The sequence below is a fragment of the Eutrema salsugineum genome, unplaced genomic scaffold (genome assembly GCF_000478725.1).
Source record: "Eutrema salsugineum unplaced genomic scaffold, Eutsalg1_0 scaffold_13, whole genome shotgun sequence".
In the NCBI taxonomy this organism is placed as follows: Eukaryota; Viridiplantae; Streptophyta; class Magnoliopsida; order Brassicales; family Brassicaceae; genus Eutrema; species Eutrema salsugineum.
The window spans coordinates 1,977,168-2,101,356 of NW_006256885.1; the positions used below are offsets into that span (position 1 = coordinate 1,977,168).

The following is a 124,189-nucleotide window of genomic DNA, read 5'->3' on the forward strand; positions in this document are numbered from 1 at the left end:
GTCAAGTGGCTGAGCCTGTCCCCATTTCTTGGCACTCTTCTCGTGTCCTTGATAGAATCTTGGCACGGTGTACTTAGCCACAACGAAAAGAGAGGAGTTGGAGAAGGATAAGTGGACATCGTCGTAGTAGATTCTTTGTCTAGGGTTGATGTTTTTGAGACGGAGCATGAAATTGAGAGTGGTATTGTGTGGTGAATTCAGGGATTTGTTGAGGGCAGAAATGTAAAAGTAATGGACTGAGCATCTTGGAAAGTGGTGGACGAAAGTACAAAACCAGAGTAACAAAGCAATGAAAGACACAATGAAGAGGAACATAACCATGAAACGCAATGCCAATTCGAGCTTGCCTGGGATCAAATCATACCATTCCAAATCATCCTCTCCATCAGAAGACATTGGAAGATGAAGATGAAGAAGAAAGATATGCAGTATTTGGCAAAAAGAAGGATATGCAATGACTTCTTTGCTCTGATTATTGGAATTGGCTGATATTTTGAGTTAGCTAGAGAACATGACTATGTCATACGAGTTGGAAAAAAAGAATACAAATTCAAATTTAAATTAAGGGGAAAAATAGCCAAATCAATTAAAATACTATCTAACATAATAATTATCTTTTTGGCAACTTTTCTAGTAATCTATGACAACTTTCACAATACCGAAACAGAAAAAGCAATTAAAAAATAGATTTAACGGACTATTCGTAAGGCAAAGTCATACTAAAATATTGAGCGCAACTACAATACAATATTTGATTATATAAAACTAAAAGTTAAGAGATTGTCGTACTGATAAGAAAAAGTTAGAGAACAACCCCAAATTATTGTTGTGTTGTAACCACTCCCTTCTTATATGGAATCTGCCAGTTTTGCATAAAACTTCTTAAACTCAAGTTCTCTCCATATTTTAGATTCACTATATATTTTTTTATTTATTTTGGTTTTGTTCTTTTTTCCTTCATTTCAAGCCCAAGATATAATTGTCTTGTATGTACATACGTGCACTTTAAAAAGGATCATTGATTTCCCAAATAGAATTTTGTTGATAGAGAAACTAATACATAGTTGAAAGTGAAACAAAACAATAATGGAATTAATTATTGAATGAGTACTTGGTCGAATTTAGAAACCATGAAAAAAAGAAGAAATGAAAAAAACACACACACACAACTAAAACTCATGAAAAGTGTCAATAAAATCTACATAAACAAAAGCAAAAAAATAAAAAAGCAAAATAAAATATCGAAATCGTCAAATCAGTTTTAACGAATAGCGAAGAATACGAGCAGATTCATCAAAACACAAACCGGAAAGTAGGTTCTTAAACTCGTAGAAGAATCAGATTTCTTCATCTTAATCCCTTTCTTATGAGCTTTAGTTCCATTTCCGTTGACTTCAACATCAGCACCAACCTCGATTCCATACCTCTTGGTTTTCCAGAACATAATCTTGAACCTCACCTGCGTCTTCAGATCCATCCGGAAAACCGCCGACCCATTAGGCAAAACCGCTCGTAAAACCGTCTGGTTGTTAAAAGGCAGAGCCTGACCCCATTTCTTGGCCTTCTTCTTGTGTCCTTGGTAGAATTTACGCACTGTGGAATTAGCAAGAAGAGAAGAGGAATTGGTCGTTGTGTTGGTGTTGAATAAAGAAACTTGGACGTCGTCGTAGTAGATTCCTTGGTCTCTGTTTGGATTTGCGAGACGAACCATGAAATTGAGAGTGGTATTGGTTCGTGAATTGAGGGATTTGTCGAGGGCAGGAACGTAAAAGTATTCGATCGAGCATTTGGGTTTGTCGGGACGGAGACTGAGCCATAGGAACAGAGAGGTGAGACCAGCTGTGAAGATGAAGCTGAGACAGCAGCTACAACAACTTCTACCACCACCGTCTCTGTCTTGTTCTGGATCCATTTGAGTTTGAGTTTGAGTTTCAGATTTTGATCTTTCTGTCTGAAAAATTGAAGATGTTTTTTTTTATAGATTCTTGGTCTTTGTCTAAAAGATTGAAGATATTTCGAGTTGACTCCAAGAGACGACTAATTAGCAGACACAGACACGCGCTTAGGAAAACAAGTTAGTGCCTAGTGGACGTAAGGAATTAGATTTTTTTAAAAAAATCCAAGTATCTTTGTAATTTATTACCATAATGGACCAAAACTAGAAACAACTAGGGATGTTTAATAACAAAAAACCATATCTTATTTTATTTTGTAAGAGAACAAAATAAAACTACTACTGAAATCAACCTTAACACCAAAAATGTAATTGTTGATACCGAGTATCACACAAAAAGTTTTTATTGATGTTATAGTTGAACTCAAGATGAGCTGCTTACGTACCCTTGAGAAGGTATCAAGCCATTCGTAGTTCTATTATTAAAATTGTGTATGATCTTTGAAAGAAGAGGAGTCTCTTCTATTTATAGGGTTTTGAAATCGGTCTCTCTAAACGATTTCCTTTTTCTATTTGGATTTGGATTCAGAAATATTTCTTTTTCTTGGATAAGATTAAGGAAATATTCCGTAAAGTTTAAATGTTAATGCCGATATTGTATAACGGACTTTAGAAAACCATAAGCTATTAATAGGCCGAATATCTTTTGGATATGAACCATCGTAAATCGGAATCAATTGGGCCGATCTTGGTTCATATCGGATTAAATCGGGGGTGCGGAGTACACCACCAACAGTAATAAGTAAGAAACTCTGTTTCTTTCTGAATTAAAAGATCTATCAAATTCCTGAGATTGTATAACGATAATAATTGCTATTTTTGTTTTTATATATACTGTAGCTAGGGTACAAACATCAATTCATCACAACACGTTTTCTTGTACTGTTGGACAAATAATTAGAGGTTTTCATTAGGTATTTTTGGATCCTAAATGGCATATGTCCCAAAACGTTTAGCAGATCTAGAAAAAAAATTAGTTAAGGCATAATTTATAAATAGAAGAAAAAAATTAGTTGCAAAACAATTTTTTATTTTTTATTGCTAAAAAAAATATTTTGATTAAATTTATCTAAATATTTTAAAAAATAAAAAAATAAGGGACATGTGACCCCGTTCCTCCGCCTCTCTGTACAATCTAGACTCGGGTCGAATCGGATGGACACTCGTTCGTACACACTAATTATTAGTTAAACAAGATCAGTCAATATTCATATCGAAAATATAATATGACCACTATATGTAAATTCATCTTCACATTTTTCCTTTCTCGTAAAGGCTACCTTTCTCTAAGGAAATTCTGATTTTCTACACCCACACACATTAATCCTTGATCTGATGATCTCTACAGTCTACACCCACTACTGACCAATCCACTATGTGTAATTCTTTTTTTTTTTGTTGAGAAAACCACTATGTGTAAATTCATCTTCACAAATTCAGTATAGAAACTTTTAGATAAAAAGAAACTAATTTACTAGTAATACTTTATCTTATAAAAATTGATCTCGGATATACCACAACATGTAGTTTAGTAGTTTGAGCTAGTCAATGTATTCTCACCTGGATTCAAATTCGCATATTGCATGTTATTGAATTAAACAAAAACAAATTGATATCGAATATAAAGTATACAGTGATTATTAAATAAACTAGCTTAAATAATTGGAAAAGTTGAATATAAATTTGATGTAAAAAAAAACTGAAAATGTACAAAACCCCTATTCACCTTAGTTAAAAAACTAATCTGAAAACTTAATTAGAATTCAAATTATTATGGAATCCAAGTAAATATAAGACCCAAGTTTGTTTCATTTCGAAAACAATCGAAGCGGTTTTTAGTTAATAAACAACTACGAAACTCTATTCCAAAATTAGTAATTGCCATAACACACATTCTTAAATGTCTCTCCCCGTGACCACCAAATAAAACCAGAGGCTCATATCAAAACTACCTTTTGAGACCTCTTCTTCTCCAACCACCTTCCTTTCTTTGAATCAAAACTTTTAGATTTTGATCTTTTTTACAGGTTTTTTCACACTAAAACCTTTATCGTTTTGATTGAATCTCTCTTTTAGCTAAAGGCTTGGTCGATCCCTTAGGTTTTTTTTCTTTTCTCTCGCTGCCTTGCGGTTCAAGTAATCACAAGGCGGTGAGGAAGAAAGGGTAAAAATTCAAACGATGAAGGCTGTTGAAATTAAAACAGGGATGAAGATACCTTGGGACGCACGCTATTCATTAAGTCTATTGATTTTGTTATCATCGATTATATTTCTGTGCAACGGCCAAGATTATGGAACACCGAGCGAAGACGGAGCAGGAGGAGTCGAGCCGCCGCCTGAGATGGCACATTGCAACGGTATCTTCATGAGCTATAGCTTCGGAAGCCGGGAAAGAGAGTACCCGCATGTCAAGAACGTGACCGCACAATCGTGGGCGTTTAAAGCGTCTGCGATGATTGTAAACGCGGGTAAGGAAGAGCTCAAGGGATGGCAAATGTTTATAGGGTTTCGTCACAAGGAGCTAATCGTTTCAGCGACTGGTGCGGCTCCAATGGACGGAGATTATCCTCTGGATGCTAGCAATGGAACCACGTTCGTTGGATCGCCAAACACGGATTTGAAAACCTCTATTGAAACCGCAGGTGATTTCACTCAGATATCGACGAATATCGAAATCACCGGAACTTTTTTTGGGGTTGAAAAGTCGGTCACACCTATGCCGAGAACTATTAAGCTCACCAACGACGGTTGGGAATGCCCCGCCGCGGTGAGAAAAGGTTAGATCAAATTAGACTCGATTGCTTCAAACGCAAGTAATTTATGTTTACATTTATTAGGTTATAAATTTTGTATTTACATTTTAAAAAAACGCAGCTTTTTAAACCTTGTATCTTTGAAAATGGTTGACGCAATGCAAAACGTAATCTCGCATTAACATTTGCCATTTATTAAGCAAATTTTGACCAAAAGTCGGTGGGTTAAATTTCTTGTGCAGGAGGCAACATGCACGTTTGTTGCAAAAGAAACCCTAAGATCAAGGTACAAACCGGACCAAAGACAAAGTTTGCACCGAGAAGGTACGGTGACCTGAACATGGTATACGATGTTCTACAAGCATTCGACAGCAACTACTTAGCTCAAGTGACCATTGACAACGATAATCCGCTCGGGCGCTTAGACCGTTGGAACCTGACTTGGGAATGGACGCGAGGAGAGTTTATAAACACAATGCGAGGAGCTTACACTTACAAGAGAGATCCATCCGAATGCATTTACAGCAAAGCTGGACGGTATTACAAAGACTTAGATTTCTCTCAGGTCATGAATTGTCAGAAGAAGCCAGCCATTTCCGATTTGCCTCCTGAAAGGAAAGACGATAACGTGACCGGAAAGTTACCTTTCTGTTGCAAAAACGGAACTCTCTTGTCACCTATTATGGATCCTTCGAAAGCTCGATCTATGTTTCAATTGCAGGTAACAAATATTTTTCGTCAAATTTTGTCAAGAACCACAGAAACTTTAAGGGTTTAAAACTTTTGTTTGTTTCTCTCAATTTGTTAGGTTTTCAAGTTGCCTCCTGATCTAAACAGAACAGCTCTATACCCGCCTCAGAATTGGAAAATCGATGGTGTTCTCAACCCGCAGTACAAATGCGGGCCACCGGTTCGGGTCGACCCGACTCCATTCCCGGATTCTAGCGGTCTACCGGCTGTAACCTACGCAATCGCCAGCTGGCAAGTGGTCTGCAACATAACCAAACCAAAAGCTCAGGCCACAAGATGTTGTGTCTCCTTCTCTGCCTTTTACAACAACTCTGCGGTTCCTTGCAACACTTGCGCTTGCGGATGCAATAACATAGATACAGACACTTGCAATGCTGACCGTAACCCGCTCCTCCTCCCTCCTAACGCCCTCCTCGTCCCGTTCGATAACCGGACCTTAGTAGCTAAAGCTTGGGCTAAACATAACCACATGCCAATACCCAAGAAACTTCCATGTCCGGATAACTGTGGAGTCAGTATTAACTGGCACGTTAACACGGACTACAGAAACGGTTGGACCGCGAGGTTAACCGTTTTCAACTGGAGAGAGTTTGCGTTCGAGGATTGGTTTGTAGCGGTTGAGATGGGAAAAGCAGGTCCAGGGTTTGAAAACGTTTACTCCTTTAACGGAACACGTGTTCCACCAAACAATCGAACTGTTATGTTCCAAGGCTTGCCTGGTTTGAACTACCTTGTGGGTCAAGTTAACGGAACCAATCCACTAAGAGACCCTCCCGTGCCAGGAAAGCAACAATCTGTTATCTCCTTCACCAAGAAAAACATCAATGGACTGAATATACCCGAAGGCGACGGTTTCCCAACCAAACTTTTCTTCAATGGAGAAGAATGTGCTCTTCCCAAACATTTCCCAAAGAAGAGCTCAGGACATAGGCATGGAATCAGCGTCTTGATGTCCATTGTTTTCGCAGCAGTTGCGGCTTTTGTACTAATGATGGGTTAGCACATAACTGGTCAGTGTTTGATCTTTGATTTTTTAAAAGATTGGTGTTTTTGATGATGTTGCTGAACAGAGGAATGATCAGAAGGAGCAGATGTGAAGAGATCTTTTGTAATATGATTGATCTAATATTGAAAAACTTTGACATGTTGTATTATACAATTTGTTTGCTCTATAAAAATGTATTCAAGTGTATGTTGTTCTCTCTGGTAAATCCCAAAAGCTCAGAACAATGCTGGCTCCCTTTTTTTTGACATGAAGAAGATTTAGTCTTTTGATTAATTTGAATATTTTTGTGCGAAATCTCTCGTTTCTTTTAACATCTTTATCGAAAAAAGTAATAGTAAATAAAACATCAAATATTCGGAAGCAAGGAACAAAAGACATCGTCGACAGAAGCAAGTCACATGAGATTCCAAAACTGAAACACTTCTTGAAAAGAGGCATTTATGCTTTGCTTAATATCTGAGAAAGAAAGATTAAAAAGCTTCTCTGCAATATTTCACCTTTATATAAACCCAAACCGTCTTTCATCAAGTCTCATCAACATATATCTCTTTAACACCTTTTGATTTTCACATCGCCTTTTCTTGTCTTTACTCGGTTCAAGAAATGGTTCGAAACCTAAAGAACATGATGCTTCGTGGGTTTGGCCTCGTGTGTCTGTTCATGGTCGTTAACAAAGCCTACGCCAGAGAGTTTGCGGTCGGTGGTGCAAAAGGTTGGACCGTCCCTTCCGGTTCTCAAGTTTACAGTCAATGGGCAGAACAGAGCAGATTCCAAATCGGCGATTCTCTCCGTAAGTTTCCAACACTCTAGTAATAACCATAATCATAGTTTTCTTTCACACATGACACACAAAGATGTAAACAATTTTGCAGTGTTCGTCTACCAACCAAACCAAGATTCAGTGCTCCAAGTCACAAGAGACGCTTACGACAGCTGCAACACGGACGCACCAACCGCTAAGTTCGCCGATGGCAAAACTTCCTTCGCACTAACCAGCTCTGGGCCATACTATTTCATCAGTGGAAACAAAGACAACTGCAAAAAGAATGAGAAGCTCGTGGTCATCGTCATGGCTGATAGAAACAAGGCCACATCACCGCCGTCTCCAGCTCCGGCTCCCTCTGGAGAATCCGCTCCTTCTCCGCCTGTCACAGGAACCGTTGAGATGACCCCAGCACCTATGCCTACTCCATCTCAAGAAACTCCAAACAACAACGCAGCTTCTCCATCTGCTTCCTTTGTCGCTGCTCTTCTCGGGGCTGCTCTTGCTTCCACTCTATTCCTACACTAAGAAGTATTCTCTTTTGTCTTCTGTTTTCACTCTGTAAACAGTCTTTTCCCTTTCTCTTTTCACCCGAGTTTGTGTCAATTGGTGTTTGTTGTTTGATTTTAACCGATTTGTTTCTCATGTAAATGAATAAAAAAACTTCTACTTGTGTGCATGTTACTGATACATCGTCTATATTATCTATGGAGAAATTGAAGGATAAAGAAAGAAGGCGGAAATTGAAAGACTCAAGAATTATGAAGAAACTAAAAAATAGTGTCAAACAAAATCTCTTTCTCTTTTCTGAGGTTTTTCTCTGTAGAACAGCTACTTCAAATAAACAGTCTGAGGTTCTTCTATGGTTTTATAGATTAATGGAAAATTCTAACCTCAAGTCGCCGATCAAATATTTTTTCCGAGTTCGACCTTTTTGACCAGCCTTATTGTATTGTGGAAAATTGAATCTAGTATTCCCGCAACCTGAAAAAATATAACAGCCGGAATCTGTAATCACCATGGAGTCCATGAGAGTATGAAGAAGCAAGATTGACTGAGAATGTACTAACCGTGAAAACACCACCAATAATGGCGCAAAGATTTGTAATGAAGTGTGAGAAGGACTTTGGGTTTTCGGTTATTAAAATCTGCAAAAACAGAGCAAACAATGAGTAATTATAAAGAGGAGTGTGTGATATTCAGACATTTGCGAGAGATATTATCTTCTCGTTTGTGTGAACAAAGACTGAACCTGCATGGGAGAGAGCTCAAAGTGAAACTTTGCAACGGGCAAGTAGTAAGTCTGAGCCACGCTGCTGTGAGCGGTGTATTCATATTCCTCGATCAATGAATGTTCTTGACCGGATTTTCTTGTAATGACTTCTGTTTTGACTATTTGAAGGTAGTGTTCGATCTGTGTACAACGGTTATAGTGTAGGAAATAATTAGGTAATGATGTGTGGAAGAAAATGTGACCGGAAGTTCAAGAATCTAAATTCAAATGAAGGTTTTTGGGACTTACAGTAACATTGGCACCAAACTCATGTTGATTTATGAATGCTTTTTCATCCAGCCTGCCATGGCTTTGGCCAAGATATGGCAACAATCGCCTCATATCGGTCAGCAACCTAGGTGATATCATCCTCCCAAATGAAAGATGAGTCACAACATGTGACATGTTCATTTGAGTAGAATCGAACGAATGAGCTCCTGAATGAGCTGAGATAACGAGGTTTCCTGGAACCTGAAACATAGAAAAGACAAAATTCTAGTACAGTAAAGCTGGGAAAAATATCAAAACAGGCCACAAATCAATTATAGGGACATTGATTCTGTCTTCAGTTTTTCAGTCTGAGGTTTACCTTCTTTACACGCACATACCCTTCAACTCTACAACCTCCTGTAACTGGTGCCTTTTTAAGATTTTTTGCTGTATCATTGGATATACCATCCAAAGCTAGCTTGTGAGTCTCAGGGTGGATAGGTGCAACCAATCCGTCCACCATCTGGGAGAAAAAAAAAAATCATTGTATATGAACTTTTAGAAGGACATGCTTAGTGTTGACTCAAAACGCAGCAAAAAGATATAAAGTGAATGTATAAGTAAATTAATTGACAGACACAACTACCCGCTTTTTATAAACGAACACACACAGAAACATTAATGTGAATGTTGACTAATTTCTTCCTGATACTGGAACACAATTTGGATTTGTCTACCTTAACTATACTATCTGTGTCCCGATCTCCATAGTAAGATTCATGTTCGTGGTGTCCATGGTCCTCTCTGAAAACAAAATAACAGGGAACAATTTTATAAGAATGTTGGCACCAACAGATATGTCTTTCACACAGGAGACACAGAGTTTCTCGCCGCATTGACAAATAAGGTTAAGTAGAAGACATGAAGAATTATAGCTTCACTAGTTGCAAGTAAAACGTCTTAACAGATGGTTTCTCACCTAAGGTCACTGCCTTTTCGGAAAATCCGAATAGATGGATAGCCTTGTATATGATTCCTGGAAAATATATTTCACAGTTTATGTCAGGTCAAAACGAGAAATTAATCTGAGTGACAGTCAAACAGCAACCATTAGATAGGTGAGCGAACAAGCAAGAAACGAACTAGCTTCTCTCAGCAATTTTCAGACCAAATCACTAAGTTTCATACAACCCAAAACAACAATAATATTGAGTATAACATCAACTTCGTAGTACCTCCTGCATAGCGCAGCTTCTTCCGTGCAATCAACGTTTCCTAGAAGAACACGCCCATCAGTTTCAGGATCATATCTGCATCAGAATATTAGCATGACCATGTTTCAGAAAGGAAAAATACCAGATAGCGAGGGTGACTACAGAATTTCACAACTTAATAAACACGCAGAAGAGTCTAATGCAAACCTCTGTTTTATAATATTAGCTGCTTTCTCCCAAGACGGTTTCTGTAGCGAGTAGTAGAATACAAAAGAAACTCATTATAACCATACATGAACAGGCAGGTACTGAGTTACATAATACCCGTAAAATCTACAAAATATTAATTTTTCAAGAGAAATGAGATTGTCATCTACAATTCGTAACACAGAACAATAAACACCATATCCCTATAGAACAAAACGTAATACACGAGATAGAAAGAAAGTAAATTTCCCTAATGACATGTCTACGGATTTCAGGTATCCTGATTGAATCTATTTACAATTAACAGTCAAGAGCGTAAAAAGGCAGATTCTTTCTCCCTCGGTCAAGCGGAAAGAACAAGTTATGATGAGTACATTCAGAACGGAACCATTAGTGCTTGCATACCAGATGAAAAAGAACACGAAATCGGAAAGTTTGAAAAAAAGCATAAGAGATGAATAAGAGAATTACCAGACGATTACTCCAGTAGCACCATGGTGCATAAAAGTTAACAATCAATATTGGAAAGCTGCATAAGAAAGTCAACTTACGTCAATCCATTATTCAACCCCTCAGACAGGATTCCTGTACATGCGCAATGATAAAATAAAATAAGCTGCCTACTCACTGATGTGAATATGATTCAAAACTACCACTGGTTAATGGTATGGCACCGTCAGGAAACTCTTCCTTACTCTCTTCTCCATGGTTGATGTCATGTAATGCAAGGCCAGAGTGGAATTCTGCACCAGTGGTCCTTAAATGCGGATCAATTGGAAACTTGCGAACTGTTTTTGTTATATTCAACCTATTCTGAAAATTTAAACATCAAATTAGATCTAGGCCACAGCTAATCATACAAATGATATGCAGGGTATACACATATATAACATAGCTTGGTGGAGGCAGTACGTCCTGCTTTTTACATAATACATTAGAAGTTCGGCACAACTGAAACAGAGACTTCAGGGATAAGGTGATAAGTACGATAAAAACATTTCTCTGCATTAGGAAGGTATTATTAAGTTTCACCAAACTATATAAAATCGGATTAAATCCATATCATCATTGCACAACCAATTCAAAATGCTTATATAGACAGACTATCATATATCATTTAACCAAAGATACATTCTCTGATGCTGAAGAAAATGTCAAGATTTAAGCTTTTCCTTCTGCGTTTTGCTTTTTGTTTGATAACCATACAACAGTGATTGCAGAATGCATCCTAACAGTGAGAATGGGATCATCAAAATAGAAAGACAGAGAGTTGTGAGCAGAGACTTACTGTTCCCAAAACGTCACTCACATCAACGGACGCAAATTCACATGAAAGAGCAGGAAAACTACAAAGAAAAGGAGAAGATACAAAAAACAAAATGTCACCTTATAGATAAAACCATTCAATCTCCCCCTCACATGACAAAGATTTGAAACTACATCATAGCAATTACTCGGCAAGAAACCAATCTCTTTAAGATTCTAGTGACTGTTATACATGTTCAATGGACGTGTAGAGCAGAATTCAATAGTAATCAATATCAAACCTGATGTTGAAAGTAATGCGTAAGAAGTCTCCATCGGCGCTATTGTCAACAACGACAGCTGTGGTAGTGCTTACTTCCAAATAACTACTCAGCTCCTGCAAGATAAATAAAGATCACATCTTAATCAAGACGCTAGCTTACAAGACTTACTTCATCAAACAGAGAAATGTCAAGGAGATCGATCATGTCGGAAAAACGATCCAAACAAAACTAAAATCTTCATTTAAAAAAAAAAAAGGGGTAAAAGAGGATTTACCATTCCAAACAAAAGCATCATAACGAGAGCAGCTACAATGGATAACCCAGCACCTGATAAAGATGCCTCTGTCAAATCTCTCGGGATTTTCCTAATCAACAATAACAAAAACAAAAGGTGCACTTCAAAAATGAGATCAGTTGGTGAAATATAAGAGAAAGATTCGTCATTTTCGAATCATAAAGCCAAAAATGTATGTTCATGGGCACATGCATCGGAGGCAATCAGAATCGAGGAAATGCCAGAGAGATCAGAGGATCGAACCTGTAGAAATCAACGGATTTGATTTTTGTAGAGGAAACCATAGCTGCTGGCGAGAAGCAAACGACGGAGAAGGTAGGCAATCGCCAAAACCCTGGAGACTGAGACAGAGAGTGAAAGAAGGTGGATACAGCAGATCTAGTGTGGGGAAGAAGAAGATGACTTGTCTCTATCTTTCTTCTCTAATGGCGGATCCGTGATTTCCCGTCAAGGAAACCTTTTGCGTTTCAAATCTCCACCCTTTTTTGTCAGAATGAATTTGGTTTTCGGTTACCCTCATAAAATTACCAATCAATGTCTGTTTTTTTTTTTTCCGGTCGGAAAATTATATTAATTGTCAAAATGATGATTTTAATAATAATTCCAAGATATCACACAATTTACCGATTTTTTTTTTTGTCGGCACACAATTTACAGAATCTAAAAGAACTCTTTAAGATGTCACATTTTTCAACTTTTTTTTTAACGTATTCTGTTGTTGTTCAATCTTTTTATAAGCTTTCTTAAATCAAAAATTTCGGAAGAATTTCTTAAAACAAATTGTGATATGTTTAGAAAATATATATCCTTTGAGGAATTTTGAGATACTTCTCAAAAATAAAAGAAATAAAATCAAAAGCCTGTTTTGGTAGTATAATTGTTTTTTGCTTTGTAATATGACAAGTACGTCATTGGATATTTGAATCAGAGAAAAGAAATTAAAATGGGGATGATTCAATAATTGGATTACATGGCGTTCTACAAATAGACATATGTACGTAACTGTACCAATATTGTGACACACAAGGAAACATGTTAACTTTTTATTACACATGTTCGGAAATCTTTCACACAAATCTGTTTTGTTTGTAACAACTAACAAGGGTTATGTTTTGCAAATTTTGCACTCTTGCTTGAGCATTTTATACATATACGATACATAATTAATCCACCATTGATTCGACTTTCACTACATATACTAGTCCATTCTATGGATTTTACACAAAAGAATATAATTCACAATAAAAAATAATTAAAAAAATATTCGAAGTATCAACCAATATAGTTGGACAACATCGACAAAGGAACTAAGCAAAGTCCTCTCTTCTTCAGTTCTGCGCAATACTCTTCATTCATTATTCCTTTCTTATTCAATCCTTTCTCCTACAAAAACCGGTAAGAAATAATTTCGTTAGTCGTCAGAACAATTTATATATTAAGGAGAAAGATATATAAAACATATATTACTGGTTGAAAGTTTCTTACCTCGGCTTTAGTATTGCTCATGGTTTTTTCTTCTGTCGTATTGTCCTCCATTTCACTGAAACCCTGAAGAAACAATTGCATTGCTAAGATTAGTCTACAACACATGAAACATCACATGAAACATCGCACGTATATGCGTATTGCCATTTAGACCTATATATGTATATATGTGTACAACATCGGATCTGAGATTTTAGGGGCTTGAAACAAAAATAAAAATGGGGGCTTATAATTGCTTTTATAAAAAAAAAAATTGTTTTTAAAAAAAATTTATGGGTAAATTAGACAAAAAAAATTGAGGGCTGAAACAAATGTTTATGGACATATATGATATTACGGTTGTCTTCTCCTTTGAACTAACCTTGGTTCTATTAGAAGGAGATGAAGCCGTGTCTTCTTCAACAGAAACTATAGGAGACGCAGCGTCTGAGATCATCGAAGACTCATCGTAATGATCTAATCCATCTTCAGTTTCAAAGTACATTGTCCAACTACTCTCTTCTATACCCTCTTGTATTGTTTTCTGTTGATGATTAGAGAAAACTGTTCGCCTCACGCAGTTGCTTAGTGCTGATTTTTCCATTGAGGATCTAGTAGTTTGATCTTGTAGATAAATGAAAGATATGTGAGAAGCTATAAATGGTATTTAGACTTTTGTTTGCCCTTATTCTCTGATTCTCCCAAATGTGACATCTATATAGCAAGGAGGTAGAGGTCATGTAAAGTGTTGGTGCAAATTTGGCCCTTTAGTCTTATTACTGTTTATTTTATGTGACTTATAATATATAATCTCTTGCTTTTATATTATATATGGCAGTTGAACAGTTTGATTTCTTTATGTGCAAGAACAAATAAAGATATACAAGGGAAGTGGATCACCTTCTTGTTGGGTTAGTGGACAATAATATAATACATGTACACGGCAACGTTGAGACCTGCTACATTAAATCTTATTAGTCAAAAGATATAAAACACAATTAATATATTTTTGTAATTTTTCTAACAAAGAGTGTTGATTCAGATAAAAACCTTTGCCTACTGAAGTAATGATAATCACAAATTCACAACACTAGTAGGGAATGATTACATTATTCAGTGTCCGTTAACGAAAAATAAATTCGATCGAAGCTTAAACATATATTAATTTCATTTTCACTTATGTTTTCCGTTTAAAATAGTTTTAGTCGCTCTATGGAATTCAGATATATCTTGTGTAATTTCGTATAGCATTAGAAGTATGTAAAATGTACAACAGTGTGTCCTTGAATAGTTGAATAACGGCGTAAATATAACTTAGTCAATGATGAAGACATGTAATTCGTGGGGAAGTGCTACTAAGTGTTAAACGATAATATGATATATAACGTGGCAAGCAGATGATCGTCATTCATCTATTTGAAAAAAAAAAAATAAACTGAAAAAAACGTGATGAAGGCAACATTAGACAGTAGGCTAAAAACCCAAATAGCTAAAAACAAAATGATAAATGTAAATATATGTTGGTATATATGTGGTCGGTCCACGTTCTCGAACTTTATAGTCCGGCAGGATAATTATTTTATTATTGTTATTATTATCTAGGTCACAAAGCATGTAAACAACATATTACACACTTTTAGTTTGTGAGATAACAATTGTGTGAATTTGTAAAAGTTAATTAATACCGAATCTTTGATTGATGTTACAATAATTTCCCCTTCCCACTTCTCCATCAGCAATGTATGACGCAAGAGGCGACGTAAGCTTGAAATTTTGACCTAATTTGGACTTTATCACGGAGACATTGTTTGACAATTAAGAAAGCTGATGATGAATTGATCATAATTAATGGTGAAGTGCGTGATGCAAATAACCAATGTTGTAAATCATATTCTAGTCGGATGGGTATGACATTTGTTTGTTTTGTCTATGATGTGAAAGATTAATTATTTTCAACTTTTATGGCAACGAACAAATGACAAAGTGTATATCATTTAATTTTGTTCCTTTGTTTATAGGTAAATAAAAATGTAGTTTTTAATTGCCTACACTATTTGTAGCAGTTTAAATATAGTTTGTGTAATTACACCTCTACAATGAAAATGGTATTTAAAAAGTTCGGACAAGTTATTCTATTTTCCTAAAAAGGTAAAGAAACGCAAAACGCATCGAATATTAAGTTATAAATCAATTTTACACAAACAATAGTATAAGAAATCATGTTTATAAATGTGCAAAAGAAAAAATCATGTTTTTACCAAAATAATTATTAAATTTGATGGAAAAACATACTGAAGTATTACTTACGATAATCATTCCAAGATAAGTAGATAACCGAAGGATTTTTAAGAAATCCAAACTTGTTTTCTCAAGTCTTTTAGTATATAAATTAAATATCTCTGTTATTAAAGAAATTTACTTGTTATCCGTACATCGTTTTTTTTTTCCAATTACTTATACAACGGCGAAAATGATTAGGATACGTAAGACTAGGAATCATGACGAACATGATGTCGTAATGGATGATTTCTTAACTTTTAAAATCTTTGTTGTCAACAGATTCAAGTTTTTAAATGGGGGTCAAACAGATCACTTAAAAGAACAATTTCGATTTTGTAGATGTTCCTTTATTGTGTGGTCACCCAATATCTTGTCATTCGTCAAACTAAACTTTATACTATTAGATGAAAATGCAAAGTTACATGCAAACTATCTGGGAAACAATGAATTGAAATTAGATGACTTCTCATCTCGCCCAATGAACAATATCATTCACTTACTATTAGCGTTTGGCGTTGGCTAGATTAACATATGTGATACGCTAACTTGAGTTGGCTGGTCTCTTCATACAAATCGAGACAGCTTTAATTGATAGGCAAAAAGTTATATAATAATTACGAATATTCACAAAAATGAAATTGGATTGTAGCATAATGTTTTTGACTTGTGGACTGCTATTCTAATTTCTAAGGACAATATTAATTACAATTTGGATGAGGTAGAGACCAGCCAACTCCAGCTTGATCTTTTGGCAAAGTCCAGAAAGCATCTAATTCAGTTATATAGATTTCAACTTTTTTTTTTATAACCTAAAAAATGTCTTATTATCTAGAATCAGTTCGTGTTTCTGTTTTATACAACGTGTATTTGGGGAGTTTTACTCCACACAAAAAAAACCATAAATTTTCACTCCTGATCAAGATATATTTTATAAACCATTAAACGAAGAGAATATATTATATGTAGATGATTTTGGTTGACTTTATCGTTTGATTTAGTGAGGAGATGGAATTATTACCATAACCCTGCTTGCTCGATCTCAGAATTTGTTGGCGAATGTGGGGACTTAGGTTCCACCACACCAAATCTCATTATCAACGGTAAATGATCAGCAAATCATTTTCATCGTATTTTTTTCATCTATGTTTTCTATTTTGTTTAAATATTTTTAAAAATGATAAAAACTACTTCAAAAATATTTCAATGAACCATGCATCGATTGATCTCTAAGACTTATAAAAAATGTCGGGTGAATACATATAAAATACTGAACTGGCAAGATATATAACATGGATTTATCCCAACCGATTGTGATTACTTTAGTTTTTATGAAGTCTATCTTGAAGACGTGAATGGATATTTATTGTTCAAACTTCTGGTTTATCATTAATCAATATTTAAATTAAGTTTTTAAAATATTGTTTTTACTTATAAATTTATCTAATTTCTTTATCTTTTTATTTTCTGAACGAGTTTTGTACAATCATAAACAGATTTTTAATTGTTTTTTGATGAAATATTAATCGTTTAAGTTAAAATTTCTAACTTGATAGCATCGGCAAGGAGAAAGACGAGGAGGGCAAATGAGTAATGGACATATAGTTGATAAGGAATGCACTTAATCCTCTATGTTTTTATGGAGTGGGCCTATTTTTTAACTCAAATAATTTGTGGTTATGCCTTTTAATATCATCGTATATGTCTATTCTAATTTTGGTTGACTTTTGAAGTCACAGGCTAATAGAAAAGTGTAAACATGTACATACAAATACGTAAAGATCAAACAAATCCAAAAATAATTTAGTAAAATATTTTGAATCCGAGATGCTAGTATCCGGATTTGAATTAGAAATTAAATATCCATATTAATATCTATGGTTTTTCATATATGCATTTCTAGATGTCCACTCAAATATCAAAATATATTTAGATTTGAATCTATAAATTAAGTTATCACTTTGACTACATTTTTATCGAAAAGTCTTAACATATTTCAATTAATTTTGGGTGCTTGTAGCTTGATTTTCTCATCAATCTTATTGGCATGTATGTCAATAACATCTAACAATAATATAAAAAACACGATTTACTAAATCTTGTATATAGTCAACATATGATTAACATCAAATTATATTTCATTTTTCATCTATGCTACGAAAAAAGAGAGAGAACAAAATCAAATTGATATTTAATTAGCAGAATTCATATTATGCTTTGAAAATGAGTGCGTTTTTTAAAATTTAATATTAGAAAGAGGTAGTACATAATAAACATCTGATCACCTGAAAGATTCTTACTGTAAAAGAAAAAATGAAAAGTTTGTTTACCAAAAAAAAAAAAAAAATGAAAAATCTCATACCGATCGACACTAACGTATGATTTCTGATTTCTGCTGAATTTTTGATATTGAACAGTTAACGGAAATCTTAACGGAAACTCACAGAGATGCTAAGAAAAAAAATTAAAAACTCTTAACTCCGTTAAGTGTTAACACCACGATCTACGATTTTGATATTGAGCCCTCACTTTCCTTTTAATTGCAATAGATTCCCATTATTATCATTCTCGTGTTTCTGATTCTTCTTCTTTTATCTCTCTGCGTTTAATCACTCTCCTCTCTCTGCTCTCCGCCGACGTATCGCAGTGCCGGCCACCAGGTAAATTGAGCTTCACACTCTTTCTCTTAAGCCAATGTATTGCTCTTCGTGATTCTCGCAACCCTAAATTATAGCAGAAACTTTCTGATAGCGGTATCCGAAATCTGTTGGCTCACGTTTTAGATTCAGGGCTTTGCTCTTTTGGGAATTAGGGTTTAGGGTGCCGGAGAGCGACGATCCTCTTTTTCGTTTTTGTGAACTTATATAAGTCTAAGTTTTTGCTTGCGTCTCTGACACTTTCTCAATATTTGTGCTCCTTCCAGGGCAAAGAAGAGGAAAACAACTCTCTCTTTAAGAATGGCTCGCAATGTATCGGGGGCTTCAGAATCTCCGGTGAGGCAAAGGCACTCTCCTCGCCGGAGAAGTCCATCTAGAAGAGAAGAAGAATCTTCGGGTTTGCGAGATCGTAGCTCTAGGTCTCCTTCACCACGGACAAAGAGATTGAGAAGAGCTCAAGGTGAAAGGGAGGCTGGAAGAAGTAGGGAGAGAGAAGACGAGAAGCATAACAGCAGAGGAAGGGAGAAGAGCAGCAGTAGGGAAGTAGAAAAGGAAAGGGATAGAGGAAAACGAAGAGAGCAGGATATAAGAGATAGAGACAGGGAGAGAAGAAGAGACGGAGAGAAGGAGAAGACGAGGGACATAAAAGATAGGGAAGTTGGGGATATGAGAAGACGCTCAGGGAGAGAGGAGAACGAGGAAAGGAAAAGGGCAGGAACAGACGATGAGAGACAACCTAGAGGAAGACGTGAGAGGTCTATTTCACCGTTAGATAGGAGCCACAAGAGCAGGCGTTCACCAGAGAGTGCTACTGCGTCAAGAGGGAGCGGCCAGGAACCGTGAGTTTTCTTTTTTTATTAGATCAATCTTTGCAAAATTTCTGTCTTTTTTTTTTCTATAACTATGTTAGGGGTTTTCTTTTACAGCAATGATGAAGAAGATTCGATTGCGAGAATGAGAGCAGCTGAAGAAGCTCTGGCAGCGAAGACGAAAAAGGTATCATAACAAGCATCTATTGATTCTTATAAATTTTTCGATGTCATTTTGTGCTCTCTTGGCTCATCCGTTTATATCTTGCAGGAAGAACCATCTTTTGAGCTATCAGGGAAACTTGCGGAAGAAACCAACAGATACAGAGGTGATGTTTCAATCTGGGCATTTCACTTGTTAGCATTGCTTTGTCATGTAAGCTTTTGCCACAGTGATCTTCATGCATGTGTGAAACATGTCCCTTTGCTGTTAGGGTTTTCTTTTCTTTAGTTGTATATGCATTTTTGTGCCTGTATTATGGTAGGTCAATAGCTAATGGCTATTGAGACTAAAAGCCTTAATTCATAGCATCTTATCAGCAAATATTCTATTGGCTGCAAATCCCGCTCCTTTCTCCGAGGAATGTAGATAGATAGATGTTTATCGCATTAAATTTTGTTATAGGCATGCGTCCCTGATTTGTTGAACCCTTTGCAGGTATCACACTCCTCTTCAGTGAGCCACCAGAGGCTAGAAAACCAACCCAAAGATGGAGACTTTATGTTTTCAAGGATGGTGAACCACTGAATGGTGAGTCTTTCAACCCTCTAGTTTTCCATTCCTAAGACTTATTGTGTTTGCACATGCTCCATCTGTCAAAGTAATGCTCCATTTGTCTTTTATGTTTTTTCACTTTAACTATCCTTTCTCTGGAAAATGTCGATTTTTTTTTTGGGTGCATGAAACATGCAGTAAAGCATGTAGTGGTGGTTTGATGAAAGAGACTGTATGATGCACTTTAGCCATGAACTCGTGAATGTGGTAGTTGATGATTGAGTATCCAGATGATAGCATTATTACCAATAGTAGCCAATTATTGCCTTGTATTGATTTGAACTTGTCAATCTAACTACGATGAATATAATTATGCGATGTAATGATCTGATACTTTTGTGACTGGTTTCTGGTATCTATTTTAGTATTAATACTTGAACATTGTAGCACAGTTTTATCATTTTGTTTCTCTTTTCTATTTGCTTACAACTCTTAATGCCCTGAAAACAGTTTTCTTAATGCGTGAAATTTTGTGCATGTAAATTGTGTTGGATTAACAGAGCCACTCCAGCTCCATCGCCAAAGTTGCTATCTATTTGGACGTGAGAGAAGAATCGCTGACATTCCTACTGATCACCCATCTTGCAGCAAGCAGCATGCTGTTATTCAGTACAGGTAAATATTATGACCATGGATCTAACGAGAAGAGGGGTTTTAGGTTAATATTAATGTCACGGTGATTGTCTTTGTCTCAGGGAAGTGGAAAAGGAGAAACCAGATGGTATGATGGGGAAGGAAGTGAGGTAAAAATCTGTTTGCTTTTTCATTTTGCTTTAAATTTTGCAAGTTTTTTTGGGTTTAAGATAAAACCTAATTTCCTTGAATGTCACCTTGCAGGCCTTACATTATGGATCTTGGCAGTACCAATAAGACTTACATTAATGTGAGTGCTGAATTGCATTCTTTCTTGATTGTTTCTATATAGTGGTTTAGATCAAACGTTTGTCATGAACTTTTGTTTTTTTGCTTTTTTCAGGAAAGTCCTATTGAACCAGAACGCTACTATGAGCTTTTCGAGAAAGATACCATCAAGTTTGGTAACAGCAGGTATGCTGGTTAAAGAACATTACGGTTTTTTGCTTTTCCATTATGAATTACTATCGTGCCTATTCTCACTTTGATCAATCTTTGCTTGTTTGTGTCCATTGTTTTGGTTAACACAGAGTTGCTTGGCATCTGCTTTCACGTTTTATGGCAGTGTCTTGACATATTTTGTTCTTTTGGTTGCAGCCGTGAGTACGTACTATTGCACGAGAATTCTGCTTAGTGAATGAAATCAGAGACACGCAGCAAGGAGAGCGCTTTATCTTAGGGATTTAAAAGATAGTTTTAGCAGCTTCGTTTCTGCTTTCCTCAAAGACTGTGTGCTGGTGACAATCTCGATATTATTGTTAATAACATTTAGAAAGCATTTGCTAACTTAGACATGTCTCCCGATCTAATGTTGAATTTTCGAGAGATGGTAATTTCTCTTTTTGGTTTTGTAAGGTGACCCTTTGCTAAGAGAAAAAGGTTGGCTTTTGGGTAATGAGATCAATCTGTACTTAAAAGTTGAAGCTACTTGAGGCGTTGGACCAAATTTAAAAGAAAAACATTGAGACAATTGAGATTTTAACTATAGAGGTACCAATCAGACACGAATCCTCTGTAAGAAAAAGCTATTGAAGATTTGTCAAGCTTTTTGAGTGAGAGATCCAAGGATCAAATCACGGATCTCCTCGCTGCTGGCTCGGTCAAGTGCGGTTCTTCCATCAGCGTCCTTAACCGTGTAGTCAGCACCGGCTCTGAGAAGCTCCTCGATCTTAGGCTTGTCTCCTTCTGAGGCTGCCAACATCAAAAGGATATCGACAGGGTGAATGTTTTGGTTGAGAAGAGCCTCCATTTTGTCATAGGTACCTTCCACCGCAAGCATTCCCATGTAGTTGAAATACTGAAAACCACCAAGAATCCACAAACTATACATTTCAGTTTCTCCATAAGGTTCTCTGATAACTACTCATTGGGTCTTTCCCTTCTGTCTTGTTCACAAATTCCGACATAACATATACAATGCTATAAGCATTTTCTACAAACGAGTTCTCTGATATTTTCGTTTGCGTTTTAGAACGCTATCTTCAACAATTTTCTGCGATTCAAGAACCTATAAGTGAAAACGAACCTGCTCGACGTCGTCCCTGTCGAAATCATCCCGTGATTGGCTGCCATAGATTCCGGCATTCTCAGCATCGACGCCGTTCTTTCCAAACTTAAACCAGCAAGTAGCTCTCGACCCGTAGGAGGGACCGAGTCGGATCCGGAGCTTCACAACCCGAGTTCCAAGAAACCTAGAGGAGAGACTTAGTTGGGAAGAAGAAGAACTGTTGATGGGTTTGGTGGTAGAGCAGAATAAGCTCGTAGAAGGAGTTGTGCATGAAATGGAAGCCATGGCTGCCTTGAAGCTTGCTCTGAGATTTCAATTAATATTATCCACTCATTTTCCTCTTTATGATAAGATCATTTCTTATTGGTTAATTTTCCACTGTTGGATTGTTAGACATCTTGGAGAATCATCTTTCCGTTTCTTAGTTAAAAATCAGCCCTTCAAGCAATGTCAGGTGATACAAAAACAAATAAACAAAATTGATACAGTTAGCTTTCATTAGGATAAACAAGTGGTCACTTCTTTTTTTTTCATATATGAACAGATATTTACAGAGTTCATAAGCCAAACAAAAAGCTTCACGCACTGTCTCATAGTTAGCATTCAGTAGTCAAGACAAAATAAGATTGTTTCCTCCATTCCTCTTATTTGGCAGCATACCAGTTCTGAGCACACTTGGCATCGACAGATAAATCAACTGAGAGAATGTTCTTGCCGTTGAAGGGTTTACACATGCAGTCCACAACTATGTCCTTGGCGATCTCAGCTGACTCACTTGGTCCTTCCAAGATTACTTCATCGTGAATCTGTTAACACAAGAGTAGCCCAAAACAATCATTTATAGATATGGTAATCATCTGATTTGAGCCTAGAAATGGTTATGTGAAGAATCTGTGTGTAGTGTTTACTTGTAGAAGCAGCTTCCAGCCAAGCTCCTTTAAACGTTTATTTCTTGATATTTCCAGCATAGCGCACATGGCGACATCAGCCGCACTTCCCTGTAGTAATAGTAGTAACCGGGTAAACAGTCGAGAAACTACAGGACAGTTAAAGATCTGATGATAGGGCAAACAAACCTGAACAGGAGAGTTGATTGCTGCTCGTTTGATATGGTTCTTTTGGCCACATGAACGGTATGCAGAGAACTTACGAGCCCTTCCCAACAAAGTGAGTACATACCCATTTTCTATAGCTTCTTTCTTGCGTAGTTCTTGCCATTTCCGGACTTCTTGTCTGTCATTATACCATAGATTAACTGTTTCTTGAGCTTCTTCTACAGAAACCTGGAAAGTGGAAATGGGCTTTTGTGAGCTTATTATCAGAAATCAAGCATATTCATATCAATTTTCAAGAGCTTAGCTATTAGTACCTTCCAGTCTTTAGCAAGCCCAATAGCAGTCTTCCCATACGCAATTGAAAAGTTGAGCATCTTAGCTTTTCTTCTCTCAGAAGCAAAGGCGTCCTGAGTAAGAAAGAAAACATTTTGCTACCGGTTCAAAAAAGATACAGGCACAAAGTTTCGTTTCCTAGCTTAAGTGTGTAAGTAAGTCAGCTGTTGTGATCTTAGTGTGCTACAGAGGTAAGTCTGCGGTTTAGCTAGCACCATAGATATTAATCTTAAACCTTAAGCGTTTTAAGGCTTTGGGAAATCATTTGTTTCACATTAAGTAAAAGTCACCTTTAACAAAGGCACTGGCGGCTTTTCTTGTCCAGGTTGTGGATGCCATTCAAGGAGCACTTCACCATTTTCGACAGCTTCACGAATATGTGGATACATATTCATGGCTGTTCTAGAGTGGAAGTCACCGCCAGCTACGAAAGCTTCCATCATACTTTTGCAACGAGCAAGATGTGCCAGAATCCTAAGTTCAAGCTGTAGATCGAAAAAACCGCCTCAGTCAATAAGTGAATTAGCTTACTAGTCATCATACAAGTATCTATAACTATCAGAGCTTATGTTTTCACCTGCCCATAATCAGCAACAACAAGTGAATTTCCAGGTGACGCTATGAAAGCCTGACGGATCTTGTACCGATCTTTCTCCATCGCAGGTTGGTTCTATACAGAGAGAAGGAAAACTCTAAGTTCAAGCTGATGTAGCTTTTCACAGAAAAACGTTTCAAAAAAATTTACCCAAGGTTCACCAGTTCAGTAGATAGAGAAGCTTAGTTACTTAATTGCATCACCAGTGTTACATTATGGTATGCCACATACCTGCAAATTTGGCCTTCTAGCTGACAAGCGCCCAGTTTCAGTGTTAATATTCAAGGAGCAGTGGACACGACCATCTTTGCCTGACACATTACTTCCCTGTAAACAAGAAAACCAATTATATAAAAATTAACCTATAAGGATAAGTCAATGGAAAGAATTAAGTAGCTCAAAACCCCGGGAACATTATTTTGAGAAGAAAAAGAATACCTGCAAAGGAAGAATAAAATTTGATATTAAGGAATCAATGGAGCAAACTTCACATAATGAAGCAATGGCTTGGCATGCCTCCTTTCCACTTTCACCTCCTCCAAACGCATTGAATGCGGTTCCAAAAGCAGATGTGTCTGATTCAACAGATGTCTTTGAGTTTTGTGTTTCTAAAATTTCATCTGGTAGCAACATAAATTCCTCATTTGAGTTTTGTGTTTCTAAAATTTCATCTGGTAGCAACATAAATTCCTCATCTCCAATATTTTCTTCTAGCGAGTTATTTGAAACGCCCTCTGTAAAGTCATACGCTGCAGAGACATTCCCAGCTAAAGCTTTCAAAGTACCTACACTAACAGAGGGCCAGCCTGAGGCAGTGAACTTTTCAGTAGGCAAAGGATTGTCGCTAATCCTATTCAGTTTGATCTTCCGGAACTTTGTGGCTGTTTTTTTTCCTTCTTCATTGACCTTAGGAACTTTGAAAAGTTTTTCATATGGAAGAGCCTCATCATTGGAACTGTAACAGATATTAACAGAACTCAGTATCAGAATTAAGCACTAAGAAACAAATTTATGTAGTTGGCATCACAATGGGAAGAAATTCGATTCACAAACTTAATCTGAGAGCTGCATGTGTATTATTGAATACGAATACAATATTCACCAAATTTTGAGACAAGAGTATCATACACTTGTTTTTTTTTTCTGAAATAAGTCATATGGTAGAAGTCAAATACCAAGATATCACGTTTCTTCTAAAGATAACTTCAGTTTGACACTATACATTGTTATAAGACAGCTCAGATGAAGACTTAGAAGAAGCAAACCTGTTAGAAATGCCACCAAAAAAGAGCTGTCGCAATTGCGCGTCACTGCCAACATTCATATGCTTTGCATCAGGACAATGCTTCGAGGCCCAACCTCGAAACCTAGAAACAGCAATTTCTTGTTCTTCTTTGGCTACAATCTCAATCTGCGCCAGATATTCTCTATCTACAAGCACCCCCTCCGCTTCCATTTTAGCAAGAAGTTCACCAAAAGGTTGCCAATATTCTTGGTAGAAGTCAAACATGTTCTTTCTTGAAATTAGTTTTCCATCAAGAAACCATTTCTTTCCTTGCAGTTCTTTCTTCATGCTCTCGTAAAGCTTCAGCGTGCTTATGGAATCTAACGCAGAGTACGAAATCCAAGCTTCTCGATCATCTTTTTGTAGCTCTTCAACAGTGGGAATGATCACCAATTTCCCCTCTGATCCATCTTTTTTCAGTTTTCCCTTGCCGAAAATCGTCTTCATTGATGCTTTACCAAATAATTCTGCTTCCTCCTTTGTCTCAGTTCCCCCAAGAACTCGTGGGTCACTTGTAAGTGCTTCGAGCGAATAACCACCTGATGTACCTCTAGACGAATCCCACAATCGTGCCATATGCATTGTATCACCATGGAATCCAGAAAGCTTGATTCCATAATTACTTATAATGTGGCTGTCAAAGCTGTAGTTATGCCATACCTATAAGTAAAAGAAAAAGGTCACCATAATTTCTTATAAAGGATGGCTGTCAAGATTAAAACAAAACATGATTCAGAAGTCGTGAGTGCCTCCAAAAAAACATAGGAGATGCAAGGTGAAGAAATAGCCAATCCTCTTTTCAAGGAAAACAGACAAGAAGAGGGAAAGGAAACAAGATTTCACTGAATATAAAGAAACGCGACAAGCTCACTTTTTTTATGGATGAGTCTTCGAAAAACGGCTTAAACTCAGCCAAGACACCCTTGCCATTTTCGCCAAGAACATCTACCCAGATACATGATTTTCCATCTCCAAAATCTGCTTCTGATCCACAATATATACTGAAACATATCAGCTCGCCATGGTCCACAGGTGTTTCACTCTTCACATCAATTCTGGACACCTAAAGAATCGATAATCAGAGAACAAAAGAAGCATTACGAGAAGCGTCTATAAGTCAAGTGCATTAGCATTTCATTGCTTTGTGAATAACAATGTAACATCAAACACATGACCACATACCTCTGTATCGCAAGCATGGACAAGATTTCCATATTGATTTATGAGCTTAGCCACAACTTCCCTTGCAGTAGACACATTATCAACAACACGAACCCTCTTATATATTTTCCTGAGGTTTGCTCGGACTTCCGACAGGTCAGGGCGTTTTTCCGCTTTGGAAATGGTTACTGTATTCTCATAGCTTGCAGAGGCAAAAGAAGTAACAATAGCTCTTTGTTTTCCACGCGCATCCTTGTCATCTATTTTTTCCCCAGCATCAACATTCTTGCTTGCTAATGCTATGAGAGGTCCTCTTAGACTCTTCTGTTGCATACAGCCATTCAATTCTCTATCAGATGTGGTGGCATCACTTTTCGGTTTCAGCTTGTAATCTAAGTTCTGGTAGTTTCCATAAGATTGAACATCATCTATTTTGGGGACAAAACCTCTGAAATAATTACTGCAATCACCAGAAGCATCATCCTGGTTTTTAGCATGATCTCCATTTCTTTCTCTAATGAGATTGACTTCCTGCTTCCTCCAAGCACTTACAGATCCAGCTTGTTTCACAGTTGGTGGAACCATTCTCGCCATGTTGGATCCTATATTAAGTTTCCACTCTCCACTAAAATCAACAGTAGAAGACCGTTGATGACCCGAATGGTGAAACCCGTTGGAATCACCAGGACCTGTAGCAGTAGAATATCCGGCACTTCCCTTTGTGATAGCTATTTTTCTGCAAATCATAAGTACCCAAAAAAATGGTATCAACACAAAGAGAACACCTTCAAGCTCGGAATAATAACTAACAAGCTCTAACTTTTGAACACATTGCTCTAGTAAACCAAAAGATTAATCAAGCAGACTCCTAACTAGCTTTAACATTCGTGTGTGAAACCTTTATAGGAACAAACAAAATTGCAGCTAACACAACTTCACAAGCTTCTTCAATTATTCCAAAACGTAATCATCACTGTAAACCTAACAAAACAGAGCAATTGGCAAATAAATAAGCTAACTTTCGATGAACCCTTCAACTAAACTTCAACAAGGGACAAAAATGAGAGAAAACAGACGGAAAAAAAGAAAAACTGTGAACCTGCAAAGGATTCTACGGCGAGGCACCAAAAACGAAAGGATGGAAGAAGAAACACGAGGACGGCGCGAAACCCAGAAAGAAGAAGGAGACAAGTGGCGGAGTGAAACCCCCATGGCTACTCTTCCTAGCTTGAAGGGAGGGATTATTGCGTCTTCTAGAGAAAAAAGAAGAAAGGGTTTAATGGTGGCGATCTTGTCGTTACAGAGAAGCTGAGCTGGTCGTCATTACTCCATGAGGACAATGACAAACCCTTTAAACCCTTTTCCCTTTCCTTAATTAATTATTATTCACTTAAAATACAAAAAAGAACAAAAGAAGACATTTTTCCGAAAAGTTCGGATTTTTAATCTTAATATCTGATTCTACGATGATGTTCTAAAGATTTCTGCGATGTATGAAGAGGAGACTCTGGAAATCGATACCCAGAATTTACCATTTGGGTCTAAAACAATTGTTAAGCGAACACTAATCCAAAATTCTCAGCAAATCCGTTAAATCCCGAGGGAGAGAGCTCGAAAACTCCCAATTTAATCTTCATTTTTCTTTATTCGTTTTTTTTTTTCCTCATCATCTTCGCGAATTCAAAAAGTCTGTCAAATCTCCTAAAACCGATCATTCCCTTAAAATTACAAACAAACAAAAACAAAAAAAAATTGCTCAAAGCTTAGATCTTTCGTCTTCTTCTTCTTCGTCTTCTCCGTTGTCGTTATCTGTTTTGTTAACTCGTTTATTATTCCCCTCGTCTTCTACAGTTTCTCCATCTTCTTCTTCTTTTGTCATAGCCAAGTACTCGAGCGCGGTGACTACATCGCTCATCATTGGTCTCGTTGCTGCTTCTTCTTGAAGACACATCGCTGCTACTGCAAGCGCTTGATACAATCCCTTTATCGGATACTTCCCTTCAAGCAACGGATCCGCCATTAACGTGAACTTTCTCCTATCTTTGAACAATGGACTCGCCTGCGCAATTAAGTTATTCTCTGTCAAATCTTGAAATGAGAAGAATTGAAGTGTTTTGCATATTATTATTATTACCCAAGTGACCAGATTCTGTTCTTGAGTTGGTTTCGTCGTGTCAATGACTCTTCTTCCTGTGATCATCTCCAAGAAGACGACTCCAAAGCTGTACACATCGGATTTCACAGTGAGCTGTCCCGTAAGAGCATACTCTGGCGCACAGTAGCCGTATGTTCCCATCACCCTCGTCGACACATGAGTCTCTCCACCGGTCGGACCAACTTTGGCTAAACCGAAATCCGAAAGCTTTGGGTTAAATTCTTCGTCAAGCAATATGTTCGAGGCCTTGAAATCTCTGTAGATCACTGGAGGATCAGCTGTTTCGTGTAGATACTCGAGCCCTCTCGCTGCTCCTGCTGCAATTTTCATCCTTGTGTCCCAATCCAACGGCTTCTTCTTGTTCCGCGCCAACTCTGAAGAAGAAAGTAATAATCTTTAGAATGTGTTGATATGAAAAGTGTGGTGTTTTGTAATGTTTAGATATATTATATACCAAGAAGATGATCTTCTAAAGAGCCATTTTGCATATATTCATAGACAAGAATCCGTTGATCGCCGTCTGCGCAATATCCGACCAAATTGACAAGGTTTTGATGATGTAAGAGACTCAGCATCATGACTTCCACAAGGAACTCTCTGTTCCCTTGGTAGCCATTCCTATCTAGCTGCTTAACCGCAACAACCTAAATAACACACGCAAGATTGTCAAGAATCAATTTTTGGTGAACAAATGAGAGATTTGTTGTTTGAGAGAATGTTAGTACCTTTTCGGGGGTTTCTATGTGCCCTTTATAAACCCTTCCAAAACCGCCTTCACCGAGCTGATTCTCGGGGTTAAAGTTCTTGGTGGCGACGCAGAGCTCTCTGAATGTAAAGATTTGAGCACTAATGTTCCCTTTACCGAGTTTTGCAATCTCCTCGGATATGTATCTTCGCCTACTGCTATCTGCAGTTATGTCAGCTTTCTTTTAGATAGAAAAGCTTTTAAGGAATTTTGAGAATGTATATGATGAATAAAGGTAAATAAACCGGGACCTGTTTTAAAAGAGATGTTGTCAAATCTAGAAAGATTGTTCTTTGCATCAATGCAGTCTTTGATGCTTTGTCTCGATGATGATCGTCTGGTAAATCGTCTCTCGGACATACAACAGAACAAGCAATTCAGTTTCATTCTGTATGTATGTGTTTATATGTATCTTCCTGGATTGTTACTACAAGAAGATGATAGAATTACTCGAAGTTCATGGATGTTCTTGAACCTCGAATCCTTAAGGGATCGAGATAATTCTCAGACGAACAGAATTAATTGTTTTTTTTTTCTTCTTTGTAAGATGGCAAAAGGGATTGCTGAGAAAATAAGAAAAAGGTTTGGCCTTTGAAGAAACCAAAAATGAATCTGGTCTCTTTCGGCCTCAAAAGAAGAAGGAACAACAAAAATGAGAAATAAAATTTTGCTACTAAGAACCCTTTCCTTATGTTTGATTGTTTATTTTATGATTCCTTTTTCTTCTTCCTTGAAAAACAAATGGATGGTGAATTTTGGTGAAGAAATTCATTGGAAGAGAATTAAGATCAAATAAGCTAATTTTGGCTTTATGGGATTTATAGATAGGTTTATCCATTTCCATATTCCTATTAATAACCCCTTCTAAATTTGAAACTTTAGATATCTTATAGAAATCTTGAAAACAAGAATGGATAGTTCTTCATAGATATAATGGCAGATACTGCAGTTGAAGTCAGTTACAAGCACTTACACTAAACTGAGATAAAGAAGCTCACAAGAACCGCCATGGTTATAACCGCAAAGGAAACTTCTATTGATTCTCCCTCTGCCTTTGATGGTGCAATAGCAGGAGGCTGACTTCTTACTTCAGGCAATGGTGGTTCCGTGACATCTGACTCAACTAGTGATGGATATGGAGCTCCAGCCGGTGGAACAAGCAATGGATTCCCGAAAGTTATGAGCTCACCGGTTCGAAACAGATTCATCTTGCTGTAACATTGGTTCTCTGCAATCAAATATTATCTCAGATTGGCTCAACAAAAATTCAAAGAAGCAAGAGAGAAGATGAGACTCTTTTTTTTTTTACTTCTGTATCTTGCAGTGGTCGCTGGGAAGTCAGTGATGATGCCATGAATCTTAATATCCCGGACAAAGGTGTCTATCTGCATTGTTGGATCCGAGTAAAAGTCAAACGGATAACTTACAAACTCGTTGCTTAAAGTCTCTACGTAAACACGAAGCCCGCTTGAATTCAGCCTAGGAAAAACATCTGTTTTAAGCGTGATAAACCCTGCGTTGCCGGAAAAGACTGAATCCCTGTTGATGACAATCGAGCCTGCGAAACTCTTGATGTCTTTGATTGCGGAATCTGTGACATCATGGATCTTTTCATCGACACTATAGACCAGCTCTTCATGATTCATTTTCTTCTTCTCCTTGAACTCCATCAAGACAGACTTATCAGTAGACTGGATCAGTATTCTTCTTGCACTTGCCTGGCTTTCTTGAGTAGTATCTTTCTTCAGTTCATCTAATACAGCATCGACCACACTAATTCCTTGATGTTCTGCTAAATACGCTGCATTCTAAGAAAAACGGAGAATGCTATATATCAAGAAATGAATAATGTGTTAGTTATCCGTTACACAAATTTTTTTCAACAGAGCTCTCTTACCTCCACTTTTATCAGGATGCCTGAGAGAGAGCTGTAACGTTTTGGAAGAAACAAGAACTCGGATAATGTAAGATATTTTCCAAGATTTTTGTTTCTTGGGTTTCTGAATAAAGCAGATAGCCTAAATGGATTCGAAATAACAGCTGCAATGAAGGGAAAGATGTGGCTCATTTCAGATATAATCTTCATTCAAAAAAAATGTTTATACTGAATGTTGATTATAGTTTTGTGGATATGTCCTTACGCTTCAAGGTTTGTATCTGAGACATGGTCAGGCTGAAAGTGAAAATCCCACTATTCGGCTGAATCTCTGAAGCTACTGATGACAGATTCCTGAAGCTTGTATCGAAGATGTTAGTGCTGTTCATAAGATCTATAGAGCTCAAACAAAAGGGAATCTTGTCCTTCGACATCTGGACATTGCAATCAAGAATGTCAACCCCATCACTCACAGCTTTCTCATATGCCAAGTCAGTACAGCCTGCGAAATCTCCACTCGCTCCATCCTTGGAAATGATAGTTACGTTAGCTGCAAGAATCAAATTGGATCAGACTACAATTTAAAGATGTAGAAAATATCATCTTTATTTATATGGTTTACTCTGTGTATTACCTTGCTCCTTGGCCTTTTTGGTGTCCAAATGAGAGAAGCAACCTGTGTAAAGAAAACAAGAATCTTGCTTTTTTTAACCTCTATAAAGTATGCAATGGGAAAATGCAGAAAAATTGAGTTTATTTACTTACTGATGGCCCGATATGGAGTCAACGGAAAGTCTGATAAGAAACCATCAACAGAGAAGTTTCCGTTGTCAATGAAAGATAAATACTCAGCTGTTGGATCGTAGCTGTAGTTATATGCAAACACGAAATCATTGGCAAAATCCGAAGCGAAAACTTGTAAACCTTCTTTATGAGCATCTGTGACAAAGGACGTGTGGGGTTGCAGGTAAAGATCTGAACCTAGGGGCCATATGTAAGATTTTGGAACAAGAATTCCAGACGAAAACGTTTTTATATAACTTAGGTTCTTGGCAAGAGAGCCGTAAGATTGGTTGGTAAAGGGATCTATCCGGTCTTGATTCAGAAACCTAAAGATGAGCTTTGTCACAGTCGTATTGACATCCTTTTTCATGTTCCTAAGGAAACTGATCTCTGGAGAAGATATGAACTTGATTTTCATGCGTCTTGATAGAGACACAACAGAGTTTCTCATACTCAAATTGTGTTGCGCGTAGAAATCACTGTGCTGTTAAGTGTAGGAAGAGTAACAAGAAGAAGAAGTATTTGTTATGAGCCTATGTAAAAAGGCGTTTGGGCGATAAAAGAGTATATACATTACCTGAATGTTTAACCAAAGGCCTGAAGTTCCTATTTTTGCTACTTCTTCAGTAGGCAATATCGAAGAAACATGATCGAAAATTGCTTGTCTTGAGACAATATTTTGGACCACTGTTGAGGGGGAAAACTTTGTTACAAATTCAGAAAACATTTGTGGAGTTTTCATTCCAACAGATTGAAACCTTTACTGACAAGAAGAGGATTTAAAGAAACAAAATACTTAAATCCACTTACATGTCACGTTGGAGAGTTCCTTCCATGTGAAATCAACAGAGAAAATTTCTTTGTGATTTGGGTAAACGTCCACTACATCAGAACCGTTGTCAAGATTCAGATTTGGGAAGCAGATTCCGACACCATCTTTTGTTAGTTGAAGATCGCACCAGAGAGTTACGTCTTCTGAAGTTGTCAAATTCACCAACTCATATGCATATTCACTGGAATCTGGAAACAAACCAGAGAACCCGCCTCTAGCTATGACAACCGGAGGATTCCCTGCGAAAAACACATCGAGAAAGTGTAAAAACATCATAAACATTCATGTTTAGAAAAGTGAAAGAACTCTCTGTCTCTAACCACTCAATGTCTGCCAAGAACTTGCTGAAGCAGTCTGAAATATGAAGAACTGGATCAGAATCAGAAAAACCAAACTAGGGAACGCCATGGTCATGGAGATTTTCTCACTGTTTAGTTTTTTTTTTTAGTTTTGTCTGAAGATGGAGTGAATAAGAAGGGAATAATTGTGCCCATGAGCTGTTTAATAATTAATACAAACTAGTACGTCCTCTTTAGAATGGAAACTTTGGCTAGGAAACGTAATTAGATTCTGTAGTGGTATTAACTGCACTTGTTTCTAAATTTGTGAGAATAATGTCGTTTTTTGGGAAACTGGGACCAAAAGAACTAACCTAACTAGTTACCAAAATATCAACCTTGTTAAATAATCCTACTCCTAGTATGCAGAATTATGATGACAACAGCTCATCATCGGGTTTCCATCTGAGAACATTTCTAGCATGAGAACAATTCCAATTTTTTTAAACCATACCCATATTTCAACACTATCTGTTACCTCTGTAGCATAATTTTCCCTTGCATAGCTTGGCTCCTGATTTGATTTTCATGCAAGAGTCTTTGCCTTAATTACCACTGCACTTCCATATGTATATTTTTAGGATAAAATCAAAAACAGTTTAAGATTTATTGTTGTATGCACAAGTGTGATGATCAACTTCCATATGGGTACCCAGTTTATTTTACAATGTGACCCGAGTGTGTATCAAAACGTCAAATTTTTCATATATAATATGGCTCCAAAAAAGTCTGTGGTTAACAGAAACATGATGACAACAAACAAATCTCAGAGACTCAGAAACAAACAAGACAATATGCAGTTCTTCAACTAATACAAGCTAATCTCAGAAACACACAAGACATTTCCTATCGACAAATTCAATAACAGAGAGTCTCATCTGCATCCACGAAAACCCAGAGTTGCATAACTATCATTCAGCTTTTGATGGGATCTTATTGCCACCAGTTGCGATCTTGTAAACGTAAAAACAGGTCATGAGAGCACTGCAATACAGATATGGTCCTAAGGTTAACTCAATAGAGAAGAGACTCAAAATATCAAATCTTGGATGCAAACAAAGATGAATCGTCACCAGAAATTCACAGAAGGAAATGAGAAAGGAGGAATTTTTACCTGATCCCAGCAACCAAACCAGCCGGCATAACCTTTTGAGTTAGCAAGTAACGCTGTCCCATGACTAGTGTGAGAGCAGCTGAGATGACTGAATCGAAAAAAGAAAACATTGAGATGAGTTTCAGTCACTAATAAAAAATAGATTCTGTGAGCATGTTTGTAATGTTGTTTGAGGTTGGTGCTAAGCCAATCAATGGCAGGAACACTAATTAAAAATCAGAAATCTACTCAACTACAACATCTTACGACTCAATTAAGACATCCCCTTCCATTAGTAAGCCTGTTGTTGTAACCAAGTTCTTAACATGAGAAACTTTGTATCTGATTATCCCATTTGCAGTAAACACGGCATCTTTGCTCAAGAGAGACACTAATCATAATTTAGTGGGAAAAACTAGCAAAACAATTGTAAAAATGCTACTTTGAAGATCCAAACACAAGAAAATATCGGTTTTCTTCTTTGATCATCAAGTCTAGCATCATGACACGAATCATGTAGCCGGATTAATTTTTTCAGATTCAGATCGTTAGTGGTCCAATAAGATCCGGATTACTTTTCATATTCTAGTTTACTCTCAAGCTAGAGTCTACAACGAGACACAAGTTCTTGATCCAAACAGTGAACCATCCAAAAAATGAAAACAGAATCAAACCATTCCTTCCTCTGTTGACAAGTAAGTAAAAAAGCTATTCATGTCTTTAAATTGAAGATCTTCACTATGACAACCTAACGAAATCAAACGCAAATCGAAATCTTCCTATATATACTTTCATCTAAAATCCAGATCGCTATGAAAGACCAAAAAAAAAAAACCTGTCTGAAGAACGACAGCGATAGAAGAATTCTTCTTCTTCTCGAAAGCCTTGAGACTGAGAAATCCAGCGAGGATGAGTAATAAGCCAGTGCCTGCACCTCCGGCGAAAGATGTAATACTCCCTTTCTTCATGTACCCGATAAATCCACCGCCGATTAGAAGCATCCCGTACGGGATGGTGAAGCAGAAATCATGCATTTTCTCTCGAGCTTGAATTATAATTACGAGAGGAACGATCGCATCGAATTGATATGAAACAGAGACGATCGAATTATTAGAATTTTTATGATTAGAGTGAGAGCCTTCGTCAAGACGACAACTAATCCCACTTACTCGCTTAATGTAATTAAAAAATAATTTAGATTTCAACTTTAGATGATTTATAAGAGTTTTAATGCAAGAAAAAGGTTCAAAGAATGTTTAAGCAAAGATTTTGGAATTGCATTTAAGAAAATGACAGTCGTTGCACCAAATCTCAAACGTTGAAAAGTCAAAATGAATTTTCATATTAGAAGCAGAAAACAAAATTTTGCCCCACTGTTGGGTATTGTCGGGTGTTCTCAACACCTTAAAGGCATATACATTAGAGGGTTTCATTAAAAGTTCCTTAAGAATATTATAATATTTTTTTATAAGCAATCTTCTAAGGGTCAGCCCTAAAAACCCTTCTGCAAGGATCAGCCCTTATATTTTGGACTTCCTTTTCAGTATTTTAACTCAAAATATTCATTAGCAACCCAATTAAAAAATATGAAGGGTTCTCAATGAACATGGTCTTATAGCAAACTAATCAACTGAATCAGCTGGACTAATATATCTTTTGAAAAATTTAACTTCTAAATTTGTTTTAGTTTAGGCTCTGAAGCACATGGGCTCAAACCCGTTCTGGTTGAAATTATTTGACAAATCTAAAGTTTTTCTAGAATTCTTTTTTTTTGGTTGTCAGACATAACCTCTAGAACTTTTTGAGAAGAAAAAAATCCGATATAACCATATTAAGATTAAAAATATAATTAATGTGAAAACAGCACAACAATTTAAAGCTTGGACTGTGGTTTCTATAGTTTTTAATTTCTTCAAAAAACACTTTTACTGTTTGCTCAAACTTGCTCAAACGATTTTTAGTGCTCAAACTTGTATTGATTTTTTTCCTTCTCCAATATATATAGTTTTTTTTTACCTTTTTCTTTGATTTCTCAACTCATGAAACACTAAAAATCAGTATCTTACTCTCTTGAGTGACCCATGTTAATTTATTTTTTTCTAATTTTTTCTATAGTTTTTACGCTAAGTAAAAAACAATCTTTTTTTTTTTCTTGTCTTCTCTGATTAAAACTAGGTTAGAACAAGTCTCAGAAACCAAATAATGATTTGTGGAGCTATGGAAGAAGATGAGTCTGATAAACTAATTTGGGAAAAAGAAGGGAAAGCAACAATTTTTGAGAAACCAGCGAGATCGACCAATATTGTGATGTCGTTGCCTATTCAACTATTGACATTTACGAAACAAGTATTGTTAGTGTGTTTTCTTGAATTTGTGTGATTTGGTGTAAACTATTGTTTTTTGGCTGTGTGTTTAGTTCTGGGTGCTCTTGATGGGTTTGAAGCAGCTGATGGAACTTTCAATGCTAGAAAAACATTTGTAATCTCTCATACAGTCATTTCTGGTATGGGAAAAAACCATTTGGATTCATATGTAAAAAGACTGTGTGAAGAATTCAACATACAAGTCCATTTCAAAGAAACTCTGAGTCAGAGAGCCAATTTTGACTATGTAATTGAGAAGAAAGGAGAAAGCTTTGAATACGCTAAGGTTATCGGATATCCTTTTTTAAGTTTTTTATTTTACGCGATGTGAATACTGAGTAAAAATTGAGTCGTCTGTGAATCATCATAGAAATATCTACTTAAATTGTTAGGTACGTGGAATCGCTACCGCTCAACATTTGTACTAAATACACATAGAAGTAGCAGATTAATCGATTAATAGGTTTTTGTGTGCACGATTTGTTCGCTATAATGTTTCTACCAAAAAAAATATATGTATGAAATGTAATTGGTTATATAGGTAGCAGACCAATGAAGTGAACTCTATTGGTAAAGTATTAACTTAAATTTACAGTGCAAACCTAGCATTTGAAAAGAATCGTGGCTAGATTTCTGTCGAATCCAATAAACGATCAGTATTCACAAGAACCACATAATCCTCCCAGCATCGTATACATCATAAACCTTGTCATGGATTTTGCATTTGAGACTCGTGAGTGTGAGATTGGTCTCTAAGAAAATGTTAGGAGTAAATTTCCTTATATAGCTCATAAATTCTTTTTTCCTCTTTATCATCTTTTCACCAAATCTTTCCACTTCCCCTTCTCTAGACCCCAATTACTTAACAACTCAATTTAATGTCTTTTAAACTCACAATTATTTTTATTAATTTAAAAGAGAGAAAAAATAAGCGATGGAGGATAGTCTTTCGGTTTTTATTTGTACATACGCATCTTTTTATGTTTCCAAAATATGACTGCATTATAATAAATTTGAACATACGCATCGTATTTTTTAAGTTTTAGAAAGTTTATCTAAACGGACAAAAAAGAAAAGCAAAGTGTCAAGAGCTACTATCGAACTCAGGTTACGGGGATCAAAAGGCAGTGCTGTAAACAATATTGCTTAAATTCACTAACATCTTAAGCTGGCAAAAACCATTTATTATATTTAAGGGATGTCTACATGGGTCCGAGTGACTTACTCGCATTTTAGTCTTACTTTTAGTGTTAAACATCTGCCAAACATACATATTAAATGATTATGGCATTAATTCATCATAAGTAAAACCCATTAAAACCTAGATTTCTAGACATTGTCGTTAATTATGTATAAGAAGAAGTGTTACACTATTGGAGGTTTATTACTTAATTGCAATTTTATTGCCAAGTGTTTAAGTGTACTTAAAGCTTTTGATCCAAAACATTTAAAACCCAAATCCAAACCGGATCATAATATCCGAATACCAACCCTAAAGAAAACCTTCGTCACAATTTTTCATCAACGATTGTTATTCTTTTTTATATATATATATATTGATATATATATATATATACAATATGTATCAGAGAATTTTTTTTTGTCGACATGTATAAGAGAAATCACACACTCATTTCTTATAGAAAGACAAAAATCAGAGCTTATTTTCATCCCTTTCTTCATCATCAGAGTCAAGAAAATAGAAAAAATATTGTTAACATAACAAATGATTTTTGAAATTTCATTATTTTTGTTTAAAAAATATTTTTAATTAAATTCAGTTGAAGATATTTTTTCAATATAAGTTGATTGAAAAAAAATAATTTATTTTAAAATAAAATTAAAAAGAAGTTATATATCATAGTCGACCAATAAAAAAAAGTTATGTAACATAAAAAAATTTACTATTTTTTTGTTAAAGAAATTTTTTTACTCCCTCCGTTTCATAATAAATGTCGTTTTAGTTTTCAATTTTTGTTTCAAAAAAAATGTCATTTTGCATTTACATTTTCAATGTAATTTTTTACTTTTATTTCCTGTTTTATCCCTCATTTAAAGATGATAATATTTGTAATTAATTGTTATAAAAGTATATTAATTAATTGTTATAAAAGTATCTATTATCATTTAATTGGGTGCAGTTGAAAGAAGCTTATATTATATTACAAGAGGTTAAAACATGAATATTAAAAATACAAAGGGTGTCACACTCACTTGACCCCGTATCATTAGGCATGGGTCTGCATCTAACTATGGAAGTTATCATCAAGGTCCCATGAGGACTTTCCTGAGTTCTTCACGCCATTTCTTCTCGGTCCAACATGCGGAGTTCACAAGAGAGGTTAGCCAAACCTCATCAGATCTCGTTGGCTCGTCGTCATCGTTCCTATGCCAGGTCCAAAGCGCATGGGTTGAGTTCACCATCTGAAGCTCGCCGTGCCCAAAGCTTGCTTCCCTGAAGACTGACCACTCTGGCGATGGATCTTCGTACCTGAAAATGAAAAACCATGATCCTCTTTAGATAAGTATCAACTACTTGCATCATATGACAAGGACACTCAAAGGTATGATTAGTTCCCGGTGGATAGATAATATGTTGAACAAACCCAAACAACTAAGATGAAAAAGGCTTGGCACATATCAGAGTAATCTACTCTCTACACACGATTGATAATTTACTTATAGCATTAAAAAAAAATGGAATTTGAAAAAGCAGAAGTAATCAGTTTTGGGGAATTACTTGCTAGCTAACCCTTCTCTGTTTCCTCCATCGCCAATGGTTATGTGAACAGGACCACATGGATCTGATTTACCATTGTTGACACGTTTCTGTCAAGCAGCACAACAAAACCAATTAATATCAAGCTAACGTATTTTTTGTGTGTGTTAGACTCATAAGAGAAGCTAACAAAGGATTGCACATACCGTGCGTTCATAAGCATGGACATGACCAGTGAATACGATATCAACACCGCTCGCATAAAGCAAAGGCTCCATTTCAGCCATCATCTCATCACCTTCATGTTGATGGGCCTCGTTACTGTTATACCATGGTACATGGAAGAGGGCTATTAGCCACGGAGTCCTTTCTCGGTCCACCTTTGAGAGATCAGCCTACACAACAAAGCACTTCTTAACGCAACAAACCAGTAACACAAGAATCAAAGAAACTACAATGAAAGAGATTAACTCGTTAGACCTATTGTGGCAATAGAAGGAGATTAACATAACAAATGGAAGAATGAGTAGGAATCCTCACCTTTAACCAACGGTATTGATCAGAGTACCGATCGTAATCTGTGTATGAGCCAAGCATGATCACATGGACACCGGAAACCTCAAAAGAATAGTAAAGATTTGAACTTGATCCACTCTCCTCATACGGCATCTTCCACCTAGAGTTGAAAGACACAAACTCATCCACAACAAAAGGAATCCTCTCTTTTTCATGGTTTCCTTGGGTCACCATCCAAGGCCTTACACTAGCCAGAGGCTGAACCAGCTCCCCAAAAGTGTCCCACTTGTGTTGCATATAGTCAGCATAAGAAAGATCCCCGGGAAGTAGATGCACAGCGTATTTGCATTGGTCGATATGATCTAGCGTCGACTTGGTCCAACCGGTTTGACCAAGATCACCAGCCACCGCAAAAGTAATCGGGAACTGAGCCGGTGGTGTTTTCAGATGGAACTCAGGTCCTCCTCCACCACAGCGGTAATAATAAACTGTGTCTGGTTCCAATGGCCCAATAACAGCATGATGTATCTTTCCTGATCTGTAGAAGACATAGCTGTAAGAGGTGCTCTCTCCTTGACCAAGATACGAGTATTTCCCTGGCGATTTTCCATATTCAACAAACGAAGGAGACGATTTGTCTCTAGTAACCCAACTCACTCGCATGTGTTTATCTCCAGCCAATGAGATATGAACCTGCAAGTATGAATCTTTTCTCAGTATAAGAATTATGACCAAAACTGATTTAAAAACAGAACCAATGATGTTCAATATCAATTGTATCATGCGCTCCATATCTGTAATTTTCTCTCAAATATCAATTTTTTTCTTCAGATTGAAACAGCCGATATAAAAATCCATCTCAAGTGTAGTAAGAAATCAATTAGGAAAAGGCATTTTCGTCGAAGTATAAGTCACAGAGTAGTAAAGATTAAAAAAGGATTTCATGAATAAGCAGGACACGAGCAAATGGGATTATCTCTGGAGTAAGTATTAACCCAAAATCGGATTTTGCGGAGAAAACAAACTGAGACCCACATGCAGTAAAGAGAATAGACGAAGATCAGAACAAAATAAGCATGGGTTTACGGAAATGGATCGAATCAGAAGAACCCGAGACACAGAACAAGATAAGAAAACAGAGGAACCATATTGAGCCTAATGTTACCTGTTCGGGTTGAGAAAGGGACTTTTGTTTCCATGGAAACTGCAAGGCTTGACGAGGTTTTGGTCGGACGTAGTCATCTGCCGCCACAGAAGCAAAGATTATCACAGACAATATCGCAAGAACGGATCTTTCCATCACTGCGAGAGCTTTTTTAAGATTCAGTGGGAAAAGGGAAATGGAAATCTTATAGCTAATTAGCCACGCGGGGGAGGCCAGACGTCTTGATGACCAAATTACCTTGCTATATCTCGTGTGAAATGTGATGACTTTTATTTTAGTAGGGGTAAAAGTGTAGTTCACAATGTTGTCTTGCTCAATGTTTTTTTCTATATATTTTGATTTCAGTGTGTAAATTAATTTATTATATGAATTTGCGGATACTATTACTTTTGTTTTTTTGGTTGCAGAGTGTATTTGAATGGTAGGATCCATAGAGGAATACAATAATTCAAAATCGTGGAAGCATAACAAACAAAGAAGAAAAGTTAAATTATATAAAAATGGAAAGTTGGAGAAAGTGTAAAAACGGTAAATTGGGTGTTGAGACCAAAGATGTGGTCAAGATGGCAAATGACAAAAGAGAGGAAAATCCTTAGCTTATACGCAAAGAAGATATAACAAAAAGAAATAACAAAGGCGAACGTCGACCGACAATAAAATTAAAACAAAACTAAAAAATGAAAAAAGTTATAATGGATACGTTCAAAATATCTTTATTTCACTATTTGTCTTTTGTAGAATAACTTTGTTTCCCACTTTTGGTAAGGACGATAGTGTATTAATTTGTTAATTCGAGCTCTTTAAAATGCACACAACTTTTGATAAATGATAAATATAAAGAAACATATATAGGATCAGTGGTATATGTTTAATCATTAATATTGTGTCCGTGTCACCAATTCAATTTTGTTTTGGTAGAATTTGTATGTACATCGTCGAAAAATATATAATCCCATTTGTTCAAAAATAACTATTACTACAATACTATAAACGGATATGATCATGAATGTGTATACCATAATATACATGAAAATTTTTTTTTAACATGCATTGAAAACTTAGCATTAAAATGGGTCTCTCAATCCAACTTTATGTTGATTTAGCGAAAATGGTTCTGAAAGTGGTCAACGTGACCTTTTAAACCGTTAAAAGTCGGTTTAGATTATACCGACTGGCTAGCCTCGACTCGTGTTGCAGTAAATTCCATGGAGAAGCTGCGGAAGGTGGTGAACGAAATCGCCTACACGCGAGACCGCACTAATTCCCCTGCGCTTCACCGTTCTCTCGTTCCCTTCCTGACATTCGCTTCTTCTCTCTACGGAGTCGCTCTCCAAATCCGCCGCTCTCTCTACCGCTCCTCCTTCTTACAGCAACACCGGTAAGTTTTCCCCGACCAAACGAACCGGTTTTTTTTTTTGGTCGGAGATTCTGTGATTAATAATTATGTTGCCGGAGAAGTTTGCCGGTCCCGGTGATCAGCGTTGGGAATCTGAGCTGGGGAGGAAATGGGAAGACGCCAATGGTTGAATTCATTACGCAATTACTCGTCGATTCTGGAATCTCACCGCTTATTCTCACTCGTGTAATTACTCTTTTCTACTTTTGAGTTTTGATTGAATATAAAGACGATGTAACCATTGAAATTTGAGTCTTTGCTTGTGAACTCAGACTCTGCGTATTGCCCCATTTGCATATTCTGAAATCAAGACTTATAAATGATCTTTTCAATGAAGGGTTATGCTGGTGGAGATGAAGCCAAAATGCTTGAAAGACATCTCCAAGGTGGACCGACAAAGATCGGTGTTGGAGCAAACCGTGCAGCTACTGCTGCCTTGTTTTTCGAAAAATATGGATGTGCAAATCCTTCTAGTATAAGAACATTCTTTGATCAATCTTTTGAAACAACACAAGCCAAGACCATTTCACATAAAATTGGGTCTGTCATTCTAGATGATGGGATGCAGGTATATCCTAAAAAGGAGAGATCTTTACCTTCTTTTGTCTATTGCACTTTTCATCAAGACTTAGCTCTCTTGTTTTGGTAAAAAGCAGCATTGGAGTTTGTGTCGTGACCTCGAGATTGTGATGCTTAACGGGCTGGATCCTTGGGGAAACGGTAATTTAGTTCCCCTTGGTCCCTTACGAGAGCCTCTTGCAGCACTTGAGCGGGCAGATATAGTTGTAGTGCATCACGTGGACTTGGTACGTCTCAACCGTTCTGTTTCCTTTGTTTTTGATAATGACTGTTTGAGGTTAGTTTGGCTTTGTGATCATGCAGATAACTGAACAAAGCCTCAGAGATATTGAGAGCACGATAAAAGGGTTCAAAAACTCGATCCCGGTTTTCTTCTCCAAGATGGTTCCCAAATACTTATTTGATGTTAAAAAAGCTAAGTCGTATGTAGCTTTAGAAGCATTGTGCGATGCAACTGTGCTATGTGTTTCCGCAATTGGATCCGCTGAAGCATTTGTCAGAACCATTGGGATGGTAAGTTGTTTTCTTGTACTAATATGTAGCCTCTATGCTCATTGGATTTTGTTCAGTTTTTGCTAACTACTGTTTACATTATGTTTGACAAGACTGGAGCACGTTATGTTGATAGACTTGATTTTAGTGATCATTATTTATTTCAAGCACAGGTAAAATGCTGCATTTACATATATTAATGTTATTCCAAATTTGTTTAAGTGCCAAGAAGTGGAATCAAATTAACTTATCATATTGATAAGTGCAGGATGTCGAAACTATGAGTAGGCGAGCAAATGGACTAGAAAACAAATCTAATTCCAAGCCTATCATTGTGGTAACCGAAAAGGTGAATACATTACTTGCTAGATGTTATTAAGTTTCAAGTCCAGAGACGTGAATCTAATTATGTTCCTCCTTTTTTTTTGTTGTTGGAAAATTAGGATTATAACAGGGATTCAGAGATTTTCAAATGTCTGGACTCATACACAGTTTTGGTATTATGCTCTGAGTTGCAAATAAGTTCTTGTAGAGGAACTGATGTGGATAGATTTAAATCTACACTGCGTAGAGTTGTAGCTGCTAAGTTTTGTGTTTCCATTTAGACTTAAGGTTATCTTACTCCAATCCTTTGTTGTGTCATTACTCTTTCCATACTAGAAGTTTTGAGGGAGTTTAGTTTATTCTAAAGCATACTTGTTAGTCTTCATATTTCGAAGGAATACAAAAAATGAATCCAAAGCCTAATGAAAGAGTTCAAATTTTATTTAGTCTAACCTAATCCTATGAGACTGAAAATTAAACGTGGCCTCATTATAACTAAAAACCGAATGAAATAGATTCAAGATATATGAGAACGATGCACGAAAAAACTGTTAGAAATCAAATCAAGAAACAAACAACAACAAAAAAAAGCATTAACCAAAAAAACTACTGAAATAGTATCTGGCTAGATAGATCAGATACTCTTTTTTCCATATGTAATTAAGAGTGTTAAGTCTCCTCTCCTATACACAATTCCACCTAAAACAAGAGAACTTATGAGAGAGTGTCTACAAAGAAACAAAAAAGAAAAAGAAAGAGAGTGGTATGAGTAGTTATACCTTATTTTTTAGTTAACAATTGTTATACTGTGACAATTTTTTTGGATTTAATCCCAAAAAATAGTAAAAAAGGCAGTGACAGATAAAAATGTTGTGATCAACTGCACAAAATTTAGCTGACCATGACATTTATATTTATCTTTCCTTTTCTTTTCAGTCTCATGCTTTTTATTTTCTTTCTCCGTCGAGTAAAGCATTATTCCTCGAATATAGTTCTACAGAAAAGATTAAAAAAAGGGAAAAAACTTAAAACATGAGAACGATGCAAAATTCGGAAACAAACCGGTTGGTTATACACAGACCGCAAGATTAAACCAATCTAGAACCAAAACACCATCATTTTAAAAATTTCTTTTGAGGATTTAAGAAATAACAGAGATTAGATAACTTACACGATTTGAGAAAATTTTCCTTGGAGCAGCTCCACATTTCAAAACCTAAAAAAAAAACAGATTGGAAGTTTTGTGACTTTTACTAAAAAATTGAAAGCTTTTTGGTTAAAAAAAAAAAAAAAAGATTGGAAAAGTTTAGGATTTCTAACCTTGAATAGAATGAGAAAGAATCTCATGAGGAAACTTTTCGGTCGAATGAAAGATATGAAAGAATATAAATGAGTATTTTCTTGAGAAAATGTTAGAAGAAAGTTTAATGGAGAGTAAAAAATGTCGAAGAAATGCCAAGTAACCTCATTGAAGAAGAAGACAAAAACGAAAAAAAAAATGTTTTGGTGTACTTTTCATATGAGACAGAGATGAGCCTGTCTTCTTGCAGAACTGGAGGTGGTGCATTTGTCATCTTCAAGCTCTGGGAGATACTGTTGGCTCCAACAACACCCACTTCCTTCCACTCCACTTTTCTCTCTGCTTTAACACACACTTCCATTTCCGTCAGGACACTTCCAAGGAATGTTTTGAAAACTCTCTTGATAGACATTTGAAAGAATTGTGATTTGAAGACTTAGCAATGTATTTAAAGAGAGTCGTTCTCAAAAGCAAATATATATCCTCAATCGATTTAGATTGTTTCTCTCTCTTTTAAATAAATAAAAATAATTGTTTCTCTCTCTTACTTTAAAGTGTTCCCCAGTCTCCATCTAAAGTTTGGTTTTGGTTAATGTGAGAAGAAAACAAATTTTCTTGTGTATCACTATCCTATCAAATTATAAAAACATGTCCGAATATATTATTATTGTTCCTTTTGTCTTGGCCTCCCACGCACAGTAACCATGTTTAGTTTGATTATGGAAGTTTAATAAGAATTTAGGATTGGCATTTAAAAACTTAAGTACACGCTAATTAATTTAAATTTTAGGACTTTGATCACTATTATGATTGATTTAACCACTGTTTTTTTCCAGTTTGAAGATTCGGGATATGCATCTTAATTAATTTCCAAGTTTTGGAATCTCCTTTGTATATATACAACTGTATATGTACAACTGTATATGTATTATATTACTGAAACTAACTGAGTACACTAGTCAAATAATTAAAAACAAAACTATATACATTATGAAGTAATATCAAAAATGCTTTAGAATTGAATCTATAATTGGTAAAATTGGATATAACAATCCAGAAAATAAAATAACTTGAAACGTGAGTGATCACAAACTTATTGGTTTGGTGCAAATGTTGTTGATGTTGTATCCACTCATTTTTCCCTTTTTTTTTTTTTTCAACATCTAATGCATTAATTGAGAAGACTAAGCGTTTAATACAGGTAGTTCAGCCAGGTAATACAGGTAGTTCAGCAATTGAATCTGCGACAGAATTAAGCGATCTAGAGATGAAATTGAAGGTAACAAAGGAGAAAGAAGCAGAGATCAATTTGATGTCTTGGAGGATGCCATAAATTTCGGCTGTGAAGTCTCCCGACCTGATTGCTGCGATGAGCATTTGAGAATCTGAGTTGATGTGGAAGATCTGTCTCTGTGCAGATCGGGCATGCAAGAGAGCTTCTCGAACCGTCAGTGCCTCAGCAACTAAAGGGGAGCTCACAAACTTTTCAGTGTGTGAATGCTCGCTGATGGATTGTCGGTTGGGTTCTACGAAAATCCATCCAAGGCCCGCCGATTTGTCTTCGGGTCTCCAAGCTGCGTCGGTGAAACAGGTAAAGCTATTCGGATCTGAGACTCTTGTGATCTGAATTTGTCGGTTGCTTGATGGATCTTGAGGTAAAAATATTCCACCTTTTGGGAGATTTGATCCAATTATCAGAAAATGACTCATAATTACATACAAAATCAGATGATGTTAAGCTAGTATTATTCAGACGACATAAAAAGTGTCCAATTATGTTTACTGTACCAAAGCATATAAAATTTTAAATCAGTGTTTTGATACTCTATACCTGGAAATCAAATCAAATTCATTGGAAAAGATGGACTTTAAGCAAAATCGCATAGAGGGTGTATCCATGTATATAGTTTCATATTGATGTAAATAGTTTCACTTTCATGTAACTATTGAGTCCGTATAGTTTTAGTAAACTCTTGATTTAAAATACCCAAAACCCAAAATATCCAATCCAAATCCAAATGCTTACCCTTAAAAACACATTCGTCATAATACGCAATTTCTCATCTCACACACACACGATACACAAATAATTAATATCACTGCACTTTTTCACAAATTATTGAAGTATTAAATAGGTTACAAATAGTTAATGAGATTATAATTAACACATATTCGCTGGAGATTGAGGGAGCATATTCTTATATACCGCTAACATAATCATTTTCCCTTTGTCGTCTTCTTATTATTAGTTATATAACACAGAAATTTCACAAAATCGTTAAATCATTAGAATGACGACGATAATCTCGACATGTTTATTCCAAATGTTAGTATTTCATACATAACAAAAACAAAAATAAATATACAGAAAAAATATTATGTTGTTCTTATCTCTAAATATGTAGCAAGTGTATATGAGTATTCAGGAAAAAAATTATATTAATATTTAATATATACAGAAGTGACACTTATTTTAAAAGTTCGATCCTGTTTTCAGTTTTTGTTCTGTTGAACACAAACCGCAGTTGCCTCCATGTGTTTTTTCAAATTTTCTGCACAAAAACCGCACCACACTTATTTGTGAAGTTGAAGTACTTCATGATCGAACAGCTGATAATCCATGAGGATTGATGTTAAAAAGATATTGATTTCTCGTAGAACCATCAACCAAGAACAAAAAATATTAAATATTTATTTAAATAATACATATCAACAATCCCGAAAGTATCACCAAAGATATTATACCATATATATCTTCTACATATACTCTTGATTTACCTAGATTTGTGGTTTCAGATTCTTCAATAAATCAAAAATGAATTTTTTTTTGTCAAAGAATGAATTTCTCAAAGGACAAACTTTAACCATCAAATTGAGAAGAAAAGAGAAAGATTTTAATCTGGTAGGGTTATTGGGTGAGATCCTTTTCTTAAGTTTTTTAACCTTACATAATATGATATTAAGTAGAAATTGAGTCAACGCGGCGGAGAAATCTCGTCTTCGGGATCTCTGGGTTTCTCCGGTTCACTCTTTCAAACTTCTTTCTCTCTTTCTTCTCCTTGGTCGCGCCTTTGAACCTCTCAAATTTTGATATAGCCAGGTGATTGTTGAAGATTTCATCTTCATACGCTTTCTTCTCCTTAGCTGTCATTCTCTCCAATCTATTCTTTTTCCTCTTCTCATATGATGTCCAAAATTCCTTGTTCAAAGTAGAGTACCGTTTGAAAAGAATCATGGGCTCACCGTTTGTTCTAAAATAATTGCTTAGCCGTGATGGTAAGAAGTTATAAAAATTAGAACGAATAGACTGGATTTTTATTTTCATTATTATGCATATTTTACAATGAGATACTTGAAAAATAATTTAAATTTATATATCATGAATTGCAAATATTACTTCATATTACATGAATATACCACTTTCTTTTTTTTTTTTTGGGGTCATAAGCCAAAAGCAGCTTTTCATGTTTACCATATACAACTGCATTTTTTAAATTAGCCAAAAAAACACGAAAATACTAATGATTGCAATAAATTTCAGAATGAAAGCGAGAGAAGAAAATGGTTTGGATTTTTAATCGTCTCACAATGACCTGATTTTACATAGAATTAAGAGAATTAATTACGGTAAAAAACAATAGGAAGATGAGAAACAAAACAAAACAAAACAAAAAGTGAGAATATAATACATAAAGACAAACGAAATTCTTTACACCACTACAGTTAGTGGTATATCAATCTAAAACTGAGTTAGAAACAAACAAAATGTTATATCTATACAAATGTCTAACAAGTAGTTTGCAAGTAGTGAACCGAGTTTGTATACGGTTCAAGAAATGAATATGCCTTGGAAGAAGGCACGGATGTCACCTTTACTGATGTCCAACTCCAGAAACTTGTCAACTGCATCCTGCGAGTTTCATTCAGTACTGTAAGAGTTTGGTAACGCCATGAGGGCAGAGGAGAGAAAGGGCAAGTTTCTGTAGATAGTGTGTTAGTGAGAGAGAGAGAGAGAGATAGAGAGAGAGAGAGCAAAAAGACCTTGAATGCTTGATCTTGAGACGATATGTTGTCAAGGTTTAGTTTATCGATGTTGTGGTTACTCTCAAAGGCATCCAACACGATGGCTGCTCTCTTCACGACTTCCTCCGGAACACCTTGCATCAAAGAGATAGTGATAAATTCCCTTTAGTGAAGTATAGATTAGAAAATAGATCCATCAACATTTCTCATCAACTGGTTAGAGCTAGAGATTTATATATTTTCGTATGGGATTTCGAAACGTACCAGCGAGTAGTGCACAATGCAGACCTGCGATAGATTGAATAGATCTGATGACATTTGGTGTATTCACATTAAGCTCATCTAGAGTACAATAATAGCGCAAAGGATGTGAAATGCTGCTTACCATAGCTCAGCAACGTTTGTCCCGGGATTAACCTGCAAGCAAAACCCATTTGCTGAATCATCAAATTAACTCCTAAGAATGCTGACAGTTTAGGTAGGAAGCTAGTCACTCGCTGAGACTTCATACCGATAAAGAAAAACGATTTCTTCCATGTTTGCAGATTCTGTCTCTGGCCTTAGAACGCTCATTGTATAGAATTTAATCTTCTCAGACTGAAGTAAATGAGGGGAAAAAGGGAGAATCACCCAATATGAAGCGAGGAATAGTCAAACATCGAAATATTTTTAAGCAATTTTCTCAGAGTACATACGACCGGCAAGCAGCTCTCGTTAAGAAGTTCAGTCAAGTGTGTGCATACTAGAACCTGAAAGCATGCAACAATAGTCCAAGTCATGAAACATGTTACTCGAGGTTTGTAAGAGAACGAACTTATAAGCTTTTATGGAAAGACAGTCAAGACAACGATATACCCTTGGTGGCTCATTACATGTAGCAAAGTGACTAATTGTCCCACCAAGCAAGCCAATACCATCTGTGCTTAAGTAGATTGTTTTAGTCAAGGCAATAATTTTTTCACTAACACGTGCCTTTAATGCAAAGCAGAGAACTGAGAAATTCGTTTAAAAACAAACCTTCTGTAAGAGTGCCTTTACCGAACTCATCTAAGAGACACAGAGATCTTGAAGTTGCCTGCCTGAAGAATGTAAGCCAATCAAAATTATTATGAACATGATCATAAGTCATTAACAATGCACATATTGGTTTCTTCCACAAGTGAATCTGGTTGATATCTGCAATCTTAGGTCCCATGAACTGTAGAATAATAGAGCTCGTGGACAGGAAGTCACTAACTGACAAAAGCGATTGAGACCGGCTCACAAGTGCCTATTAGTAGCTTGAAATAAAGCTAAAATAGAAACAGTTCAGAAATACCTTAGCATCATTCCTACTTGATGTAGATCTATCATAAATGTAGATTGCTCCGCGGTCATGAACTTGCTTCCCATTGCACAGAAGATCCTGTTATTGTACTACTGATCTTAGTAATGAAAAATATTCTTAAAAAGGCGATTCTAGAAGGATCAAAGAGTGCAGGACGTTTGACCTGTCAGTTAAACCAACAGTTGCTGCATCTGCTGGTACAAAGCTTCCAATATGGGATAAGAAAACAATTAAAGCCACCTAAGAAATAACAAGCCAGAAAGAATGCTCGACTTGAGTTGTCAATTCATGATGGTGAAACACACTTCTATTGGAAGAGGAGAAACATGACTTGAATAGTAAAGCCTACCTGCTTTACATATATGCTCTTTCCTGAGTAATTAGGACCGGTAATGATATGAATTCGACCTGCGGCAAGACAAGTTTGCAATCAGGTGATGAACATAGACAAGTTCACAGGTTAAGCACGCCCGTATAGTCAAAAAATGTAATCAACAATCAGCTCACTGTTATCATTGATTTCAGTGTCGTTAGGGATAAATGTATCCACCGCCATTTCCTGCAGAACATGCCTGCCCACCAGTATAAATACTTACGGATACAAGCTTTTGTAAGGAGTTTATGTATAAATGCAACAATAAGACATAACTGCAGCTAAAAAAGTCAAATTCACCTTCCATTTCGAATATCAAGCAATGATTCCATTGTCAGAACAGGCCTTACGTAGTTATTCTGATGGGCGACACAAGCCAACGATAAAATGCTAGAAAACCAGGAAGAATTAATAGTTATAAGTCATTATTCATTAGCAGCCAACTAGTAAACGTGTGAAAGTGTTATTTTTCTTTAAGAGGAGAGGCTAAAAATAAAATGGGATATTATTAGCTCTTGGAATATTGATTACCAATCAAGTTCTGCAACAAAGTTAACTGCCTTCAATAGGTGAGCCGAGAATATAAGTGTGTGTGATAGCAAGTCCCTAATAATTGCTCTCTCCATATCTGTTAGTAAAATTTTAAAAAATAACATACTACATCATCGTACTCAGCAAGGATGTGCCATGGACACTATTGACCAGCGTGAAGAACATACCTAAAATTTTATGATAGATATCTCCAAGAAGGTTGTCTAACTCTCTTGTCTTTGGAGTATGATAATAGAATCGCTGACTGTCTCCATCCAGATCAGAGAACTAATTACAAGAGAGATTTTTAGATTAAACATATGTTTCATACTGACATATATGCAAGCGTCCAAACTATGGGCTTCAATATTCTTAACACAAACACAATGTACCGCAAATTCAAATTCGGTAAGCCTGTTAAGTGCTGTTTCATCGAGTTTTTCTCCAAAAATGCACATGAGGTACCCTGCAGAACAGATAAATCAAAGGAAAAGTTATAATGCATTTGCAGAAAGGAACTAACTATTATCAAAGTGTGAATAAAGACGCATGGTCATGATTTGTTAAAGACACATCATAAATTGAAAGGGTATGCAGCAATCGAGAAGCATTAGACACCATAGTTGAACTGATAATTCCAGGACATAGTGGTTCCAAAAAAAAAATTGAATTTGTAAAAGTGTATCTCACTTTTGTTCTAATTCCTAAAAGGCAATTATGTTTAGAAAATCTTTCTAGCTAAAAGTATATAACAAGGCACTGCGTAGAGCTTATGTAAGAACAAAGATCGTGAAACTGCAGACCCACCAATTTGTTGAATATAGACGATACAAGGAGGGAGCTTTTCCTGATGTAGGTGAGAAAACTGTTCTAACTCCATTGATGAAACCTGTGAGAAATTAAAATCATTCAAAGAGACGTCCGATTATCCTCATTTATCAATTAAGAGAACTTATCACGTATAAAATAAACCTCCTGCAGAAACTCCGGCAACTCCTCGTATATTTGCCTCAGTTCATCCAACTGGCAAAATAAGAAATGATTTACTTGCAAGAAAAATTACATCAATTTGTATAACAACCTGAATGAAACGAACTTCAATATCAACCTCAGCACAGAATCCCTCTTTCACCAATGTTTGATAACCCTTCTCTTTGCTTCTAGTTACATCAATGACTCCAATTACCTGTGGAATTAAGTTCACTGTTACTGAGATTGTAGCCATGATTGTTTTACATATCCTACGGATCTCTCACTCAAAGGCCTGCTAAATTTGTTCAAACAGGTCTCCAACTTCTAAATATCTTTGAATTGAGACTTTTTAAAGAATAAACCTTCTTTTAGCCACTCAACGATGTTACATATGGATGGCCCCATCCTCCATTACTAAACAATAAAATCATTCCAGAAAGTTTCTTATTTTCCAAGGAAAGGAGAAGAGAGATGTTAAGACTTCCATTTGAAAGCATCAAGAGAGGACAGTATGGATTATAATGGAATGCAAGAGACGAAATGAAAAATCGACTGACCAGTTCATATACATAATCTAACTCTGTGCTGATACATAAGCCCGCCTGCAACATGGCAAGAGAACTTAGCAAACAACCACGCAATGGAATAAACAAGTGACAGAACAGCATTTGAAGCTTAATAATCTGTTTGACGATAACAAATATTAGTAACCTTCTCAATAATGTCTAAGTTGAAGCGTCTCATATGCTCTCGGAGACTTTCTGAGACTCCAACTTCAAATATCTTGTTCACGTGCAAGAGCGCACTTATACTCTAAACACACAATAAGATAGAAGGAAACAAATGAAGAGAGTGCTGAGAGCGTAGAGAAGGAAAGAATTTAAGAGAGGGAAAAAAGACCATATGAATGATGGTCGTTTCGTGAAACAAGAGAATTTACCTTCATAAAAGCCGTCCAATCATTACTGGTACAAAGGGACGTCGGGGAGTTGAATTTCTTGTTTTGACAAAAGAATGTGATATTCAGCAAAAACAAATGTGTACCAAAAAAATAGAATCTACAGAATTGGCATTCAAGAACATATATGGCATGCAATATATCCACATTCCCTGCCCGGGCAGAAAATACTCTGATAACACTGTTTCTGCCAAAAGATTAACAATTAACATATACAAATATTCTATGTACCATTGGTTTCTAATTCAGAATCTGCTTCACAGGCTCTTATGACTAAAGGAAATAGGCATGCTACCACGACAATATATGATATATAGAATACTGGTACGTCATACCTTAAGCAAATGAGAAATGTCCTTCACAGATTTCAGTGTCTCCCTCAAAGATGTCATCAGCTCTACCGAAGAAATGAAAAAGGAAATCTTATACAGTCAAAAGAAACTTAATAAGTGCCCAAACTAGTTTTTTCTATGAAGTTAGTTTTTTTTTTTTTAATTCTGATAAGGCTTCAGAAAGCAGACTTGAAGTTTAGTGTATTGGTTTCTCTTCTTGCTTGTTGATTGCTAACTCCTATTCTACTTGACATAAGGCAAAGCTCTTTACAAGATATCAGGAAGGAAAAAGGATACAGCATTGAGACGGCGGTCTAAAACTTCAAGATCTAGGATCGGCCTCATAAACCAGCTTCTGAAATAAAGAGAATAAAACCAATGCCTTAAGACGACATCAGTTGCTGCAGGACAGTTTGTATTATATACCTATCATTCAAATGTATTACCTTAAAAGGCGTCTACCCATTGGCGTGGCACACTGAAATAGGCCAGGCAATTTTAATCATATATCCAAGCAGCATCAACCAGAATGAGTCAATGCAAGAAAAGCAAACCTTATTCATCATCCCAAACACCGAAAACCTTTATTTTATAAAATCAGTAAAAAATCATAAGTCAAAGCAGAAAAAAATAAAGCTATAAAGTACCACAGTTGAACAACGCCATTTAGCCATTTACCCTTCTTTAGCCCGGCCAATGCCCATATGGCTTGGATGTTTATCTGATTGAAATATCTGCAGTGCCTCGTGAGCAGCCGCATCAAGTTTAAGAAATTTGTTCCTATTGAAAATTTTGTAAAGGATTTGCAGGCAGCGTATTTATCATCACAAAAATCCAGGAAACTTTTTTGAATCAAGACAAAAGAAATAGAACAGAAATATTGGAGGATACAATGGTACTTCCATGACTGAATCAATTGCAATCGACGCAGTCCCAGATTCATTTTGTTCCAGGGTTTCTACAATTCGTTCACTTTCTAATATAGCAAGAAGACCCCCACTAACACGAACTTGGACTTCACTGCCTACATCCATCATCGAACTCAGCTGCAATTTACAAGAAAATGAAGAAATTAGTTGGAAGACCAACATCCACTTTTGTCTTGCTTTATACAGAGATGTATTAATCACCACAGCTAGTTAACTAAGATGTCAAATTCAATCATAGTGACATTACGTTTAAGATTCCAACTGCAGACTATAGTAACCAAATGAGGACGTTATAAAGTGGGAAATTGAAGAGAATCCATAGTTAAAAGATTAACAAGTCCGCTGCTGAAACTTACATAACAAATCCTTTCTTTGATGTTCAACCCTTCATCCATTCCTGTTACTCGAAGATATACCAGCCTACACACAATATTGGGGTAATATCAGAGTAAAACCACACAAATAAGGAGAAAAACTGAGTTGATTAATACTTTCTGCACCTGTGCCACGCTTGCTCGTAGCTGAATGTTGAGCTCTTTACCGGGCGCACCATGGTTTTCTCGTCAGTTCCATCTGCAGAGAAGATTATGAAAGACGATAAGCTTAAGAGATCAAAAATCACAGAAAAAACCATAAACGTAAGGGACCAAAATGACAGCAAAAACCATAAACTTAAGGGATCATAATCACAGCAAAATAGATAGCGCCATACCACTCTGCTGCAGAGCAGATACAAAGGACTCTTCACTTTTGGTGCTTGTGAAGATGACCAATGGCTTTGCTTGATATTTGACTGAAAACATATAACCAACACAAAACAAATAACTCATGAGGTAGGGCCAGTGTAGCAAAACAGAAATGCAGCAAAGCAGCCGTAAATCAAGAACCTGCTTTACCAAACTTCATTACAAGTGTGGTAGGCAACAATATGTAAAGACTCTATTTCATTTCATAATGATGAAAACTTATACCCATATTGATCAAGGCAAAATCTGAGCAGTCTTCCTCCCAAACTTCAAGCACATGAAGCTGGCGTACACTGCAGTCGTAGTAAGCAACTCCAACTCTGGAAAAAAAAAGATTTCGTAAGCTAGAAACTGATCCTAACTAAAATTGCATAAAAGAGAAGGATATGAGTTTGTCCATCTAAAATACATAAGCGTTCGCTCATATCCGCTTTTTTCCACATGTAATTAAGAAATTTCTTAAGTCTCTTCTATGCACAAATTTCATCTAAAACAAAACGAGGTTGAAGTCAATTACTAACCGGCGACCGTGCTGAATGCAAGCCATGTAAACCTGCATTGAATCGAAACAAATCGGTATCAACACATTGAAATATGCAAGAGCCCATGAAATTAGTGTTACTGCGATCATCTCGACGCAACAATTAGATCTCTGATTAGATCTGATCTAGGTGAAAACAGGAAAAACTAGGGTTTATCAATCGATGTAGATCGATATAAATCGATTACCAAAACAGATCAGAAGCTATGAACTGTCGAAAAGGTAAATTAGGGAAGCTGAGATATCAAACTTTTCGTACTTGGATTACAAATTTCTCAGGAGACGAACAGCAAAATCAGAAGACGCCGAAAAATTTCAGAGAGAAGGCAGAAATTGGAATCGAAGATACCTGTGATTCGGTTTCAGTGTCGTCCATTTCCTCCATTTTCGCAGATTTGAACGAGAGAGAAAGAGAGATACGAAAGTGTAGAGACGTTGTGAAGCGGAAAAGAGAAATGGGCGCGAAAACGGAATCCAAATCTTAAAATATCCGCGTCCTGCCAAATATCCGCGTTTTAATGGAAACAATAAAGTGAATAAAACATACGAAATTATCACTTAAAAATCTTCAAATTCTGTTTTTTTTTAACGAAAACTATATGGAAGACAGAGCTTTCTTCTTCTTTTTTTAACAAAAAAATTACGGATCTAAGATTTACTTTAGTTCTCTCTGCGAGTATGAAAATCAAATCTTATACGGAAAAAGATGTTCTGAATCACCAGGCGAGGAGGCCATTGTAAATATTGTCTAATGTCGTCATGTGTAACCACGTTAAAATGATATCTTCTTCAAACTTTTTTGTTTTTTTTTTTAATAACAAAACATCATACTTTAAATCGTATCTAGATCATGTTTGAATTTAAGGAGGAGGCTAATGTCATATATATACTATATAACTATTGGGACCATAGAACTTTGACAACTATTATATTATTAGACGTTAAATTATGGATGAGAAAGTAGATTAATTAAGAAGGAAGCATTTAATCCAAGAAGAGCACCAAATTTTGAAAACTTATTAATTAAGAAGAAAGCATTTAAGTCGGAGTAGCATATTATTCTCTTTCATCTATAAAGCACACATGATCAGTACGTAGTACACGTACTGTGAATGAATTGTTCACAATTTCTAAAACAAGATTGATTTATGCGATGTGCCAGTGCGAGGCAGATGCCAATTAAAACTTTGTCCAAGTTAAGAAATGAAATGAATATATTCTCGTGACGATTTTGATTTTATATTTTAATATCCCCTTTCTAATGTAATGTGTAAAGTTTTTGTTTATATATCCTGAATTACATATATATATATATAGTATTAAACTCGGATCCATGATAACAAGACGTAGCAAGCATGTTAACAAGACATTCAATAACTACGGACATAAGAATAATGTTAAAACTTGGATCGTATCATATAGCTAAATTTAAATGTGAAAGGCAAGAACATGAGTACCATTAGTATTAACACAGAATAAAGAAGGGGTCTACTAGACTACTACATGTGGGTGAGTGACTAGTTAGTCAACATTTGGTAGTTAGGGATTGCATTAAATTTGCCAACACGAATTAGATGGGCAGATGAATTAATGATAATTTTCACTCAAAACTTTACTACTCTCTCTTTTTATTAAATTTTCAATTCTTCATCTCATGCTACATGATCTATATAAACATCTATCTTAGGCATAGAGTTCCTCATCATCACAAAAACAAAACACAAAGATCGACATGGCTTCCAAGTCAATGCTTCTTGTTGCCTTACTTGTCGGCTCTCTAGCTTTCACTTCATTTGCTAGTGTCGCTAATAGGAAGCTTAAGAATGGTCTTGAGGATCAAAAGACTTTCTTCCACCATCCAGGCGGTGGTCTTGGTGGAGGCGGTGGCTTTGGAGGAGGAGGCGGTCTTGGCGGAGGAGCTGGTGGCGGTTTAGGCGGAGGAGCTGGAGGCGGCGGCGGTTTAGGAGGAGGAGCTGGAGGCGGCGGCGGTTTAGGCGGAGGAGCTGGTGGTGGAGCTGGAGGAGGATTGGGTGGAGGAGCTGGAGGTGGTGCTGGAGGCGGTGGTGGGCTTGGTGGAGGCGGTGGTGCCGGTGGAGGATTTGGCGGTGGTGCTGGTGGAGGTGCTGGTGGTGGGTTTGGAGGCGGTGCTGGTGCTGGAGGTGGACTTGGAGGAGGAGCTGGAGGTGGGGCCGGTGGTGGTGGTGGATTTGGAGGAGGAGCAGGTGGTGGTGCCGGTGGTGGATTCGGAGGTGGAGCCGGTGCTGGTGGTGGTTTCGGCGGTGGACTTCCTTGATGAGAGCTATAAGTTTTAACGTTAAAGCATGGAATGCAATGCATGGCAATACCAAAGTATTATGAAAAAAACATTAATAGATAAAATTTCACCTAAAGTTATTCATTCCATGATTTTGTGTTATTATGTTCTTGTTATCGGGTTTTGAAGCAATAAACGAATTAGTGTTTAAAATAGTATTCGACCTATAATAGCCATATATCCTTCTTCAATGTTTTTTGACCTTTTATTTCAATTGATATTAGTAAACGCAAACAAAGTGAACCCTTAAAAAAAACAATTCTATGTAAACTTAAACGACATAACGACGATGCAAGACAATACGTAATAAAAGCCTTTTGTTTTCCCGAAAGCATGCATAGATAAAAATGTGTGAGCTAATGTCTAAGCATCCTATTTGACGCAAATAAATTAAATCATATGGATTTATAGATGAAGTTGAAATGTACCTGACTACCAGTCTACACTAGAGGGAAAATGCAACTTACTTAATGAGATACTTATATCGTACAACCAATTTACCAACAAAGAAATGGAATTAGAACAAAATAAAGTAGTACTCTTAAATATCAGAAAATGAAGAACATTTAATTAGCAACAACTCCTGTCCTTTCAATACCAGTGCATTTTAGATTTTAGATTTATATATATATATATATATATATATACTTTTGAAACCGGAATGAAAAACGGTTATTTATATATTTTTTTTTGTATTGTATTGTTTACCTGACGTAAGCAATTGTTTTACCATGCAATATCACATCCAATGTATTTTTTTGTTGTTGAAAATATGTTAAATTAGATTCAGAACAAGACTGTTTTCTTTACATGTACGTTCCTATGGGAAAGAAATGTAAAGAAATATTATTACAGACTTATACGAGGGTGGATAAATTTTTCTCTTTAGCCTTGTATAATCATCCAATGTATTTTTTTTAACTACCTTAATATATTAATCATGGTTGAATAACAAATAACTCCGATGCATACTTTTAAAACTCTTCTTTTTATTAACTAGAGCAGCATTCACGTGCTGAAATCCGAACTAATCATCCGAGTACTAAAAAGGTCAATATTTTTCTTGCTACTATAAGTGTAACGGATGATAAAAGATGATTAAAATCGCAATGGAAAAATACAAATTCTACCAAAGAAAATCATTTAAAGTAAATCTTTCAACTAAAACCAGCACCACTTAAGTTTTATATAAAACATATTTATGCTTATTCAGTTCTTTGATTATTACACATGGGCCCAAAATAGAAGGTATGCGGAACTTTAAAGTCTAAACACATAACTATGTACTTTAAATTTTGTTTAATTCATAGCAACGTGCCAACGTCTAATAGGTAACTGATAAACACTTTTGATTTATCTTGTAATATATATCGCCAAACAACCTTACAAAAAAAGTAAATCGTTGCTGATATATGTGCAAATTATGCATATTTAACTATGGCCAGACAAGACTGAACTGATTGATAAGTGAGACCATATATTAATTTAAATGAATTGGATACCAAATAAAAAGAAATATAAATATTTACAAAGTTAATTATCGGGTAATGTCGGCTTGAATTTCTTCGAGCGAACGGCCTCGAGTCTCTGGTACCATTTTCATGACAAATAGGATGCCCAACCCCGATATTATTGAATATATGAAAAATACACCTGTAAATTTAAATACAAAAAATTTATGAACTAGATCAACAATTACTATAAATTTACTTATTTAATTGTTGCAAAAAAAAGTTATACTTAGTGAATATTTTCAAAAACAACGAAGTAGATTACCGGAAGAGCTCCATTGAAAGAGGAAGTTGAATGTGTAAGACACAAACCAATTGCAGGTCCAGCTCGTTAGATTGCATAGCGTTCCTGCTGATCCCTTTACATTTATCGGTGTCATCTAATTTTCCCACATAAGTAAAATAAATATATACATTAAAAAACGACTGGTCAGTTTTATATAGAGAACTTAAGTAGACTAGATGAAATTTTACTAAAAACGACGGGTTAGTTTAATGTTCCCAAGTATCCTAAATTCGCGTGGTTTTAACATATAAGTATTGTGTGTATATTGCATACACCACATACCAAAAATGAACATTTATCATTGGCGTGAATATGTCGATCTTTAGAGTTTTCTTGTTTTTTCTCTATGTATTTACGTTTTTCTTATTCAATCATTTATCAACTTCTTATGTTTTTTTTATGTTGAAAGTAATTATGGCTGTGATTGGTAACCTGCGGATCAAGAAAAATCTACAAATGAAAAATAAAATGCAAAAACGCAGTATGCATTTTTCTTAACAAAAATATAAAAGAAAATCCATTAAACAAAAAAGTGAGTTTTAAGTCGCTTATTTTATTGTACAGGTTTTTTTTCGTTATTCCGCAATTATGTATTCTACAAAACTGTTACCAATCAAAGCCTATCTGTTTATAAAGTTATGTGTAAAAAATAAAGTTTTATATTATTAGTAATTATTTGCTTACTGATGCTTTATAATTTAATTATTTTAAAAAATATATAAATAAATAATAAGTAAGCTCAAAAATATTTTAAGATTCTACTATTTTCATAGCACACTCTTTCGTTATTCATCTAACGTATCATCATCTATGTTACGGTCATACTGAAGATAAACGATTACCTCGGAGACCATGACCCATGGAATACCTCCTATTCCCATTGTGATCGAAATGAAGAAAACCTGTAATTATAGAGTCGACAAGTAAAAATATAGTAATACTTGGTAAAATTATCTTAAGAAAAAGAAAGGTTACAAAAGGATATATGCATATGATTATGTAGTTTACAAAAAGAAATCATGTAATGAGGACTTTTAATTTTTTGGACTGATGAAACTATATATGATGTAGAGTTGTAGACATACCAACACTCCAATTAATGCTGAAACTGGAGTGTAATTGTGGAGTAAAGCATAGCTCTGCAAATGAGTTTTGATTGCTTTAATTATATTGAAAAAAAACAAAAACAAAAACAAAAGCAAGCGAAATTTACATTAATTAACCATTTATCATTTTATTTCACTAAATTCATTTTCAAATTAAGAACCTGAAACAAAAACGATAGTCCGGTGATTAATGATCCCAAACACATCATGACAGTCGCAACCTGCAAATAAGCGATGCACATAAACAAAACGACGTTAACTTCTGATTTATCCACTAAATATTTTATAGTTTCATTGATTAAATGGAGTTAAAATGAGATATAACCGTTAAAAGGGATCTCCTCCCATATTTATCCACAATTAATAATCCTAAGACGCTCGTCACGGACTGCACCGCGCTCGCTACCGTTACTCCTATGTTGTTAGGAAACCCTGTGAAACAATTAATTTAATTGTATATTAAGATCGATATTTTAAAATTTATCTTACTTCTTACCAAATGTTTCCTGTTCAACAAGAGAGTTAAAATCATAGAACATATACCAGATTTATGAAAAATCGAGCTCATGTAAAATGTATAGCCACTGAGACCTCCGAGTTGTTGCAGTACTAACAATCCAATTCCCACCTAAAATAATACAGAAAATTCAGTAATGCGTTTCTGTTCAGAATTTTAAATCCTCAATCGAATTCTTACACTAATGACACGAGAGTATCGTGGTTTGAAGAGCTCAAAAAAACTATCTTCTTTGAATTCTTGTTGGAGACTTTCCATATATATCTGAAAAACATACTCGATTTCTTTAAGTTTGATAATTATCAAATTAAATGATTTCAGTCAGTCAAGTCGCAGGAAAAACTTCGGTCTCTTAAACATTTTTGTTACTTTGATTTCTGCAGCCTCTTTGGTGATATCAGTGTTGTTTCCTCGTAGACTTTGGAGTGCAGCTACCGATTCTTTTACCCGACCATTTCTAGACTATAAATTGCACCAAAATGGTAAAGTTGTCTGATTTATTTGCAATTGTTTTTTTAATATGGCCATAGTTAACCAATAGCTACAAGACGAATTAATTACCAGCCACCTTGGAGACTCCGGGATAAAGAATAAACCGATGAATTCTAAAACACAAGGAACCGTACCTGCACAATTACAAAAGAAAGAAAAAATAAATATATAGTTATTTGTATCAGCCTGGTTTAATTATACTTAAATATATTATATCATTTTTTTGTAATCAAAGTCTTTTGTTACTTATGAGAGCTAATTTCTGCCATGACATGACTGATCCAACGATGAATGTGACGGAGACGCTAGAACACATCACCAACTGTCATTTGTCAAACAAAACAAACTATACGAGTTAAAAAAACAAATTAACAAAAAACAGTCATTTTTTTCGTTGCTTTGAGAATAGTCGTTCTTGCTGTATATTACCGCGTTAACCGCAGTGAACGCGCCCCTGACTTGTTTGGGTGCGATTTCTACAATGTAGACAGGTACCTATAGATTAAAATTATAAAATTGTAAATATCTTAGTCGTTGCTTGGAGTGAAAGTCACTAACCCTAATTATAGTATATTAAATTACGTACCACGTAACAAGATAAGCCAGCTGCAACGCCTAGAAAAAGTCTTCCGATGTCAAGGGACCAAGTCGCCTACACATATATTAGAAACAGCAAACAATTAATTAACTATTACGTCTAATCTTTTGATTAAAATGTTTATTTTGTCTAATAGTAGTCGTAAAAGACTAAACCGGATCGACTTGTCTTGGTATGTTTGAAACAGTCATCTGGTTAAAGTAATACCATATGAGACAAACAAAGAAACAAAATATTGATCTTTATGAACCTGAGAGAAGGCGATCATAAGCCAGCCGGCCATGCAAAAAGAGTTTGAAACCCACAAAGCCTGCGCATCAAATCATTCATGAAAACGCTATTTATTTTTCATGGAATATATATGTAAACAAAAGCGTAATGGAATTGTAATTTTAGTCAAGAGGATAAATTAGTTTACAAAAGACAAACAAAAGTGCTTACGCCTCTCCGACCAAAAAGATCGGCGAGTCTTCCGGACATCGCGGCTCCCACAAGTCCCCCAATTGTTAGTACGGATCCAAAGAATGAGAACTGCATCCACGATTCATGTAAGGAACAAATATTTTCTTTAGACATATGTAAGGAACAATTAATAGTAAATAATTTCATTTCTTTTCTTCTTTTAATCAAAACAATACAGTATATCCCTTTGCTTCTATAAAATAAAACACATTTTAAAAAATAGTTATCTTAATCCATATTTAATTTAAAAAATGATAACCTAACCAAACTTTATTACTATGACTATGAGTCTATGACATAGATTTAAGTAGGAAATACAAACTGCAATCACCACGAACGGATGATCTAGAGAGTATTAACGTAAAATCATTAGACAATGTGTAAAAGTTAGAAGGATTATCTAGAAAGGGTGTGATTTCTTATATTGTTTTATTGAATGTTTCATGTTGAGTAGAGAATGAATACCAGTATTTTTTTCTTTTCTATTTGAATTCTATTACCAAATGTTTATTACATTTTATTCATATATATATGTTCATTTATTTGATCATAGTTTCTCTTCTGTATTAATATAACAAATGATTAAAAGATTGGACTAAATATCATATCAGCAATTTAAATAACAAAATATATCATATCAACAAACCGGAAATAAAACTAATAATTCAACGCTGACCTCGGCTAAAGAGAGGTTTAGCCCTGCCATAATCCCGGTTTGAGCTGGTGACGTAAAGCCGGCCTGCACAAAAATAAAATAAAACCAAAATACAAATTCATGTGGATATTAATCATCAAAAATGTCGCTTTTCGTGACAGTATGATAAAATCATTCTCTTGACTTGAACCTTTCAAGAGAAACAAAAACAGAAAAAGCATGGCTATCCTCCGTATGATCAACAATTTTCCAAAAAATTAATGAATGATAATTTAATATCTGAGCTACTTAGCATTCATAAGTCACCAACGTACTCTCACGCTGAGCAAAAAAAAAAAAAAAAAAAATCTCAAGAAAGAATAGTAGTATTATGTTGCTAATTTTCTTCTACATTTTTTTTGTTTGAAAACGAAAATTATTCTTTCCAATAACTAATTATAGTCATGTAACAAGAAAAGTTTCAAATTTCCTGATACAAAATTTAGGTATCTCATATATTTATATATTACCGTTTGTGTCTTTTCATCAAAACGTTACTATATTTAAAATTATAAAAATTGTGTACACTACACAAAATAACAAATTAAGTTGTAACATATAATTTGTGTTTATAATTTACGTTAATTTTTTTTTCCTACTTTGTTGAGCATTCTAGCTGTGTTTAACCTAAAAAGAAAAAAAAAAGAACAAAAGAAGGGAAGATGGAGAAATTACGGCAGTGCCATAAGAGAAGGTGCCGCAGAGAGCAGTGAAGGTTGTGAAGAGTAAAATTAAAGTAACGGGACCGTCACCGTCGTCGACGATATTCAAAAGATTTCCTTTACCGGATTCAATGTCTTTATTGATCCTGATTTTCTGAAGCAGTGGTTCTTCTTCCATGGCTGATCAGTGAGAGAGAGATAGAAGAAAAGAGAAATTAAGAAGCGAGAGATTGAGTTTCGTTGGGCTAATTCCATTAAATGAAAACAACAAAGTATGACGTGCAAGTCTCAACAAAAAGAAAACCTTTAATAATTTTTTTAGTCATTTGAACCATTCTTATAAAGCCAACTTGCCAGGTTTTAGAATTACTGAATTAGTATGCAAATATATATGTTACTCTTAAAAATTGGAGTATGAGATTAATGTTGAAGAAGTTTAAAGGTTTTACAAGAAACTAATTTTTTTTCAAAGATTCTCCTAAAAATAGGGAGATAGAAGCTAAATAATTTATTGAAGGCTTTAAAACTCAGAGTCAAAATTCGATTTTAGTTAAACTGTTTTTTTTTTCAAATTATATTATTCATTAAATCTTCCTCCGCCTCTTACATGATATATGATATGAATGCCTTTTCTTTTCTTTTTTGATTTTAATGTTAATTATAATTGCCTTTTCTTTGAGAAAATATTTTTTTACATAAGCACATGAGGAACCCGTCTAACATCTTTTAAATCGAAATCTCAATCCCAATCCCAAGCCAAGTTTTCTCAGCCGAAGGGAACGGACGGTCAAAAACAGTAACATAAACGTATATAAAAAATGGAACCGAGTGACGTTGGTGGTCTAGTGGTTATTTATATGTTTGCGTATTGACAATTCCTCAAATTTTTTCGACCAAAAAAAATTCCTCAAATTGGTTTTTGTTTTTGGCCATTGCAAATCTCTATAGTGGTTTCAAACTTTAAAAATGACTCATTTTGGATTCTCCCAGTGAAAAGTAATAAAATAAAAGAAAATGAACCCACATCAATAACGTGTTTTCTTAAAAAACATTTATGGTCTACAACTACATGACTTATGACTACATGAAATAGTAAATGATTGTTATCTCATTCATAATACCTACTAATTGACTTCATTAGAATTTGGATTCAACCAATTGCGTAGGGTTAGTGGAAGAGTAATGCAATCTGCATGCTTTTGTCGGATTCTTTTTTACAAGAAAAAAATTAAGACAATTTGGGAGTCACGACTAAAATGGTTGGAAATCTTGCAAGACACCCTACGTTCCCATATAATTATGACTGGAAACTAAATTTTCCTTGATGCTAGTTTTGAAAAATAACATCAGAAATGTGTTATTTTATATAATTTGTCTAGCTAGTGACAATGGAATCTACAATTAAACTATATTTGCAATTCTAATTGAAAATGATAAATATGATATAAGTTCCTTTTTCATAAAAAAAATTTCATTTAACAAAGTCTTAGAGATCATAATTTATACGTGGACTCCACCCAAAATTCATATTATCTGTATCATTACAATTATATTATATATTTTCAATCATTTTTGTTTATCTAGAGAGTATACAATTTTCTCCAAGCAAAAATAAACTTATAATATCACAACCAACTGAGTATTTGATTGGTTCGTACTTTGATTATTTTTGATCGTGTATAGTATGACTGGTAAACAATCATGCACATAGATACCATAAGATTCATGAACAGCACGAATATGACCGGATCAACATTATAGACAAATAAAATGTCATTATCATGTTATCTATTAATGGAATACATATGCAGCCACTGTTTGAATGTTCAAATAGAATTTTAATATATAGCTTGCAAATCATTGGTATAGATAAAATTTCGGGCTTGTTTGACCAAAAAAAAAAAAAGATAAAATTTCGTATCCCGACTCAAATCTTACAGTATTCAGGAAATATTTAAGCAATAACCGAATTCTTTGATCCAGTCACCTCCACTATGACTGTTGAATAAGATTGTCTCATCATGGGATGCCAGAAACACACATTTAGTTTAATTATTCATCAAAAAGGATTTGGAAATCTGTAAGATTTAGAAATCTTTGTAAAATTCATTGATTTCAAAATCAAACATGTGGATTTTAACTAATACTAAAATAATTTATCATTTTACTGAGTCTTTGTATGTTAAAATTTTGAAAATGTTTCTAAATGTATAAAAATTCAATATAAAATCAAATATTAGTTAATATACATGCATGATAACTCAAATACTGAATAACACTGGATTTCAATTAATAATAAGAAATCAATAAACAAATAGCATTTGACCCCAACAATGAATACCACATGTATTACCTTTTTAGATTTTAAATCAATTATAATACAAACCAATGGAGTCCATGTTCTTTCACGTGTTCAAAATTTAGAATTTCACTAAAGAAAATTTAAGAATACAATAACCAAATTAGCAATATTATTTTAAAGACATTACCTCCGGACTATATTTAAAATAAAAAGAAAAAAGAAAAACAGATTCGGGGTTAATTAGGTCTTCATCTTAGCAATAAAATAATAGTTTTTTTCTGAAAACTAATATAATAATAATTGAGATAAAATGAAACACAAAATTGTTAACAAGGTTCGGTTCTTCTAACCTACATCTCCAAGACCATGTCCAAAAAAAAAAAAAATCGACTAGCAGCATAAAGCAATAACACAATCGCAATAGATCGTTTACTAAGCTCTGGTGTGACACTGGCATTAGATCATAACCTTTTCTGTTCTGGTCGGTGTACCTCCAAAAACCCGCGAGCACTTGTATATATGTATATATAATATAGCCTTATACAAGAATAACCCTCACGATTTCGCCGCGCATACATAATCAAGCCTCCTTCATTATTGGGTTGATTTCTTTTGAAAGCCTACAAGCTCTTTTCCTTTTACTTATTTTAATCGCATTGACCTTGACTTCAAGTCCAAGTATTCTCTTGTAGAATATTAGAAAGATTTGCTCGCTCATCGTTTCAGTCTCAGTTTTCATTTTTTGGATAGCAATATGATCATTTGCATCTTTTGGATAGCAATATGATCAAATATGATCATTTGTTTCTTTTGGATAGCAATATGATCATACTTATAGAAATGTTTATACTTATTGAATTTATGTTTGATAAAAATATTAGAATATTATGCATGGCCGGCGCAAAGCGATAGAGACAGGTATATATGTGCGGAACTTTATGAACCAATCTTTTGGTGATTGATGTGGAAGTTAGGAATATTTTATCATAACCACTTGATCTGTGAGACGTACGTAAAATTATATGAATTTGACAGCAGATAAAAAGAAATTGAAATTTTACGAAGTTATCTGGTAATATCGGCTTGAATATCTTCGAGCGAACGACCTCGAGTCTCTGGTACCATTTTCATCACGAATAGAATGCCCACACCCGATATCATTGAATATATGAAAAATACACCTATAATTTAAGTATTCAAAAATTATTCAAATGATTAATAATTAGTAAATGGATTTATTTAATTATTTGTAAAAATGAAGTGATGATTTATTACCAGAAGAACTCCACTGGAAGAGAAAGTTGAAAGTGTAAGCAACGAACCAATTAGAGGACCAGCTCGTTAGATTGCATAGCGTCCCTGATGACCCTTTTATGTTTATCGGTGTCATCTAAGTATCCCACAAAATATAATTAAAAACATCAAAAATAAACTATAAAAATGGCTGGTTAGTTTATATCTAGATAATTTAAATTACGTTAAAATGTCAACCCTTTTTATAGTTATATATGAAAAACAAATTAATGAATTCCAAATTTGTTTCATTATTCATTTTTTGTGTATTAAAACATAAATATACTGTTTAACTATTCATCTAGTTTGTTTTTTTTTTTTTGTTGCTAAAATCTATTCATCTACTTACGATATACTAATGAGAATAACGATTACCTCAGAGACCATGACCCATGGAATCCCTCCGATTCCAATTGTGATCGAAGTTAGAAACACCTAGAATCAGATTCACATTATCATAAGAATTATATAGTTGACAATAAAATTAATTAAGTAAGACTTTTTTATATAATTTCTTTGGGCAGAAGAAAATTATTACTTACCAACACTCCGATGAATGTTGAAATCGGGGTGAAATTGTCAAGTAAAGCGTAACTCTGCAAATTAGTTTTGATTGCTTCAATTATATTGAAAAAACAAGCAGGATTTGGATTAAACAAATATCTTTTTTATTTCACTGATATAATTCTTTTTAAATTTTTTTGTAACAAGGGTTTATAATTTTTTTGTTATTAAAAAGAAAAACCTGAAGCAAAAACGATAGTCCTGTGATTAATGACCCCAAACACATCATGCCCGTCGCAACCTGCAAATAAGATTAACAAGTAACTCACATAAACAAAATGACGTTAATTTCGTATCTATATAGACTATATCGACTATATTTTATATAGTTTTATTAACTAATTAAAAGGGTATAAAATAGTAAGATGTAACCATTAGAAGTGGTCGTCTCCCATATTTATCAACGATTATTAATCCGAAAATGCTCATTGTGAATTGCATCACGCTCGCTATCATTATTCCTAGGTTGTTAGGAAACCCTGTGAACAATTATATGGCAGATTAATTTCCTCTTTGAAATTTATATATATATATATATATATATATGCATTACTTCCTTAAAATATAATTTTTTAAGTAATAAGAGACTAAAATTTAAGGGTATACCCGCTTTGTAAAAAATCGAGCTCAAGTAAAATGTATAGCCACTAAGACCTCCAAGTTGTTGCAATACTAGCAATCCAATTCCCACCTAAAGATATACAAGGTATTTAGTTACACATTTTTATTTAAAAGAAAAAAATACAATTTCAATCAAATTCTTACAATAACGGCACGAGAATATCGCGGTTTGAAGAGCTCAGAAAAGCCATCTTCTTTGAATTCCTTAAGATTTTCCATATATTTCTGAAAAAACAAGACAATCAAACTCTTTTAAAATTATACTAATTGAATTTAGATATCGTCAGTGAACAATTTGTTTACTTTGATTTCTGCAGCCTCTTTGGTGATATCAGTGTTGTTTCCTCGTAGACGTTGGAGTGCACTTTCCGATTCTTTATCCCGATCATTTCTAGACTATAAATTACAAAATATCAAACTGTTAAAAAAAATGTTAAATTACTTCTAAGTTGTAACTAGTTCTTATAAGATTTGTATACGTTAATTTAATTATAGCTACATCACTGATTAATTACCAGCCACCTAGGAGACTCCGGTATAAAGAATAAACCGGCGAATTCTAAAACACAAGGAACCGTACCTGCACAACCCGAAATGACAGAATTAACTATTGTATGATCAACATGATCTATAATACACCTAAAATCATAAAATCTGGTTTTAAAATTTAGCTTATATATTTAATATCATTTTTGGTAGGTGCAGTCCAAGATTTGTTATGTTACATAAGAGAGCTAATTTCTGCCATGAAATGACTGATCCAACGAGGAATGTGAAGGAGACGCTAGCACACATCACGAGCTGTAAAAAACAAAAAAAGTTATAAAAAATCTAACAATAAATTAACAACAATTGTAGTTCACTAAATTTTTGTTTTTGTTTTGCGGTATATTACCGAGCTAACCGCAGAGAACGCGCCCCTGATTCTTTTGGGTGCGATTTCTACAATGTAGACTGGTACCTGAAGATTGAGATCATATTTGAACTTAATAATTAACTTATTGGTCGCTTAAAGGTAACTAAACCCTAATTAGCAGTCAATCTTATATATTACGTACCACGTAAGAAGTTACGCCAGATGCGACCCCGAGAAAAAATCTTCCGACATCAAGGGACCATGTCGCCTAAAATAGTATTATAAACGCCATCATTAGAAATATCAAATAATTAATTAACTAACACAGTAGTCTATTAACCTAAGCTTTTGATTTGAAAGATAACTTTTAACTGTCTACATTAAATATCAGGCGTAGAAAGTCAAAGCCGGAGTTATTTTGGTAACACTTATAAACATTTTACGGGTTGAAATAACACCATATATATGAGAGAAATTAACTATACGTACCTGTAACTATAAATAAGAACATTGTAAAATTTTGAATGTATTTTTTAGAAACCTGAGAGAAGGCGATCATAAGCCAGCCGACTATGCAAAACGAGTTTGAAACCCACAACGCCTGCGCATCAAAAACTATATTTTTATTTGAATATAAGTGTAACACGATTCATATAAATGTAACAAATTACGTAATGGAGATGTAAATGTATAGCATGATATTAAATTAGTTTAAGTTTTCATGATATAGAAATGAGCTTACGCCTCTCCGACCATAAAGATCGGCTAGTCTTCCGGATAATGCGGCTCCCACGAGTCCACCAATTGTTAATACGGATCCAAAGAATGAGAACTGCATCCATATAAAGAACACTGATTTTTTATTACGTATTAACGTAAAATCATAAGAAATTTACAAAAAAGTTACTAAACCTAGCAATACTTTACTACGACTACAATAGCATGTACTCTTAATATCTCAAGTGGAAAATAAAAACTTTAATATAGGCCCTATCGCTAAGAAGAACGGATGAACCATGTGATGATATTTTTCGTATTATCATAAGATGATACGTCATACGTGCGAGAGTTTCTATAGACTATAATTATCTGTAAAGAGGTGGCATTTTCTTGCACTGTATATTTATCAGGTGACTCAGGTTTAACAGTCTACAAAATTGCATGCGATTATAAAAATATATATGTTTATTGCAGTTAATTTTCTTATACATTATTTAGTATATTCCTCTTCTGTATCATAGTATCAGATAACAAAATAAATACATCTTTGGATTGAAAGTCATATCAGCAAACTGGGAAATAAAATCAACAATACAACACTACCTCTGCCAACGAGAGATGTAGTCCTTCCATAATCCCGGTTTGAGCTGGTGATGTAAAGCCGGCCTGCCAAAAAAAAAAAAAAATCAAAAAGATGTACTGAAGCAGGCCTGCCAAAAAAATAAAATAATTAAAAGCAAAAAGAAATTATCGATTGATCATTTGATTCTAACCATACATAGTACTATAAGAACTCTATAATTAAATTAACAAAAAGTTATACGTTATAAGTTATAAGTTTATAACTTATAACATATAGTTTATAACTTATAAGTTTATAACATATAGTTTTTTTTATAAACTTAACGTTGATTCTCTTTTTCTTTTGGTGTTTAAACCTAACAATAGAGGAAAGAATACACAAAAAGTGAAGATGAAGAAAATTACGGCAGTGCCATAGGAGAACATCCCCCAGAGAGCAGTGGAGGTTGTGAGTAGCAAAACTAAAGTAACGGGGCCGTCATAGTCTCCTTCGTTGACACGAATCTTCTTATCTGATTCAATGTCTTCTTGAATCCTTACTTTCTGAAGCAGTGGTTCTTTTTCCATGGCTGAGATCTGTGTGAGAGACAAAGAGAGAGAGAGAGAGAAAGAGAGAGAGAGAGAGAGAGAGAGAGAGAGAGAGAGAGAGAGAGAGAGAGAGAGAGAGAGAGAGAGAGAGAGAGAAAGAGAGAGAGAAAGAGAAAAAAGAGATAAAGGAGAGAATTAGCGAGAGAGAGAGTTTTGTTGGGCTAATTACATTACATGTGGAATAAAAAATGAGAAACGACAGAACGTGAGGAAATTTGTATAAACAAACTTAAAAAAGAAAGTTCTCCAAGATTTTTTAGGTTTGGAATAACGGAGATCGAAAAACAATGGATATTTTATTTGGGTTTGAAAGATGTCACAGTTGTCATCAAAAAGAAGAAGAAAAATAACCCAGAAAATGTTTTCTCATTTATGGTCTGCATGACTACCTCAAATGGTAATTGAATACTACATCAAATGGAGTATTATTATTTGATCCATTGATTATTATTAACTGAGTTGGTTGAGTTTGCATTCAATCTATTGCGTATGATTAGTGGTGCAATTATGCTTATGCATACTTTTGTCGGTTTTTGCTTTTTTTCTTTGGTTTAACAAAAATAGAAATACAATTTCGGAGAGAGTATGACGTCGTGTTAGACATGGAGTCCACGAAGCTAGACACCTTACGTTTCCATTAATGTAAAGTTTAAAATCATATCTATCTTTTTTTTTTGTAACAATAAAAACATCTAGCTTCAAACCCAAATTCTCTAAAAAAAAAACATATAACTTTGTTTTTTTCCTTTTGGAATCTCAAAAATAGTAAGTACTGATAACACATCTATGATATTCTTTGTATAATTTCTCTAGTTATTCTACAAGAATGTAAGTTACTTTTAGCTGATATTTGCAACTTGAATTGTATCTGATAATATGAAATAATACAATGTCCTTTTCATAATTTTGATCTCACAAGGAGTTCAAGATCATAAGTTGTAGGTAGATTCCACCCAAAATTTATAGTACACATTTTCATTATAAATAATTTTTATTTGCTCAATCATATATACTGTTTATATAGATTATAACTACACTATATAATATTTGATGCGTTCATAATTTTGTATGTATAGTAAATTGGTAAATAAGATGTGCATGCGCGTAGATAAGATTTCAACAGCTCGAAGGTGACCGGATCAGCATATACAGACAGATAAAATGCCAATTAGGCACTAAGTGATTTTGCTAGATAAAAACCCAAAAAGATAGTTGGTTGATTAAGTTTGCTTTGCTGGCGTTATAGGCGTTGATGAGCTGAGTCTCCACTTCCTTAGTCACAACATCATATTCCTTGTGTTCCATCATGATTTCTCCTTTTCCCTAGCACAATTAGCAAAAAAAAATGTCATAATGATGATGATGATTATGATGATGATGGTACGATGTAGAATAGCCAGACATATTGTTCAAATTAAATGCACCTGTTACAAAACAACATATACATGTTAATTGCGGTTCATAACTGAACAGATAGTAAGAAGAAGAAGAAAAAAATCCTCTCACATGAGCGTGGATAAGTGAGTCACCATCTCGATAGTTGGAAAACGATCATACCGTTTCTTCTACTGATGTCCTTAGCAACCGCACCAGGAACTCTGTTGGCACTTTCAACTCCACCAATTCTGACCGGTGCTAGAATCAACGGTCCAGCAGCGGTGTAACAATATTTGAAAGCACTTACCGCAGCTGTTTTCAGCCCGTTTAGCAATCCATATCTTTCAATACAATTTTTTATGAACTCAACATGATGCCCACTTAGTAGGCCACTGCAAATGGGAATTGAAGATTATAAGAGCAATCATCGCAAGCCAGTAAGAAGAACACAAGAGGAGTCAAAGAGGGGAAAAAAAAAACACACACACACACATAATTTCACAGTTTCCTTGAAACCACTCTCAACTGCTTTAATGGAGCTAAGAGAAAACGCTTGTCTTGCAGCCAGTCCGTCAAATTCAAACTTCTCTTTAGACGGTTCCACGTACCCGATAAGGCTTGCATACACTCCTCCTCCTTTCTTCTTCAATGTTTGATGTGATCAAACTCAACTCGCTGAGTAATAGACTCCCTGAAATGCACATTCACTGGTACCTGGTCTTTTTTTGGCTCTCAATACTTTTGAGAACTGCACCAAAAATATATAGATTTCAATTGCAATATTTCTTGAATCCAGAAATGAAAGAAAAATTACCTAAGTTTACCTTTTCAGTGTCCGTAAGTGTATCACACTCGACCCCAAAGATACCTACGATCCATGGACCAACCTTGGTATTCAGTTTTAATAGTTTTAAGAAAATTACCCTCCTCCTCTTCAATCACCACACCTTCGTGTACGCTTCATTGCAATTGCCAGTCAAGTAAACTTGATGTAGGACTCCCTGCGCAGAGAAAGAAGATCCCAAGTAAGCACACAGTATCATCTCTATTTCCAAAATTACCTTTGTTTCCTTATCTTCACTACCCATGAATACATCACAGTATCATCTTTATTTCCAAAGTTACCTTGTTTTTAGTTGCCATAAATACAGGAACAAATTTGTTGGCAATGCTAAGATCTATTTTATATCAATATTGACTCAATTTATCCTTTTTATTGTGTTTTAGAACTAGATATTTTTTTGTTTGATTGGGTTTCAAAACATTTGACTAAATCACATACATACATAACATTGTATTTTATAAAGAAACACACTAATAAACAAATTGCATTCAACACAAAAAACTACCACTCATTAATTAGTTTGATAATAAGTGTATTTACATAATTTCGAAGTATATAATGGCCAAAATATTTTGGTATATACATAAGATAATATTCAGATGATAAATAAATTACAATAACATATTGATTATGGCATAGTTTGGATCCAATCCTAAAATTTAAAAAAACTAGTAGCAAAAAAGTAGAAACATCTATTTTATATCAATATTGACTCAATTTATCTTTTTATTGTGTTTTAAAATTATGTTTTTTTGTATGATTGGGTTTCAAAACATTTGACTAAATCACATACATACATAACTTTATAAAAAAAGCGCACTAATAAACAAATTGCATTCAACACAAAATACTACCACTCACTAGTTTGATAATAAGTGTATTTACATAATTTTGAAGTATATAATAGCCATAACATTTTGGTATATATGTAAGATAATATTCAGATGATTAATAAATTACAATAACATATTGATTATGGCATATTTTGGATCCAATCCTAAGATTTTAAAAAACTTGTAGCAAGAAAGTTGTGCACTATTTCTGAAAAAAATAGTTTAGATCGAAAACTAAGGTTTCAGAAGACACAAACATTACATTGATCATTATCCATGTGAGACTTTTTGTTCCCATATAAGAACAATGGTTTATGAAAAATATTACCAAGAAAACAACACGAATGTTTCATGAAATCTATTAGAAAGTGTATTCATAGGATGTCAAATATTTAAGCAAGAAAAAACTTACCTTACGTTTCCATAATTGTATATTTTAAAAACATTTAGGGGGTGTTATTGGAGAGTTGATTTATAAAGATTTTTAGAGTTTAAGATTCTATAGTTATTGGTTTGTGGATTTTTACATTCTTAATAGATTCCTCTGTTATTCATTTAGAGATTATAAAAATCAGTTGTTATTGATATGATGATTTTTATAATCTAATCAAAATCCATTGTTATTCAAAAAGTCTGTATTTTAATGATTTTATGATTCTGTTATAATCTAGTGTTATTGGCATAATGATTCTTTATAATTTAATTCATAAATCATGATTCTCAAAATACTACCTATATCCTTTGGATTCTCAAAATCTGTCATATTAAAAAATTCTTAATAGATTGTTTAAATCCATAGAACTCTCTCTAAATTTTATAAATCCAACAAAACTCTTAAAAATTTGACAAATCTCATGATTTTTAAAATCAACTAAAATCTTCATAAATCTAACTCCCAATAACCCCCCTTAGCTTTGTTTTTTATATTTTTTTCCTTTGGAATCTCAAACATAGTAAAAAAATATTTATAACACATCTATGATATTCTTTGTATAATTTATCTAGTTATTCTACAAGAAACTGAGAAAGTTACTTACTTTTAGCTGATATTTGCAACTTAAATTGAATCTGAATCCGACAAAGATGAAATAATGTCTTTTTCATAATAGATTTTAATCTCATAAGGAGTTAATTAAAGATCATAATTTGTAGGTCGATTCCACCCGAAACTCATTATGTATGTTTTCGTTTTAAATAAGTTTAATTTGCTCAATTATATATACCGTTTATCTAGAGATAGAAAATTACCACAATACACAACATTTGATGTGTTCATAATTTTGTATGTATGGTAAAATTGGTAAACAAGATGTTCATGCAAATAGATGATAGATCGATCATAAGATTTCAGGTGACCAGATCAACATTACAGACATATAAGAAATGTCAATATCATATATCTAATCAATCGAATCTATATACAGCCATTGTTTGAACTTTACGTGTTCAAATAAGATTTTAATATGTAGCTTATGCAAATCAGTGGCATCAATAAAATTTCGTATATATTCCAAATCAAAATCCTATATAATACTCATTCGGACAGATATTTCAACAATAACTGATTTTTTTTTTTTTAATTAAGTCACATCCCATATGACATTTGATTGAGAGATTTATGGGATTCTAAGGGATATCAGAAACATTCCAAACAATTAATTTTACTATACATTTGAAAATTGGGTTTTGCTTGTTTAAGAGTTTTCAAAATTTGGAAATTTACAAATGCTCGTGAATAAAGACAAAACTAAAAAAAACACACAAAGCATATGATTTCATTTGATTCCAAAGGCTTAGTTCTACATTATCCATATCCATTGCATCAAGCAACTTCATATTCTTTTAACTCATCAACAAGTTCTCTTTCAACACTTTTTTTTTTGTTTTAATAACTTGAAAACCGTTTTGTATATTTGATCCATTCTCAAGCACTCTAAAAAAACATGTTCATAGAGATGTTTCAGCTTCTATTCACGGTCGTTTCCGTGGAAGCCGCCTTGATTATAACACTCGGGTTTGGGACTCCAGTGAGAAGAGCGGTGGTGAAATTGCTAGACCTGTTAAAGCAAGGCCGAGGACCACTGGTTACAAAGACGGTTGCAGCCACTATGCTCGTCCTGTTTGGCTCGGTTTTGTTCAGCACAATTCAGATCAACACAAGGCTCTCTGAGTCTGGTGGTGTAGCTAACTCGACTGATCAAGTCATGTTTGGGAATCGACTCCTCGAAGCTTTCCTCATGGGTACTAATAATGTACTAATAACATATAACACCATTTTTTATGATTTGATCTATTCTTGATTTTGTGTGTTTTTTGTTTGTGAAAAAAAGGGACTGTGTTGTTCCTGGCGATGGTTATAGACAGGATGCATTACTACACAAGAGAGCTTCAAATCACAAGAAGAAACTTGGAGATTGCATTAAAGAAGAGCAAAACAGCAGCTTAAAGCCAAACCGAGATCCATATAATCAACTATAATAATAAATTTGTAACTATGTAAACATATCAAATTTAACTTAAATTTCAAACAGAGAAATCTCACTGTCAAGAACGCAAAATCCCGGAAAAAAAAAAACTAAAGTAATTTGCGGACGAACCGGTTTTAGTCGACGTTATAATTCCATGTTATAGTTTTCAATCGATTTAAAAAAAGAACCGGTTTTAATTGCGATCGGTTTGGTTCAATTTTACTCCAATTAGAAAAGTATCCGGAAAGGTGAGTGAACTCGTTGTCGTCACGAGTTGACTCAAAAACCTCTTATCTTTAAACGACTAAAACCCTGAGTTATAGACAAATCTTTGGTGTATCTCTGTGGCAATAACAACAAAAATGGTTTCCCTCTCTAATCAAACCAGATTTTCTTTCTACCCAAACAACCTTTTCGTTTCCGAGAAGAGGCTCCTGGGAATTTCCGGAATCAATTTTCCCAGGAAAATCAGTGTGAGAATCACTTGCTTCGCCGCCGACCAACCACGCCAAAAGAAGCAGAAAAAGAAGAGCCAGAGCACCAGCGACGCCGAGGCTGGAGTCGACCCAGTTGGGTTTCTCACAAAACTCGGAATTGCTGATAGAATCTTCGCTCAATTTCTCCGAGAAAGGTAGTAATAAAGAAAGAAATAGCTCAATTTGATCATAAATTTGTGCATTTCTGGAATAAAGAGTTCTAAATTTTGCCTTTCTTTTCGGGAATCTTCTATTTCCTGTAATTGTTCTACGAAAATTCTCATCGAGTGCACTCTAGAACGCATCTTCTTATTACGAACTCTGTTTTTACAATGCATTTGATTTGTAAATTTCGATATTATATATAAGCGTGCTCGTTTGTTAAATTTGTAGGCATAAAGCTTTGAAAGACCTTAAAGATGAAATTCTCAAACGTCACTTCGATCTCAAAGATTTTGCTTCAGGGTATGTATCAAGTAACACTTTTTTATTTGCTAGCAAGTTTCTCAAGCTTCGTTGTTATGCTGTGCCAAACAACAAGTTTTCTATGATTGATGTGTATGCAAAATGCTTTGTCTAATAAAAAATTGTCTTCTTTTACGTATAGGTTTGAGTTACTGGGGATGCATCGGCATATGGAACACCGGGTTGATTTTATGGACTGGGGTCCAGGTTCTGTCTCCTTCTCAAATCTTTTCATTACTTCCATTTGGTTCCTTTTTCTTATAGCTTTGGATTTGAAAATAGGATTCAGAGTTGATCAATAAAGAGAATGATGTTCTGATACTTGTATAGTCTGGGAGGCTATTTCTCCCACCAAGTGATTCACTTGAGGATACTAACTTACGCTGAATCCAGGTGCTCGCTATGGTGCTATAATCGGAGATTTCAACGGATGGTCCCCAACAGAAAATTCCGCCAGAGAGGGACTATTTGGCCATGATGATTATGGGTATTGGTTCATTATTCTTGAAGATAAGTTAAGGGAAGGTGAAGAGCCAGACGAGCTGTACTTTCAGCAGTATAACTACGTCGATGACTATGATAAAGGTGACAGTGGTGTATCAGCCGAAGAACTCTTCCAGAAAGCTAATGATGAGTATTGGGAACCTGGTGAGGACCGGTTCATTAAAAACCGGTATGAAGTTCCTGCCAAACTATACGAGCAGCTGTTTGGTCCGAACGGTCCACAGACATTGGAAGAGCTAGGAGATATCCCAGATGCAGAAACGAGATATAAACAGTACAAAGAGGAGCATAAAAATGATCCACCAAGTAATCTACCTCCATGCGACATCATTGATAAAGGTCAAGGAAAACCATATGATATTTTCAATGTCGTGACATCTCCAGAATGGACAAAAAAGTTTTATGAGAAAGAACCTCCAATTCCTTACTGGTTGGAGACACGTAAAGGAAGAAAGGCATGGTTGGAAAAATACATTCCAGCTGTTCCACATGGAAGCAAGTATAGATTGTATTTCAATACTCCTGATGGACCGCTTGAACGGGTGCCTGCTTGGGCTACATATGTGCAACCAGGTATGTTAGCATCTAGTTCTTTGGTTAGGAGTAGCATAAGAAAGGTAACAAGTTGCATAACAGTCATAGAGAAAAGGAAGCAAGCATTAGTTGTATTTTTTACAAACTTCCTTAAAAAATCCAATCATTTACTCACTGATCTCGAAAATAGAGGACGAGGGAAAGCAAGCTTATGCAATTCACTGGGAACCGTCTCCTGAATCTGCATACAAGTGGAAATACTCTAAGCCAGACAAACCAAAGTCCTTGCGCATATACGAATGTCATGTGGGAATCAGTGGGTCTGAGCCAAAAATTTCATCTTTCGAAGAATTTACCAAGAAGGTACCTCCTAATGCATCCATTATATTCTTACTTGCAATCTTATTATGCACACATCTTAGTCTTTCTGTGGCTTATAAAACATCAGGTCCTTCCTCATGTGAAAAGAGCAGGATACAATGCAATCCAGTTGATTGGTATCCCTGAGCACAAGGATTATTTCACTGTTGGTTATAGGGTCAGCAATCTAAACTTCTCTCACTGTATAAGTGAATTTATTTTACCTTCAGTTTCTTATGTATGCATCATCTTTTGGCTTCGTTGTGTACTGTGCATGAAAGCTTCTGAAGGTCTTTGCCTAATGTTTTTGAAAAAAAGGACAGTAGTGATAGAATGAAGAGAATTAGTTAAAGGATATGGAGCGAGAAGAGAAGAACATGATAGAAATGAAGCGGAGAGGAAAAAATATGATTAAGAGGCAACATAGATTTCATTTAGTTATGATAATGTCTTTTCTGCTAGTTAAATTTCAAGAAATTACAGCTATGGAACTAGACTCAAGTTGATAACCAGAATTCCTATTTCGTTAATTTTATAGAATTTCAAACGTATCCCAGCTTTTTACTAAATAATAAAGAAATTATTCGAAACTTCACTAATATCTTTGAACTGAAAATTTGGACTTACGAAAACTTTTTATTTCTATCTTCATTCGCCATAATTCGTATCCATCACCATTTCAGGTTACTAATTTCTTTGCTGTCAGTAGCCGATATGGAACGCCAGATGACTTCAAACGCTTGATTGATGAAGCACATGGTAAGTATTTCTCGCGTCTCTTCTCTTCTTGATGTCGTAGAACCTTTGAGTCAAACATAGGGTAAATCTGAACTAATCTACATACAGGCCTAGGACTTCTTGTCTTCTTGGACATCGTGCATTCTTATGCAGCAGCTGATCAAATGGTTGGGCTTTCGCTCTTTGATGGTTCAAATGATTGCTATTTTCATTACGGTAATTTTCCATAGCAGCAATTTACTTTGTTTTTTTTATGCCTTTGGGTGTAGAAAGAGAGTTGTTGCATGCCTTTATTTTAATGTTGTGATCAAGTCATCGCTATATAACTGGAAATTAAGCATAATTTTCGTATGACAACCAATATCTGTTCATAACCTTTTGTAAGTGTAAAGATGGCCACAAATATGTCCCACATAGTTGAATATGAGCGTGTCTTAAAACACCATGTTTCATTTTTTTCGTCTTCCAAATAGGTAAAAGGGGGCATCACAAACACTGGGGCACCCGGATGTTCAAATACGGTGATCTGGACGTTCTTCATTTTCTCATTTCAAATTTGAACTGGTAAAGGCAACTACATTGTTATCTGGTTTGTGGATAGTGTATTGGGTGAATTCACTCTTTTTCCTTAGTAGAAAAGTGTCTTGCACTTCTTTGGTTTAGGAATCTGATGCTAGTGCAACTGACTTTGTAGGTGGATTACAGAGTATCAAGTAGATGGTTACCAATTTCACTCGCTTGCCTCGATGATCTACACGCACAATGGTTTTGCTTCTTTTAATAGCGGTTTGGATGAGTAAGACATCTATAGTCTTTTAGATGCTACGCTTTTTTGTGGATTCGGACCTTAGTGACACTTAGTCAACCATCTGATGTCTGTCCTGTTACAGCTATTGCAATCAGTATGTTGACCGAGATGCTCTGATGTACCTCATTTTGGCCAATGAAATCCTGCACGTTCAACATCCAAATATAATAACAATTGCTGAGGATGTAAGTTACACATAGATCTTTTCTCGTCAAGAAGTTACATATCATTCAGTGTTCCTTATTTAGAGCATAGTTAGGTTGGGCAGTTCATATGGCGCTATGTTTCTGGACAAGAAAAATTCTAAAGTATCACTAGTTTTTAGTCCGTAAGTGTTGGTTAGTAGAATTAGTACGGTTACGGCTAGTTAGTGAATTTTTTTCATGCTTTTCCAAATATGCTAGATAAGGAGTGTGAGAGAGTAACAGGGGACTTGTATATACATACGCTTTCTCATGTACAACCTATAACAGTAACATAATGTTGACTAGTTTGTGTAAACCAAGTTTAAAAATTGACCATAGGCACGGGAAAAAATAGTTTTTAACAAATTATCTTTTACAATCGCCAGATGTAGCAGTGGGTAAAACGTTTAACAATCTTGTTGATTTTCTAAAATTTATTCAATTTTTCTGTCAAAGATCTGCATCATTGGTTTTCCGTATTAAAACATTATGTTGAGCTTAATAGATTCCCTTTTGTTATTAGGCAACGTATTACCCTGGGCTGTGTGATTCAGTTTCTCAAGGTGGACTCGGATTTGATTATTATGTGAACCTTTCTGCGACAGACATGTGGGTTTCTCTCCTTGACAGCGTACCGGATAATGAGTGGAGCATGAGCAAGGTCACATCTTTCAAGTTCCATTATTAGATATGACAGAACAAGACTTTGGTTCCGTTCTCTGATGTTTAGCCAATGCTGCAGATTGTCAGCACATTGGTGGCTAACAAAGAGTATGCAGACAAAATGCTTACCTATGCCGAAAGTCACAACCAAGTATTTTACTTTCCAACTTTAAATGTCTAAAGCTTTTTTATATCTACATATATACAAATCTACTTATATTGACATCGTTGTTTATTCTAATTTTCCACCAGTCCATATCAGGAGGGCGTTCATTTGCAGAAATCCTATTTGGTGGAGTCGAAAATGGTTCTCCTGGAGGAAGAGAGTTGTTAGATAGGGGAGTTTCACTACATAAGGTATCTCTTTCTTTAGATTTGAAATCTTCTACTCCTTCACACACAACATCCCGGACTTAGCATACCTCTTAGTTCGTGATGAAACACACAACTGTAGAATGAGACTGAATGCTACTCTTGAGTTTTGCTTTGCATTGAAAAGTGAAAAATGAAATCTGGAAGATAGACTAATTAAACTATATTTCTGCCTCAAATCTTCTCTGCCCTCGGTTTCCTGCGTTTCTATCTCTTACATTTGAATTACAGCCACGCTAAGATCGCTGCAACAAATTATCAAAGAATTATTTTTGTTGTACCCAACTTCCAGCTGTAGAGTACACTACTCAATCTTAAGTCGGTCACACTCAATCCTCCGTGTAGCTGTTGTAGTAAACCCATCACATGTGTCTTTTATATTCGAGATTACTAGGTGGTGAATCAATTAGTGCAACTACATCCTTCTATTTGTGCATTTGTTTATCCAGTTTTTGTGTCTAGAATGTTAAGCCGAAGAAGAAGATTTTCTTATTCTTAACTCCTGAGACGAGCTACATCCAGCTCATTAATTTTGTATTTGTTTCCTTCCCGTGAGGTCCTTATTCATGCTTTTGTTTCACTTTAATTCTGAAAGCTTTTTTTTCTTGTCATTGCTTGAACCAGATGATTAGACTGATTACTTTTACAATTGGTGGCCGTGCTTACCTCAACTTCATGGGAAATGAATTTGGACATCCTGAGGTATATCTCTCCAAATTCTCACTGTTCCAAAAGACACCATCTTAATGTTTCTGACGTTTCATCCTTGTGTTAGAGGGTTGAGTTTCCTACGCAGAGCAATAACTTCTCGTTTTCACTTGCCAACCGCCGCTGGGACCTGCTGGAAAGTGGAATCCATCATCAGTTGTTTTCCTTTGACAAGGTATCTACCATAACACCTCTTTATAGAAGTACTGCTTCCATATCCATCAAGTTGTTGGCCTCTAAAAAACTGCTTTGATAATAACTGTCATAGCAATTCAATACCGTGTTGGTCTATGAAGGAGGCCTATGATTGTTATCAAGCCGAGAAATTTTGAGAACTTGAACTGAAAAAGATTTAAAGCCGAATCTAATTGAATAATCGGAGGCACCTAATTGTATATCTCGATTCCTTATAAATGTACCCTTCCTTGTTAAATTTATAATTGAATATCTTTTTACATGTAAGGATTAGAAAATGCTGCAAGCATATTTCCTCTTAGATCAGAAGATATGCTTCTTAGTTACTGATCTCATTCTATATTCTTAGGAGCTAATGGACTTGGATAAAAGCAAGGGTATCCTTTCAAGAGGTTTACCCAGCATCCACCATGTGAATGATGCGAATATGGTATTTGACTCTTTTTGCTTCTTTTTTTTTCCTTACAAACAAGTTATGTTCAGGGTGTGAAACAGAAAATAAATCTTCAAAGTACCCACCGAATTGGCTTCTCAAATTTCCTGCAATTGGCATGCTATTGTTTGTATATGCCTTTATATACAATATTTCTCAGCTAGTGCAAAAAAGAATAGAACCAATTGCCTGCCTGCATAATAATGGGGATCCTCCCAACACATTTAGAGAATTCTGAAGTAATATGAGACTGCCAAGAATATGAATCAGAAATGAAAGGATTTGGATGATAAGCCTGCTTACAAGTCAACTAATTGCTCATCATCTACAGGTGATTTCATTCTCGAGGGGTCCTTTCCTATTTGTCTTTAACTTCCACCCATCAAGTTCATATGAAAAGTATAATGTCGGCGTAGAGGAAGCTGGTGAATATACTGTAAGTTTTTCTATTTTCTGCATTGATATTCCCACCCTTCACGGTTTGTTAATAAGAGTCTGTCAATGAAACTAGTTTTTTGTTCTCCATAAAATATAGTTACTATCGTTTTCTGCATCCGTCTTACTTGTGTATAGAACATTGTCATTATTATAAGGTTTTCTTATGCACTTCACCTGAGTATATTACCTGGATTCTGCAGATGATACTTAACTCCGATGAAGTTAAATTTGGGGGTCAAGGGCTTCTAACGGAGAACCAATATCTTCAACGGTCAATTAGCAAGAGGTTTGTAAATTGTCAAATAGTTTATTGTTATAAAGTCCTAGTTCTCAAAGAACTATGGATGTAGTATGTTCATCATTCATCATTCTGAACCAAATTCACGTTTGCGCAGAATGGATGGTCAAAGAAATGCCTTAGAGGTGTTTTTGCCAAGCAGGACTGCGCAAGTGAGCTCTCTCTCTCTCCTCCCTTGCTCCATCTCTATGTTAGTCACTGTGATTTACATGTTTATATATTGATACAAAGTCCATTTTTATATTTCAGGTTTACAAGTTGACCCGGATTCTCAGAATATGATCCTCTTATGTATACCGCATACAAACACCAAACATGTTTGTATCAATCATTTGATAGTTGGTATATAGATCAATTAATGTATTTCTAAACAAAACCATTGCTTTCGGCAAGACAAGAAGCAATCCAGCTGCTTAATTATATAATTGTTTACCTAGTCAAAAAAATTCTAAGGCAAACATGATATAAACGAGCTTAAGCAGAAGGGTGTTGTGCTTGTGAGGCATCTACAGGTACTTCTCCGAAAAGGTCATCGTATGAAACAGGTACTCTGATCCTCTCATGAACAGATTTCCTTTCTTCTTGCGGTTTGGATTCAGTCTGCTCAGCTACCGGCATATCACTCATCTCAGTGACCAGAGCTTCATCACAAGATGCATTTCCAGATGCAAGTCCTTCTGAGGAGCTACCCTGATCTCTTTTTAGCCCTGCTTTCGGTTTCGTGTTTGGATGCCTAAATTGCTTCTGCAAAGTTTGAATAGCGTAAGAGAGAGATAGAGAGGGGCGTGGGAATGAAAACATGGTATAACATAATTTCCAGGAATGCGATTCTACAATTAAGCTAAAAAACAGGATATATCAAAGAATGTTGTAATAAGATGATAAGCAAGAACAAACCTCAAACTCCCTGGTCTTTTTCATTATCTCTCGGTGGGCTGCAGGTTGTCTCGCTTTGATGATGTTCCACAACACACCACCACCTGTTCGTTTCCTACTGCCATCAGCAGTCACCTGACCTCCACAGGTCTCGATTGCTTCAACCTGAGACAAACATATAAGTCTTTCGATCATCAATCATTTCTCAATGACTTTAGCAGGACTCTTGCAAACCAGAATAGATATAATCTGAACCAACTCCAAGAAAATAGAGCAACCAATAGAGGGAACAATCCAAAAAGCATGGTTAGATAGACAGTCTTCTCTTGGTCATGATAATATGTTTTGACACTTCTGATCTCTCTCATTGATAGATGAATCACACTAGGCGTTAGTTATAAGACTTAATTATCTACCCATGGTCTGGTTCAAATTGTCTAATCAATGAAAACAGAGAAAACACAGATGTGTAGAAGAGAAGAAGAAAATATCAACCTGATAAAATTATATCACCAGCTATATCTCATGACAAGGCACAGTATTTGAAGCAGCTAAGAAGGCTCAAACTAGAAACATCTTGAATTGCAGGTATTGCCACTCATGGTATGGCCTCGTTTTCTCATAAGCAATTAAAACAGATTAAACAGGCTTCCAATTGAAAATAGCATAGAAAGCATCTTGAAGTAGTTTGTAGTATTAATACCTCATTGACAAGATCACTCAAGGCAGGGATTCCAAGACAACCAACAGCTGTGTATACCATGTAAGACTTCTTTTCCTTCAAGCGTCTACACGTATCCCTGACAAACCTGCCATAACAAATCATGTTTTAACCGTAGCCAAATCACACAATAGGTCAGCTACTCTAACGAGAGTTACAGAAAAGGATTCAAATACCTGTCTAAATCCATGGGTTTGCCCATCAAATGACCTCCTTTTCTTCTTTTCTTCTTCTTCTTCTTCTTGTTCTTGTTTGGCTGATTCTGTCGATTCTTCTTACCCTCGTGCCCCATAACAATCTCTCCTTCTTCCACATCGACCATGTCAACATCTTCCATGGTTTCAAATCCGTCTTCTTCATTTATGGCATCCAACAGACTTTCCTCTCCCTCCATAATCAAAGCCTAAAAAAATGCAGCCAAAAATCAAACACAACTTTAGATATAACGAATAACACAACAACACTCTCGAGAAACACTCCCTTCTCACTCTACGAACACACCGAGACCTTAATCCATTCAAAAAAAAATTTCTAACCCATTTCAAATAACGACGCAAATTCCTGATTCTTTAAAGAAATTCCCTCTACGACATCAAAGAACGATCTCAATACATAGAATCGCATTACAAAACCAAATGGGCAAAACAAAAAAAAAATACAATCGAGAATAGTCTCGCGAAATAAAACAGAGTATGACGCTAACCTTGGAAATCCTTCGATCTTCTCTCACCTACACTCGAGATGTCAACAAAGAACACACTTCATCGAGGAAAAAAACCATCACTTTAGGGTTTAAGGCAATTTTTGCCCTTTTAAGGACGAAATTTAAAAGCTTGTATTTTTGTATTTAATGTTTTTTTAAAAAAATATTTTTTTTCATTATTTCTACTGAACAAGACTACTAGTCAATGAAAACAAGTCAAAGTAATCAATTTGGGAAATCTAAAAAATTTAAATACTACTTCCTCGGCAAAGATAGAATAAAAAAGGCGTCACTTTTCGACTTGGCGTTATAGATTCTCCCATGGATCGCTTTCTCTCGCCGGACTACAATTTCCCGGCGATCACTCGCTGTAACTTTCCTCATCCTCCAGTATCATCGACCCAGTCGCCGCCTTCATCCAGTTTTCCGGCAATCACTCGCGCACATCTTTCGCCGGAGATGGAGTCACTGGAAGCGGTGGAGAAGATCGTGAAATACAGTTTCGTGAACAAGAGTCTCCTCAAGGAAGCGCTTACGCACACTTCCTGTGCCGACTTTCCTTCCTACGAGCGGCTCGAGTTCGTAGGCGATAGCGCCATAGGTCTGGCCCTCACCAATTACTTATACCTCGCCTACCCTAACCTCGAACCTCACGAGCTGTCTCTGTTGAGAGCCGCTAATGTCAGCACCGAGAAACTAGCTCGTGTCGCACTCGACCATGGTCTCTACCGGTTTCTCCGACGCAATGCTCCTTCCTTAGATGAAAAGGTATTGCGATTCTCAATCTGAATTCTCGTTGATTGTGGAAACAGAACCTGTTTTTTGTTGATTCTTTTGAGTGAAAGGTTTAATTTTTTTTTATAAAAAGGATGAGAACTGGTATTGAATGAGCTCAGTGATCTTGTTTTGATTGAAAGTTGTTAACTTTGGTTTCATTTTAATAGGTTTTAGAGTTCTCAGAGGCGGTGGGGAAAGAAGACGATTCGGTTTCTTATGGTGGATTAGTGAAAGCACCGAAAGTTCTCGCCGACCTCGTTGAGTCTATAGCTGGAGCTGTGTATATTGATACTAATTTTGATCTGGAGAGACTCTGGGTGGTTTGTGTCTACTTTCTTCTCTTACGTTTTACTGATCCGTCTCTTTGTCTTCTCTGTTTTCTATGATGCTTTTCTATTGTTGCAGATCTTCAGGGGTCTTTTGGAGCCTATAGTTACACTGGATGATCTGCAGCGGCAACCTCAGCCTATTAGTATGCTTTTCCAATTATGTCATAAACACGAGAAGAGAATCGACATAAGGTATTTGAAAGATGGCAAAAGCAGCGTCGCTGGTGTTTATCTTGATGATGAGTTATTTGCTTCTGGTCGTGCTGAGCATAGAGATATCGCAAAGCTGATCGCTGCTAAGGAAGCAGTACGGAAGTTGTCAGAATGTACGCCTATTGCAATGGTGATTGATGAAGGTAGTTTAGAGGTAGAGCTTGAAGATTGCAAAATGAAGCTTAATGAGATTTGTTACAAGAAAAAGTGGCCTAGACCAATTTACAGGTATGTATCTTACTCTTCCATTTTGGAACCAGTTTCATCTTGTCGTTTTGGAACATATTGATTCGATCTTTGATTAACTGTCTTAAGAGTCTTATATATTCGGGAAGCACCATAGTAATTAATTAATAAGACTCATTGTGAGTTTGCTTTGCTTGAAACATTTTGTTACTGTGTTTAACTCTTTTCAGTGTTGAAGAAGGAGGCTCGGTAAAGGGGAAGGGATTTGTTTGTTCAGCTAAAATAGAGATCCCAAGTCAAAAAGGTGCGATATATGTGAAGGGGGATGAGGAATCCAAGAAAAAGAAAGCAGAAAACTCCTCAGCCTATCACATGATAAGAACCCTTAGAAAATACAATTATCTCTAATGGGTCTTGCATGATGTTGTAAAATGTAAAAAAAAAATTTGCATTTTGAGTCATTAAAAAAAAAAGCTTCTTGTTGTCTTTATAGGGTGATAGGTGAAAGAAGAAGGCCCTGTGTTGGTTTTAGGCAAAAGGTCTGTATGTGCTGAAAACGCTTATTACTCTCAATTTTCATGCTGCTTTATAGAATAAGATGGGTCAAGAAAAAATAAGATAGGGTTATTACTCCTTCCATGTGTATTGTTGTTGGAGAATTGGAATTGTTTGTGTTTCAAATCCTTTGTAGAGGCTCTGAGTTGAACTGGAAAAATGAAAATCTAAAGAAGATTTGAGGTAAAAGATTAACACTTTTAAAATAAAAAAAACTTGAAAAAATATGAAATCCTTCTCTTTCTCTTATATCACAACAGCCTTGGTACAAACACAAAGGACAAAACAGAAGAAGAAAAGAAAACAAAAAAAAAATACAAAACACAAGCAATCAGAGTTTTGAGTATCTTCCTCTTACGTGGTTTTTGTCTGAACAAACATTAATACAGCTCCTGTCTTTCTAGATTAGATACAATACGTCCCCAAAGGTTTTTCTGTCTCTCCTCTTCATCTCGAAAACAAACAAAAAGACTTTTAGTCCAGGAGTAAAGTCCCCTAGAACAGTTTCGGTTGTTGCGGATTTCCACTTCTCATCATCGCGCAGAACTCTTCATAGTTGATTCTACCATCCTGCATGAGGAGCAAAACAGTTATGGACAAACAAAAGTCTACTTTTTTCTTGAAAGAAAAAAAAGAGTTTTTTAAATGTTAACTCACGTTATCAGAGTCGACATCTGAGAGAACTTCTTTGATTGTTTCATCATCTCCCATTCCATATTCCTTCAATGCGACTTCCAGCTCGTCTATTGTTATGTATCTGTGCATACATTCAGTTTTGGATAACAAAAAAGGCTCACCATCTTTTTGCTATAAATACATTATCAGTTAAGAAAAAGAAGAACCGGGTCGCTTACCCGCTGCTGTCTTTGTCAAAATGCTGGAAAGCTTTGTAAAGATTCTCATTGCTTTCAAGCCTGTGCCTATGCATTGTTGCAGTGATAAACTCGATGTAGTCGATCGACCCGTTTCCATCAACATCAGCCTAATTAATAGTCCGGGAATGTGAGTTTTTTATTTACTTTCTTAATTAGTGGAAGTAAAGGAACGGATATTTTTTCACCAACTTACAGCATCCATGAGCTGCTTCACTTCTGCTTCTGTGAGTTTAGATCCCAATTTGGCTAAACCTTCTTTCAGTTCTTCATACGTGATTGTGCCACTGTTGTCTGTGTCTATATTAGCAAACATTGCCTTCAATCCTTGGATTTCTTCTGTGTTAATATTCTCCGCTATGACCTGTTAGAATCTAAATCATTAGCACCAAACGAGAAAGGACAAGCAATACACACTTCATCTTCGAAGGTCTTGGAAAGTCACCTTTAGAGCAAGTTTCTTTAGCTTATTCATTGCTCTGAATTGCTTCATCCTTGAGAGAACAGCGCTGTCAATCGGCTTGTCCGATGCTTCTCCACCTTCTCTAAGCCATGGATGCTCTGCACGAAACAATCAAGAAAATCTCAGGATCAATAAGGATCAGATAAGCTTCCCGGCTCTGTAAAACTGTGTTTTTAACAATTGTTACAATATTTTATATCCTTCATAGGTTACTTACGAAGAACATCAGCAGCAGAAATCCGCCTTTTTGGATCCGCAGTCAACATTCTACGCACCAAATCTTTGGCACTACTGGAGATTGACGGCCACGGTTGGCTTTCAAAGTCGATATGGCCTTCCAGTATAGCATCAAATATCCCTTTCTCGGTTTCTACACATCCAAAAAGCAACAACCATGTCTGTCTATCAGCTGTTCTATACAAACATATGAATGAAAATGTGAGAGCACGAGAGACAGAGAGAGAGAGAGAGAGAGCATATTGCGTTACCAGCCCAAAACGGGGGCACACCACTGAGTAGAATGTATAATATGATTCCAGCACTCCATATATCAACTTCTTTCCCATATCTGCGACGTAAGACTTCAGGAGCAACATAATATGCACTCCCAACAATATCTCTATATACTTTTCCTGTAAAGAAGAAGAAGAAACAACCAAATGATGAACGGTAAGAAACATCAAAGTTTATCAAAGTTGTCTCTAGACGCCCTAGCCCGGAGATCCAAGTATGGCCTGATCTTTATGCAATTCACAGAACCAAGAGACACATGACACAACCAACTTAATCAGAACCTTGGTGATCCATAATCTATCTATGTCCTAGTAACAATCCACTTCATCAATGTACTTAAATCCCATATGATAATGATGATAATTGAACTCAACCAATAAACCGAAAGATCAGGAAAGAAGAAATAAATCTATTTGTTTTACCCTCTTCAATAAAGACAGACAAGCCGAAGTCAGTAGCCTTGATCAAAGCCTTCTCATCTTTGCTAGAGAGCAAGAAATTCTCAGGCTTCAAGTCTCTATGCAACACACCCATGAAATGACAAATCTTGACAACATTCACAATCTGTCTACAGATAGAAGCAGCAGCTCTCTCGCTGTAATGTCCCTTAGCAATGATCCTATCAAACAATTCACCACCAGCACAAAGCTCCATCACCAGATTCACAGCCTTCTCATCCTCATAAGCTCCTTTAAACTCAACAATATTAGGCTGCCCACTCAGATGCTGCATTATCTGGATCTCTCTCCTCATATCATCCTTATCAGCTTTCGTCACCAGCTTCTTCTTCGAGATCGACTTGCAAGCGTATTTCTTCCCCGTCGAATTCTCTGTGCACAGATACGTGACCCCGAACTGCCCTCGACCTAACTCTTTCCCCAGAGTGTAGAACAGCTTCACGTCTTCGAAAGCGTTCTCTAGAATCGAATTGCTCTTTGTGGCTTTGGGGCTTGGTCCTGGTGCTGCTGCCGCCATTCTCCACGGTGGTGGTTGGGAGGCTGGTTTCTCCGGCGTCTGGCTTCTCGGCTGTGGAGTATACGACGGCGGATCTTGGTGGGTCCCTCCTCCTCGGTGATCAATTTCAACTGATCTAGTCTGCCCATTTTGCTGAGGCTTCACCAATCCATGGTTCTTGGCAAAACAATTGCCCATGATTTTGAGCTCAAATTCCGACGACCCAGAGAAGAAAGATCCGAACTTTAGCTAATTTAGCTGAAATGCTGACGACCCGGAGAGAAAAATGGCAGCTTTTGGAGGATGTATCTGAAAAATTTGCAGATGATCAAGAAGAAACAACAGAGGAATTTTAAAAAAAGTCAGATCCTTTTTAAAAAATTGAGGGGGATATTATAATATAAAGACGTGGAAGCATCACCTCAGCAACGCTTTCAGATAATATTACCTTAACTCATCTAGCAAAATAATGTTCGCCAGATGGATTTGCAAAACAAAATGATTATACTATAAAACCAGAGAGTTGAAAAATTGCAGAATGGATCATGAGAAGCATGAAACTCAAATAGATGAAGAACAAGTGGTGGTGGGTGGCTCTTTCTGGGTAGATGTTGAAAAGTAAAGGAGTCTAATATCAACACCGAGTCAAAACTCTTACTCCATAGACTTTTTTTTATTAGTTTAATTTGTTCCAACTTTGAATTGTTCCCACTGGTCAGATTAGGACGATGACAAAGATCATATGTTTTTTTACTTCTTTCTCTTAGATATTGTGATTGACAAATATCTGTAACATGCTGAACTTGTGTGCGGATGACAAGAAAACAAAATTGATGTTTCGATTTGGCATTTTTGCTCACAGTGAGAACTTTGAAGACGCATTGGAGCTGTTGTGTGCAGTACTGCAGTGTGTGACATCTTTGACTTTTTGACTTGGTGTGTATAAGTTTTTTAGTTGGATTTATGAAATTTAACTACTTCAAATACATGCATTTCTAAAATAAACTTATATTCTCTCTTTAGAAAACTATCAATAAAAATGTCTGCAGACATACTTTTCCTTGTACAAATTTTTGGTGTTCTTGCATTACATTTGAAAAACAAGAAACTGTATTGTATCATTGCTTAAACCTTCGTTGACTGGTTTATTAAGTCATCAATCATATAGGGAGGATGATTTTGATAACTTAGAATAATGGATATGTGATGACTAATCCATTTCTACTTGTTTATATACTGTTTACTATGTGGAGTACATGATTAAGTTTTATTCTTGGTTGAAAATATAAAATTAAATCGTTTTTTTTCAAATTAAGGAATTGGATAGATATTAGGACTGGAACGGAGCCGGATATTCAGACTTTTTAAGGTATTCGGATCCAGATCTGGATCCACCGGATAATCAGTTTTATTATCCGGATCAGATCCAAAAACTCCGGATATCCGGTTTGAACCGAATATTTATGGATATCCGATTGGATATTCGGTTACGCTGATTTAAAAAAAATCTTTAATTTTTAAAAATTATAATAAGATAACATAGATAATTAAAATGTATCATCATAGCAACTTATAAATAGCATAAATTTAAAAACATTCAAGTAGCATTCAAAGCATAAAGTTTACATAACAAAAGAGAAAATAATAATAGAGAAGTTAATTTATCCATATGCTATCCATTTATGTTCTTGTCTCATAATCTAAAATAAAAAATTATCACACAATATGAATTTCAATTATATGTAAAAGAGTTAAACCAAAAACAATTCTAGAGTTTATTTTTAAAAATGAATAAATATTATTAAAAATAAATAAATATTTAATAAATGGATAACGGATATCCGGTTTCAAAATTTTCTATTATCCGGATCCGTATCCGGAATAAACAAATATTTAATTTCACTATCCGGATTCAGATCCGAACTACATGGATATTCGGTTTTTACGGATCGGATACCGGATAATAATTCCAGATCTAGTAGATATGGACACTGTTAATATGAAATTTTTTGATGAAAATCATCAAGGTTATATGATTATACGGGTTTACTATATAGATTGATCCACATTAGTTTTTCGCTACTAAGTTTTCCACTATTAAAGCCATCTCCAACCCTACCTCATTTCTTCCTCCAAATGCTATTTTGGAGGAAAATCTTCTCCAACCCTACCCTATTTTCACCTGCAAAATGGAGGAATGTCATTTTTTTTTCCAAATATGGAGTAACCCTATTTTTAACTCCATTTTGCAGGTGAACTTTTTTATTTACAAAATAGTCTTTTACTTTTTATTAATTCTTAAAAATATATTTTTAATTTATAATTTAATCCTTTATATTATGTATATTTAATTTAAAATTAAATATAGATAGATTTAAAATTTGAGAATAGAAAATAAAAAATATAAGAAGATTGACTGAAACTAGAAATAACATAAAATTAAAAATACATAAAAAGTACTGAAATTAAAAAAAACATAAAATAAATTTATTACAACAACTGATTAATATTTCTCCAATCGCGATTTGCTATTGTGAAAGGTCCAGTTCGTTTTTGGAAAAAAATGTGTTAAATGACATAATGACTACATGTATAATTTTACATAACATGATAGTCGAGGATGAGCGTGATCTTGATGCACCGATTGAAATTGGATGAGAAGCTCCACTCCAGAGGTAGAAGTAGTTAAGGACGAAAGTATCCGGTTCCAAAATTTTCTTGCTCGATTCAGAGAAATCAAAGATAAAAACGCTCATTTTTCACTTCGAAATGCTTTAATTGATCATTTGTGGGAAAAATATTCAAATTGTGATATTTAAATTAAAATGTACTTAATTTTCTTCTTTTAAATGGTATGTAATGTTATTTTTATATTATAGTGGTTGAATTTAAAATAATATTATAGTTTATGAAAGTTTTAAGAGAAAAAAATAAACGGGTTCATTTATAATTTTTATAAATAGAGTGCATTATTAGTAATTAACAATAAAATAAAAAGGAAGAATATACTTAGAATATTCTTTATGGAGTTGAAAATGGAGGAATACATTGGAGAGAAATTCAACTCCATTTTGCAGTTCCTCCATTTTGGAGATTAAAATGGGGAAATACATTGGAGATGCTCTAAGAACCTAGTAGAATAAAAAGTGACCACTGCAAACTGACCAATTCCAATGGTTGAAAGCTTTGCTACTATTTTTCCTACCTGCAATACACTAAGAATTGAACAATTGAAGTTTTTTTTGAATTAGGATGACTACCATTAATTTGCTATGGCAAATAATAACTCATTTTCACATCATAGTGGGATTTAAATTGGATTCATCCCAAGCTTATCTATCCCATGCGTTCCCATTTATTTTTCAAAACTGTATTAACTTCTCCATTTAATTTTCTTATTCTTTTCTCTTTAAGATTCTGTGGGCGAATTCATGCATGCGCCAATAAGGCGCTCTATGCAATGTAGATTAAGGGTATGGGTAGTTCAGCTTCTTAAATGCAACTCCTCCTTCCCCTCTCTCTCTTTCTCTTTTTTGTCCCTTTTATAAATTGCTCTTCTTCTCACTCTCCACTCTCCAGTCTCCACTCCACTCTCCAATTCAAGCTCTCACCTCCTATATACAAGATAATTCACATAAAATATATATTAAAAAAAAAATCAATATAGCACTTCATGGGCATTGCTCAGATGATTCTTATAAAATTCACATACGATCTTCCCTTTTGGATTCTTGGCGCCTTTTGCATCATGTCAATTAGAGCGATGAAAAGAGCTTTCTTGGGTTTATTCATCTTCATTCTTGCTTCCGGTAATTCTACTAGTGATCTTCATTTGCTCTCTTCTTTCTTTTGTTCAGCTAATCATAAACAAAGGGTTTTGTTCCCTTTTTCTCATCATTCTAGATTATTTTTATGTACTTTCAAAGATGAAACGTGAAAATTCATTTCATTAAGTATAATATGCTCTTACTTGCGAACATTTACTTACCTTTTGCGTGTGTGATAAAAGCATGAAAATTACTTAAGGAGCGTTCAAGATTTTTAGAGCGCTGAATAGTGAAGCAATATTTTATTCCAAAAATATATGAAGTTGGGACCGATCGTTTGTTAAGTGAGTAAATGACTTGTTTTTGAGGCAGACAAGACAACCTATTTGAAATTTGTTTACTAATTAAAAACAAACACAAGAAATGTACAATAAACTTTATTCATAGGTACATAAGAAGGTGGGGCCAGACGCACTATGCATTCATCATTCCTTCCTCCTTAATTGAATTGATAATTTATCTCATTGATTGATTCCCTAATCTTAAATTCTAAATTCTTTTACAATAGACACTTTCGTTTTAGTAATGTACTATTGTTTATCATATCACATGGCGTGATTTCATCCACATTCTTATGTATAACAATATTTTAAGATCACTAATTGTCACTACTTTTTTGTGTGATGTAGCTAGTGTTGTGGTAGCCGCCTTTGTAGGAGCCACGGAAGGTCACACGACAGACATCGGATTTCTTCAAGGCGGTTTGCTAGGAGTTGTGGCTGGAGTTATCACCGCGGTTCAGCTCTTTGGACTGATGCTACCTGGTGATCAACCTTTGTCTAAGGTGATTGTCACTCTAGAGTCTAAATTAAATCTTAGTCAATCATATGCTTTTAGTTAGAAAGTGATATTATTAGTAATTAGATCATTGGTAACACTAGTTTTGGTGACAATAATGAGAAAATCTTAGCAGGCTGCTTTAATGAGAAGAGTAGTGAATGGGAAAGCCATCATGGGCTTGGTTAGACCGGCTGTGCTCAAAGCATATCAATGGCAAGTAAGTGCTCCACATTTCTTCTTCTTCTTTTTTTGGTTGAAGTACTCCACTTTCTTCTAGTTTTTTACCATTATTTATTTAGGGTGTAAAACTTGACCTGGTGTAATATAAAAATTATATTAGTTTTCATTGTGTCACCATCTGAATACAATCCCAATATAGGACGCATGCAGATTTTTGTTAAAAAAAAACTAAATTCAACAAAAAAAAGTGTAGATAATGGGACTGGACACAAGCTACATAGAGATATCAGACATGTATGACTCTAACCAAGAACCAGAAGGGTTACCAAGGAGCTTAATTCAGAACATCCCAACGTTTAACTTCGGTTGTTCAGGTCATCAAACCATTTCGAGTTGTTCGATTTGCTTACAGGTAATGAATTGTGATCAAATAAAATCATCTCCAAATCAGGTTATTAAAATGTAATAAAATAGTTTATACTGTATTTATTTTCGGTGTGTAGGATTGGGAAGTAGGAGAAGTTGGAAGAGAGCTAAAGAGATGTGGCCACACATTTCATAAATTTTGCATAGATGAGTGGTTGCTTAGGCAAGAGACTTGCCCCATTTGTAGAGATCATCTTTCATATTGTACTACACTTGTACATAGTCCATCTCTGTTTTCATAACTAAACAATGTATTTCTCAATTCCCATAAGCAAATACATATGGAAAAAACATAAATCTTGAAAAAAGTTAAAAATTACATGTTGTGGATAAAGCGCATGGGATAGGCATGGGCCTCATTGTCCAATGAGTCCAAACTCCATAGTATTAAAATTACATACAAAACTAAAGAAAAAATAATAGAAAACTTTATTTTCTCAGTAATATATGTACCTAACTAAGGGTAAACTCGGAAATGTAAAAAACGTTTCGAAGAGAGAAGAAGACAAAGAAGACACGCGAATCATCTGCTTAAAATCCCATCGCATCAAACTCAGTCTTCTTCTTCACCTACCTTTCTCTCTCTCCCTCTCTCTCTACACTATTTGGTCCTTTTGCTTTTGTACCTCTTGACGGCGCCAGGAGAGAGAGAGAGACTGAAATGACTTGGTCGGTCTTCAGATCCATAAACTCCCCAACTCTCGACCTCTCCGCCGCACTTCGCTCCACTCGCCGCCCATTAGTCTCCGCCGGTGTCGGCTGCGCAACATTCGCCGGTGTCTCCCTTTTCCGAATGTCTTCTTCATCTCCTCCTTTCGCTTCTCTCAGTGTCTCCGCTTCTTCTGGTAACACGCTCTATTTCGATTCTCTCCGATTTGGATCTTTTCCCCCTAAAATTGGCTTTCTAGTATCCAATTATTGGTACTTTGCTAAAGTTTTGATTTTGATGAATGCCCTGCTCAAAAAATTTGATTTTGATTTCGATAATCTTCAATGCATCTGTTTGTTAGTCTTGGGTCGTACTTCTCTCATCTTTATTTTTCCTTATTCTCTATAAATGTTCGATTTAGAGAATATATAGAAAATGTGAGATGTTATGGGTTCTAAGGAGGATAATGAGAGTTAGTGTTGAATAAAAAAACAATGCAGGTATGAAGGAAGTTGTGGCTACAGAGAAAGCACCAGCTGCTTTGGGACCATACTCTCAGGCTATCAAAGCCAACAATCTTGTTTTCCTTTCAGGTGTTCTTGGACTTATACCTGAGGTCAGTCTAAGATATGAAATGTAATTCACCACATTGTTTTTTCTTTCTTTCTTCTCTGGGTTCTAAGATTGCAAGGTTTCTCTTTTTTTTGGGTTTTGTGCGTATAGACTGGGAAGTTTGTTTCGGACAGCGTTGAAGATCAGACTGAGCAGGTGAAGTAACTTTTAAACTGTCATCATTGTCTCTATAAAGATTAGTTTTGTTTGTGGTAATGATTTTATCCGGAGCCAATGAGATTTAGATTGTCTTGAACAATTTAACTATTGTAATGGCATATCCACCTTCACAACACAAAACTAAGTCTCTGAACTTCTTGATTTGGTATTAGTAGTCTTCAAATTAAACTCCGGTGTAGTTGTAGCAAGATTGAATTGCTCTGTCTTTCCCTTCCTAAATGTTGTGTGCTCGCTTCTATTATTTTGTTTTGGAATATTGAAGGTACTTAAGAACATGGGAGAGATATTGAAAGCGAGTGGTGCCGATTACTCCTCCGTGGTGAAGACAACAATCATGTACGTTTTTGTTCAACAGAACCATTATCCGTATGAGTTTTGAATCTAGAAAACAAAGGTGATCTCTTTGATTTTCTGTGATAGGCTTGCTGACTTGGGTGACTTCAAGAAAGTGAACGAGATATACGCCAAATGTGAGTTCTTTAATAAGATTATAAGTGTTCCTACTTTGTTCAGAATGCATAATTATTTACTGGTTGTGGAGTGGTTTAAGAATTAGTTTGAAACATTATGACCCTTTTTTTTAATCCGAGTGCAGACTTCCCAGCTCCTTCTCCAGCACGATCTACATATCAAGTCGCAGCTTTGCCTCTAAACGCCAAGATCGAGATCGAATGTATCGCAACACTCTAGATCACCATCAAATCGTGTCTATGTTATGGGTTGAGAAACATTGGCCTAGGGCCTAATTTTAATAAAATATTCTTAAAAGCTCATTTTCTTACAAACATATAATCTGAAGGTCACATTTATATTGTTCTAAGTTTGTAAGAGAGAGTTTTTTTTTTTTCAAATGCTATGGTCAGGAAATACTCGGCACGTTTCTCAATTATTTGTGAGATGAAAATCTACAATTCTTCTATGTAGTAGTAGTTGTTGATATATATTTTTTCAATTATTTTAGTTCTTTTGGATCAATTTTAACCCATTAAAGCCTTAAAAAGGCATTCTAGTCATTTTCGGTACAGATTTGTCCTAATGGTTGAGATTTGTTAGTTTAAAAATTTGAACTATTAAATTGGATAATAATGTGGTCAGTGATTGAGATTTGTCAACTAAAAAAATTGAACTATCAAATTGATTAATAATGTGGTCAATTATTGTCACTGACTATTGATTTCGTTTGGCATTTGAAAAAGGATTAACAATATCTCTTATGTTTTTGTTTTTGATCCTATTCAAAATCGAAGTGTCTCTCAGTCTCTCCCACGTTGCACATAGAAATTGTCTTTGAAAATACAAAATGTCCTAAAAAAAACTATATCATAAATATGGATATTTACATATTCCCTCACCATGTTCGAGAATCCGTTTAATTCTAACACTAGGAATACAAAAACGTAATCCACCATTATAAAGAAACAGTAGATACGGGTTAGAACTTTATCGGCTAAATAGTCGTCTAATTGATCGTCATTTGTGCATAAACAATGAAAACGTAAGGAGGTGCAAGTTCCTTGGCTCCTTATTATGAAAACCTCTATGCGAGAAAGTACAACTAATTTATTGGACACGAAAACACAGATTCTTATTTTTGTTACGTATACATGAAAGCGTCAAACAAAGCAAACGTATGAAGGTGCAAGTTCCTTGGCTTAGAAAAAAAATTAATTAGGAAAGTACTTGGTTAAAGAGATTGCCTCCATTTCGACTTGAACCATCAACACATCATTCACAACGAAACCCTTTGATGTATCTCTCAGATCAGAAAAAGATATAAACTCATGGTAACCCCAACTATATCCTCTTCCATGTTCCGGACCATTGTACCAATTATCGACTGCCAACAAAAAAAGAAGAAGATCCATTAGCCATCACGATTAAATGGTATGTTTGCACAACTATGAACATACACACACATATATGTATCTTTTACTTACGTTGCCTTTCAATGTTACTGAGTTGGCTTTGGTTAAGAACTCGAAGTTTGGCACGTACGTAAATCTTCTCATAGGGTCTTAATTTCTCGTTCACATTAAGGTTAAGATACATCGACAAGGCTTTTCCCTCTCCTGTGCCACGACCATTTGGACTCACTTGTATATTCCTGATCATCATAAGCAATAGTACTTGTTTACTGGCACATATCCTCTGAACAAAGCAACAAAGCTTTTATTTTTGAAATAATATATATGGACTTACCAGCTTCTTCCTCCGATGGAGAAGACATCTGAGTAGTAAGTATCTTTAAGCAGCGTGGAGAATCCCCGAATGGTCCAGGTGAATCTCGGGTTATCGAATTTCTCAGTGACAGTGAAAAGTTCCGATTTTTCAAAGAGAGAAGGAACGATCACATCAACACCAAACTCGCAGTGATCTCCATCGTAGAGGTATCCGTTTGTTGGGTCTTTGAAGGTATCAACAGGGAGGACATGAGAGAATCCCCACATCGTTTTGAAGACATTGAATCGCCATACATCGGTATCTGAAGATTATAACAAAGATAGATCGATAGATAAATGTTACTATTATGCACAAGGCATTGTTCTTGTTCAAAGATCACATTTTCTTGGGATTGAAAGTTATATCAAAAAAAAAAACCTTGGATGGTGAAGTACTTCCTCTCGTTCTTGTTGAAGATGTAAAACCTGAGATCCGCGTAAACTTCTTGATGTGCAGCGACGAGAGTCGAGTTGTCTATGGCTACATAAAGCGAAAGGTACCCTGAACCACTATCCACCTTGTTCCCGTTGGGGTAGACAACAAGTGTCCTGTATACGTATTTTAATTTGATGATCTATTTTTTAAAACTATATCTCAACAAGTGTCCTGATCCGAGCGAAGAAAGATTAGATTTTCAACGTACCAGTTGTATCCACCGGCCGAGAAAGGACGAGATTCATATCTCTCTGCGTACGTTGACTTAAGGAGCGTGTTAAAAGACTCCATCTTGAGAGAGTAAGTAGCTGGACGACGATCTCTCAGACCCTTCACCGTGTTTGAAGCTGAGACCTTGTAATCACGTGATGCGATCTCTTGGTTGTTATTCAAGTAATGGGTTTCGTCCAGGTTTTGGATTGGTCCCGCTCCATTCTCCTCTGTTTTTGAGCCAAAAACAGAGCATGTGAAAAACAAAACAGAGGATGTGTCACAACACAACCAAAACTCGAAATTCTATAAAGTCATTAGATTGAGTATTGGATCTAGTCTAAGAGGTAATAAGATTTGCATACGCTGCAGATTTGTGTTGAGGTCATCAGTGAATTGTCGTATTAAGGAGGAACGTGCAGAGGCAGATGTGATGAAGAGACAAAACAGGAGATAAACAACAGAGATGGTGTTTTTGTAGTGATTCGTCATCTCTTAAGGTATTGTGAATCAAGTAAACATAACAGAGTGACTAGCGAGACTTATTATATATATGGAGATGCTTTGGTAATGGAAATGAATGAGATATATCATGATAATGTTATTAGTTTATTATTTTTTTGCCTCGTGTCTGCAATGGCAAATTAAAAATTGATAGACAAATATCTGTTTTTTTTTATAACGTGGTTGCATTTATGATCATTGACTTTTGGATCTAATCCCAAGTCCCACCTTTAGCTGGCGCCTGGCGACTCCGACTCATCTCAAGTTTTTGTTAACTCGCCGTTTTGCCCAATAAAACAATTCTACATCAGTTTATAAAAACGTTGAAGCTCATATAGACTGTGTAATACAATTGGTCACAAAGCGTTTGAAAAATTTAAAGTTGGCATAAAATGAGAAAACATTTATATATATTAAGGAGTACAATGGAACGTGTGATAAACAAATTCTTCACGTAAAAAATGCTAATTTTAATGATGTTTTATTGAGGTAAAACAAAAGAGAGTCAATTATTTATGAATCTTCCATTATCGTAAACTTTCCAAATTACACCAAAAGTAGGGATTATTCATTGTCTGTGATCATTTATTTAAAACGCAAATACGGATTCTTCTTATTCGGCGGTTGATAGATAGCCCACCAAAAAAAAACAAAGTGGTTGATAATAGTTGCAAAGAAATGAGCGAGCTGCAAGTTTTCCTTAGTTAGCGAAATCTAACTAGGGAAGTACTTGGTTGAAGAAATGGCCTCCATTTCGACTTGAACCATCAACACATCGTTCACGAGGAAACCCTTTGATGAATCTTTGAGATCAGAGAATGAGATAAACTCAGCGAATCCCCACCCAAATGCATCTCCATATCCCGGACCATTGAACCAATGATCAACTGCCAAAATAAAGAACATTACTAATTAGTCACCGGGGATATATGTCTCCATATATAGCCATGAATAAATAAATAAATATGTTTTGCTTACTTTGCATCTCTATATTATTGAATTGCCGTTGGTTAAGAACTCGAAGCTTGGCTCGAACATAAATCTTCTCATAGGGTCTGAACAACTCGTTCGCGTTAAGGATAAGAAACATTGACAAGGCTTTTCCCTCTCCCTTGCCATTGCCACTTGGATACACTTTGATATTCCTGATCATCATATGAAATACTTGTTACTACCACTATATATATACTCTAACTAAAAGCAAAAAGAGCTTTTAATATGGACTCACCAATTTCTTCCTCCTCTGGAAAACACATTTGATAGGTAAGAATCATTCAGCAGCGTGGAAAATCCCGGAATGTCCCAAGTGAATCTCGGGTAATCGAATTTCTCAGTGACAGTGAAAAGCTCTGATATTTTAAAGGGAGAAGGGATGGTCACATTGTTGGAGGTAAAAACCGCACCCCGGTTTTCTCCGGTACAAATCGAGATTGGCGTAAGATAAGCCTGGTTTACGAAGAGATGTACCGGGAAAGCTGGGCCGAGTGAAACATTGGGCCGAACACAGCCCATTAGGCCGAGGTCGGTGAGAAGTCTCTCGAAGGAATGGAGGGCTTTCCTGAGCTCGGTCGAAATAGGAAGGTTTCCTAACGGAAAAAGGAAACCTTAGATAAAAAAGGAAAGGAACCGAGAGAAAAGGAAAGTACTCTCGGTCCCATATCGTCTGAGGCGTGCTTGAAGACCGACTTAGAGGATATATATAAAGGGAGATGAATCGACACCAGAGAACATAAGAGATTTCCGAGAAGACTTAAAGACTGAGAACTCACTACGCTAGCTTCTTAGTCGCCTTAAGTCTTAGTTCGTTATTGTCTACCTGAATAACCGAACTCAATTGTATTTTACTTGATTCAATCTAATAAAATCCGAGCTTCCGATCTAAAAGTACTGTTTTGTCCCTTGTCGATATTTACATATCAACAATTGGCGCGCCAGGAAGGGGGTCGAACCTACGGCCTTCTGCTTAGGAAACATATCAACAAAAGTTCGTCTGGAAGTTCATCATCTGCCGACACGGAGCCCCGTACGAGATCGTTACAGACAACGGAACCCAGTTCACTTTGATCATTTTCCAAGATTTTTGTGCCAAGTGGAAAATCCGACTAAGTTTCTCTACCCCGCGATACCCGCAAGGAAACGGACAAGCTGAAGCCACAAACAAGACCATAATTGACAGACTAAAGAAACGACTCGACACCGCTAAGGGAACTTGGGCAGACGAACTTGACGGCGTCTTGTGATCTCACCGAACTACACCACGACGTTCGACCGGTCAGTCACCATTCTTCCTTGCATATGGCACAGAAGCTATGTGTCCAGCCGAACTCAACGTCCCAAGTATTCGCCGAACTATGCTTACCCAGCAACCCGACGCGAATGACAACATGATGATCGACGCACTCGACTTAGTCGAAGAACATCGCGAACGAGCATTGCTCCGGATACAGAACTACCAACAACTTGCAGCTCGCTACTACAACAAAAAAGTTAAAGGCCGTCACTTTGAAGATGGCGATCTCGTACTTCGCAAAGTCTATCAAAACAGAGAAGAGAAGAACGCAGGAAAACTTGGCGCGAACTGGGAAGGACCGTATCAGGTTATGAAAGTCGTTAAACCCAGCGTTTATCAACTTATGAAGTTAGACGGAACTCCGATCCCGCGATCTTGAAACTCAATGCATCTTAAACGATACTACTACTAGTTCGTTGTGAGCTCAAAGCAAAAAAAAAAAAAAAAAAAAAAAAAAGCCTTCAAACTACTTAGTCGGAGCAAAAAACACTTTTGTACTTAGAACTACGAATGGCTTGATCCCTTCAAAGGGTACGTAGGTAGCTCGTTACCGAGTCTAGCTATAACATCAATAAAATTTTATTAAGTCAAATCTGTCTAAGTTCTACTTCGGAAATCACAAGGGACCGAATTCTTCTACATCGACTTCCTGGCCAGTTGTTCGATAGCATTCCACATGAATACAAACTTAAAAAAGCCGAGATCCGTCTCGCAAGCACCCACATGGTGTCGTGGTTAAACCACATATCAAAAGCCGGGCCCAGTCCCGCAGTTGAATTTCTAAGTCACCAAGAACAATAAGCCGAGCACATCTCGCATACTTAGGTTCGACTTAGAAAAACCTTGAACTTGTCTCGTGCGTTTACAGGAGTTCGAATTAATTCACTCTTCCAATACGAAACGATTCACTTGGGTTCCCCAGGCCGAGCTTAAACGCTCGCACAATAAGCCGAACTCCTCAGATTCGCACCATAAGCCGAGTTCACAACACTCGCAAAACGTAAGCCGAATTATCGCAATTCGCTATCGAAAGATAAAAACTATGTTCGAACATCATCTGGTATATTCTGGTCTAGTACTTGAAAGATTTTTCTAAGTTACCGACGAAAGAAAAGTCGAAAATTCAAACAAGTTGCCGATGTGCTACTTGAAAAATTCTTCTAAATCACCAAGATAGGAAAAAAGGAAGTAAAAACGAGCATATAAATTAAGAGCCTCCCGAGAGGCAAATAAGTTCAAAAGCCCACCAAGGGCTCGGAAATAAAAGTATTACAAGCAAAATAACCCATGAAAGGGCAAATAAGTTCGAGAGTAAGAAAGAACAGAAAAAGATTAAGCGGTCTTCTATAAATAGAACATCTTTCTTGGTTGGTTAGAAAAAGATTAAAAAGTTTCCTTTTATGGTTAACAACATTTTATTGGTTAGTGAGAAAAGTAAGCTTTCCCTTAATAGATATTTGATTCACACTGGATGTACTCCTAGTTTCTATTGCAATAGAACAGTGATGTAGTTGTAATATAAAAGATTCGAAATCCAGAGGACCAATGTTACTCTATGACTTTGCGAGGATTGAATTAAAGCTAAGACAAAAGATGGTTTGTTACGAAAACTAAAAAGTAAACAGATGGCAAACAACGATTTAAATTCGAATTAAAACAAGCACTAGACCAAAGCAATTCGCAGGAATTTCAGAGATAAGAACCAGATGACTATTCAGGACACAAATGTAACGCAAGTCTCGAACTCAAACAGAAAAGCTTATCGATCCACTGTCGTGATCTCGATAACTTTGTCTAACAACCTAAATCCTAAACTGTCGTTTGAACCTAGAAAATTGCAGACAAGCATTAGCTAGCAGGTTTGATATGTTCACGATTTGCCTTAACTTCAACTGTCGTTGGCTAAGGACAAATTGCTCACCAATGTTTATTCTAGCAACCTATTACACTTTTGATGAACAGATTAACCTAAAATCGCAGATTGAGTGATCAAGTCAACCTAAGCATTAAGTCTAACAATGGTGAAGACAATAGATATCAAGCCCTATTTGCATCTAATCCTCTAACTCATGAAATCCTTTGAACGCTTTAATCTAGCTAAGAGATCTACTCAGACATGGAGAAAAGAAACACAGAAACAGATGAAAAGAAATTCATAGATTAAAATCGCAGAAGAGATAATAGGGTTCAGAATTCTTCTCAAAGTGTAGCAGATTTCTTCTCCCAAAAGCTTACAAGTAAAAACTCTGTGGTTCAGGAAATTGTAAAAGAAAAACGTGATAATAAAAACACAGGCGGCTCTGGGCTTTTTATTCCATCTCACGCGACTTAGGATTAGGTAAAATCGTTTTCCTTATTTTTCTCCCGTCCGGAGCAAGTGCTCCACGAATGGTCCGAACCGGGAGCAGGTGCTCCGCAGATGATTTCTCCAAAAGCGTGTGAAATAGCTCCTTATTGCTCAAATTAATCTCCTTTTGCTCCAATGCCTCCTAAACATTCCAATCCTCTGATAAGGCCTCTAAGTCACCTGAAACTTTCTGAAAAGACTCCAAAAACTCATAAAACAATCAGTAAACACAAGTTAGAATGAGTCAAAATCTCCACTCATCAATATTTCTATAAATAGAACATCTTTCTTGTTAAAAATCATATATTTTGGTGGGGATTGAAAATAAAAGACCTTGAATGGTGAAGTACTTCTTCTCCTTCTTGTTGAAGATGTAAAATCTGAGATCCGCGTAAACCACTTGATGTGAATCGACGAGAGTCGAATTGTCTATGGCTACGTAAAGCGAAAGGTACCCTGAACCACTATCCTTCTTGTTCCCGTTAGGGTACACGACAAGAGTCCTATATATCATATGACATTTAGTACTATGAAAATTCCGATTCATGCGAATAAAGATCAGATAACAACTTACCAGTTGTGTTCACCAACCGGAAAAGGACGAGAATCGAATCTCTCTGCGTTGGTTGACTTAAGGAGTGTGTTGAAAGACTCCATCTTTAAAGAGTAAGTAGATGGACGACTATGTCTTAGACCCGTTACTGCGCTTGAAGCTGAGACTTTATAGTCACGAGATGTGATCTCTTGATGTTTACGTAAGTAATGTGTTTCTTCCAGGTTTGTTGGTTCTGCTCCGGTTTCCTCTGTTTTGAGACAACAACAACAAAAAAAAAAAAAAACATTGCACCACGGTGTTTAGATACACAGTCTAAGCATATAATCTAAAAGACATAGATGGATATTCTTGAATAGAAGAAAAACAAAGATCATGGTGTACGTTTCAGATTTGTGTTCAAGTCATCAGTGAATTGTCGAATGAGGGAAGGTGCAGAAGAAGATGTGATCATGAAGAGACAAAACAAGAGATAAACAATAGAGATGGTGTTTCTGTAGTGACTCGTCATCTTTTACGGTTTTGTGAGGGTGAACTGATGAAGTGTCGAGAACAGAGCGACTAGTGAGTCTCTTATATAGTACTTTGGAATAGAGGCATAAATGCTTTGGAATAATATACTGAGCCTCCTATGCAGAGAGATAGGAATCTCATCCTTTTCCGGTTGGTACAGACTCTAAAAGTCTAGAGGTATAAATGCTCAGGTATTTTTTTGCCTCGTGTTTGCAATGGCAAATTAAAAGTTGATATATCTTTTTTTTGGTTGATAAGGTGGTTACATTTTTTTTTTTTTACGACAAATACCCCAGTTACATTTTTTATATGGGATCATTTACTTCAAAACTTCAACTCCCGAACTGATAAATTGGATTTTTATTGGTTTCTAACATTTGCTTTGTATCTTTTATCAAGTCAAAATGTCTTTTAAGATTTTTAAATCTTTTATCGAGTCTTTCAGGTATAAGTTGTTTTGGAGGGAAAAAAAGTCAACTTGGGTTCAAATGGCTATATGAAGATGCACAGAATCATGCAGATGCGTTAGAAGTTTGTCATTCGTTAAAATATATTTTCACCAATGGATCGAGCTCCAATTTTGATTGAAGATAATATATTGTGTTAGATTTCAATTCATTTGGAAGTGGTTTGAGTATATTCCAACAATGTGATGGAAATTTTTGCCAATTTTCTATGAAAACAATCCAGTTTGGTGATCAGAGAGCGTTGGGATTTGCATGACATGATACCCGTCACAGATACCAGTCACAGGCATCTTTCCTGCACCTGATGCACTTCACGCTATACACTTCACGCGCAGAGCATACAGAGCCGTTCCTACCAGTTTAGAGACTATAAATGAATATAATATTTATGATCTATTTTAGTTTCTAAAATAAAAATTTGTAGAAGACGATTAAAGGTTTTATTTCGAAACACCAAAAATTTATGTTTTTTTTACTCAATGATATGTGTAATTTTCAATTGATAAAACAATTAAATTGATGAAAAAAAAATTGGTTCAAAATTAATAATGATGGCATATAAAAATCAAATATTAAAAAGATGAAAAAATGAATATGAAAAACTTTACATAGATAAGTCTAAGTTTTTGAAAAGAAAATAAATAATATAGATAAATATTTTTAAATTAAATAGAAGTTAAGTAAAAAGAAAAAGACACAAATAAAAAAGTTAGAGGAGTTGCATACTAAAAATTTAATAAATGAAAGATATTTGAAAAGTATTTAATTTAAAATTTATGCAAAACTGGTATGAAGTGGGGTCCGATTGGTACGAACTGTGATTGTTGGCTGTAACTGTAGACTTTTGGCTGTAAAGATTTTAGCTGTTAAAACTGAGACTGTTGTTTTTAAAGTCTGATTGTTGACATAAACTGTAAAAACTGTGACTGTTAATTTAAATATTTATTTTTTGATTAAAATACAAATTATATAAGAAAAAACAAATAACAAAATTTATTATTAACATAAATAATCAATACAATAAAAAAATATAATAAAGAAAATACAAAAGCTCAAAAATTAATATATTAATCGTTAAAAAACTTCATCTATACTAATTATTTTTTATATTGCTTTAATTATCAAAAATTGCATCAAGAAGTGGAATAAATTGAAAAAAATTTGGATGAACTTCTGGAGCTTCCGGATTTTTCAGATAAATGTTGTAATGATCTATTAAACAATATAAACGATTTTTTCCTTGTTTCCAATGCAAATCAGCTCCAATCTGTTCATGAAACTTTTGAATAATCTTTATAATTCTTCTCGTTGTTACTTCTATCGTGTTTTTCCATAATAATATGCTGAAGAAATATGGATGTGACCTCTTCTGACCAATTAAATTTCTGAAAAATTAAAATATATTTTAACCATCAAATTTTGATATCTAAAAAAAGAACTCACAAATCTATTGATTTTGAAATCATATGTGATATACCTTAGTTTTACGGGATGATGAAGATGCCATTATTGTAGGAATTGAAAGCTTGAAGACTACCTAAAAAAATAGTGTCTCCAGTTTTTCTTATATAGCTTTCAATAAAATATATATTATTATAGTATTTATAGTGATATTCTAATTAGTGTTTGATTGTTTCAAAGATTTTATTGAATATTTTGTTATATTTTTGTGTTAAATTTTTCATTTGGTTACCACTCCTTTACACGAGCAAGTGCATCAAAATAACAGTCAACTCTTATTAGTTATCAAAATTTCAGCATTACAATAATTTATTAAATAAAATAAAAGAAATTATTATCTTAGGGAAATGTAAAACAAAAAAAATTCTACGTAAGGAGTAGGAGAGAAACTTTAAAAGCCACAAAAGAGGCTGTTAAAAATAACAAAAAAAAATTTGAAAAGTGCTGTAAAGACTATTAAATATTTTAAAGTTTAAAAAGTCTAATTGGGAAAAAAATTGCTGTAAGAACTGTTAAACTCATTAAAGTCCTCACAGCCTACACATCAAAGTCATGGTCACCGCTATATGCATATATTAAATTATAAAGTTCCAAATCATATTATTAGATGGTCATTACCATAGTCAAATGTTTTTGTAAGTCGATGCCGTAGGTGAATGTTTAAATTTTAACATGGTGGGCACGGCCCTGGGAGCATACCGGGCACAGACACCAGTCATGGGCAACTTTCTTGTGACCGGTATGGTACACAGACGAGAAAGAATTTATTTTTTCGCCTGGCTTTTTCCTGTTTCAGGTATAGAAAAGATGCCCATGAGAAGATATTTACACCTGTTTTCACAAATTTGGAGAATATTTCTAAACCTTTTTACTGTTATTTCTTTCTATTTTAGTACCTAATTCTTGTTTTTGTTGCCTCGTGTTTGTCATGAATAAAACTAAAGTTGAAGACCCTTTTTTTATAAAGTAGTTACATTAATTTTTTTATTTAAAAGTTTACCTTTAATCTACAAAAATGCAAAACAACCATCTATTATATGATAAACCCCGCACTAAAAACCTTTACTAGTGCTGCTGATTAAAACAAACATTCTACCAAATTCATAATTAATCTGACACAGATTGAAAGAACACATATATATATATATATATATGTATATTTATATACTTTGGCCGACTCATATTACAGAAATCATTTATAACAAAGAACCAAACGTTAATGTTACTTAGAGTGATTTAGTAATTGTAGTAGAAAAAAGGATTAGTTTTCTAAATTTTGAAAACTTTGATTAGTTTCCATAATACAAAAATTAATTTTTTATATCACCTCAATTATTGTTTACTACAAATTATGAAACCAATTACATCGATTTATGATGGACTGGACAACTTTACTCTTCACATAGGGGACCATGATGAAGGGTTCCATTTACACTATACTAAAAGAATTTCTACAAATTTATCTTCATTATATGCATTAAATCGCATTATCTGGAAATCAAACTCTATAAATCAAACTCTATACTTCACACAGTAGAAATTATGTAATGACTCATTTATCATCAATTATTTTAAATCCATCTCAATTTTAGCTGGTGACTCATGTGAGTTTCAAATTCTACATCAATTTAACAAATGTTCTGATATGAATAATATTAATTTTTATAAGTTTAAAAAACTTGATTATGCTATTTTCTATCATTAAAATATTTATCAATTATTTATGATTTTAAAAGTGATTCAATTATATTTTATCAACATCTTTTTTTTTTTGGTTCAAATTTATCAACATCTTAAAAATATATTTAAAAACCAAAATGCTATTAATCTACTAAAATTAACTTAAGAGTGTTTTATGATTCATTCTGTAAAAGTGTGGTTCGACTCAAGAGATCCAATCCAAATGACTCAACAAAACAACTTAGTTTATGGTGGAAATCAAACTTAGGCTTACTAAAATTAGATGGCAGGGGCCTAAGACCTGGTCCATCTAGCACGACACCACCTTGATTGGGTTCAAATTTAGTTACAGTGAAATGCATAGAGAATCAATCAATCAATGCTCCGCTCCAAAGTCTAAAGTTTCTTGCTATGTACCGAAATACACGCAATAAAGTGTCTCTCCCACGTTCCATAAAGTAGTTGTATACACAGATAAACCTTCGAATATTATTATCAGATGTTTCCATTTCATAAAATCATTCAGATTTTTAGAATCAAAATTCGAGTAACTGTCATGGTTAATTTTTTTTTTTGTAGAGCTGTTTTCAAGATCTTTGCAAGCAGGAAAAAATAAATGTCTAATGAACAAGAAGTGGTTGGTCCATGGTCTGTGTCTGTGAAAACGTAAATTGCATGGAAATTTCGTCTAAGTTGAAATTTCCAGTTCGGAATCAATTAGTTGGAATTAGTCTTGAAAAAAAATGAGGAAGTGCCGCAGAAGAACCAGAAGATACCGGTAAAGACGATTGCGAGACAAGTCATTTTGGCAACATGAAGGAAACTTGCATTTATGTTATAGAAGCGGTTTGGAAGCATTGCATTTTTAATAAAATAGGAAGAGAAGATTATTGTAGGTGTTCTCATCATTAAGTAAAAAAGGTTTTAAACAAACTAATATTATTGAAATCTTCACGAAATTACCTCATTATTATGCTCATTAGATACATTTTTGTTACTTTTTCTCGTATATTGAACATTTGAATTGTAATAATGAATATATTGAATATTTGAATTAATGGATTGACAAAGGAATCAGGAACAGGTTTGGCTCTATTCGACTACTTGGGGCAACAGATACGATAATGGGCTCCAAGAATGGTTTGCATCAAGACCAAGATTTCGATTTAAGCTATTTTTTTTGTTCGTATAAAACTTAACATTTCTTCAACAAAAAAATGAATATAATTGTAGTTCCATTTTTTTGTTGATAGTTTAAGTCTACTCATGCTTTGTTTTTAAAGTGTTTTTTTAATGCCTGAAGAGACAAAAATGAAGGACAAGAGTTGGGCTAATGATTGAATTAACGATTTTTGACTTGCGGTAAAAATCCTTGGTGCATGTAAGAAGAAAGATGATGTTTTGATATGTATATGAGAAATATAAACTCATTTTATTTGAAACGCAAACACAACACAGGGGATTGATAACAAAGAAAAAACATGGAGTTGCAAGTTCCTTGGTTAACAAGAGAAAATTTAATTAGGGAAGTACTTGGTTGAAGATATGGCTTCAATTTCGACTTGAACCATCAACACATCATTCACGAGGAAACCCTTTGATGAATCTTTGAGATCAGAGAGTGAGATAAACTCATGAAGACCCCACCCAAATTCATCTCCATATCCCTGACCATTGAACCAATGATCAACTGCCAAAATAAAAAAAAACATTACTAATTAGTCACCGGGGATGTCTCCATATATAGCCATGAATAAATAAATATGTTTTGCTTACTTTGCATCTCTATATTATTGAATTGTCGTTGGTTAAGAACTCGAAGCTTGGCTCGAACATAAATCTTCTCATAGGGTCTGAACTTCTCGTTGGCGTTAACGATAAGATACATCGACAAGGCTTTTCCCTCTCCCGTGGCACGACCACTTGGATTCACTTGTATATTCCTGATCATCATTACGTAATAACGTAATACTTTGTTACTACCACTATATACTCTTAAGTAAAAGCAAGAGAGCTTTTCATTTTGAAAATAATGCATGTGGACTCACTCACCAACGTCTTCCTCCAATGGAGAACACATCTGAGTAGTAGGTATCTTTGAGCAGCGTGGAGAATCCCCGAATGGTCCAGGTAAATCTCGGGTTATAGAATTTCTCAGCGACAGTGAAAAGTTCAGATTTTTCAAACAGAGAAGGAACGGTCACATCAACACCAAACTCGCAGTGATCTCCATCGTAGAGGTATCCATTTCTTGAGTCTTTAAAAGTATCAACAGGGAGAACCTGAGAGAATCCCCACATCGTTTTGAAGAGATTGAATCTCCATCCATGTGTATCTGTAGTAACAAAACATAGATTGATAGATATTACTATACATAATAGACCATCTCTCTTGTTTAAAGATCACATATTTGGTGTGGGGATTGAAAACTAGCAAAAACCTTGGATGGTAAAGTACTTCTTCTCTATCCTGTTGAAGACATAAAACCTGAGATCAACGTAAACTTCTTGATGTGGAGAGAGAGTTGAATTGTCTATGGCTACGTAAAGCGAAAGGAACCCTGCACCATTATCTTTCTTGTTCCCGTTGGGATACACAACAAGTGTCCTGCATAGACATTTGTATTAGCATGTAAAAGATTCGACACGAGTGAATAGAGATCATATTATCAGAAAAGTACCAGTTGTATCCAGAGGCCGAGAAAGGACGAGATACGTATCTCTCTGTGTTCGTTGACTTAAGGAGCGTGTTAAAAGACTCCATCTTGAGAGAGTAAGTAGCTGGAGGACGATCTCTGAGTCCCGTCAATTTGTTTGAATCTGAGAGTTTATAATTACGTGATGAGATCTCTTGATGTTGATATGGGTAATGCGCTTCTCCCTGGATTGTTTTTGGTCCTGCTCCATTCTCCTCTGTTTTGAGAAAGAAAACAGAGCATTTGACATCAAAACAGAGGATGTGTCACAATGTTCAAATATATCACAGTCCAAACACATATAGTATAAAAGATATTTAGATAGATCCTCATAAATATTGGATCATATCTAATAGCAAAAGAGATTTGCATACGCTGCAGATTTGTGTTGAGGTCATCAGTGAATTGGCGTATGAAGGAACGTGAAGAGGCAGACGTGATGAAGAGGCAAAACAAGAGATTAACAGCAGAAACTGTGTTTGTGTAGTGACTCTTCATCTTTGAAGGTTGTATATGTGAGTGAACTGTAGATAACAGAGGTTAGTGAGAGTGGACTTATATACTTGAGAGGCATATTTGCTTTGCATGCTTAGGAAGACTCCAGAAATTTATTAAATTATTACATGATACTGTTGTTTATTATTATTATATTTTTAATACCTAACTCTTGTGTTTTTTTGCCTCGTGTTTGTCATGGAAAATGAAAAGTTGAAATCACTTTTTGGTTTATAAGGTGGTTACATTCATCATGGGGAAATTGCAGAAAAAAAATTGTATATGTTTTTTTTTTTCATTTTACTTTCAATCTGTGAAAATGCAAAACAACCATCTATATAATGTAAAACCCGCAATAATAGCCTCTACGAGTGGTGCTGATTACTCCTCATATTTAAACAAACATTCGACCAAAATCATAATAAATCTGACACAGATTGAAAGAACACATACTTTGGCTCCACTCGTATGATAGAAATCTATATATATAAAGTAAAATGTTCTCAAACTCTAAAATTTTGACACATCATCAATTCATTTATTAATTTATAATTTATTATATTTTGTGTTATTATACTTTAATTCTCATAGTAACTATCATCCATTAATATAACAAGAATATGAATATACATTTTTTATAAATAATAGTTTATATATTAATGCATTTAGTCATTATTATTTTAAATTATTTATTTTGTTTATATGATTCAACAGATATGTATAGTAAAACATAAAATTTTAAGATAGTCAGATTTGGATACAGTTTTGTCAAATCCGAAAAACAAATTCTCGGATCCAAAATTTTTAATGTCTAAAAATATTAAAATTCGTTTTAAAACCAATATAAAACACTAGAATATAACAAAAGACATAAATTTGAAGAAAATTAGAATGATAAATTATAAAATTAAAATGCATATAGACGGGTTAGGAATATTTGCACGAATTTCAAAAAGCTCAAGTGAAAATTATATCATTTTCTATTTTAATTATTTTTGTTATTTGTAATAGAATATCATGTAATAATTTACAAAATAAAATTTATTTTTTAAAATGACTACTTAAATAATAATATAGAGAGTGAGAATGCATATTTGTGAAACAAATTGTGATATCACAAAATGTTAACATGTTCAACCTAATCTTTGAAACATAAAATGGGTGAAGTTCCCCTTAAAAAATTATATAGAGCTCATGTTAGAGATGTGACATTGAGAGTGACTAGAAAAAAGAAAAACATGAGAAAGATAGAAATTTCAACTGGTCCAATATGTTGTGTGTGGTTCAACATGTTGCATTGATGAGAGAGAGAACATGAGAGGGAAAGGAGAGTGAGAGGGAAAAGGATAGTGAGAGGGAGAGGGAGATGGAGAAGGAGAGGGAGAGGGAGATGGAGAGGGAGATGGAGAGGGAAATGAGTGTAGAAAAAAAAAGATTATGAATATATTTTGAAAATATGTTAGGGAATTGAGATATTTTTAAATAATTAATTGCCTCTTACATATATTTTTTCCTGAATACAGTAATTAAGAATTGTATATGTTCCAAAATCATAAACCCGCATAAATATAAAGATATCTATAAACTAAAATGATTTAAAGTTTTAATTGATATATTATTTGATTATTTTTTATATGTTTTATATAAATTATAAAATACAATAAGTATATATAAAAAATTAAAATACAAAATCTAATAAAAAAAATTGATATTGTAAAGTTTTTTCTTAAATATGTTAATAAATACAATACAAAATTCCGCGCGCAGATCAGCCCCTAGTAATTAATAAGATAGAACCAAAACTTTAGTGTTACTTACGGTGATTTGTAATTGTACTAGAAAAAGGACTAGTTTTAAATTTTGAAGACTTCGATTACTTTTTACAATACAAAAAATAACTTTTTTCTAAAATTTAGAATAGACTCAAAGGTCAATGATGAAAAGTAAACGCATTATCAAACCAGCTTGGGATTTACCCCAACTGGTATACTAGTCACAAAGAAAACAATATATCATGCACAAGTCTCAGTACTTTTTCACCTCCCTAAGCATCTACTAAATCATCTCCCCTTCTATATATATATATTCACACACATATCATAATCCTGAGCAAGTCTCACACTCTCTAGAGTTCAGTAATTCAAAAATCTTTGACATGATGATGAGTTACTAGAAAGATACTTTATGTATTGTTTCTCTCTTGCCTTGTCTGTTCATCACCTCTTCTTTTGTAGGACCAGTCCCAAACGTGGAGAATGGTTCTCAGAAACTTATCCCCACTCAAATATCATCACGTGATATACCAAACTCTCAATATCGAGTACGGTGAAAGGCCTGAGAGAACGTCCTCCATCGTCTTATTCTCTCAAATTGGAATCTCAACACACTCATTATTCATTAAGACTCTACCTACACCGAGAAATATGAGCCGCGTCTTCTTAGGGTCGGTAGATACAATTGGTGCGTACCATTTCTGTTTTGTTTTTCTGCTTTAATTTATTAATTAAAAAAATGTTCTGTGCCTTTGTCCTTATGTAGACCCGCAACAATAATACTTGTGTCCATGCAACGTAAATCGTCTCTACCAAATTAATATAGCACCATGATGTCCCATTTTTGCTGAATAATTTCTATATCGATAATTTCACACGAACAAATAACACACATTAATTGAAAAGCAGGACGCTCACTGTGTATGTGTGAGACCCCGCTCCCTTCTTCCCTTCCGGGAACTAGACAGATCGGCTATCAAATCCATGAGATTTCGAATCTGTCCGACGGTCGGCAGTCGTTTGGTTCAAAAGGTTCGTAAGACTTGTCTACTATCTCTGCAATCACCACGTGATCTTTCTCCGTGTTTTTGTATTCACTCACACAGTACCACGGACCACTTCCCGGTATGTTATCCATTCTGAGATTGCTCCAGTATACGCACGCTTAACTTTGGAGTTTTCTCAAGACCAGTGCACTTTGATGACATAGGTAACCAAATCAATTCTTATAAATCTTTTTCATATATACTAAAAATCGAGATATCACAGTAAGTATGAAACAAGAATGATTATGGTGCTATTAATTCAAATCGTTAGAATGATGATCTTATTTTTATCTTGTATCGAGTCAAAGTTTTGTTTGTGTTTTACCATGTCCAAGTTTAAGTACCACATAATATTTGTACAAAGTAAACAAATCACTTGTTGTTGAGTTTTTTTTTGTTTAGATCTCAAGGATATCATCTATGATGGTTGCCTAGAGCTATGGTTTGCCATAAGAAGCTAGATTCACTTTCAAGTTTCTTCTTCTAAACTCAGTTTAAAGCTATACATGTCGTAAACACGTTTTTCTTTGCTTGAATATACATCAGTCAAAAAAAAAAAAAAAATCCCTTGATGCTTGCAAGAAGGGCGATTATTTTATAATATGTATGAGAGTTTAAACTCATTTATTTGAAACGCAAACTCAGACATATTATTTGGTGGCTGATAACAAAGCAAAAACATGCATGGAGTTGCAAGTTCCTTGGTTAGAGAAAATCTAATTAGGGAAATACTTGGTTGAAGATATGGCTTCAAGTTCCGCTTGAACCATCAACACATCATTGACAAGGAAACCCTTTGATGAATCTTTGAGATCAGAGAGTGGCATAAACTCAGGACGACCCCACCCAAATCCATCTCCATATCCCGGACCATTGAACCAATTATCAACTGCCAAAATAAAGAAAGCTCACAAGAAAGCACTCATTAGTCACCGGGGATGCATGTCTCCATATATAGCCATGAATAAATATGTTTTGCTTACTTAGTATCTCTACATTATTATTGAATTATCGTTGGTTAAGAACTCGAAGCTTGGCTCGAACATAAATCTTCTCATAGGGTCTGAACTTCTCATTGGCGTTAAGGATAAGATACATCGACAAGGCTTTTCCCTCTCCCCAGGCACGACCACTTGGATGCAATTGTATATTCCTGATCTCATCATTACGCAATACTTGTTAGTACCACTATATACTCTTGAGTAAAAGCAAGAGAGCTTTCACATTTTGAAAATTAATGCATGTGGACTCACTCACCAACGTCTTCCTCCAATGGAGAACACATCTGAGTAGTAGGTATCTTTGAGCAGCGTGGAGAATCCCCGAATGGTCCAGGTAAATCTTGGGTTATGGAATCTCTCAGCGACAGTGAAAAGTTCAGATTTTTCAAAGCGAGAAGGAATGGTCACATCAACACCAAACTCGCAGTGATCTCCATCGTAGAGGTATCCATTTTTCGAGTCTTTAAATGTATTAACAGGGAGAACCTGAGAGAATCCCCACATCGTTTTGAAGAGATTGAATCTCCATCCATGTGTATCTGCAACAAAACATAACATAGAATGATAGATATTACTATACACAAAAGAGCATCTCTTTTGTTAAGAGATCACATATTTGGTAGGGGGGAATTGAAAACTAGCAACAACCTTGGATGGTAAAGAACTTCTTCTCTATCTTGTTGAAGACATAAAACCTGAGATCAACGTAAACTTCTTGATGTGGAGAGAGAGTTGAATTGTCTATGGCTACGTAAAGCGAAAGGAACCCTGCACCATTATCTTTCTTGTTCCCGTTGGGATACACAACAAGTGTCCTGCATAGACATTTGTATTAGCGTGTATCAGAGTCGACACGAGTGAATGAAGATCAGATTATCAAAAATGTACCAGTTGTATCCAGAGGCCGAGAAAGGACGAGATACATATCTTTCTGTGTTCGTTGACTTAAGGAGCGTGTTAAAAGACTAATCTCTGAGACCCTTCAATGTGTTTGAAGCTGAGAGTTTATAGTTACGTGATGAGATCTCTTGAGTTTTATGTGAGTAATGCGCTTCTCCCTGGACTGTGTTTGGTGCTGCTCCATTCTCCTCTGCTTTGAGAAAGAAAACAGAGCATTTGAAAACAAAACAGAGGATGTGTCACAATGTTGAAAAATACAGAGTCCAAACACATATAGTATAAAAGATATTTAGATAGGTCAAATCTAAAAGCAAAGGAGGTTGCATATGCTGCAGATTTGTGTTGAAATCATCAGTGAATTGCCGTATGAAAGAACGTGAAGAGGAAGACGTGATGAAGAGACAAAACAAGAGATAAACAGCATAAACCGTGTTTGTGTAGAAATTCGTCATCTTTTAAGGTTATATATCTGATTGGAGTGTAGAGAAAAAGAGATTAGTGAGACTTATATAGTGAGAGGGATAGATACTTTGGAATGCTTAGGAAGACTCCAAATATTTCTGAAATTATAACATGATACTGTGTTGTTTCTTCTTCTTACCTAACTCTTGTTGTCTCGTGTTTTTCCATGGACAATTTTTTTTTGTCAAATCATGCAAATTTAAAAGCTGGAATCTCATGATAAGGTGGTTACATTTATCATGGGGAAATTGCAGAAAAACCCCGCTTTATACGTTTTTTTTATGTTTACTCTCAATCTGCGAAAGTGCAAAACAAACCATCTAGTATGTATATGATAAACCCCACAGTAAAAACCAGTGTTCAAAAAATCGGCCAAGTCGACGACTAGGCAGCCGCCTGTTCGGGTTAGCCGACCCGATTTTCATAAAATTAGTGAAGCAAATCCGGATAATAAATCGAAACAAGTCGGAGAAAATCAGAAAAATCAGACCAAATCGGTCAAATCAAATTAATTATTATTTTTTTTTTCAATCAATTTTTATGGTTTGAGATGGTAAACCAACATCGGTTTACAGAAAGGAGAACAAAAACAAAAAAAATTTGAAACTTTGGTTTAGGATTAATAACTTAATATAATCATCTCAATACTCCACCGTCGCTTATCTCATTCCTTCATAAACTTTTGCTGAAGAATAGTTAGTCGATCCACTTCAAATCAATGAAGAACCTAATGGTCATCCTACTTACCAAATCCAAAGTGATGAGCCTAGTAGAGATATCAATTCCGACGATGAAAATGATATAGCCATTGATTTTGAATTTGAGTCTGAAAATGAGCTGCTAGTAGATATGGATGTGTTTGAAGAATAAGTTAGATATATTTCTCTTTATATTACGTTTTTAAAGTTTTTAGATTAAAACTTACTTTAATTTGAAGAATTTGATGATTTTTAGTTTGGTTTCTATGTTGAACTTTATTCTATAATTTTATTTATCAATTTTGCTTACTTTTATAATACTTTTCAAGAAAACGATTAAGTTTTTTTAAAAATATGATATATAGATAAAAAAATTTATAAAAAAATAATACAAATTTCGTTAACGCCTAGTCTCCGCCTAATCTCCGACTAATCCACCTAGGCGCTAATCTCCTATATATCACATGCCTAGCCATCGCCTAGCGATTTTTTGAACATTGATAAAAACCTTTACGAGTGGTGCACTCCTCATATTGAAACAAACATTCGACCAAAATCATAATCAATCTGACACAAATTGAAAGAACATATATATAATTTGGCTCCACTCCTATAATAGAAATCATTAATAACATAGAACCAAACCGTTAGTGTTAGGGTGATTTAGTAACTGTACTAGAAAAAAGGACTGGTTCTTAAATTTTGAAAACTTTGATTTCTTTCCACAATACAAAATTTTTTTTCTATCGCCTCAATTAGTATCTATTACAAATTATAAAAACAATTACATTTGACGTTTTAAAAAAAAAATAATAATAATACATTTGACGTTTTGACAACGGATAATATTATACGTTCTCAAAAATCTACAATAGATAGTTCTATATGCGCATACGATAGACTACTTTACATTTGACATGCGCGGGATCATGACGAACAACTCTGCTTACACAACGCTATAAATGTTTTGTAAATCTATCTCCATTGATCATTTAATCGCATTCTCTAGAAATCAAACTCTATACCATAGAAGCATTAATGAACCAACAGATCTAAAAAGCTTTCACATACAAAACCTTTTAGACATACTAGTTTCCTCAATCCTTTTTTTCTCTCTTTTTTTTTGTTCAAACCTTTTTTCTCTCTCTCTCTCATAATCGTATATAATTGATTTTTGAGCTTTAAGTTGAAAGAAAAAATTAGACATTTTTTCTGAGACATGCATAACCGAGCATCGAGGTTTGACATTATGCATTGATATCTAGACTCTAGAGCCTCGACGTTATGCAAATTATACAGAGACAAATAATTATCGCAGTACGCGCGTGACATGCATAAACATTCGATGCAGTATCTTCCATGTGTAAACTCTTTTAGTTTTTCTGCTAAAGAACGTGGAGGCTCTAGAAAACAAATGCCAGACCTCGATGTTAATTCAGTTATGCCTGTCACAGGAAAAAACCACTTTTATGTCTAATTTTTCCCATGTGTAAACTCTCGTCCCTTTGAAGATGCACTCGTGAGTCGTATCTCATTTCTTGAAAGAACAAAAAAATCTCTTTCTTCTTTGGAAAACCTAGAACTCTTTTTCTTTTCTACTTTTTCTTTTTATTTACTACCAGTGACTCTGTAATTATTTTTCTGTTTAATTGTTATTATTTTGGTTCTTAACTTCTTATACGTCTTTTTTTTTTTTGTCAAAGTTCTTATACGTCTATGATTCGCTCATATTCAGGTCTAAATATATATTTTTGCCAGAGTTAGGTTGTATAAAATTGCTATTTATTTAGTTATGCATGCAAATCCATTTTTCTTCCACCTGAGACAAAATGGACCACCAAGCAGCACACAAGTCCTCATCCTATTTAATTGTATAAATATTTTTATAACTCGAGCCCTCATTAGTACATTCTTATCCACAATTTCCTCTTAGTGGCAGCAAAAAGTGATTAGTGCCGCAGAAGCGCAGACACTAGCTCCAAAAATCCGTTGGGCCGACAACTTGGGCTTGTTTTACGTTCTTGGTCATGCAATTGCAACTTTGTGACTGTGAGGTAAGATGGGAGCTGATGATTTGTCAACGTGGAATGTGTCACCAGTTTTTTTTTTTTTTTTTTTTGTAAAATGTAAAGATTATATTACCAATTTTTGGTTTTTGACAGCAATTACAGGGATAACAAAGAAAACAGATTAAACAAAAAAAACTACGAAACAACGACAAATCAACATCAAACCACAACAAAAGACTAAGAAAAACGGTTCGAAAGATTAAAAAAAATTAAAACCGAACAATACCAAACGAGAACGCAGCAATCACACGCCGAAACACGGACCATTCCATTTTGCCATAGCTCCGAAGAACTAGAATTCTCATCTTAGTTGCCACGAGCATCAACCCAAGGCCAGCCCTCAAACCTCATAAGGGGACACCTACAGCTTCTCCGAGAACTAATGGAATTTCCGATTTCCGCAACGGACAAGCTTACAACCGGCGACAAAGGAGGCCGAGCAGGCAGTCGGAGCGTCACCTCGGACCGCCATTCCTGCAAAAACGAATCTCCGCAGAAACCAGCTCCCACAGCTACAAGCAAGCCGCAACAACAAACCGGCGCCTCAACAATCACGTCCAACATTGCTCCACCGTCAACACCAGACCACATCCGGAGCCAACACGAACCGAGTTCTCAGACACTAACGCGGGCCTACTACTCATTAGTCGGAAACACGCACCTTTGGGGATCCCGTGCCACGCCGATGTCGAAGACGGCGACGAAGCAAAAACCGTCAAAGCCGATCAAAGCTACCGCCGAGCCACCCATCTAAAGCCACCGCTGAGACAACCGCTGGTGGAGCCGCACCCGCCGGAAAGACGTGAGCCACCACTCCGAAGCTTGCCACCAGAAACAAGCCGACCTAGACACCAAAAAACGGAGGCTGAACCCGTCCTCAAGGTTCAAAACACCATCGCCGGAGCCAAGGAGGCCAGATCTGCAAATGCTACCTCGCCGCCGCGTCGGAAAGACCGAAGCTTGAGAGAGACCATAATCAGGGAGAGAGAGGAAAGAAACTACCACCCAAACACTGAGAAGGACAGAGTGCACGCCGCCGGAGAAGACCCTCAAAAGAAATCCGAGCAGCCGTCCAGAAAATCACCGGAGAGCGAAGGAAGAAGCAGCGAATACTTCTCGAGGCAGACAGAAAAGAGGCACGACCCAAGGACGATATCATCTTCCACCGCGACCCTAGCGACGCCGCTAAGATCCCGCCGCCGTCGAAGTAGATATAATCGCCGGAAAAGCTTCATCACGATGCCACACCCGAACCGACGGCCACCAAACTTAAATACACATTAAATGAAAGAGGGGAGCGAGGAGGCCGGAGAAGGAGATCGGAGCAGATGAAGGCGTCGATAAGAAGAGGTAATTTCAGATCTAAAACTTTCGAGAGAGAAAAGGAGGAGAGAGAAAAAAGGGGTCTCACTTATGTGTCACGAGTTTACTCAAATATCAACGCTGGATGCGGAAGGAGATGAGCGGACACGTGAGTTTAAGATTTGGAAGTTGACTCTTCTTTTACAGTTTTTTTTTTTTTTTGCCGGCATCTTCTTTTGACTTAATAGTATTTTTTTTGTTTTCTCGTTGGTTTAATAGTATTTTAATGGAGGTGAACGAAATGAGATGGTTTTCAGAGTGAAAGTAGAAAATGAGGTAAGGTCTTTAATAAGAGAAAATCATAATTTGTTATTATTATGTGTTAACAATGATATTGAATACTGAAATACCATTTTTATGATGGTTTTAAATAATTAATTAATATTTTGCTCTTTGTTTCCATAATAACTTAT

The 124,189-nt window shown here is 35.3% G+C and overlaps 28 protein-coding genes, 1 long non-coding RNA gene and 1 pseudogene across 31 annotated transcripts in view; 11 read left to right on the forward strand and 19 right to left on the reverse strand.

Annotated features, from left to right (window-relative positions):
• LOC18024595 (protein NDR1) overlaps nt 1-396 on the reverse strand; it is a 673-nt gene extending 277 nt beyond the window's left edge. Inside the window, 1 exon segment of the mRNA XM_006406302.2 lies at nt 1-396. This exon segment is cut by the window's left edge and continues 129 nt beyond it. Within this exon segment, the coding sequence (XP_006406365.2) occupies nt 1-396 (396 nt within the window).
• Nucleotides 397-1,064: 668 nt separating this feature from the next.
• LOC18024596 (protein NDR1) lies at nt 1,065-1,983 on the reverse strand. The gene has a single exon (XM_006406303.2). It carries the CDS (start codon nt 1,910-1,912, stop codon nt 1,262-1,264), a length of 651 nt encoding a protein of 216 aa, XP_006406366.1. The 5' UTR covers nt 1,913-1,983; the 3' UTR covers nt 1,065-1,261.
• Nucleotides 1,984-4,012: 2,029 nt separating this feature from the next.
• On the forward strand, nt 4,013-6,640 carry LOC18024597 (COBRA-like protein 10). The gene is made up of 3 exons (XM_006406304.2): nt 4,013-4,731; nt 4,950-5,428; nt 5,516-6,640. The coding sequence occupies exons 1-3, from the start codon at nt 4,134-4,136 to the stop codon at nt 6,455-6,457; spliced, it is 2,019 nt and encodes a 672-aa protein (XP_006406367.1). The 5' UTR covers nt 4,013-4,133; the 3' UTR covers nt 6,458-6,640.
• A 359-nt stretch (nt 6,641-6,999) lies between these two features.
• Nucleotides 7,000-7,914, forward strand: LOC18024598 (early nodulin-like protein 1). The gene is made up of 2 exons (XM_006406305.2): nt 7,000-7,253; nt 7,336-7,914. The coding sequence occupies exons 1-2, from the start codon at nt 7,067-7,069 to the stop codon at nt 7,752-7,754; spliced, it is 606 nt and encodes a 201-aa protein (XP_006406368.1). The 5' UTR covers nt 7,000-7,066; the 3' UTR covers nt 7,755-7,914.
• Nucleotides 7,915-7,966: 52 nt separating this feature from the next.
• Nucleotides 7,967-12,456, reverse strand: LOC18024599 (protein disulfide-isomerase 5-3). Its single transcript, XM_006406306.2, has 15 exons — nt 12,198-12,456; nt 11,934-12,024; nt 11,678-11,772; nt 11,419-11,476; nt 10,759-10,943; nt 10,602-10,659; nt 10,131-10,171; nt 9,945-10,019; nt 9,689-9,745; nt 9,447-9,513; nt 9,089-9,232; nt 8,749-8,970; nt 8,479-8,640; nt 8,297-8,374; nt 7,967-8,210 (listed from the first exon to the last, which is right to left on the reverse strand). The coding sequence occupies exons 1-15, from the start codon at nt 12,236-12,238 to the stop codon at nt 8,133-8,135; spliced, it is 1,452 nt and encodes a 483-aa protein (XP_006406369.1). The 5' UTR covers nt 12,239-12,456; the 3' UTR covers nt 7,967-8,132.
• A 770-nt stretch (nt 12,457-13,226) lies between these two features.
• On the reverse strand, nt 13,227-14,022 carry LOC18024600 (vascular-related unknown protein 3). Its single transcript, XM_006406307.2, has 3 exons — nt 13,801-14,022; nt 13,440-13,502; nt 13,227-13,337 (listed from the first exon to the last, which is right to left on the reverse strand). Exons 1-3 carry the CDS (start codon nt 14,020-14,022, stop codon nt 13,227-13,229), a joined length of 396 nt encoding a protein of 131 aa, XP_006406370.2.
• Nucleotides 14,023-18,262: 4,240 nt separating this feature from the next.
• On the forward strand, nt 18,263-21,464 carry LOC112089000 (FHA domain-containing protein DDL). Its single transcript, XM_024159799.1, has 10 exons — nt 18,263-18,355; nt 18,619-19,191; nt 19,279-19,348; nt 19,433-19,490; nt 19,820-19,912; nt 20,437-20,551; nt 20,632-20,679; nt 20,774-20,819; nt 20,913-20,983; nt 21,167-21,464. The coding sequence occupies exons 2-10, from the start codon at nt 18,653-18,655 to the stop codon at nt 21,201-21,203; spliced, it is 1,077 nt and encodes a 358-aa protein (XP_024015567.1). The 5' UTR covers nt 18,263-18,355; nt 18,619-18,652; the 3' UTR covers nt 21,204-21,464.
• Nucleotides 21,465-21,487: 23 nt separating this feature from the next.
• Nucleotides 21,488-22,476, reverse strand: LOC18024601 (protein LHCP TRANSLOCATION DEFECT). Its single transcript, XM_006406308.2, has 2 exons — nt 22,095-22,476; nt 21,488-21,866 (listed from the first exon to the last, which is right to left on the reverse strand). Exons 1-2 carry the CDS (start codon nt 22,359-22,361, stop codon nt 21,609-21,611), a joined length of 525 nt encoding a protein of 174 aa, XP_006406371.1. The 5' UTR covers nt 22,362-22,476; the 3' UTR covers nt 21,488-21,608.
• Nucleotides 22,477-22,583: 107 nt separating this feature from the next.
• Nucleotides 22,584-27,814, reverse strand: LOC18024602 (DNA polymerase I B, chloroplastic/mitochondrial). Its single transcript, XM_006406309.2, has 12 exons — nt 27,605-27,814; nt 26,527-27,241; nt 26,216-26,407; nt 25,325-26,004; nt 24,498-25,014; nt 24,291-24,386; nt 24,042-24,134; nt 23,755-23,949; nt 23,446-23,538; nt 23,153-23,359; nt 22,985-23,074; nt 22,584-22,882 (listed from the first exon to the last, which is right to left on the reverse strand). The coding sequence occupies exons 1-12, from the start codon at nt 27,715-27,717 to the stop codon at nt 22,721-22,723; spliced, it is 3,153 nt and encodes a 1,050-aa protein (XP_006406372.1). The 5' UTR covers nt 27,718-27,814; the 3' UTR covers nt 22,584-22,720.
• On the forward strand, nt 22,811-23,578 carry LOC112088906. Its single transcript, XR_002900764.1, has 3 exons — nt 22,811-22,925; nt 23,042-23,243; nt 23,356-23,578. It is a non-coding gene; the product is annotated as an uncharacterized LOC112088906 (long non-coding RNA).
• A 284-nt stretch (nt 27,815-28,098) lies between the features above and the next one.
• On the reverse strand, nt 28,099-30,007 carry LOC18024603 (probable serine/threonine-protein kinase PBL23). The gene is made up of 5 exons (XM_006406310.2): nt 29,657-30,007; nt 29,386-29,567; nt 29,115-29,304; nt 28,640-29,034; nt 28,099-28,564 (listed from the first exon to the last, which is right to left on the reverse strand). Exons 1-5 carry the CDS (start codon nt 29,790-29,792, stop codon nt 28,262-28,264), a joined length of 1,206 nt encoding a protein of 401 aa, XP_006406373.1. The 5' UTR covers nt 29,793-30,007; the 3' UTR covers nt 28,099-28,261.
• A 315-nt stretch (nt 30,008-30,322) lies between these two features.
• Nucleotides 30,323-33,351, reverse strand: LOC18024604 (glycerophosphodiester phosphodiesterase GDPDL5). Its single transcript, XM_006406311.2, has 9 exons — nt 33,217-33,351; nt 32,875-33,135; nt 32,642-32,751; nt 32,047-32,548; nt 31,916-31,957; nt 31,547-31,831; nt 31,303-31,445; nt 30,715-31,213; nt 30,323-30,633 (listed from the first exon to the last, which is right to left on the reverse strand). The coding sequence occupies exons 1-9, from the start codon at nt 33,308-33,310 to the stop codon at nt 30,380-30,382; spliced, it is 2,190 nt and encodes a 729-aa protein (XP_006406374.2). The 5' UTR covers nt 33,311-33,351; the 3' UTR covers nt 30,323-30,379.
• Nucleotides 33,352-33,919: 568 nt separating this feature from the next.
• LOC18023978 (protein FATTY ACID EXPORT 6) lies at nt 33,920-35,505 on the reverse strand. The gene is made up of 3 exons (XM_006406312.2): nt 35,163-35,505; nt 34,349-34,436; nt 33,920-34,218 (listed from the first exon to the last, which is right to left on the reverse strand). Exons 1-3 carry the CDS (start codon nt 35,359-35,361, stop codon nt 34,146-34,148), a joined length of 360 nt encoding a protein of 119 aa, XP_006406375.1. The 5' UTR covers nt 35,362-35,505; the 3' UTR covers nt 33,920-34,145.
• Nucleotides 35,506-38,795: 3,290 nt separating this feature from the next.
• LOC18023979 (purple acid phosphatase 18) lies at nt 38,796-41,310 on the reverse strand. Its single transcript, XM_006406313.2, has 5 exons — nt 41,091-41,310; nt 39,950-40,618; nt 39,616-39,804; nt 39,431-39,519; nt 38,796-39,181 (listed from the first exon to the last, which is right to left on the reverse strand). Exons 1-5 carry the CDS (start codon nt 41,223-41,225, stop codon nt 38,956-38,958), a joined length of 1,308 nt encoding a protein of 435 aa, XP_006406376.1. The 5' UTR covers nt 41,226-41,310; the 3' UTR covers nt 38,796-38,955.
• A 963-nt stretch (nt 41,311-42,273) lies between these two features.
• LOC18023980 (probable tetraacyldisaccharide 4'-kinase, mitochondrial) lies at nt 42,274-44,247 on the forward strand. Of its 3 annotated transcripts, none has more exons than XM_024159710.1 (8): nt 42,274-42,468; nt 42,549-42,672; nt 42,824-43,054; nt 43,140-43,292; nt 43,369-43,578; nt 43,671-43,730; nt 43,826-43,906; nt 44,001-44,247. In XM_024159710.1, the coding sequence occupies exons 1-8, from the start codon at nt 42,296-42,298 to the stop codon at nt 44,160-44,162; spliced, it is 1,194 nt and encodes a 397-aa protein (XP_024015478.1). In that variant the 5' UTR covers nt 42,274-42,295; the 3' UTR covers nt 44,163-44,247. The 3 variants fall into 3 exon arrangements, with proteins under 3 accessions (XP_024015478.1, XP_006406377.1, XP_024015479.1); XM_006406314.2 differs by having other exon boundaries at nt 43,143-43,292; XM_024159711.1 differs by lacking the exon at nt 43,671-43,730.
• Nucleotides 44,248-48,969: 4,722 nt separating this feature from the next.
• On the reverse strand, nt 48,970-56,298 carry LOC18023981 (DNA mismatch repair protein MSH5). Its single transcript, XM_006406315.2, has 34 exons — nt 56,263-56,298; nt 55,894-55,925; nt 55,598-55,692; nt 55,339-55,419; nt 55,127-55,199; nt 54,983-55,046; nt 54,589-54,743; nt 54,376-54,477; nt 54,252-54,279; nt 54,144-54,175; nt 53,995-54,052; nt 53,701-53,787; nt 53,348-53,404; nt 53,119-53,220; nt 52,965-53,009; nt 52,544-52,621; nt 52,408-52,458; nt 52,243-52,324; nt 51,828-51,901; nt 51,624-51,723; nt 51,436-51,532; nt 51,205-51,294; nt 51,039-51,103; nt 50,881-50,939; nt 50,695-50,771; nt 50,523-50,609; nt 50,222-50,283; nt 50,060-50,121; nt 49,900-49,953; nt 49,716-49,801; nt 49,590-49,621; nt 49,469-49,492; nt 49,223-49,338; nt 48,970-49,091 (listed from the first exon to the last, which is right to left on the reverse strand). Exons 1-34 carry the CDS (start codon nt 56,296-56,298, stop codon nt 49,011-49,013), a joined length of 2,424 nt encoding a protein of 807 aa, XP_006406378.1. The 3' UTR covers nt 48,970-49,010.
• A 1,287-nt stretch (nt 56,299-57,585) lies between these two features.
• Nucleotides 57,586-58,382, forward strand: LOC112088977 (glycine-rich protein 5). The gene has a single exon (XM_024159616.1). It carries the CDS (start codon nt 57,646-57,648, stop codon nt 58,204-58,206), a length of 561 nt encoding a protein of 186 aa, XP_024015384.1. The 5' UTR covers nt 57,586-57,645; the 3' UTR covers nt 58,207-58,382.
• Nucleotides 58,383-59,566: 1,184 nt separating this feature from the next.
• Nucleotides 59,567-64,759, reverse strand: LOC18023982 (putative sugar transporter ERD6-like 13). The gene is made up of 17 exons (XM_006406316.2): nt 64,569-64,759; nt 63,876-63,938; nt 63,179-63,268; nt 62,988-63,047; nt 62,726-62,791; nt 62,569-62,634; nt 62,386-62,461; nt 62,209-62,273; nt 62,017-62,109; nt 61,828-61,911; nt 61,674-61,758; nt 61,456-61,562; nt 61,292-61,351; nt 61,110-61,163; nt 60,867-60,926; nt 60,004-60,118; nt 59,567-59,880 (listed from the first exon to the last, which is right to left on the reverse strand). Exons 1-17 carry the CDS (start codon nt 64,731-64,733, stop codon nt 59,765-59,767), a joined length of 1,425 nt encoding a protein of 474 aa, XP_006406379.1. The 5' UTR covers nt 64,734-64,759; the 3' UTR covers nt 59,567-59,764.
• A 3,163-nt stretch (nt 64,760-67,922) lies between these two features.
• On the reverse strand, nt 67,923-72,060 carry LOC18023983 (putative sugar transporter ERD6-like 13). Its single transcript, XM_006406317.1, has 17 exons — nt 71,899-72,060; nt 71,515-71,577; nt 70,934-71,023; nt 70,733-70,792; nt 70,394-70,459; nt 70,231-70,296; nt 70,061-70,136; nt 69,851-69,915; nt 69,639-69,731; nt 69,480-69,560; nt 69,321-69,405; nt 69,087-69,193; nt 68,896-68,955; nt 68,693-68,746; nt 68,526-68,585; nt 68,133-68,247; nt 67,923-68,038 (listed from the first exon to the last, which is right to left on the reverse strand). Exons 1-17 carry the CDS (start codon nt 72,058-72,060, stop codon nt 67,923-67,925), a joined length of 1,419 nt encoding a protein of 472 aa, XP_006406380.1.
• A 4,949-nt stretch (nt 72,061-77,009) lies between these two features.
• Nucleotides 77,010-77,641, forward strand: LOC18023984. The gene is made up of 2 exons (XM_006406318.2): nt 77,010-77,376; nt 77,466-77,641. The coding sequence occupies exons 1-2, from the start codon at nt 77,079-77,081 to the stop codon at nt 77,579-77,581; spliced, it is 414 nt and encodes a 137-aa protein (XP_006406381.1). The 5' UTR covers nt 77,010-77,078; the 3' UTR covers nt 77,582-77,641.
• Nucleotides 77,642-77,955: 314 nt separating this feature from the next.
• On the forward strand, nt 77,956-85,200 carry LOC18023985 (1,4-alpha-glucan-branching enzyme 3, chloroplastic/amyloplastic). The gene is made up of 21 exons (XM_006406319.2): nt 77,956-78,234; nt 78,473-78,544; nt 78,687-78,751; nt 78,938-79,621; nt 79,773-79,945; nt 80,031-80,120; nt 80,626-80,701; nt 80,789-80,896; nt 81,154-81,244; nt 81,375-81,476; nt 81,571-81,673; nt 82,197-82,334; nt 82,416-82,487; nt 82,589-82,693; nt 83,333-83,410; nt 83,484-83,591; nt 83,961-84,041; nt 84,376-84,480; nt 84,683-84,768; nt 84,878-84,932; nt 85,030-85,200. Exons 1-21 carry the CDS (start codon nt 77,966-77,968, stop codon nt 85,060-85,062), a joined length of 2,694 nt encoding a protein of 897 aa, XP_006406382.1. The 5' UTR covers nt 77,956-77,965; the 3' UTR covers nt 85,063-85,200.
• LOC18023986 lies at nt 85,107-87,185 on the reverse strand. Its single transcript, XM_006406320.2, has 5 exons — nt 87,081-87,185; nt 86,554-86,780; nt 86,360-86,465; nt 85,678-85,821; nt 85,107-85,524 (listed from the first exon to the last, which is right to left on the reverse strand). Exons 2-5 carry the CDS (start codon nt 86,769-86,771, stop codon nt 85,255-85,257), a joined length of 738 nt encoding a protein of 245 aa, XP_006406383.1. The 5' UTR covers nt 86,772-86,780; nt 87,081-87,185; the 3' UTR covers nt 85,107-85,254.
• A 182-nt stretch (nt 87,186-87,367) lies between these two features.
• Nucleotides 87,368-89,228, forward strand: LOC18023987 (ribonuclease 3-like protein 2). Its single transcript, XM_006406321.2, has 4 exons — nt 87,368-87,848; nt 88,025-88,177; nt 88,263-88,627; nt 88,816-89,228. Exons 1-4 carry the CDS (start codon nt 87,402-87,404, stop codon nt 88,991-88,993), a joined length of 1,143 nt encoding a protein of 380 aa, XP_006406384.1. The 5' UTR covers nt 87,368-87,401; the 3' UTR covers nt 88,994-89,228.
• A 125-nt stretch (nt 89,229-89,353) lies between these two features.
• Nucleotides 89,354-92,608, reverse strand: LOC18023988 (calcium-dependent protein kinase 9). The gene is made up of 9 exons (XM_006406322.2): nt 92,391-92,608; nt 91,411-92,251; nt 90,964-91,107; nt 90,693-90,845; nt 90,458-90,573; nt 90,209-90,376; nt 89,995-90,122; nt 89,798-89,897; nt 89,354-89,710 (listed from the first exon to the last, which is right to left on the reverse strand). Exons 2-9 carry the CDS (start codon nt 92,138-92,140, stop codon nt 89,636-89,638), a joined length of 1,614 nt encoding a protein of 537 aa, XP_006406385.1. The 5' UTR covers nt 92,141-92,251; nt 92,391-92,608; the 3' UTR covers nt 89,354-89,635.
• A 3,007-nt stretch (nt 92,609-95,615) lies between these two features.
• Nucleotides 95,616-97,397, forward strand: LOC18023989 (NEP1-interacting protein-like 2). The gene is made up of 5 exons (XM_006406323.2): nt 95,616-95,751; nt 96,399-96,553; nt 96,683-96,766; nt 96,983-97,141; nt 97,233-97,397. Exons 1-5 carry the CDS (start codon nt 95,616-95,618, stop codon nt 97,395-97,397), a joined length of 699 nt encoding a protein of 232 aa, XP_006406386.2.
• Nucleotides 97,398-97,675: 278 nt separating this feature from the next.
• Nucleotides 97,676-99,541, forward strand: LOC18023990 (reactive Intermediate Deaminase A, chloroplastic). Its single transcript, XM_006406324.2, has 6 exons — nt 97,676-98,000; nt 98,305-98,420; nt 98,528-98,572; nt 98,859-98,932; nt 99,017-99,066; nt 99,192-99,541. Exons 1-6 carry the CDS (start codon nt 97,817-97,819, stop codon nt 99,284-99,286), a joined length of 564 nt encoding a protein of 187 aa, XP_006406387.1. The 5' UTR covers nt 97,676-97,816; the 3' UTR covers nt 99,287-99,541.
• Nucleotides 99,542-100,062: 521 nt separating this feature from the next.
• On the reverse strand, nt 100,063-102,001 carry LOC18023991 (probable inactive serine/threonine-protein kinase fnkC). Its single transcript, XM_006406325.2, has 6 exons — nt 101,827-102,001; nt 101,460-101,691; nt 101,195-101,364; nt 100,796-101,078; nt 100,534-100,700; nt 100,063-100,433 (listed from the first exon to the last, which is right to left on the reverse strand). The coding sequence occupies exons 1-6, from the start codon at nt 101,951-101,953 to the stop codon at nt 100,261-100,263; spliced, it is 1,152 nt and encodes a 383-aa protein (XP_006406388.1). The 5' UTR covers nt 101,954-102,001; the 3' UTR covers nt 100,063-100,260.
• A 4,777-nt stretch (nt 102,002-106,778) lies between these two features.
• Nucleotides 106,779-107,666, reverse strand: LOC18023993. The gene is made up of 4 exons (XM_006406327.2): nt 107,540-107,666; nt 107,177-107,405; nt 106,936-107,105; nt 106,779-106,792 (listed from the first exon to the last, which is right to left on the reverse strand). Exons 1-4 carry the CDS (start codon nt 107,664-107,666, stop codon nt 106,779-106,781), a joined length of 540 nt encoding a protein of 179 aa, XP_006406390.2.
• Nucleotides 107,667-112,680: 5,014 nt separating this feature from the next.
• LOC18023994 lies at nt 112,681-114,554 on the reverse strand. Its single transcript, XM_006406328.2, has 6 exons — nt 114,346-114,554; nt 113,957-114,188; nt 113,717-113,883; nt 113,329-113,611; nt 113,053-113,219; nt 112,681-112,966 (listed from the first exon to the last, which is right to left on the reverse strand). The coding sequence occupies exons 1-6, from the start codon at nt 114,467-114,469 to the stop codon at nt 112,794-112,796; spliced, it is 1,146 nt and encodes a 381-aa protein (XP_006406391.1). The 5' UTR covers nt 114,470-114,554; the 3' UTR covers nt 112,681-112,793.
• A 3,299-nt stretch (nt 114,555-117,853) lies between these two features.
• On the reverse strand, nt 117,854-119,637 carry LOC18023995 (annotated as a pseudogene).
• Between the last annotated feature and the right edge of the window lie 4,552 nt (nt 119,638-124,189).

What these genes read in the sequence shown, in the direction of transcription:
- LOC18024596 (XM_006406303.2), bottom strand. Translation starts at nt 1,912, where the DNA reads ATGGATCCAGAACAAGACAGAGACGGTGGTGGTAGAAGTTGTTGTAGC.
- LOC18024597 (XM_006406304.2), top strand. Translation starts at nt 4,134, where the DNA reads ATGAAGGCTGTTGAAATTAAAACAGGGATGAAGATACCTTGGGACGCA. An exon ending in CCCCGCCGCGGTGAGAAAAG is followed by an intron (nt 4,732 to 4,949) that starts GTTAGATCAAAT and finishes TTTCTTGTGCAG; the next exon opens with GAGGCAACATGCACGTTTGT. An exon ending in GATCTATGTTTCAATTGCAG is followed by an intron (nt 5,429 to 5,515) that starts GTAACAAATATT and finishes TCAATTTGTTAG; the next exon opens with GTTTTCAAGTTGCCTCCTGA.
- LOC18024598 (XM_006406305.2), top strand. Translation starts at nt 7,067, where the DNA reads ATGGTTCGAAACCTAAAGAACATGATGCTTCGTGGGTTTGGCCTCGTG. An exon ending in CCAAATCGGCGATTCTCTCC is followed by an intron (nt 7,254 to 7,335) that starts GTAAGTTTCCAA and finishes ACAATTTTGCAG; the next exon opens with TGTTCGTCTACCAACCAAAC.
- LOC18024599 (XM_006406306.2), bottom strand. Translation starts at nt 12,238, where the DNA reads ATGGTTTCCTCTACAAAAATCAAATCCGTTGATTTCTACAG. An exon ending in GCTAATATTATAAAACAGAG is followed by an intron (nt 10,020 to 10,130) that starts GTTTGCATTAGA and finishes ATTCTGATGCAG; the next exon opens with ATATGATCCTGAAACTGATG. An exon ending in TTGAGCTCTCTCCCATGCAG is followed by an intron (nt 8,375 to 8,478) that starts GTTCAGTCTTTG and finishes CTGTTTTTGCAG; the next exon opens with ATTTTAATAACCGAAAACCC.
- LOC18024600 (XM_006406307.2), bottom strand. Translation starts at nt 14,022, where the DNA reads ATGGAAAAATCAGCACTAAGCAACTGCGTGAGGCGAACAGTTTTCTCT. An exon ending in CTCCTTCTAATAGAACCAAG is followed by an intron (nt 13,503 to 13,800) that starts GTTAGTTCAAAG and finishes TTGTTTCTTCAG; the next exon opens with GGTTTCAGTGAAATGGAGGA. An exon ending in TGAGCAATACTAAAGCCGAG is followed by an intron (nt 13,338 to 13,439) that starts GTAAGAAACTTT and finishes CGGTTTTTGTAG; the next exon opens with GAGAAAGGATTGAATAAGAA.
- LOC112089000 (XM_024159799.1), top strand. Translation starts at nt 18,653, where the DNA reads ATGGCTCGCAATGTATCGGGGGCTTCAGAATCTCCGGTGAGGCAAAGG. An exon ending in AGAGGGAGCGGCCAGGAACC is followed by an intron (nt 19,192 to 19,278) that starts GTGAGTTTTCTT and finishes TTTCTTTTACAG; the next exon opens with CAATGATGAAGAAGATTCGA. An exon ending in GGATGGTGAACCACTGAATG is followed by an intron (nt 19,913 to 20,436) that starts GTGAGTCTTTCA and finishes TTGGATTAACAG; the next exon opens with AGCCACTCCAGCTCCATCGC.
- LOC18024601 (XM_006406308.2), bottom strand. Translation starts at nt 22,361, where the DNA reads ATGGCTTCCATTTCATGCACAACTCCTTCTACGAGCTTATTCTGCTCT. An exon ending in ACAGGGACGACGTCGAGCAG is followed by an intron (nt 21,867 to 22,094) that starts GTTCGTTTTCAC and finishes GGTGGTTTTCAG; the next exon opens with TATTTCAACTACATGGGAAT.
- LOC18024602 (XM_006406309.2), bottom strand. Translation starts at nt 27,717, where the DNA reads ATGGGGGTTTCACTCCGCCACTTGTCTCCTTCTTCTTTCTGGGTTTCG. An exon ending in CGCCAGTGCCTTTGTTAAAG is followed by an intron (nt 23,539 to 23,754) that starts GTGACTTTTACT and finishes TTTCTTACTCAG; the next exon opens with GACGCCTTTGCTTCTGAGAG. An exon ending in CAATCAACTCTCCTGTTCAG is followed by an intron (nt 23,075 to 23,152) that starts GTTTGTTTGCCC and finishes CTATTACTACAG; the next exon opens with GGAAGTGCGGCTGATGTCGC.
- LOC18024603 (XM_006406310.2), bottom strand. Translation starts at nt 29,792, where the DNA reads ATGAAACTGAATTGCTTGTTCTGTTGTATGTCCGAGAGACGATTTACC. An exon ending in CAACATCTCTTTTAAAACAG is followed by an intron (nt 29,568 to 29,656) that starts GTCCCGGTTTAT and finishes ACATAACTGCAG; the next exon opens with ATAGCAGTAGGCGAAGATAC. An exon ending in ACATAGAAACCCCCGAAAAG is followed by an intron (nt 29,305 to 29,385) that starts GTACTAACATTC and finishes TGTGTTATTTAG; the next exon opens with GTTGTTGCGGTTAAGCAGCT.
- LOC18024604 (XM_006406311.2), bottom strand. Translation starts at nt 33,310, where the DNA reads ATGACCATGGCGTTCCCTAGTTTGGTTTTTCTGATTCTGATCCAGTTC. An exon ending in GCCTTTGGTTAAACATTCAG is followed by an intron (nt 32,549 to 32,641) that starts GTAATGTATATA and finishes TACACTTAACAG; the next exon opens with CACAGTGATTTCTACGCGCA. An exon ending in GACCACTGCAAGATACAGAA is followed by an intron (nt 30,634 to 30,714) that starts GTAAAAAAAAAA and finishes ATTTGATTGCAG; the next exon opens with AGAACCAATGTTACAGCAAG.
- LOC18023978 (XM_006406312.2), bottom strand. Translation starts at nt 35,361, where the DNA reads ATGCATGATTTCTGCTTCACCATCCCGTACGGGATGCTTCTAATCGGC. An exon ending in CGCTGTCGTTCTTCAGACAG is followed by an intron (nt 34,437 to 35,162) that starts GTTTTTTTTTTT and finishes TTTTCGATTCAG; the next exon opens with TCATCTCAGCTGCTCTCACA. An exon ending in GGTTTGGTTGCTGGGATCAG is followed by an intron (nt 34,219 to 34,348) that starts GTAAAAATTCCT and finishes TCTGTATTGCAG; the next exon opens with TGCTCTCATGACCTGTTTTT.
- LOC18023979 (XM_006406313.2), bottom strand. Translation starts at nt 41,225, where the DNA reads ATGGAAAGATCCGTTCTTGCGATATTGTCTGTGATAATCTTTGCTTCT. An exon ending in CCCTTTCTCAACCCGAACAG is followed by an intron (nt 40,619 to 41,090) that starts GTAACATTAGGC and finishes TCATACTTGCAG; the next exon opens with GTTCATATCTCATTGGCTGG. An exon ending in ATCAATACCGTTGGTTAAAG is followed by an intron (nt 39,805 to 39,949) that starts GTGAGGATTCCT and finishes TTTGTTGTGTAG; the next exon opens with GCTGATCTCTCAAAGGTGGA.
- LOC18023980 (XM_024159710.1), top strand. Translation starts at nt 42,296, where the DNA reads ATGGAGAAGCTGCGGAAGGTGGTGAACGAAATCGCCTACACGCGAGAC. An exon ending in TTCTAGATGATGGGATGCAG is followed by an intron (nt 43,055 to 43,139) that starts GTATATCCTAAA and finishes TTTGGTAAAAAG; the next exon opens with CAGCATTGGAGTTTGTGTCG. An exon ending in ATTATTTATTTCAAGCACAG is followed by an intron (nt 43,731 to 43,825) that starts GTAAAATGCTGC and finishes TGATAAGTGCAG; the next exon opens with GATGTCGAAACTATGAGTAG.
- LOC18023981 (XM_006406315.2), bottom strand. Translation starts at nt 56,298, where the DNA reads ATGGAGGAAATGGACGACACTGAAACCGAATCACAG. An exon ending in ATTGGACGGCTTTTATGAAG is followed by an intron (nt 53,221 to 53,347) that starts GTAAATTCTCTT and finishes TTGTGTGTTTAG; the next exon opens with AGTATAAGTGCGCTCTTGCA. An exon ending in AGAGCATATATGTAAAGCAG is followed by an intron (nt 50,772 to 50,880) that starts GTAGGCTTTACT and finishes GTTATTTCTTAG; the next exon opens with GTGGCTTTAATTGTTTTCTT.
- LOC112088977 (XM_024159616.1), top strand. Translation starts at nt 57,646, where the DNA reads ATGGCTTCCAAGTCAATGCTTCTTGTTGCCTTACTTGTCGGCTCTCTA.
- LOC18023982 (XM_006406316.2), bottom strand. Translation starts at nt 64,733, where the DNA reads ATGGAAGAAGAACCACTGCTTCAGAAAATCAGGATCAATAAAGACATT. An exon ending in TTATGATCGCCTTCTCTCAG is followed by an intron (nt 62,792 to 62,987) that starts GTTCATAAAGAT and finishes ATATATGTGTAG; the next exon opens with GCGACTTGGTCCCTTGACAT. An exon ending in GGAGGAGATCCCTTTTAACG is followed by an intron (nt 61,352 to 61,455) that starts GTTATATCTCAT and finishes GCTTATTTGCAG; the next exon opens with GTTGCGACTGTCATGATGTG.
- LOC18023983 (XM_006406317.1), bottom strand. Translation starts at nt 72,060, where the DNA reads ATGGAAAAAGAACCACTGCTTCAGAAAGTAAGGATTCAAGAAGACATT. An exon ending in TACATCTCTCGTTGGCAGAG is followed by an intron (nt 71,024 to 71,514) that starts GTAGTGTTGTAT and finishes ATATGGATGCAG; the next exon opens with TTCTCATTCTTTGGATCCGT. An exon ending in CTGGCGTAACTTCTTACGTG is followed by an intron (nt 70,297 to 70,393) that starts GTACGTAATATA and finishes CTCAATCTTCAG; the next exon opens with GTACCAGTCTACATTGTAGA.
- LOC18023984 (XM_006406318.2), top strand. Translation starts at nt 77,079, where the DNA reads ATGTTCATAGAGATGTTTCAGCTTCTATTCACGGTCGTTTCCGTGGAA. An exon ending in CCTCGAAGCTTTCCTCATGG is followed by an intron (nt 77,377 to 77,465) that starts GTACTAATAATG and finishes TGTGAAAAAAAG; the next exon opens with GGACTGTGTTGTTCCTGGCG.
- LOC18023985 (XM_006406319.2), top strand. Translation starts at nt 77,966, where the DNA reads ATGGTTTCCCTCTCTAATCAAACCAGATTTTCTTTCTACCCAAACAAC. An exon ending in TTTAATAGCGGTTTGGATGA is followed by an intron (nt 81,477 to 81,570) that starts GTAAGACATCTA and finishes GTCCTGTTACAG; the next exon opens with CTATTGCAATCAGTATGTTG. An exon ending in GGGGAGTTTCACTACATAAG is followed by an intron (nt 82,694 to 83,332) that starts GTATCTCTTTCT and finishes TGCTTGAACCAG; the next exon opens with ATGATTAGACTGATTACTTT.
- LOC18023986 (XM_006406320.2), bottom strand. Translation starts at nt 86,771, where the DNA reads ATGGAGGGAGAGGAAAGTCTGTTGGATGCCATAAATGAAGAAGACGGA. An exon ending in AAACCCATGGATTTAGACAG is followed by an intron (nt 86,466 to 86,553) that starts GTATTTGAATCC and finishes TTGTTATGGCAG; the next exon opens with GTTTGTCAGGGATACGTGTA. An exon ending in TGAGTGATCTTGTCAATGAG is followed by an intron (nt 85,822 to 86,359) that starts GTATTAATACTA and finishes TGTTTGTCTCAG; the next exon opens with GTTGAAGCAATCGAGACCTG.
- LOC18023987 (XM_006406321.2), top strand. Translation starts at nt 87,402, where the DNA reads ATGGATCGCTTTCTCTCGCCGGACTACAATTTCCCGGCGATCACTCGC. An exon ending in CTCCTTCCTTAGATGAAAAG is followed by an intron (nt 87,849 to 88,024) that starts GTATTGCGATTC and finishes TCATTTTAATAG; the next exon opens with GTTTTAGAGTTCTCAGAGGC. An exon ending in ATCTGGAGAGACTCTGGGTG is followed by an intron (nt 88,178 to 88,262) that starts GTTTGTGTCTAC and finishes CTATTGTTGCAG; the next exon opens with ATCTTCAGGGGTCTTTTGGA.
- LOC18023988 (XM_006406322.2), bottom strand. Translation starts at nt 92,140, where the DNA reads ATGGGCAATTGTTTTGCCAAGAACCATGGATTGGTGAAGCCTCAGCAA. An exon ending in TGTGCCCCCGTTTTGGGCTG is followed by an intron (nt 90,846 to 90,963) that starts GTAACGCAATAT and finishes TTGGATGTGTAG; the next exon opens with AAACCGAGAAAGGGATATTT. An exon ending in TTCTGCTGCTGATGTTCTTC is followed by an intron (nt 90,574 to 90,692) that starts GTAAGTAACCTA and finishes TGTTTCGTGCAG; the next exon opens with AGCATCCATGGCTTAGAGAA.
- LOC18023989 (XM_006406323.2), top strand. Translation starts at nt 95,616, where the DNA reads ATGGGCATTGCTCAGATGATTCTTATAAAATTCACATACGATCTTCCC. An exon ending in GTGATCAACCTTTGTCTAAG is followed by an intron (nt 96,554 to 96,682) that starts GTGATTGTCACT and finishes AAATCTTAGCAG; the next exon opens with GCTGCTTTAATGAGAAGAGT. An exon ending in TCAAAGCATATCAATGGCAA is followed by an intron (nt 96,767 to 96,982) that starts GTAAGTGCTCCA and finishes AAAAAAGTGTAG; the next exon opens with ATAATGGGACTGGACACAAG.
- LOC18023990 (XM_006406324.2), top strand. Translation starts at nt 97,817, where the DNA reads ATGACTTGGTCGGTCTTCAGATCCATAAACTCCCCAACTCTCGACCTC. An exon ending in TTCTTGGACTTATACCTGAG is followed by an intron (nt 98,421 to 98,527) that starts GTCAGTCTAAGA and finishes TTGTGCGTATAG; the next exon opens with ACTGGGAAGTTTGTTTCGGA. An exon ending in TTGAAGATCAGACTGAGCAG is followed by an intron (nt 98,573 to 98,858) that starts GTGAAGTAACTT and finishes GGAATATTGAAG; the next exon opens with GTACTTAAGAACATGGGAGA.
- LOC18023991 (XM_006406325.2), bottom strand. Translation starts at nt 101,953, where the DNA reads ATGACGAATCACTACAAAAACACCATCTCTGTTGTTTATCTCCTGTTT. An exon ending in CCTCAACACAAATCTGCAGC is followed by an intron (nt 101,692 to 101,826) that starts GTATGCAAATCT and finishes GCTCAAAAACAG; the next exon opens with AGGAGAATGGAGCGGGACCA. An exon ending in TCGGCCGGTGGATACAACTG is followed by an intron (nt 101,365 to 101,459) that starts GTACGTTGAAAA and finishes ATACGTATACAG; the next exon opens with GACACTTGTTGTCTACCCCA.
- LOC18023993 (XM_006406327.2), bottom strand. Translation starts at nt 107,666, where the DNA reads ATGACGAGTCACTACAGAAACACCATCTCTATTGTTTATCTCTTGTTT. An exon ending in CTTGAACACAAATCTGAAAC is followed by an intron (nt 107,406 to 107,539) that starts GTACACCATGAT and finishes GTCTCAAAACAG; the next exon opens with AGGAAACCGGAGCAGAACCA. An exon ending in CCGGTTGGTGAACACAACTG is followed by an intron (nt 107,106 to 107,176) that starts GTAAGTTGTTAT and finishes TATGATATATAG; the next exon opens with GACTCTTGTCGTGTACCCTA.
- LOC18023994 (XM_006406328.2), bottom strand. Translation starts at nt 114,469, where the DNA reads ATGAAGAGTCACTACACAAACACAGTTTCTGCTGTTAATCTCTTGTTT. An exon ending in TCCATTGGAGGAAGACGTTG is followed by an intron (nt 113,220 to 113,328) that starts GTGAGTGAGTCC and finishes AATGATGATCAG; the next exon opens with GAATATACAAGTGAATCCAA. An exon ending in CAATAATATAGAGATGCAAA is followed by an intron (nt 112,967 to 113,052) that starts GTAAGCAAAACA and finishes TTATTTTGGCAG; the next exon opens with TTGATCATTGGTTCAATGGT.